A 144,179-nucleotide genomic window follows, 5' to 3' on the forward strand; every position below is an offset into this window, starting at 1 on the left:
GTGTATAATCTGTTTGTGTATTCTGACTGCTTCAAATGTTTCTGGTTAGATTTTAAGAGGAGTGTATTCTTTCTCCCTTCTTATGTTATCACTTGCTATTGAATGATGACATAGATATCAGCTAGTGTGAGGTGAATTTAATACTGGTAGGCAAGTGTGAAACAACTATCAATAGAATTTAATCAACTAAAAAGTACTGTTATTTTGTGGTTCTGATGGTACCATTTAAAAAGAAATTAAAAGAAACTAATATGAAAAATAATAGAGTTCCATGATTTTAAGTCTTTGACTGTGTCTATTTATTTTAGGGATTATTGTTTATAGCCAAAAATTAACAGAATGAAACTAATCTCCTGCAAATTTATATTAATCCGAACGTAATATGGTCAAACAATCTGTATGGTATAAAATCCTTAATCCAAATCCAAGTAACAGACCAGTTTTGTTAAAGAAAAAATGAGTTCTATAACTTCAGTTGATGCTAGAAGTTGCCTGTCTTCGGTATTCACATGCCCACTTGAAAATGAAGCACTGCTTTTGGAGAGGAAGAAATCCAAATGCAATTTCACTGTCTCCAAGAATCAGTTCAGAAATGATAAACTTTATTGCCAAGTATTTGAGAATGAAATTGAAGGAAACCCCACAAGCATGGTCCTGTTTAGTCTCATTAACTTTCCATTTTTTGATATCTAGAAAATGTGGTTTTGTCTAATAATTGGCAGATTGTGTTGTTGGCGCACTACTAGAAAAATGGTCTTTACTGATACTTCACTCGTGACACTTTTTTAAAAAGTATCAGTATTTACATACATGTGGACCATTTTCCGTGTTTAACATTTAAGTATCACAAATTACTGATACGATGGTATCTGTAAGTTAGACATCAGAGATCTCTAACACCAAAGTATCAGTTGAAAAAATATAATAATTCTAATCTTGTTCCACATACAACTCGAACCCAAGACTTCCAACAGTCAAGCTTTTAAATTTAAGAAAAAACTATTGTAACTATTTTTTAAGGTATTAGCCAAAAAAACATTTATATAAACACAAAAAACCAATTAGAAAAAGAACTTGTAAGTAGAAATGAAAGAACCCTAATTTTCTAACTCTCAAAACACGATCTCCTATCTCATTGCCTTGCCCAAACTGCCGTCATCTAGTTTTCATGGTCGTCGCTTGGCCTCCCCTTGCGATCGTCATCTAGTCTTCATGATCGTTGTCTCTCATTCGTCATGGTGGTATCGCCTCTCATTTGTCGCGGTCATTTCGCTTCGACTCTCATCGTTGCTCGTCATCATCGTCCAGGCGACCATCAGCCGCTGTTCTTTTCATTCATAATAAAGATAAAAGATAAGAAGCGAGGTATGTGCGATAGATGGCTATTTTCATATTAGATTTGAAAATTTTTTAGATGTGTTATCTCTTTATTTCGTGAATTTTAGAAAATGAGGGAATCAAGTTGTAATTTAATTTTTTTTATAAAAAAAAAGAGTGATTAATTTCTTGATTTTTATATTTTTAGATCAGATCTATAGAAAATTGATTAAATGATTGATGAAAGAACCAAGTAAATTAGAAAAAAAAAACCCTAAACTTTATTTACAAGTGTGAAATGCATCTTTGATGCTCAATAATTGAAATTAATCACTTTTTTTTTGTAGGTATCGTGAGTATAATAGAGACAAAGAAAGAAGGCGTAGACATAGATCGTGTTCCCATTCAAGTGACAAATTGAGGAATCGACCAAAATTACTCTCTCCTTCCCGTGCTCTTTCCAAAAGGTATAGAACAAATTAATTTAAATGTGGTCATTGAGGTGGTGAAACTGCGAAAGTTCCTTGTTAATTATTATATGGGGAAAGGCTTTACATGTTCAACTTTTGAGATATGTTATCTTCATTCTGTAAACAGATAAAATTAGGATAAGTATGGTGTTTATGTCTTTGTTCATTATTTCTTTTACCTTTTCTATTTTATCTGCAGCAAGTGGAGCAGTGGCTTTGATATGGCACCACTAGCTGCAGTCATACTACCTGATGTTGTTGTTCTAGCTGCAGTCATTTTTTTTCCATTTTACTTCATTCACCTATAACTTTTAGTATTGTTTGGGAAAGTTGTTCATTTTAATTTTTATCTAATGGATTTCTATGGAAACTGAGAACCATTGTTGTGTTGTTTGGCTATTGTGTGTGGTTATTTTTCTTGTGTTTTGTGTTTATCAGTTGGGTAAGAAGTCAACATTGAACTCCATGTCCCATTATGCTACCCATGGGCGTGACTAGCTAACATAAATTTTATCTCTAATGGAGAACCTATGCTTTGATTGGTTGGATCTTGTTAGCTTTCAACTGGCAACAGTTGTCATTGGTAGACTTACACATATTTCCCTAGCATCTACAGGGGATGGAATTCATTTCTTTATTTATTTATTGAGTATTTAGGTATGAATTAGGCCTCTCTCTATAGTATTATCACAATGTAGTTCCATGCTTGGAGATTTGTGACTCTTAAGATTTAGTAGCAATGTGTGTGTAAAGTTATCAGCCATATAACTCATCCTTGTCCTTTACTTACTTCTTTTCTTATTACAATACAGGGCAATTGCATCGTGTACCTTCAACAGTTCAAGAAATGGTACAAAACATGTAACATTTTAGATCAACATAAGTTTACATTTTTCACAAATAGTTATTTAGAAATTATTTCCTTTGAGTTATCAATTGCATATGTGTGCTGCTTGTTAACTATTATTTCTGCATGTTTATATGCTTGAAGATCTGTTTCTGCTATTCAAAATTCTTTGTGGGGTAGCTAAAAGACTAGAAAGATTGAAGAGAGACTATTTGTGGGAATGGTTCGATGATGTTAATGGTTCTTACCTAGCATCACTTTCTTTGTTTTCTTATGAGAACTCTTCTCCAGTACGGTTCACTGCTCCTTAGCTCTCTTGAATGAGTTGGTCGGGCATATTAGATATGATTAACACCTCAGGATTGATACTTTGTCCTTGTGCTTTTGATTGGGGGCAGTGAGACCAATGTTGTTCATTGCACTGGTTCGGTTTGTTACTTGTCCTCTATTTATGCAATTAAGGGCATCTTGACTCATGTTAGATTTATCTCTATCTTCCAATGCAAGTTAATGGATTTTCTTAGTTTTTACTTATGGATTAATAAACTATTTTAGGATCACGCTGTCATAAAAAGGGGTTTTCTGTTAGTTATGCATCCTACTTTGTGCTTGATTTGGCAGCTTTAAACGAGGCATTGGCTGCAGAAGTACAGAGACTGAAGCTCGCTGCTGCAGAGGTCAATGGTGAGGCCCAACTTTCAAGCCGCATGGCTCAATAGCTTTCCATTAATCATCAGAAGCAGAACCAAGATGCAGGAACAGCCTCAGCGTGGCCAACTGCAACCTGAACAGCAAAGTCATGAGGCTGCTATCCATGACTGGAAGTAATAGGCCGGCCATGTCGGCTAATTGTAGTGTAGCAGTATACGTAGGCTCAAAAGTATCGTTCAATAGTTATTTTATATATAAGTGAACCTTGACTATTGTTCTTGTTTTCTTGGTTGGTTTCTTGTGTCTAGACAATGGAGAATCCAACTAACTTTGCTTGTTCATCCATTTGCCCGGAATGATGTTCTAATTTTAGAATTAAATAATTGTATTTGTTCAGAATATTTACAATATTAAATTAACCAACACAATGATTAATTAACTTGAATCTCTCGTAGTTTTTTTTTCAACAAGTAGTTGATAATTGAAAGTTTATACATGGAGATAGGAAGAGTTGCTCTCGTTAATTACGGCAAGGACTATGGGAAGCTTGTGGTCATCGTCGATGTCCTTGATCAAAACAGGGTACCTTTATTCACTTTACGCTTGTGATTTATTTGAGTTGAATCTTATAAAATTGTCACAAGAATTCTGAATATTTTGATTTAGTTGATGATAACTGGGTACCCCTTCTTTTTTTCTGTACAAAAATAGCAAATTAGAAAGTTGATGTGCTTTTGTAAACAGAGTGATTTTAGCTTGGATTTCTTTAAATTTTGAACTGTTTCATTTATTTTTTAGTTGTATACAATTGTTATTATTTTTGTGATGCTTTATAGGCTCTTGTTGATGCCCCTGATATGGTGAGGAGCCAAATGAACTTCAAGAGGCTTTCTCTCACGGATATTAAGATTGACATCAATCGAGTTCCTAGGAAGAAGTCTTTGATTGAAGCCATGGAGAAGGCTGATGTGAAGAACAAATGGGAAAACAGCTCCTGGGGCAAGAAGCTGATTGTCCAGAAAATGAGAGCAGCACTGAATGATTTTGATAAGTTCAAGCTCATGTTGGCAAAGATCAAGAAGGGTGGACTTATTCGACAGGAGCTTGAAAAACTCAAGAAGGAGAATGCAGCATAGAATTTCTCTCTTGTGTTCCCCTTTCGGGTTTTTAATTCTTACAGCTTCAATTTGATTCTATTAATGTATTGATTAATATGAGAAAACATCAGCTTGGCGTTTTTGGGTGGGGTGTGTAGGGTGATCTGCACGACCACGAGAGCTTGGTGAAAGCCATCAAGCAAGTGGATGTGGTGATATCAATGGTTGGCAACATGCAGCTAGCAGATCAGACCAAGCTCATCACTACCATTAAGGAAGCTGGCAATGTTAAGGTTGGTGCGGCCATGTTAATTCGATTTCTTAATTTGTCCATGTTTGCCTATATATGTGTGCACTTAAAACTAATTCCACACACACACATATATACTCTTATTTTGGTAATAAAATTGAATCATGATTTAACTTTTGTTTATATAAGCTTATTATAATTTTATACAATTAATCTATTCATACCACATTAATTTATATAGACTTATTTATATAAGATATTTTGTAGTTCTAGGTAGCATTACATTAATGCGAAAGAAGTTTTTCGTATACTTTCCAAATATTTCATTATATATATATATATAGGTCCTAACTAATAATGAATTGTTGCAACAAAGAGTGATCTAGGCGTGCATGAAAGGCAGCTGGCTGTTAGCCTGTTACCATCAATTCTCGAATCAATTGAGCATGCTTTTGGCGGACGACCACCGTCAACTTTAGATCAATCTTGTATTTTCTCCAGCAAATTATGAGAAATTGAGATAATGGCAATATATTATTATTATTATTATTATTATTATTATTATTATTTTGGAATGATTTATTTATAATAGAGCATTTGTGATAGCTTTTAACTATGCACAAAAATCATTTGGTATATGTAGATAGAGTAACATGCTTGTGCTGAAAGTATATATTACATTGAAAATTTCTTGTCTGCTATAGTTTGCTATATATATAACCTTTACCAAAAGAGAATAATTGAGTTTATTTATAAATAGCTTATGAGTATTTTTTCTTTCGAACAAAATAATTTTATTTCTATTAATTGTTGTTTCTCTAATGGCTGGATATTGGCAGCTAATTTTTTTTTCTTTTCCATTTATTCATATGCAGATTTGATTAATGTGTTTGAAGTGTTTATTCCTCAACTTCACTTATATCATAACTCATACAGTCTATTGAATGGAGAAGCTGCTGGTGTGATAATGCAATTATACTACTCATATTCAAAGAGTGAAAGGCAGTCATCCTTCTCAATTTAGCTTCTAGATTTATTAAACTTAGCCACAAGTAGTAGGCATTTGATTGGATGGTAGAAATTGTTATGTATTGAATTTGGATTATTTAGTTATGAGAGTAGGATATCTCATATTTTTGTTATTGAAGTTTTAGAATTTGTAATATATACTAATAATATTTAAATGTGAAATGAAAGATTTTGTGATATAAATCAATTTCTTTTTGTTATTTTGTGGTGCCTTTTAATTTTATCAATAAATCAATAGGCAATGATCCAATTCAATTTTTTATTTTTTAAAAATAAATTAACTAGTGATACCACGGTAACAGTAATTATAGACACTAATAAAATATCAATAACTACTAGCACTATGGTGTCATAATATCGGTGATACTGTAGTAATAGTAATCACTGACACCACTTACAAGTGTCACTATTTTTCTGACTCCCAGATTACTGACACAATTAAAAAGTGTCAGTGAAAGTAATTTCTGACACTATTCTAAAGTCAGTAAAGACCATTTTCTAGTAGTGGCGTCATATTAGATTTATCGCTTTAACAAACTGATTATGATAATGTGTCGTTAACTAAAGATGATAAACAAAATGCTATTATAATTGTTATGAATCTAGATCTGTAAAGTGTATTTTTGACCATAGGGTGCATCATATGAATTAAACTTTATGATGAAGATGTTGGATCATAAACTTGATCCAAGATGAATAAATTCAAGTTCAACTCATGGAAGATTCTATGAGTAGGTATGGTTGGTGAGGTTTGAATTATTTGTATTAGGTGTGGTAGGTGAAGTAGGTGAGTGGTAGGTTTTAATGAATGGTGAGGATTTATGTAGTAGTTGAATAAATAAATAGTTGTGATTAGGGGTGGGCACGATTTGGTTCGGTTCGGTTTTTTACTAAATTTTTCATAATCGTTCGATTACGATTATTTTAAAATCATAATCGCGATTAATCAAATTACCGAAATAATCAAATACTCGATTAATTAAAATAATTCGATTCGATTCGGTTCGATTATTTCGATTATGGGCATATTGGGCCTATTTTAGGCTTTTTTAAATTTAAAATCTTAAATTAATAAATCTACCTCAAACATAAAAAGTTAACAAACAAAAAATCAAAATATGTCTCAAAGTATGTTCAATAACACATAATATGTTCAAATAACAAGTTCAAATCAAAATATATTTGTAAAAGGTAAAATTTTACTTAAATATGACTAATAATTGGGCTATATAACCTACAATTTTAACTTAAATCATTTCATTGTTCAGACCCAAAAGATTTAAGGAATATAATTATAAAGATTTAAGGAATATAATCATACTCTGTCCACTGATTGAGCTTAGCTTGAGCAGCAGGATCGGGCGATGCTAGTGCTTCCCTTTCTTCTTCACAATAATTTTCCATGTACGATCTGAAACAAGAAGACATTTGCTCGGGGATTGAATGAAATTCTCTTCGATGATGTGGCTGCTACACTCCTGAATTCTTTTCCCTTTTTTTTAAAAAAATTGTTTCTGGATTGTACAGTCGAAACATAAAGAATGGCCAACAAAGAATTACTTTGATCCCGAAAAGGAAGGGCGATAAAATCCCCATTTCTTTTTATTTTCAGAACTTGCTCCCACCAAGTCAAACCCAGTAAGAATTCAAAACCACATTCAGCAAATGATTTCAAAAACAGAACTTGCTCCCCCCAAGTCAAACCCAGTACGAATTCAAAACCACATTCGTTTTCCAACACTTGCTCCCACCAAGTCAAACCCAGTACAAATATTTGTCTGATTTCACGCCAGCAACAGCTCAAGTTCTCTGTAAAAATAGAACAAACCAGAGAAATGAGAGACAAAAATGGCAGCGAGAGAAATCAATTTTTGTTCTGCTGAGAGATTTTGTTGACAAAAACCGAAGAACCCAGAAATGCTAAAGAGAAAGAGAGTCAGCGATGAGAAGTGGTGGCAAATCAGATTCGTGAAGGATGAGCAGCAGCAGCAACGGGGACAAGATTCCAGCGGTGAAGGGCTGCGGCTTCGGTTTTCGACTGAAGAGTGAAGTCTGTGAAGATCAGAAGATGAGAAGAATGTGTTAAATTAGGGATTGTTTATTTGTTTTGGCGTTCGGTTTTTTTCTGTGGTCGGTTCGATTTTTTGGTTTTTTTTTTAAAACCGAAAACCGAACTGACTGATTTTACTACTTATGTTATATTACTATTTCGATTTTTTGGATGTAAAAAAACCGCATAAAAACCGAACCGAATCGAACGGTTCGGTTCGGTTTTTTATTAATCAGCTTTTTGTGCCCACCCCTAGTTGTGATTAGTTTGTATCATGCATAAATATCCCCTCTCCCGTTTGGTTTAAGTATCAAGTGAAGTAAAAAAATCTCTAAGGTGTAGAGAGTGAAAAATAAGAGTTGTAATTGGTGAGAAGTGTTGTTGAAGAAATAAAATAGTGTGTTTTGTGTGTTTTTATTTATAAATTCTCCAACAAAGTGGTATCAGAACTAGTGCTTGATGCTATATATAGTCATATAGCATATCAAATCAAAGATCTCAATGAGAGGAACGTGACACCGTAAAAATCCTCCCGATCCAAGATCGGACGCGCCCACACTTGCTGCCGAAAGTTTTCTGTCTTGAAGCTGAGTCGACTCACCGAGTTGAACCAAGCTGAGCCGAACTGACCAAGCTGAGTTGAGCTGAACCAAATCAAGTCGAATCGAGCCAACTCGAGCTGAACCAATCCAGACCGAACCAAGACTACCAAGCCGGCGTTGACCGTTGACTGACGTTGGCCATTGACCAGTGTTGACCGTTGACCGAAAGTTGACTCGAGTCCTTCCCAAGGTTTTTCGACGTGCCAGATCCATCTGTGCTTTCAGAATGTCTAAATTCTCACTCAATTTGTGAGTTATGACAAACGGTGGTATGATGTCATTTCAAGTTCCACAATTAAAGGGAAGTAAGTTTGATAATTAGAGTATCAAAATGAAGGCTTTATTGGGCACACATGACGTATGGGATGTCATAGAGAAAGACTTTATTGTGCCAGAAAATGAAGCCATTTTAACTGCGGCGCAGAAGGAGAATTTAAAAGACTTGAAGAAGAAAGAGAATAAAACAAAATATCTCATCTTTCAATCATTAGATGAAGATGCTTTTGAAAAGCTTGCTGGTACAACCTCCTCAAAAGAAGCATGGGAGAAACTAGAGACCTCTTAAAAAGAAGCAGAGCAAGTTAAGAAGGTTTGTCTCCAAACATTACGAGGAGAATTTGAGTCCTTACACATGAAGGCGTCGAAGTCAATTTCTAACTACTTTACTCGGGTTGTGACCGTTTCCAATGAATTAAAAAGAAATGGCGAGGAGTTAAAAGAGGTAAGGATCATTGAAAAGATACTTCGATCAGTAAACTCGAAGTTTGACCATATTGTTGTGACAATTGAAGAAACAAGAGATCTGCAGGATATGACGATCGAGCAACTTCAAAAAAGGTTGCAAGCCTATGAAGAAAAATAAAAAAAGAAGCAAGGAATCGAAGAACAACTTCTCAATATGGAAGTCAATCCAAAGAAAAGAGAAGAAAGGTCCGACAACGAGAGAATGCACTATGTCCGAAGTAGAGGTCGAGGACGAGGTAGAGGTCATGGCCATGGACGAGGTTGGAATTTCAACAACAACAACTCTAATTATGCCAAAGGAGAAAGCTCAACCAGAGGACGAGGTAGAGGCAATCCAAGATTGAGATATGACAAATCCCAAGTACAGTGCTATAATTGTCAAAAGTTTGGGCATTATGCTTCAGAATACAGAGCTCCAAGCACCAGAATTGAGGAGAGAGTGAACTATGCTGAAGAGAAAAATGATGAAGATGGCACACTTTTACTAGCACGCAATGACACAAGTGGAGGTTAAGAAAATACATGGTATCTTGACACAGGTGCTAGCAATTATATGAGTGGAAACAAAAGGATGTTCATGTAACTAAGTGAATCTATGAATGACAGTGTTGCTTTTGGAGATGATTCAAAAGTACCAGTGAAGGGTAAAGGTAACATTCTTTTTCATGCAAAAGATGGTAATCACCAAATAATTTTGAATGTTTACTATGTGCCCAATATGAAAAGCAACATCCTTAGTTTGGGTCAACTTTTAGAAAAAAGCTATGATATTCACTGAAAAGATTATAGTCTTTTCCTAAAAGATGACAAAGGAAATCTAATTACAAAGGTGAGAATGTCGAAGAATAGAATATTTCCATTAAATATTCAAAATGATGTTGCAAAATGTCTTAAAGTCTGTTACAAAGATCAATCCTGGACTTGGCGTCTTCAATATGGGCATCTCAACTTTGGAGGACTAGAGCTACTACCTAAGAAGAACATGGTGAAAGGCTTACCATACATCAATCACCCTGATCAACTTTGTGAAGGATGTTTACTTAGCAAGCAGTTCAAAAAGAGTTTTCTAAAGGAGTTAAACTCAAGAGCTCAGAAGCCACTCGAGCTCATTCATACTGATGTGTGCGGTCCATTCAAGCCAAACTCCCTTGGTAAAAGTAACTACTTCTTTCTCTTCATAGATGATTTTTCAAGAAAAACTTGGGTGTATTTTTTGAAGTAAAAATTAGAAGTCTTTAAAGCTTTCAAGAAGTTTAAAGCTGCAGTGGAAAAAGAAAGTGAATACCATATTAAAGCCATGAGATCTGATCGAGGTGAAGAGTTCACTTCTAAAGAGCTTTTAGAGTTTTGTAATGCAAATGGAATTCGACGCCCTTTGACAGTTCCAAGATCCCCCCAACAAAATAGTGTTGCAGAAAGGAAGAATAGAACCATCATCGACATGGCAAGAAGCATGCTTAAGAGTAAGATGCTACCTAAAAATTTTTGGGCTGAAGCTATTGCATATGCAGTTTACTTATCCAAACGGTCTCCAATAAGAAGCGTGTGGGGCAAGACGCTACAAGAAGCTTGAAGTGGAAGAAAACCCGGTATTACCCATCTAAGAGTTTTCGGAACCATTGCCCATGTACATGTACCAGACGAAAGTAGAGCCAAGCTGGATGACAAAAGTGAGAAGTTCATCTTTATCGGCTACGACAACAACTCCAAAGGATACAAGCTTTACAATCCAAACAACGGGAAGATCGTGATCAGTCGAGATGCAGTTTTTAATAAAGAAGAAGAATTGGATTTTGGCTCTGGTATGGATGACTTCAACTTCTTTCCCATTGAAGAAGATGATCATACACATATAAAATAAGTAGAAAACAACAAGAGCCTGCTACTCCACTTATCTTACCAGCATCAACCACATGCAGAGATTCATCGTCGTCTTTCTTAAATGAAAGAATAGAAGAACATACAAGGAGTCTTTAAGATCTCTATGAGGTAACTGAGGCATGATAATCTCACTCTCTTTTGCCTCTTTGTTGATTGTGAGCCAGTCAACTTCTAAGAAGCCGCACTGGATGAGAAGTGGAGAATTACAATGGATAAAGAAATCAAAGCCATTGTGAAGAATGATACTTGGGAGCTTACTACTATTCCCAAAGGGCATAAGGCGATCGGTGTCAAATGGGTGTATAAAACAAAAAGAAATGCGAATGGAGAAATTGAAAGGCACAAAGCGAGGCTAGTTGCAAAAGGCTATAGTCAAAAGGCTGGCATAGACTATAATGAGGTATTTGCTCCTGTAGCTCGACTTGAAATTATTAGACTTATTATTTTTTTGGCTGCTCAGAATAAATGGAAGATTTTTCAAATGGATGTGAAGTCTACTTTCTTGAATGGATTCCTTGAAGAAGAAATTTACATTGAAAAACCATTGGGTTTTGTGGTGAAAAGACATGAAGACAAAGTTTTGAGATTGAAGAAAGCTTTTTACGGGTTAAAGCAAGCACCAAGGGCATGGAATAGCATAATTGACAAGTATTTTCAATGGAAAGGCTTCACCAAATGCCCATATAAACATGGTCTCTACGTCAAAGAAAAAGATGGAGATATTTTGATTGTGTGCCTGTATGTGGATGATCTCATCTTCACTGGAAGTAATCCAAGCTTGTTTGAAGAGTTCAAGAGATTGATGATCAAAGAGTTCGAGATGACTAACATCAGACTGATGGCATATTACCTCGGCATTGAAGTCAAGCAAAAGGAAGAAGGCATATTTATCTCTCAAGAAAGCTATGCAAAGGAGATTCTTAAGAAGTTCAAGATGAATGACTGTAAGCCTATAAGCACGCCAGTGGAATGCGGAGTTAAATTATCCAGACATGATTAAGGCGAAAATATAGATCCAACATTCTTTAAAAGTTTGGTTGGAAGCCTACGTTATTTGACATGCACAAGACCAGATATCCTTTATGCTGTTGGACTTGTGAGTCGATACATGGAGAATCCAAAGACCACCCATTTTAAAGCTGCAAAAAGAATCATTCGCGACATCAAAGGTACAACTAATTTCGGCTTGTTATACTCATTTTCTAATGACTACAAGCTTGTTGGATATAGCGATAACGATTGGGGTGGAGATGTAAATGATCGAAAGAGCACCATAGGATTTGTGTTCTTCATGGGAGATATTGCTTTCACATGGATGTCAAAGAAGCAACCAATTGTCATGCTATCTACCTGTGAAGCTGAGTATGTAGCTGCCACATCAAGTGTTTGTCATGCAATTTGGCTCAGAAATTTACTGAAAGAGTTAGGTTTGGCACAAGAAGAGCCAACCGAGATTTGTGTTGATAACAAATCAGCAATTGCCCTATCCAAAAATTCAGTCTTTCATGATCGAAGCAAACACATAGACACTCGCTATCATTTCATAAGAGAGTGTATTGCAAGAAAAGAAGTGCAAATCAAGTATGTAAAATCACAAGATCAAGCAGTTGATATATTCACTAAGCCACTTAAGCAAGAAGACTTTGTAAAATTCATAAGTTTGCTTGGTGTCATAGGATCAAGTTTAAGGGGGGGTGTTGGATCATAAACTTGATCCAAGATGAATAAATTCAAGCCCAACTCATTGAAGATTCCATGAGTAGGTATGGTTGGTGAGGTTTGAATTATTTGTGTTAGGTGTGGTAGGTGTGGTTGGTGAAGTAGGTGAGTGGTAGGTTTTAATGAATGGTGAGGATTTATGTAGTAGTTGAATAAATGAATGGTTGTGATTAGTTTGTATCATGTATAAATATCCTCTCTCCCCTTTGGTTTAAGTATCAAGTGAAGTAACAAAATCTCTAAGGTGTAGAGAGTGAAAAATAAGAGTTGTAATTGGTCAGGAGTGTTGTTGAAGAAATAAAATAGTGTGTTTTATTTGTAAATTCTCCAACAGAAAAAGCTTGTTAGATGTAAAGGGTGTTTAAGTAATATTTTTAATTACACTTTTCAAAGGATTCCACTTTTCATCCCCCATTTTTTTATAATAATGCTGTATAGGAACTTACATCCTTTTCAGATAGTACTATAAATCTTGGGTACAAACCCACTCACAGAGGTACCACCGTAATTGGTTATCTCGTCTTCATTGATAATGCTAGTGTCTTTGTCTTTTTTTTTTATTTTTTTAAATCATAAGTCATACATGTAGCGGAAGCAAGCATTGCTATTTTGTTCTATTCAATTGAGGAATAATTGAAGAAATAAAAAAAATCTCCTATCTCAGAACAAATGATAAAACCCTTTCAGAATTCTATATTAGCGATACTGGGTTTTGCATATACCTGACAAGTGGATGTATTGGCGCCTCTGGGTTTATGATGTGGAATGATAGAAGACAAAATGTTGCTTTCTATTTAGCATTTTAGCCGCCTTCAGGGCACCTGTTCATGATAGAGTACTTCCATTATAATCTTCTAGAAGGAGAATAAAAGATTTGAGTACTCAATAAATTTCAGAATTTATTCGCAATTCTACTAATCATTCGAATCTGAGTAGTGCCGTTGTTTCTGTTCATTTTCCGTAGTTGATTTGGCAATGTCTTGCATTCTTTTGCAAAAAAGCTCTCAGGCTTTGGCATTGGAGAAATCTTTTGCTTACAAGTCTACAATTTCTTAATGAAGCATGTCCCTATAGAATTTATGCATAGTCCTATAAATTCAATGCTTTGAAATTAGATAAGCTAGAGTTTTTTTTTTATTGTTTAAGTCACTTTCATAACTAATAGCATATTGTTAGGTTTATATCTTGCTTTCTTGTGTACGCCGGTTTCTTATGTTATTTACGATTACAGGTTAAGTTGGATGTCATAATGTTGGTGTTGGAATTGAAGTTTAGTTTTGCAGGAAAACTAGCTGCTGGATAGCTTTGTTTAGATTCAATTGCTGTTGCTTGATGGAATTGGAGTGCAGTTTTGTTAGAAAATTAGCTGTCTGAATGCATGATCTGACGGTATTTCGCTTGCTATTGGGCTGGAATTTGAACATACAATATCTAAACTTTGGAATAATTTTGTATTGTGAATGAATAATTTGTTTAATTGACATATTTTCAAGTTATAGTGATATTGGCGGATGTAATTTTTTATTTAGCTGCACTTGCATTTCTCAACATTGTAAATGAATTTTTATCCCAAATTTTATAAGCCCGTCACTACTCGATTGAGGATCTTTGGAATTAATTTCAAAGTTATATATGTACATCAATATTATATATATGATGTCAATTAGTTTCAAAGTTTCATACGTAATGCAATCAGAAATGCCATCTCCGTCATGAATCCTTCCATGGCCGAAGCCATCCACCCCTAACGAGTAGGAGTTCAAAAGGCAAGTTCAAGCAATATGGAAAGATCATAAAACTAACCGAAATAATTTTCAATAAAGGTTAAAAAATCTTTAAAAAAGAGAAGTTATAGTCTTATAGAGAGCGGGTTTTGCAAGAGTCAAGTGATGTGCCACTTCATTTTACCATTATGCCATACGATCTTAATTTTCTAAACGTATCTTTATAAATTAACGACGGCATTGCACCATTCCAATATGTTTCGGAAAAAAAATTGATCGCATCCCATCACATATGTCAAGCCTATGAACTTGCCCACTCCATGCAAAACTACAGAAGAATAGAGTTCCACCAGAGACGCTTCGACAGAAGCTGAAAGTTATAACTCTCATCTTTATGGAGCACATGTTCACCAAGATCATCATCCTTAGACTCGCAATGAAGAGTAAGATCCATTCCATTTTCTAACCTATTAGTTATTTGCACATTGCCTCTATGATCAATAAAACATGCATTGCACATTGATCATGGACATGCATACAACAAGAAGAGCTAGTAAGAACATTGTTTTGGTAAAACTCATAATGTTTCTTTAATTTGTAGTGTTTTTCTGTGTGTAAGAAGAAAATTGCAACTCTCGCACTTTACATAGTGTAAGGTATACAAAATGTGTCGTATAAAGAAAGGTGAAGCCTGTGCTTAGTTCTCTATATATATAATTTTGACTTGACAAGAAATCAAAGGAGGTAAATTAATTATATTTTGGATCTGTGTTGTCTCTCATTTTGAAGTTTTCCCTCTGCATAACGATTATCCATTTTGATATTTAGGATACGTATGATTTTATTAAAAACAAAAAAAAAAGGCGCCAAACCGGGAGCCAAAAGTAGTATGTTTTATAAATAAACCATACTCACTTACCTTACCACATGACAATTAGTATGCAAAAAGACCGGTCATGTAGTCGGAGAGTCAAACTCCCTTACCAAATAACAAAGACAGTGAAAAAAGACTGTTCTGCATGCGACAGAGTAATAGGAATAATATCCCATAATATCTCATATTCGCTGAGGATGAATATTGGTTAAGTATATAATATTTGGACAACTTTCAAAACTTGATGAGTTAGCTTTTCAATATGAGCTATATCCATGAGTTAAAATTACGTAGCATGATTAATAACAACATGGACTCTAGGATTAACAAAAGGGGCATTGCTCATCCTGGCCATGCATGCAACAAGAAGAGCTAGTAACAACGTAATTTTAGTGGAAGAATGCATTATGCTTGTTTAATTTGTGAAGTTTTTTCAGTGTTTGATTTTGCGAAAATTGCAACTCTTACACTTAAGATAAGGTTAGTATACTGAAAATATCATGAAAAAAAAAAGGTGAAGTTGTGCTTAGGTTTCTAGTCTATATATTTAAATTTTACATAGCAAGAAATTAAGTGGGTGAATTCATTATATTTTGGATCTATGTCGTATCTCATTTTGGATATATTTTCCTTTTTGGCATAATAATAAAATAATAACTAGACAACCCAAGAGGGGGGTAAATTGAGATTTATAAAACTTAAACTAAACAAAGTACACAACAAATCAATCTATCTCCTTAATGAAAACAAAAACAATAAATTTAATCAAGCACAATAATGAAAGAGTAAGGGAAGAGAGATCAAACACTTGATGTTTACATGGTTCGGCTAACCGTACTTAGGTCCATGCCTCCAAGCTCACCGGGCTTAAGGATTTCACTATCCAAGCCTCCCAAGACTTCAAATGCTTACAATTGACTTCCAATGTGTCAGTGAACTTTTAAAACAAGAGATTATCTCCAAGACTTCAAATGCTTACAATTGACTTCCAAGGTGTCAATGAACCGTTACAACAAGAGATTATCCTCAATCTCTTAACCCAAATATATCCCAACACTTACAACCCTTCAATTTGATTTTTCAAAAAGATTATAAAATAAATTTATCTCACATAATGTGTTTAATTACAAATGAAATTCTAAAGTGTGAGTAAATGAGATGAATAGAGAAATTTAAAGCTCAATGAAAGTTGTATGCTCAATAATTTGCTTAATGACGATAAATGGAATCGTTGTTGTTTGAGTTTAAAAGAGTCTTTTTATAGTTTGAGCTAAAAATTGGCCGTTACAGACAATTTGCTCGCAGTCAGATCACCGTTAACTAGAAGTCGGATTGCCGTTTTGACTTGAGCAAGTGATCGTTAGACAGATTTTCAAATTATCGGGTCACCATTATGGAAAGTCAGATCGTTGTTATCGTCCAGTGACCTGCAAAGAAAATGTCAGCTTACCGTTTTCAAGAAGTCGGTTTGCGGTTAGTGTTCAGAGGCTAATCTTCAATTCTGTTCGATGTCGGCTAGCCGTTATCAAGATTTTAAATCGCCAACAATGTCCAAAAACTAATCACCAAGTCTGTTTGATATCGGTTAGCCATTATCAAACTTTCGGATTGTCGACAGTGTCTAGAAACTAATCACCAAGTCTATTTTTTATATCGGTTAGCCGTTGTCAGACTGTCGGATCGTCGACAGTGTCCAAAAGCTATTTTAATAAAGGCATGAATTTGAAAAACAACTTTCATAAAATCATTTTTCATTTAAGTATAAATGTTTACTATTCCAAAATAGTGATTTATTTAAAATTTATGAAAATCGTTTGAGCTTTTAAAGACTTAATCAAATCTTAATCAAGTTTGTTATCATAAAAAATCATTATTAAAGATATATTCATGTTAACAAATAAATATCCATTTTTATTCTAAGGATTCGTATGTTTTTATCCTATAGAAATAAATGGCTAAGTGACAAATGTAGTATATTTTATAGATAAAATCGAAAACGCATAATGTAATTTGAAATTGATCAATAGAGGATCAAAATCAATATGTCAAATAATCTGACATCAATTCAACTCAAATTAGAAAGTGTGAAGCACAGCATATTTTGTTTAAAATCAATAATAAGAACAAATTCGAGGCAAATAATAATAATAATAATAATTTTTTAATGGAACATCAACTAAGTGAGAAAAATATATTTATTAAAAGAAAGTGAAAGTAGTAAAGGGAAAAGAAATAGTATTCTTATTCAATTACAAGGATGATTGTTCATTCCTATTTGTACTGATAAACAAGTATCATTGTTTTCAGCACTCTTAGCCTTACATGGAGCAGAATGGGTTATCCTCCAGTTGCAATAAAAGCATTTATCCCTGCCCTAATCATTTATGTCAAACCTATGAACTTGCCCACTCCATGCAAAACTACAGAAGTTTTACCACAAAGATGAAATTAGGAGGACAGAAACTGAATTTATAACTCCCAACTTTATGGAGCACATGCTGGCCAAGGTCATCATCCGCAGACTTGCAATGAAGCGTAAGATCCTCTGCATTTTCTAACTGATTAGTTATTTGCACTTGGACTTTATCAGCAATAAACATGCATTGCACATCATGGACATGCATACAACAAGAGGAACCACTAACAGCATAGTTTTCATGAGAGAACTCATTATGCTTGTTTAATTTGTATTGCTTTTCTCTGTGTAAGAAGAAAATAGCAACCCTCGCACTTTAAAAAAAAGATTAAAAAGTTGAATGTCTTTTTCTATATGGAATGATGACATGATTTGACTTCTTTGGCGTCGATGATGGGTGATGCTCTCTTTGACGGCTCCTCGAAGAATCATTAGTTCAAGTAACTTTTTCTCATTTGCTAGTGTTTCTTTGCACTGTAAAACTCTCCCGCTTTACAAAATGTGTCATGTAAAGAAAGGTGAAGCTGTGCTTAGGTTTCTATATATATATATATTTTGACTTTGCGAGAAATGAAAGTGGGTAAATTCATCATATTCTGGTTCTGTGTTGTCTCTCATTCTGGATTTTTCCTTCAGCTTTAACTATTATCCATTTTGATATTAAGGATTCGTATGTATTTATTCAATAAAAATGAATTATACCGGGTGCAAAAAGTAGAATATGTTTTATAGATGAAATCTACCCACTACCTCACTACATGAGAAGGATTGTGCAAAAAGATTGGTCTGCATGTGTGCGGGGGGTCACACCGCTTTACCACTTGACATAGACAATGCAAAAAAAAACTGTCCTGCATGTGATGGGGAGGGTTAGGAACAAATTACATAGCATATGATTAACAACCAATTGAGAAAAGAGGATTGCTCATCACGGGCATTCATGCAACAAGAGGAGTTAATAACAACATAATTTTGGTGAAAGAATGCATTATGCTTGCTTAATTTGTAAAGTTTTTTCCGCGTTTAATTTTGGTGAAACTTGCAACTCTGACACTTTAAACAAGATAAGGTACGCTGAATATGTCATGGAAAGAAAGGTTAAGATATGCTTAGTTTTCTAATCTATATATTTAAAATTTTACTTAGCAAGAAATTAAAGAGGGTAAATTCATTGTATTTTAGATTTGTGTTGTTTCTCATTCTGGATATATTTTTCCTTTGGGCTAACAAATATCAATTTTATTTTAAGGATTCGTGTTTTTTTTTTATCCTATAGAAATAAATGGTCGGGTGCCAAATATAATACATTTTATAGATAAAATATAAAATATTGACGTTAATTTTTAATTGAATAGAGCCTGCCAAATAAAACGGACTTATCTTCCATAGATTAAGGAAATTTCTTTTTTTCCCCTTTTCATCTTGACGAGTAGGAGAATCAAAATAAATATTTTAAATAATCGGATATGAATTCCAATCAGCTTAAAAAACTGTCGATCACGACATATTTTGTCTAAGCTCTAGAACAAGTACAAATTCGATGCCCAAAATAATAATTATTGGTTTTAATGGAACCTTAAGTAAGTGACAAAAATATATTAATTAAAAAAAAAGTGAAAGTAGTACAAGGGAAACGAAAGAGCGAAGAGCAAAGTAGTCGTATCTAGACCATAAAAACACCTTGAACTAAACAAAATTAGCAGGAATATCCCAACGATCATTGAATAATAGCTCTACTTGGTTGCCTTCACGAAATATGGACAACATAAACCCATTTTAGCCAATAGGTCTGCTGCTTGGTTGCCTTCACGAAAGATGTGAGTACAATAAAAATAAATTTGGGAGTTTATAGGTTTACCATTTGACCATTCATTCTTAATACACCAAGGAAGCTTTAAAAAAGGCAAAAACTAATTAACTAAACTTTTATAATGCAAATAAATTAAAAAAACATAACTCAAACAAGACTCTATGAAGATAATAAAATAATTATCCTTCATCTTTCCATCCTCATTGTGAAATCATTAGCTGGTTAAAATTCGGTTACGAAATTAATTAGAGATGGGCACAGTCATTAGCTGGTTAAAATTCTATCACGTCCATACCTAGAGATGGGCACAGTTCAGTTCGGGTCAAAACTGAACCGATGGATTTTTTTAGAAATTACAATCCAAATCTGAATCAAATCAAACTAAATTAGTTCGATTTTTGGTTCAATTCTGTTCTTTTGGCTATAATCCGTAACTTTCTTTGGATTTTTCTTTGTTTTTTTTCATTTTTTTCATATAAATCAATTGATTTTTTTTTTAATTTTAAAAATCGAAACGAAACATCGGTTCAATTTATTTTTTCTGGGGCAACATGTAACACCTTGATTTATATATATAAGTTGTTATGATATTAACTTATAAGGAAAATTCTATAATACCGTAATTAAATTTACGGCATTGATGCCATAATGGACGTGAACCGTTAGATTAAATCAACGATTTATAATAATGATAAAATAATAAAAAAATTTAATTAAATTATATCTAACCGGTTTATAACCGGTTGAGTACTTTTTAAAATAAAATTCTACTGATATAAATGTAAAGGAAAAAAGGATTTACTTTTTAAAAGAATAAAAAAAATACAAAGGGAAAACTTGATCCCTAATTAACGAATTGCAAAAGATATAGTCACACCCACTGTCGCGTTAACTTCCGTCCGGGTGCACCGGCGATACGTCTGCATATTGCAACCATTCTTTGAGTTGATTTTCTGTCTTGTTCGAATTGTTGAGTCTCTGCCGTCGCTGCCTCTGTCTTGGTTTTGGCAGTCGTCACCTGTGCAAGGTAAGTTTAATCCTCTGTCTCGTTCGAATTGCTAAGCAATTTCGTTTTCTTTGCATGAATTTGCTAAGTAATTTAGTTCCAGATTTCTCATTCAATTTTATATTAACTGACATAGTATCATCGTCATAATTTGTTCATAGAATTCTTAGATTCAATTCCGCCGGAATTAACAAGTCTCTGCACACCGGATTTGTTCACGGAATTAAGAAGGTCTGTGCAAAGTGTTTGGGTTTGTTGGACCACATAGACATTGCCCACTTGCCTGGCAGTCTGTTACTATGCCGGCTGGACCACATGGACATCTTTCTCAAAGTCTTTGAGTGAATAGTAAGTTCATACTCTCCATTTTCTAGTGTATAAATATCTCAACTGTGGGAAAGAAATCTGTAATCATAATTTAGTACAAGTTCACACTTATGATAATTTGTAATAAGATGTCTATTTTCCAGCAATTGTTAAACTTGCAATCATTGCTCACAATTGCAGCTTGCATCTTTGCCGTATTTGTCCTTTTCAAATGGTTTCTTATCCAACCACTTAGCACCAAAAAAACTTTAAAGGAGGTTGATGATTTTCTTGAGGTAGTCATTCAAGAACATGAGAATAGGATGAGTGACAATTCTCAAGTTGAAGATCATAAGGACTTTATAGATGTCTTGCTTTGGCTTGAGAAAGAAAATAATTAGCTGCTGTTTTTAGGTTAAATTTTCTGTTGTTTCTGGGTAAATGGCTGCTGTTTTTTAGTTATTTTTCTGCTGTTTTTTGATAAATTTACTGCTGTTTTTGGGTTATATTTTCTGCTGTTTCCAGGTAAAATTTTCTGGTGTTTTGGGCTTCATTTGCTGCTGGTTCTGGGTTAAATATTTTGCTGTTTCTGGGTAAATATACTGCTATTTTTCAGTTAAATTTTCTGCTATTTTTAGATAAATTTTCTGCTGTATTTGGGATGATTTGCTGCTGTTTGTGGTTAAAATTTTCTGGTGTTTTGGGCTTCATTTGCTGCTATTTTTAGGTTAAATTTTTTACTGTTTCTGGGTAAATTGGCTGCTATTTTTCAGTTAAATTATTTGCTGTTTTTGGATAAATTTACTATTGTTTTTTGGGTTATATTTTTTACTGTTTTCAGGTAAGTTTTTTTGGTGTTCTGGGCCTCATTTGCTGCTGTTTTTTGGTTAAATATTTTGTTGTTTCTGGGTAAATATACTACTGTCTTTGGATAAATTTACTACTATTTTTGGGTTATATTTTCTGCTGTTTGCCTGGCAGTCTGTCACTATGTCGGCTGGACCACATAGACATCTTTCTGAAAGTCTTTGAGTGAATTGTAAGTTCATACTCTCCATTTTCTAGTGTATATATATCTCAATTGTGGGGAAGAAATTTGTAATAATTCACTGCTACTAATAGATCATAATTTAGTACAAGTTCACGCTTATGATAATTTGTAATAAGATGTCTGTTTTCCAGCAATTGTTAAACTTGCAATCCTTGATCACAATTGCAGCCTGCATCTTTGCCGTATTTGTCCTTTTCAAATGGTTTCTTATCCAACCAATTAGCACCAAAAAATCACCACCTTCTCCCCCAAAGCTCCCAATCATTGGAAACCTTCACCAACTTGGCTTGTTCCCTCATTGCTCACTCGGTGCTTTGGCACAATGCTATGGCCCCCTGATGTTGCTTCACTTAGGCAAAGTGCCAGTGCTTGTTGTCTCTTCTGCTGATGCTGCCTGTGAGATCGTTAGAAATGTAATCTTTGCAAATCAACCAAAATTAACCCCATTTGTAAAACTTTTAAACGGTTTTATAGATATCTCTATGGCACCTTATGGTGAGTACTTAAGAAAAGTTAAAAGCTTATTTGTTGTACAACTTTTAAGTAACAAAAGGATTCATTATTCTTTTCGTGATGTTAGAGTAGAAAAATATAGTGATCAAGGAGAAGTTGGTAGTAAGTTTAGGAAGCAGTTTAAGGACTTTATTGAGTTGATGGCTACTTTTCATGTGGGAGATTATATTCCATGGCAAGGTTGGTTGTGCTATTTCAATAGCTTGAATGCCAAGCTTAAGAAAACTTCAAAGGAGGTTGATGATTTTCTTGAGGTAGTCATTCAAGAACATGAGAATAGGATGAGTAACAATTCTCAAGTTGAAGATCACAAGGACTTTATAGATGTCTTGCTTTGCCTTCAAAAAGAAAATATTTTAGACTTTCCTATTGATAAAGCTTCATTTGCTGCTATTTTTAGGTTTAATTTTCAGCTATTTCTGGGTAAGGTGGCTGCTGTTTTTTAGTTTATTATTCTGTTATTTTTTGATAAATTTACTGCTGTTTTTGGGTTATATTTTCTGCTATTTTCAGGTAAATTTTTTTGGTGTTTTGGGCTTCATTTGCTGTTGGTTTTGGGTTAAATATTTTGCTGTTTCTGGGTAAATATACTGTTGTTTTTCAGTTAAATTTTTTGCTGTTTTTGGATAAATTTTTTGCTGTATTTGGGATGATTTGCGACCGTTTTTGTTAAATAGCTGCAAATAGCTTCATTTGCAGCTATTTTTAGGTTAAATTTTTTGTTGTTTCTGGGTAAATTGGATGCTATTTTCCAGTTAAATTATTTGCTGTTTTTGGATAAATTTACTGTTGTTTTTGGGTTCTATTTTCTGCTGTTTTCAGGTAAGTTTTTTTTGGTGTTCTTCATTTGCTGCTGTTTTTTGGTTAAGTATTTTGTTGTTTCTATTTAAATATACTGCTGTTTTTGGGTTATATTTTCAGCTGTTTTTAGGTAAGTTTTTTTGGTGTTTTGGGCTTCATTTACTACTGTTTTTTGGTTAAATATTTTGCTGTTTCTGGGTAAATATACTACTATTTTTGGATAAATTTACTTCTGTATTTGGGATGATTGGCTGCCGCTTTTGGTTAATTTTTCTAGTGTTTTGGGCCTCATTTACTGCTGTTTTTATGTTAAAGTTTCTGCTGTTTCTGGATAAATTGGCTGCTATTTTTTGGTTAAATATTTTGTTGTTTCTGGGTAAATATACTGCTATTTTTGGGTTAAATTTTTTGCTGTGTTCAGGTAAATTTTTTGGTGTTTGGGCTTCATTTGATGCTGTTTTTAGGTTAAATTTTTTGTTGCTTCTGGGTAAATTACTGTTGTTTTACAGTTTAATTTTTTACTGTTTCTAGATAAATTTATTGTTATTTTTATGTTAAATTTTCTATTGTTTCTGAGTAAATATGTTGCTGTTTTGGTAAATTTATGACTGTTTTTGGGCTAAATTTTTTGCTGTTTACATGTAAATGTTTTTGGTGTTTTGGGCTTCGTTTGCTGCTGTATTTGGGTTAAATTTTTTACTATTTTTGGGTAAAATTTACTACAATTTTTTAGTTAAATTTTTTACTGTTTCTGGTTAAATTTATTACTGCTTTTGGGTTAAATTTTTTGTTGTTTTACAGGATCCAAAACTTGTGATATTTGACATTTCTTTTTGTGCTAAATCTTCATGTACAGGTTCTTGTAAACTTGAAAATGGCTGAAAATGTAGATGAGGGTAACGAGAATGATTTCAAGGAGAATGATAATGTGAGCCAGGAAAATGAAATTTTAAGAAGAAATCGGCCTTTCATTGAGTATGTGTAAGTCTTCTTAAATTAAATATTATGTGTTTGACTGTTGGTAAATTTATGAATATTTAGTAAAGCCAAGCACAATAATGTTAACATGCACTGATTATATATATATATTTCAAATATTTAATTGACTGCAGCAAGCAAGAAGCAAAAATATTACGGGAACAAGGAAAAAAGTGGTGAGTGTAGGTGCGATAATTAATTTCCATTAAATTTGGGACGTGTTACAAGCAATAACTTATTGTCATATTTTTTTAATTTTTTAGGATAGAATTAAATTAGGGAAATTTTTCAAAAATTTGAGTGAAGAAGAGAAGGCTAAATTTAGAATGGTTGGTAGTGATATAGCACGGAATAAAGACAAAGAAGATGATTTTGTGAAGGGAATTCAAAAAGCCATGGAAACTAGATGTGCTCCAGGTTTTGCAAAACTGGTAGAAAAATTGTCAAAAAAAAAAAAAAAACTGTTGTGGAGTTGGGATTTGAAGGTCTTCTGCACATAAAATGTGGTCGACTGAAACGAGATTTATGTTCATGGTTGGTTCAAAATTTTGATCTATTTACTTCATGTATTTTTTTGCATGGTAAGAGTATCAATCTGTCGCCTTGAGATTTTAAGTACATTATGGGAATAAAAGATGGTGGAGTCGACATTGATGTGGATCTTGGTATTGATGACATAGATAAATTGAGGAATGAATATTGTGATGACAAAGGATACATTAAGCTGAAAACTTTAGAGTCAAAATTGGTGAATCAAAGGGAGGTGAATGATAACTTTAAAAGAAGCTTTGTTTTGTTTGCTATAGCTACAATTATTTTTCCTAAATCAGGGTTGAATTTAGCCACGTATTACTTGGTTTTTTTGAAAGACACCAGTGCCATAAATAAAAAAAATTGGGCAACGTGGGCTTTTAAAGGGCTAGTTGAGGGCATACAAAAGTTCAAGGCAGGACAACATAAAGTTGTTAATGGTTGTGTACTATTTTTGGAGGTAATTTTTTTTAAAAATGATTTCATCAGTTTTATTGTGTTATTTTGTTTTTGATTTGTTTTGATCATTTTGTTAATATTGCAGCTTTTTTACATGCATTCTATATCATTTGCACGAAAATTTATTGATAAATCTTTGAGTCCAATAACAACCTGGACAAATCGAGATGTAACTAACTTATTGAGTTTTGTTAAGAAAAATGGTGGTTATGGGAGCTCAAAGGTATGACATCTACTTTTTATTAATTAAATATTAACGTATCATATTGAAATGACATGTATTTAATAGTATGTGGTATTTATTAGGTTAATTTGCGAGAAATCCATCCTCAACAAAACACGGCCCATGAAACATTTGATGGAACAAGTCAGAAGAATGAAGAATGCATACATAATTGTCAACATCAGAAGGAATTATCACTTGTTCGAAAAGATATTGGTCGTATGGCATTAGAGCTTGATGGTTTAAAGCATTCAATGGGTAGCTAGATGCAGCAAATGCAACAAGTAATGGAAACCCTTAAAGAGAACTTAACCCAAAAGCAAGTTGAGCAGCAAAAGGAGAATAATGGCGCTGCTGTTGGAATTACTTCTCCTTCCCGAAAGCAACAAAAGAACGACGAATCAAGCCATGAAATTTTAACTTTTGCCGAACTAATGAAGAGAGCCAATGAAAGACCAGATGAAGATGATATTCTTGAGAAGAAATTACTAGATGAGGAGAATGTTGAAGAGAAACATGATGAGAGAATTTTGACGGGTGAGTCAGACCTAAATGAGGGAAAGCGAAAGCAAATTTTCTACAATGCAACTATATAGGTATTTAGCAATAAACTGTGATCTTCTTTTTGGCACAAGTAAAACATAATAGTGCATAGATGAGTATTAAGTTATAAATCATAATTTTTGTAGGATAATGGCCGGAATGATGATTGTTCTATTGAAGAGGAATCATCAAACCAACTTAGTGTATTTGAGGTTAAAGATATGCGCTCCAGAAAGCGAAAGCCTGGTCCATACCAAAAATCCCCTTATAATCAGTTTCCCAAAAGACAAAGCAAACAAAAGTTTTTTCATGATTCAATCACTCTACTAAATTCATTTTCAGAGGAAGATATGAAGTTGCTGTAATATATATTTCAAGGAGAATTGCCTATGGAGTAATTGGATTTTCGCATGACCCATTTTCCATATGTTATTATTTTTGCATTAACAACGTTATAGTTTTAATTCTATTTTTGGATTCTTAATACAGTGAGCATATTGTTGATGGAATTAGTTTTTTCGTCTCTCGCCAAGAGATGTTTTCTTTGGCTCCTAATACTTGGATCATTGACACAATAAGCATACCTTCCTTATATTTAGTTTAATCATTCAATTTATTTATTTTCTTTCTAAGTATTTAAGTCTTCTTGTTTAATGGCTCTATTCGTAAGTAATAGATTGTTTCGTCAACTACTTGACAAACAAAGAACGTGCAAAAACGAGCCTAGAGATGTGTATTTGGTATTTGCCCACCATATTTTCGGTAAGTTGTAAATGTTATACTATGAATTTTTTTACTGACAGTTGACCCTATATGTTGATAATATACTAATTTTGTATTTATTTTATGAGTTTTGCAGCAAAAAATAGTGGCAAACATGGCCTGCAAAAAGAAACCAAGCATCGAAGACTTTGTCAAAAATCATAATATTCGAGATAAGTACATGTCAGAACTTGCTGTATGTGAGAAGGTAAGAAATTAAATACAAAATTACAATAAATCATGGCATTGTTTAAGACATTTAATGGTAATTATTAAAAATTATGCATTTGTCATGTAGATCTATATTCCTATAAATGATGGCTTTGCACATTGGTATCTGGCGGTATTGATTGTTAAAACGCAAACCGTTGAAATTTGGGACTCTTTACCTAGTAATAGTTCGAATTCACATCGAGAGGAAATTGTTAGAGCAATTGTAAGTGAAGCTTGCATTTCACCTGTATTATTACCAATAAATGCAAATGTATGCTGACTATTATCATCATTATCACAGTTATCGGGACTCGACGAAGTTTTCCTCCATGATTTTTTGGGAAAATTTCATCCATGTTGGGATTTTTTTAGTTTTAAAATTTCATATCCAGATAATGTCCCAGTACAACCAAATGGAACTGACTGCGGTTTGTTTGTGATCAAGTTCATGGAGACGCAATGTGATATATTATCTATAAAACATGTATGTGACATTAATTTTATATCATATTGATTAAAAGTTTTACAATGAATGATGACTTTGTTTCTCACTTTTTTATTTTCTCTCGTACTATATTTAGTATAACTCAACAATAAAAAGATATCGCATTGCTTGCACTACACCTTGTCAACGGAGATACAAATAAAGTGAGAGATAATATCATATGTAAGGCTGAAGAATTTCATGATTCGCACAAGAACAATCTTCCACGGAACAAAGTGACGAACAAAGTTAATGGCCAAAAGAATTTGAAGAAGAAAAAGTAGAGTCCAAAAGCCTGCAACATGTTAAAAGTAAGTTCTCTTTAACTATTTCTTTCTTGCTTTTTTTTGCTCCTATTACATTTCATGATTTGTATTAGTTATTTATTAGTTATTGCAATTATAATTGTTGTTTCACATAAAATTAATTAGAAACAATTTCCAATTTCCAATTGCCTACCGAGTATAAGCAGAATGTGGACTGGAAATAGTCAATGTTTTATTGCAAGTTTTCCTTTATTCTCCAGGTGGCTCACAATTTCCTCTTCAGTAACATCTTGTGGGAAGGTGGATCATCTTTGTTGGGGAACAGTAGTAACGATAGTTCTTTGTTTTACTACCATTCTGTATATTTTATTTGAAATTAGTATTATTCTTGGTTATTTATTTTTATAATGATTCTAATATCTTGTTGACTATCTTTTTTTTAGATTTTCTTTTGAAATTTTTTAGGATCTGCTATTGATTATTGTGTAAATTCGAGATGTGATTAAAGTTTGAGTAAATTTTAATCTCTTTTTTTATTTATTTGGGTGTCGAAGTTGTTGAATGTAAGAAAATTTTTTAAAAACAATTCGCCTAAAGTCCTAGATATCATGAATACTATGAAGCACTTCTTGGAAGAATGATACTTCGTTCACACATTTTAGATAGCTTCGTACACACACAATTGCTTAATCACAAAATATAATATTGTAAGATGTCTCAAAAAAATATTCATGAAAAGTGATCACCAATGTAAAGTCGTCAGGATTTGTACCAATATCATGCACGTGAGAGTTAAAGTCCATGTAATCAACTAATATTCTCCTCAAAATTCAGAACCTATAAACTTGGACAAAATGAGAAACTTTATCAAAAATAAAGAGTACGACATTGTAATTTCTTTTTCAAAAAACTTATAATTAAAAGGGAGTGTAAGGTTTAAATTAATGATGCCAATTATTTGATTTCAAACTAGTAATGAGGTCTATCAAAAAAAAAATAGTAACATATCTCTAGTTGGACCTAGTTTTTTTTAGAAAATTATATTGTTTCTATCATAAAAGTGACTTAATTCTATAAATATGACACAATTTGTCGTGACATTACGATCTTTAGTTGGAGCTATTGAGATTACATAATTTGTCGTGAATGTAAGAAAAAAGTACTGTAATATTTATTAAATTAAACATGCCAATGATTTGATTTTAAACTAGTAAAGAGGTCTATCCCAAAAAAAAAAAATTAGTAATATATCAAGCTTTAGTTGAACCTAGTTTTTCTGAGAAAATTATATTGTTTGTGCCATAAAATTGACTTAATTCTATAAATAATTTTGACTAAGCATTTAAATTATACTTATAATTAGAAAATAATTATTTAGCTGATACATACACAAATATACCATAATAATTTTACCATTGACGGATAAATAAATAATTAAAACATATGGTTTCATTAAAAAAATCAATTGTAATCACCATATCAATTGTAATCATTTTACCATTGACGGATAATAACACAACAAATTTTCAATATCCTACCTCATGGTCAATACTTATCATTGTTGTATAAAATTGAATGTGTCCTAACACTTGAAACTAGTAAATTGATGGGAAAATGAGTAAATTAATGTTGGAGTTGTAAATTGCAAGAAGAACTTGTAAACAAAATAAAAAGTTAAAAAAATGACATAAAACTTGTAAATTGACATTAAGTGTGAAATGAAACAAAAAATGTATAAATCACATGTAAAACTAGTAAATTGATGGGAAAATGGGTAAATTAATGTTGGAGTTGTAATTTGCACGAAGAATTTGTAAACAAAACAAAAACTTAGAAAAATGACATAGAACTAGTAAATTAACATTAATTGTGAAATAAAACAAAAAATGTGTAAATCACATATAAAACTAGTAAATTGATGGGAAAATGAGTAAATTAATGTTGGAGTTGTAAATTACAGGAAGAACTTGTAAACAAAATAAAAACTTAGAAAAATGACATAGAACTTGTAAATTGACATTAAGTGTGAAATGAAACAAAAAATGTATAAATCACACATAAAACTAGTAAATTGCTGGAAAAATGGGTAAATTAATGTTGGAGTTGTAAATTACAAGAAGAACTTGTAAACAAAACAAAAACTTAGAAAAATGACATAGAACTTGTAAATTGACATTAAGTGTGAAATGAAACAATAAATTTGTAAACCACACATAAAACTAATAAATTAATGAAAAAATGGTAAATTAATATTGGAGTTATAATTTGCACGAAGAACTTGTAAACGAAACAAAAACTTATAAAAATGACATAGAACTAGTAAATTGACATTAATTGTGAAATGAAACAAAAAAAATGTATAAATCACACATAAAACTAGTAAACTTATGGAAAAATGAGTAAATTAATGTTGGAGTTGTAATTAGCACGAAGAACTTGTAAACAAAACAAAAACTTAGAAAAATGACATAGAACTAGTAAATTAACATTAATTGTGAAATGAAACAAAAAAATATGTAAATCACACATAAAACTAGTAAATTGATGGTAAAATGAGTAAATTAATGTTGGAGTTGTAAATTGCACGCAAAACTTGTAAACAAAACAAAAACTTAGAAAAATGACATAGAACTAGTAAATTGACATTAATTATGAAATAAAACAAAAAAATGTGTAAATCACACATAAAACTAGTAAAGTTATGGAAAAATGAGTAAATTAATGTTGGAGTTGTAATTTACACGAAGAACTTGTAAACAAAACAAAAACTTAGAAAAATGACATAGAACTAGTAAATTGACATTAATTATGAAATGAAACAAAAAAAATATGAAAATCACACATAAAACTAGTAAATTAATGTTGCAGTTGTAAATTGCAAGAAGAACCTGTAAACAAAACAAAAACTTAGAAAAATGACATAAAACTTGTAAATTGACATTAAGTGTGAAATGAAATAATAAATTTATAAATCACACATAAAACTAATAAATTAATGAAAAAAATGGTAAATTAATGTTGGAGTTGTAATTTGCATGAAGAACTTGTAAACAAAATAAAAACTTAGAAAAATGACATACAACTAGTAAATTGACATTAATTGTGAAATAAAATAAAAAAGTGTAAATCGCACATAATACTAGTAAATTGATGGAAAAATGAGTAAATTAATGATGGAGTTGTAATTGGTCAGAAGAACTTGTAAACAAAACAAAAATTTAGAAAAATGACATAGAACTTGTAAATTGACATTAAGTGTGAAATGAAACAAAAAAGTGTAAATCACATATAAAACTAGTAAATTGATGGAAAAATAAGTAAATTAATGTTGGAGTTGTAAATTGTAAGAAGAATTTGTAAACAAAACAAAAATTTAGAAAAATGACATAGAACTTGTAAATTGACATTAAGTGTAAAATAAAATAAAAAATTTGTAAACTACACATAAAACTAGTAAATTAATGGAAAAATAGGTAAATTAATGTTAGAGTTGTAAATTGTAATAAGACTTGTAAACAAAACAAAAACTTGTAAATGTTGCATAAAACTTGTAAATTAACATTAACTTGTAAAAGTTTCATAAAACTTGTAAATCACACATAAAATTAGTAAATGTAACCTGGAACTTGAACAAAAAAAAGTAATTACCTGCTACTTAGGTAACAGGTTACCTATTTATTTAGAATTAATGGTAGAGATTTTTTATTCAAATCTAACGGTTCACGTCCATTACGGCATCAATGCCGTAAATTTAGTTACGGCATTATAGAATGACCCTATAACTTATAAATGTATAACTAAAGTTTTAGCTGGGCCTAAACTAATATAAATAAAAGCCAAGCCTGATCTACATTGGGTTAATTTTGAATTACTTCTTAATGAATTCACTATTTTTAAATAGCTCTCTTTACTTTTGAAAACCTCAATTTACCCCTCATTTTCATTAAGAAGAAAAAAAAAGGGAAAAAATCATCAACTCACCCCGATTTTTCCTTTATCTTTTAAACAAAAAATGAACAACTTAAGATTTTTGAAAGTAAGAGAACGATTTGAAGATAACCAATGCATTAGAAGGATAATTTGAAATTTACTCCTATATAAGCCTTTTCACTTTCTTTTGAGAGAGAAGTCATAGGCATGAGAGAAAGAAAAAAGGCCTGGGAATTTTGCTAAACGTTGAGTTTGGGTCTTGCTCAACTTGATTTGGAGAGTTATTCTAGAGTGCTTTTATCCCTAAATTCATTTGGGAGCATCCATGAGAGAGGATTTTAAGTGTAGAAAGTGTAGAGGAGGACTTACGTGAGAGAGAAGTAATCCAAGCTTTCAAGTTAGATTTCTTACCAAAGGGAGTAAGATTTCTACCATTCTATCTATATTTATGTTGAATTTTATAGGAATAAAGTTAATTTAATAAAGATTTATGTATTTCATTTAAAGTTACAGTCTCCAACAAATATGTAAAGCTACTACCGAGATAATTTTCATAGTTAATGGATTATTTTAGGAGCACAAGGGTACCAACAAGATATTGTAGAGTTGGAAGCACGTAGCCCTCATCAATTTCCTGACTTGGTATGTAAATAGTTAATAATTGTGTATTTTGTTTATGTAGACTATGGTTAATAATTTGATTATAAATATTGAGGATGACTTTTAGTGTCATGAGATATAGAAATTTAACTATTGAGGTAGAGTATGAAATTTTCAGTATAAGGTGTAATTAATGGCTTTTGTGTGTTTTGATAATTTTTTTGACTTATAGGTATGGATTCAACAAATGTTGTTTGATAGATATTAATTTTCATTTATATCACATAAAATTAGTTGTATTTTTCATGTCTAAAAAGTAATTATGCCATATCCTTAATTTAAGAGGGGCATTGAAATCAACAAATTGTTAATTTTATCATGGCCATAATGGGCATTGTGGTCGACAGTTAGAATTAGTTGGCAATCAATTGTACACTTACTAATTTCTTTAATGCTTAGCAACCGCACTGGTGCATGCTTTTAATTATTTATTCAAATTACAACTTCAACAAATCTACACCTTAACTTGAATAGTACTGAACTCCCTATGTATTAAATCACCCTCCAATCTCTTCACTGTTTTAAACTTGTAGGATATTAATCAAGTTTAGACAATGCTCAAACTTCACCGCCTTGGTCAATATATCCAAAGGACTCTTTACAATCTTAATTTTCTAAAGAAGAATCTTCCCCTCATATACCATTTCATACACAAAGTGAAAATGTACATCGGCATGCTTTATATGTGCATGATAAACTTAGTTCTTTACTATGTGAATAACACTTTGACTATCACAATACACGTTAATATATTTTTGGACCAATCCCAAGTTTTCAAGCTTATAACCAAATAGCCTTTGTTATTGCCATGAATTTAGCATCTATAGTCAACAATGCAACCGTAGACTGTATTGTAGACTTCTAACTGATAGCCCTCTGGTAAAAGTAAATACATATTCTGCGTTTACTAACTACTTCTCTATAAGTGGAAAGAACATTATTATTTACAATTGAAAATGCATGATCAGCCACCTTATCAATATAGTGAGTAGGTTACGAATTTTTCTTCTTGGCCTTTTGTATACAATTGAATCAAGATCATGTGGAATCTCTTCTTCATCTTCCGTTGATAATAAATCATCAATACTAGCTGGATCAACTTTGAACTCTTCAAACTCCACTTGCTGTGAAGTACTACTGGTCTTATCTTCCTCTTGAGAATTCTTTTGTTTAGCATAGCAGATCCATCAAAAGTTACATCCCTGTTGAAAATAATATTTTTCATAGCTGGACACCATAGATGGTATTATTTTATCCCCACATTTACACCCATGAACAATCATTTCTTTACTCTTTAGTTTAACTTATATTCTTTTTCATAATAACAAGCAATAAAACCAAAAACATGTAGTAAAGAGCCATAATCAATAATAGGTTTATTATCCACATCTCCATAGGTGTTTTGCCGTCAATTGCAGTCAATGGTAAATGGTTAATCAGATGACACATGTGTACAATTGCCTCAGCCCAAAACTCCTGGCTCAATCCAACATTGGACAATAAACACCGAATTTTCTCTAGTATGGTCCGATTCATGCGTTCTGCCACCCTATTCTATTGTGATACATCTCTAACAGTGAAGTGTCACATTCATCTAGGCATACTTGTAAAAACAGATCATTCTTGTATTCACCACCATTATCTAAGCGAAGTCTTTTGACCCTTCGACTAGTCTGAATCTCAGCCATCTTTTTCCATTTTAAAAATGTGCATAAAACTTCATTCTTGTTCTTCATCAAATACACCCACAATTTTCTTAAGTAATCATAAACAAAAGTAGCAAAATAGTGTATATCTCTGAAAGAAACTACTATGGTAAGTCCCCATGCATTACTATGAATCTAGTCCATAATCCATTTTTGTATTATGAATTGTTAAACTAAACTTTATCCTTGTCTATTTGCCCAAAACAGAATGTTCATAAAATTCTAATTTGCAAGAAGCTGCACCTTTTAGTAAAGTTTGTAAATCTTTTTCAAACATATGCCACAACTTGGTTGCCTCTCAATTTCTATCCTTTTTAGAAATTTGTTAATGTTGATCCAATAATTATCCTTTTTTTATAAATACAAGTTATTTCTTCTTATGCCTTTTATTATTGTTAGTACACCACGTGCCACCTTCAAGAATCCATCTCTCAAAGTGATTATAAGCCCTTAGGATTTTAGGACTCCTAATAAGATGAGATTTTTCTTTAAACTTGATATGTAGCGAATGTTTGTCAAGACTTAGATTGAGTCGTCATGATTATTCAATTGTATTGAACCTATTCCACCAGTTTTATAACCAACCCTTGTTAGGACATATATGATAAAGTATAACCTGAATGCACAATCCATTCATTTGAGTCTAGCTCCTCAGCATCATGCTTAGCAACACATGCATAAAAAATAGCCTTGCCTTTATAATTCTTTTGTAATTTAAGACAACAAAAAGTACATTCATTTTTAGTAGATCTTCCTTTAGACTTTCCTTTTTTTACTGGTTTATGGCTTCGTGAATGACCTCTTGCTACCAATGCTTCTGTTACAGTATCACTATGATCTTTCTATCGTTCTTTCTGGTCTCACAGTTATACAAAGCACTGCATACAACATTAAATATGACTTTATCCTTCCTATAAAGCAAAGTGATAGTAAGATGATTGTATTCATTAAAAAGAGAATCTAACAACGACAATGCCTTGTCTTTGTCCCCAAAAGTCTTATTCAAATTCAACAAATCAGCTAATATCTTATTAAATGAGTTCACATGATCATTTATCAACATGTCAGGTGCATATATGAATATGTAGATTTTCTTCTTAAAATAAAGCTTATTTCCAATTCTTTTCATCATGTACATATCCTTCACCGTCTTCCATAATTTTATTGTTGATGTCTCTTTCATCATGGAGTACTTTTGATCTTTAGCCAAATACAAGCAAATGATGTTTCATGTCTATTTATTGATATTTTTCCACTTATTATCATCCATCTTGTCAGGTTTTTCTTTAAAAGCGAGCTCAAACTCTTATTAACATAAGCCATCTAACACCTAATATTGCCACATATCAATGTTATTGGTACTATTCAATTTCTCCACTTTAAACTTCGTGTTAGTCATAGTAGTCCTAGCTGATAAAGACAACGATGATGTCCTGCAATCTTTTTAATCATTTAACTCAAACAACCAACACCTTTGCGTTTATTTATATAGATAATACACTAGGAAAAATTTTAGGAAAGACTGGAGGGATCGCAATAGTCCCACTTAAAACTCAAACTCCTTAGACTCTTATCGTCTTGTTGACAAAACTTTCTTAGACATGCAATTATCCGCAAAACCATACTACAGTCTCTTGATACACCTAAGTACAAGCTGTTAGCTCTAACATATTCGTAAGCAGTATCATATAGATGAATAGTACCATATACCCTAGTATGAACAATCAACTTTAATACTAATTGCAATAGAAATGTAGGTTGAGCAATTATCTATATTACAATGATAGCATTTTGTACAAAGAAAAGATGACACTATAATTTATGTGGTTCGGCTTATTGCCTATATCCATAAGCAAAAACCAAAGGATAATTTTACTAGCAAATAAAAGCTACAAAAAGAAAAAGAAATGGGAAAAACTCTCAAAACCCAATGACCCAATACACCTAAATAAATCCCTTTAGCAGCTAAGTAAATGCTCTCTCAACACTCTTGAAGAGCTTACTTAAAATGCTTTCATTGCTCTTGAAGTGAAGCTCGCTATTTTGGGATGATACAACTCTCATAAAATGAAGGCTGTATATGGTGTCTAGGCTTCAATAAATTGTTAATTTTATAATGGCCATAAGGGGCATTGTGGCCGACCATTAGAATGGGTTGGCAACTGGTATGCAAATTTTATTGTACTCGCAAGTGCACAAATTTATTATAGAATAGATTTTGAGGTGGCAAATGTCGATCCCAAAGGGAGGTAGATTTAATTATGTGTATGGTTAATTTTCTAGGTGTATATGTGAGTTAGTTGGAAGTGAATTTTTTTATTTTAAGATTTAAAATAAAATGGCAAGAATTAATTAAAGATGAAAGCAATGGAAATGAAAAGCTTGAGTCTCTAAATTCATACTCAACATTCACAATGGGTGTATATGTAATTTTCTAGGTATATATGTGAGTTAGTTGGAAGTAAATTTTTTTCTCTTAAGATTTAAAATAAAATGGGATGAATAAATTAAAGATGAAAGCAATGGAAATGAATTGCTTGAGTCTCTAGATTCACACTCAACATTCACCATGAGCTTAAAATTTTCTTTTTTAGTTCTAATTAATTAATAAGGGGAGTATTTTTACTCCTTATAATTCTCAATCTAATAAATATAGTATCAAGCGCTCAGTGTGCTAGAGAAAATAATCTTCTACTAAGTGTGGTGTAAAAAACACATTGTACTAGACAGTAATAATCCTTTTGCTGACAATGTGACAAGACCATCCACAAAATAACTTAGATACACTCTCTGTCGACATTGAGTAAGACAACCCATAAAATAGTAGAATGAAATTTTCTCTATAATCAATATAGTGCTAAGTGCTCATTGTGTCAGACAATAACAATATTTCACTTGGGAGTCAGTATACCGTGCAAAATATAGACAAGATACACTGTCTGTTAACAATAAGTCAAAACAACTACATAAATTAGAGAGGAAAAGAAAATAAACTTACCTAATTAAGCCTATGGATCATGTTGAGGTTTCACCTTCAAACCAAGCCCGAACTAGGGGTAAAATAATAATTTTGTTAAAATACAAAGAAAATAAAAGATGGAGAGAGAACTATAGAAAATGGAGCTCAAAAATGAATTAAAGAGTGTCAAATTAGAGGAAGAGCCCTCATTTATAGATACAATGGGTAAATAATGGCCATCGTGTTAACATGAATATGTTTATAATAATGATTTTGATGATAACAAACATGATTAAAAATGATTTTGTTTTAAAAAGCTCAAATTATTTTTCATACATTTTAAATAAATCGTTATTTTGATATAGTAAAGGTTTATACTTAAATGGAAAATGATTTTATGAAAGTTGTTTTTCAAATTCATGCCCTTATTAAAATAGCTTCTGGACATTGTCGGCGATTTGACAGCTTAATAACGGCTAACCGATATCAAACAGAGTTGGTGATTAGCTTCTAGGCACTGTCGGCGATCCGACATCTTGATAACGGCTAACCAATATCAAACAGAGTTGGTGATTAGCTTCTGGACATTGTTGATGATCCGACATCTTGATAACGGCTAACCGATGTTGAGTGTTAGAAAATGTATATTTATAAAAGAGAAAATCGTCATTTTACATTTCAAGTCTTACTAACAACCCTTACTTTTATGTATTTAAGGTTCTTGTAATTTAATTATGTGTATTTTATTTTAATTAAGTATTTTGTGTATTTTAGGGGCATCATAGTCATTTCACAATAAACGAGAGATCAAACAGCAAAACGGACATCACTTTTGAACTCAGGACGGTCGAAAACCTTAGGAGGAGCATAAAAGGAAAAATGGCACTGTTCACATGTACGGTACTGTCTACGTTACTGTTCACGACACTGTTCACATAGACGGATCGATGACGTGGCATTGACCGATGATGTGTCATTGACTGATGAGGTGTCATGATCCTGTTGGTCTAAAATTCTTATGAACTGTTGATGGTGACGTGGCAGCATATTAGTGGACCAAAACTTGCGCGTACGGTACATACATTACACAGGATTATTTTCAACCAAACCGCGTTACTGTTCAAAGCTGGGTCAAACCGTGTTACTGTTCACCCGCGTGGTCAAACCGCGTACTATTGACTGATGACGTGGCGTAATCCTAAGCATCCAAACTATTTTTAATCCGATGGCCATGATTTACTTCATGTATCTATAAAAAGGGGGCCTCTCCCCTCTAATTTGATATCTCTAAATCCATTTTTGGGATCCATTTTCTATAATTCCTTCTCCATCTTGTATTTTCTACGTATTTTAATAAATTCCCATTTTGCCCCTAGTTCAATTATGAGTAGCTAATTTTCTTTCAAGCTTGAGTTGAAGGTGAAGTCTCAACAGGTGTCATGGGCTTAATTCGGTAAATTTATTTTCTCTTCCCCTCTAGTTTTTGTGGATGTTTTGACTTCTCGTCGATAAATAATAATAATCTTGTCTAGATACCGCCTTGGTTACACCGGCTCTCTAATATAAGGTTATTATTATTTGGCACGATAAGCCCTTAGCACCATATTGATTAGAGTGTGGTTCATGAGGTGTGGATTCCCCCCTCATGATTTAATTAGTATTAATAAGGAATATTTAGCCCATGGTGCATGTTGATATGGATCCAGATACCCAAGTACGTCATCTCAATAAATTTCTCTTCAATTTATTCTCGCCATTTCAATTCCAATTTTAGGATAATCCAAATCATTTTCACCACAAATCCAACCACCCATTTACAAAATTAATTCTACACACAATTAAAATCCACCTCCTCGTGGGATCGACACTCGTCACCATTAATTTATTCTACAATAGATTCGTGCACTTGCGAGTTCAATAAAATTTGCACAACAAGGTTTTGGCGCCGTTGCCGGGGAGGTAAGTAATTTTAATTCATAGAATTAATTTTTGTGAATAATTCCATTTAATTGTTTTCTTGTATTTTAAAAAAAAAGAAAAAAAAAGAAAAAAGAAAAAAGTAAAAAAAAAAAGTGAATCTACATTTAAAGATTAGTATTTCTTTTCTTTTTCTTTTCTTTAAAATTCTGTAATTTATTTTTCAATTTATTTTTCTTTGTAAATTTTTTTTTGGTTTATCTTATTAATTTATTTCACGTATTTGTTTTTGTGTATTTTTATAGTAAGGTTGTAATAGCGCAATAAGGTTAGTATTGTAATTTATCCATCATCTTTATTTTTATTTGTTTTGTTCCCATCATTATTTTTATTTTATTTGTTTTGTATGCATGGTCGTAGGTCATTATTTCCTAATCTTGAACCTATAGACCTTGAATTAGAAAAAACACTTCACACATACAAACACGTTAAAAATAAAATGGATTTACAAGCACCACAGGAGAGGTCATTTAAGGATTATTTCAGTCCTTTAGCAAATTTGAGCACATCATGCATAAGATACCCAAATATAGCTGCTAGGAGTTTTGAACTAAAACCTAGTGTGCTAAATTGTCTCTCCACATTTTATGGCATAGAAAATGAGGACCCATATAATCATCTGAATGATTTTCATGCTATTTGTCAAACTTTTAAATATGAGATTTTTTCAGATGATGATGTAAAACTTAGACTATTCCCATTTTCTTTAAAGGATAGAGCTCGTTCATGGCTTAATACATTGCCTGCTAATAGCATCACATCATGGGAACAAATAGTTACAAAATTTTTGAATAAATATTTCCCAGTGCATAAAACCAATGCTATTCGCAGGGAAATCTCAGAGTTTACCCAGAGAGAGGACGAGCAGTTTTTCGAAACATGGGAGCGATTCAATGGGTTACTCTTGAAGTGTCCACATCATGGGTATGAGAAATGGCATCAATGCCAATACTTTTTGGAAGGATTATTGCCGAATGTGCAAGAATGGCTAATGGCAACAAGTGGAGGAGAGCTAATGTCAAAAAGTGCATCAGAAATTTAGGAATTCTTCTAGCGACAAGCGGATAATTCCCAACAACGGAGTCGGTCACTCAGGAATACTAGAAGAATTAAGGGAGTAAATGAGGTTCACATTGGCAAATCCAGTTCAGAAATTAAAGAAGTCAAGGAGATGGTTGAAGGTCTTGCTCGACAAATAGCATCGTTATCGACTGCTAAATCAACAGAACCACATGACCATGACTCATACTCAGATCAAGCCAATGCCATAGGTGTAATGAGAAATCCATCAAATTACAACCCATACTCCAATACATATAACCCTAGATGGAGAGACCACCCCAATTTTTCATGGTCTCAAGGATTCCAACAGAATGGACCAGCAGCTCCAGTTCCACTAATGCAACCAATTCCTCAAGCTCCTCAAGCCTCTCAGCCCCCATTTAGACTATACAATCAAAACCAGAACTACTCTCAACCCAGACCATGGGAGTATGCATTCCAGAATTTCAAAAATGTTACTCATTCCACGATTGAGCAATAAAACCGCACCATTGATGGACTACGAAATGAGTTGAGAGCAGGCTTCAACTTACAAGCTCAATCAGTTTCAAGCCTCGAGAAGATGGTGGGACAACTTGCTACTTCAGTTCAGACCTTGGCAATGACTGTTGAGAAAGGCAAGTTTCTAAGTCAACCAATGCCTAATCCTAAAGGAGTACATAAAGCAAGTACCAGTTCACCACAACAGCATGGAGAGGTCAAAGCAGTCATGACCTTGCGAAAAGGAAAAGAAGTCGACAACAAAGTGGAGATGCCGATGACAAAAGAAAATCAAATTGTACCTGTGAATGTTGAGGACTCACCAACGGAGGAAAAAGAAGAAACCAACCCACGAGAATATGTTCCTAAAGCTCCATTTTCTTAGAGGTTAGAGAAAGGAAAGAAGGGAAAATCCACAAGCGAGATTCTCGAAATCTTCAAACTGGTAAGTGTTAACATCCCTTTGCTTGATGCCATTAAACAAGTTCCATCTTATGCCAAGTTTCTTAAAGACCTTTGTACTAAAAAGAGAAATATGCATGTTCAAAAAAAGGCATTTTTAACAGAAAATTAAACGTTAGTTCTATACTCCAACATAAAATTCCTTTAAAATGCAAAGACCCAGGCTCCCCCACTATCTCATGTAGTATAGGGAACCACACAATTGAAAATGCTTTGTTAGATTTAGGAGCTAGTGCAAATTTGTTGCCTTATTCAGTATTTGTGAAACTTGGATTGGGAGAATTACACCCAACTCCAGTGGTGTTACAGCGTGCAGATCAGTCCACAAAATTACCTCGTGGTATTGTGGAGGACGTGCTTATCCAGGTAGACAAGTTTTATTTTCCTGTTGATTTCATTGTAATTGACACTCAACCAATACAGAATTCAAGGAAGCACATCCCCATTATCCTAGGCCGACCTTTCTTGGCAACTGTGGATGCTCACATTTAATGCAGGACTAGAAACATGCAGTTGTCCTTCGGCAACATGACTATGGAGCTAAACATTTTCAACATTGCCAAACAACCTCACAGTGCAGATGATGGAATTGTTGATGTGGATTTAATAGAAACAATAGTTGATGACACTTTTCTTTCAAACCTTAGTGATGATCCTTTACAAACATGTTTAACTCACTTTGGTTTGGATTTTGATATTGACAGATCAGTCGACGAGGTCAACGCCCTACTTGACTCAGCATTATCCATGGACACTAATAAATGGAAGTCAAGAGTTGAACAACTAGCACCATTAGAGAAGAAACTTATCCCATCATCAGAATCACCACCAAAACTCGAGCTCAAACCATTGCCCAACACATTGGAATATGCATTTTTGGGAGAAGAAAGTACTCTGCCGGTAATCATCTCATCATCCCTAAATGACGAACAAAAAGGTAAGTTGTTGGATGTTTTAAAAGAGCACAAAAGAGCATTAGGATGGACTATAGCAGACATAAAAGGTATAAACCCAGTAGACTGCATGCATTACATTCACCTTGATGAAAATGCTAAACCTACTAGGGAGATGCAACGTCAGTTAAATCCTAACATAAAAGAAGTTGTTAGAACTGAAGTCCTTAAGCTATTAGATGCAGGTATCATTTACCCAATTTCTGATAGTTCATGGGTCAGTCCTGTACATGTTGTCCCCAAAAAGTCAGGAGTCACAGTAGTTACGAATATTGATAATGAATTGATACCCACTAGAGTGACTACAGGATAGCGTGTATGCATTGATTATAGAAAGTTGACTTTTGTTACACGTAAAGACCATTTTTTTTTACCATTTATTGATCAAATGCTTGATAAATTGGCAGGCCATGAATTTTATTGCTTTCTAGATGGCTACTCAGGATATAATCAGATTCCCATTGCACCAAAAGATCAAGAGAAGACCACTTTCACTTGCCCTTTTGGCACTTTTGCATATAGGAGGATGCCATTTGGATTATGTAATGCACCTGCTACATTTCAACGATGCATGTTGAACATTTTTTCTGATATGGTTGAACAATTTCTTAAAGTCTTTATGGATGATTTTTCTGTCTTTGGTGACTCGTTTGATCAATGTTTACATCATCTAGCACTAGTTCTGCAGAGATGTATCGAGAAGAACTTGGTGTTAAATTGGGAGAAATGCCATTTTATGGTAAAATAAGGTATTGTTCTCGGTTACATCATTTCGAGCAAAGGTATTGAGGTTGACAAAGCCAAGGTGGATCTCATTTCTAATCTTCCTCCACCCAAAACAGTCAGAGAAGTAAGATCTTTCCTTGGGCATGCTGGTTTCTATGGACGTTTCATTAAAGATTTTAGCAAAGTTTCTAGACCCTTATGCAATTTACTTGCTAAGGATGTACCTTTTATCTTTGATGATTTATGTCTTGTGGCATTTGAAAAACTAAAGCAGTTGTTGACATCATCACCCATCATTCAGCCCCCAAACTGGAGCTTACCATTTGAGCTCATGTGTGATGCATCTGATTATGCAGTAGGAGCAGTATTAGGACAAAGAGTTAATCGAATTCCCCATGTTATTTACTATGCTAGTATGATATTGAATGATGCACAGTTGAACTATTCAACTACTGAAAAATAAATGCTAGCAGTAGTGTTTGCATTAGAGAAATTTCGATCTTATCTCATTGGTTGTAAAATAATCGTGTTCAGAGATCATGCTGCTCTTAAATATATTCTCACAAAGAAAGATGCAAAAGCTAGACTAATTCGTTAGGTGTTACTTTTGCAGGAGTTCGACTTAGAATTCAAAAATAAGAAAGGCACAGAAAATGTTATGGCGGACCACCTCTCTCGTCTCCATTTTGACACAATTACAGAGCCATTAATATTGAATGAGTCATTTCCAGATGAATAATTAATGAGTGGAAGTATTACCTTGGTATGTTGATATAGTTAATTATCTTGTTACAGGTAAACTTCCAGAGTATTAGACCAAGTAAGATAAGGCTAAATTCTTTGCAGAGATAAAGAATTTCTTTTGGGATGATCCTTATTTGTTCAAGTATTGTGCAGATCAAATTATTAGACAATGTGTCCTAGAAAATAAAATTTAGAATATCCTTTTATTCTGCCATGAACAAGATTGTGGAGGCCATTTTAGTGCTAAGAAAACAGCGACTAAAGTTTTACAATGTGGTTTTTATTGGCCAACTATATTTCGAGACGCTTACACTTTCTGTTCTTCATGTGATAGGTGTCAACAAATGGGGAGTATTACGCGAAGGAACATGATGCCACTAAATCCAATTTTAGTGGTTGAGATTTTTGATGTATGGGGTATCGACTTCATGGGACCATTTCCCCCTTCTTTTGGCCATCAATACATATTGGCTGTTGTTGACTATGTATCGAAATAGGAAAAAGCAATTTCATGCAGAACCAATAATCACAAGGTGGTGATATGATTTTTGAAAAGCAATATTGTCTCACGCTTTGGATTCCCTCAAGCAATAATCAGTGATGGTGGTGCCCACTTTTGTAACAAAGCATTCAAAGCTCTTTGGACAAAGTATTCAATCACTCACAAAGTGGCAACCCCATATCATCTGCAAACCAGTGGCCAAGTTGAGATCTCCAATCGAGAAATAAAGCACATATTAGAAAAAACGGTGAGGCCAGACAGAAAAGATTGGTCATTAAGACTTGATGATGCATTATGGGCATATAGAGCGGCTTTCAAGACCCCGATTGGGATGTCACCCTACAGGCTAGTGTATGGAAAAGCTTGCCACCTACCTGTGGAACTCGAGCATCGTGCATATTGGGCCATCAAGAAATTCAATTTTGACATGCAGCAAGCCAGCTCAGAAAGAAGATTACAGCTGGCAAAACTTGAAGAAATTCGCAATGAAAATGCCGAGATTTACAAGCAACGGAAGAAAGTCTTCCATGACAAGCAAATTATGAGAAAATCTTTCACTCCAGGTCAGAAAGTGCTTTTATTCAATTCTCGCTTGCACCTATTCCCAGGTAAGTTAGGCTCTCGTTGGTCTGGCCCATTTATTGTACATACTGTTTTTCCACACGGGGCAATTGAAATTAAGGACCCAAAGAACGGTGTCACGTTTAAAGTTAATGGTCAAAGATTAAAGCCATATCTAGAGTACCAACCATATGGAGAAAACACCGAAATTAATTTGAGTGACCCACCAGATTTGAATTGATTTTTTTTTTGTTGATTTGATTTTTCTTTCTTTCTTTTTATTATTCTTTTGCTAATTGAAATTATTTTTGCATAAGTGCATTTGTTTAACTATTAAGTTTTCTCTTATCATTTTTAATCATGAGTACCTTACTTAGATCGTTCCTCCTGAACATTCTTAAACCACTTCAACGTGTCAAAACTCATCTCAAAAGGCAGATTCAATTTTGTAAAACGCATCGCATTTGGGCTCTACAGCCACCAGAGTTAGTAGCCTATGTTGAGGGTTTAGAACGCCAACTCAGAGACATTGAGAGAAGTGTTTACGACATCCAGTTGGAGCTTGAGGTAAATTCAATAAGAGGACGATTTTAATTTTCTTTGTGTGTTTTAATTTGTTTTTCTGTTTGTACGCTTTAGTTTGTTACCCCGGTAAAGTGGCGGATAACGGTACTCCGTGACAATCAAGTCGGTTACTTCAGTTTCCCATAATAACTGATATTCTGAGGCGAAAGTATGGACAGAAATGAGATTCTAGCAAAGCTTCACAAGCGATTCCCTTCACTTCCTCAGAATGCCCTCCTTACGATCTATAAAGCTCGGTCCGAACGCATGCGATTGCTCATGAGGAATAACATACCTGCTGATATCCGTTGGTTAATTGAGGCGAAAGTACGATCGACAGGTGAGTTACCTCCAAAATTTATTGCATTCATGCCTGGTTGTGGTAAAGGAAATTATGCAAGAAAACGACGAGCTCGAAGAATTTCCGTTGCTTGTCATAAGTGTGCCAGAATGAGTTGCAATAAAAACCCATGTTCTTTAGGAATGGTGTCTGACAACAGGGAAGATAAGATTCAATTCATTAGGGATGGCTTGAATAAGGAGTCATTGGATGATATCCTTTTGTCTCTTGAAACGCATCCCAGTGGATATGTGCAAGGAGCGATTCTCCAGTTATGGCCATTATTCCAGAAAGAGCATGCACGATATAGTCTCGGGAATCTGACTATAAACGACCCTGTTTGCCAGTTTATAAGAAAACTGGATAGGAAGCCTATCCTCGACCCATAGAGGGCGTTCAAGCCGTTTCTGGACGTAAAACCAGAGGAAGATGTGAGCCACAGTCGCAACTACCTGTAAATATCCTTTTACTTTATTGTTATTTTATTTCACTATTGTCTTATTGTTTGCATTATTGTCTTTAATAATTTTATTACTGTTTGCTTTTTCCTTTTTACTGTTTTCTTTTTGACTTGCGAGCCACGTGCTTTACGCGTTATTTGACACTGACATATTACCTCATACACAACCATGACCCACTATCACCAAGACTCTTAAATGTGATTTCTTTTTTGTCAAGCACTCACAAATTGTTTTCGAGAAGTATCACAATGGCAGCTACTCCCAATAGACAATTCAAGAACATTTGTGTGCTTTCTGGATTTACCTATGGCAAACATAAAGAGTTCGTTGAGGCAGCCATAGATCTTGGTCGAAGCATAGCAGCGAGAAAATTACACTTGGTGTATGGAGGAGGTAATCGAGGGTTATCAAAAATGGTCTCAGAAGCAGCTTTTATCAAAGGAAGTCAAGTGTTAGGCATCATCCCAAGAGTCCTAAAACCATTGGGCAGTTCGTCTGACTCATCAACTGGAGAAGAGTTAGTCGTCTCAGGTATGCAAGAAAGAATAACTGAAATGCTTAATTATGCTGATGCTTTTATTTTCCTTCCAGGAGATCTTGCAACACTAGAGGCACTTATGACACTAGCATCTTGGGCCCATCTACACATTCACCAGAAACCCATCGGTTTGTTAAATGTCAATAACTTTTATGATGGCTTTATCGCATTTCTTAACCATGCAATAAAAAACTATTTCATTCCTTCTAATGTGAAAAAACTCTTTATTTGTGCTCACTCTGCTACTGAGCTACTTGATATGTTACAAGCTTATAAACCGGAGCCAGACCCCTGGACCTTTGTGTTGGAGCGACCAAATAATGATGGTAACAGTAGCCGCAGTAAGAAGTACAAATTAGATTTAACTCTCCGCCTGTAAATATTTTCTTCTGTGTTGCACCACCCAGGTGATGTCTTCTAAACTCTACTTCTTTCATTTCAAACATTGAGGACAATGTTTCGTTCTGGTTGGGGGGAGGGAATAGTCGACAATTGTGGAATTTTGGTTAAGTTTTTACTAATTTTTTGTTGTAGAAACTAACTGTTGCTAACTTTTTGTGTTGAAGATGACTGAATATGGAGTGTAGTTACTCTAGAAACGCATCTTCATTGTTTGAAAAAAAAAATTCAAAAAAAAAAATTCAAAAAAAAAATTAGACATTTTCTTTTTCTTTATTAAGTTTTGATGTTTATTTTTCTTCTTTTTAATTTCTCCTCTATGAATATACATTTTCCAACTTTTGAGTCGAAGATGGCTGAATATGGAGTGTAGTGCCTCTAGAAACGCATCTTCTTAGTACAAAAAAAAAAAAACCCATTTTTCGTTTTCTATCATTTTAAGTGTAACTTTTCTAATTAGTTTTTATGCATCATTTTCATATCTCTGCATACATATTTTCCTTTCATGTTTAGAATAGGTTGGGGGGGAGAATGTTGTTTAAAAAAAAAAAATTATGTGATTTGTTTTAACATTAGATGACATGATTAATTTCAAATTTTAGTATTTGTATTATCTTTGGTCTTAAGTGATGTTACATTATGTTTGCTACTCTGCATGTTGATGTCGGAGACAAATATGCGTTGCTTAAAGGAATGAACATGTCATAATAAGTACCAAGTGAGTTTTTGAGTCTATCATTTTTCTTGGAGAGTAACCCTTTTGCCCATTCTTTATACAGCTTAACAGTTTATTATTGTATACACGATCTCTAGATTTCTTTTGAGTTAACCCTTAATAAAAAAAAAAAAAGTGTGTTGCTACATTTGGAGGCCCATCTAACTAGTAGATATGGAAGGTTATTTAGAACCCTAAAAGACGATGGAAAGGCCATCTTTGATCCGTTTGAGCCTTTCTAGCCATCCCTTTTATTAAATATCCATAGTTAACCCTTTTGAGCCTTTAAAAAAAAAAAACATTTTCTTTGTCAACTTATTATCTTGACCCACTCCGATTTGGAGTATTATCCGATATCTTATAAGTTCCATCACCTATTTATGTTTGAGAAAATGTAAATAATTATATTGTTCAGTGAAGTTATACAAAAAAAAAACAACAAAACAAAAGTTGTTGTTTCAAAAGAATAAAAATAACAATAATAGGTGAAATCCACCTTGCAACTTCCAAAAAATAAAAAAATAAAAAATTCTTGCATTTTTCTCAAACATACACTTTGTTTTCCTTATTTCCTTTCTTTGTTAACCATGTCCCTAGCCTACGTTACATCCTAATAAAAGTCCTTCCTGATTTTAGGGAACTATAATCTGAAGTAGAAACTAGTTATATGGGCTAAAAAGATGTAGTGGTGCATATAAAAAAAATAAATAAATAAATTGGGTTGACTAACAGTTTTTATTTGACTTGAGATCGTATTATTTTTAAGCTGAGGGCATATTTATTTCATCTTGGTGAGAGCATGTGATATCACTTCTTCATTATTTTCTCTCAATTACCATTCATTGGAATGACTATTTTTATTGGGTTTAATTTATTTGTAAGAGTGTCACTACTTCCAGTGAGATTTTGGGGTTTGACATGTCATTCTTGAAAGTAGCTATAACAAAGTCTACTGGGTTGATTCATGTGGATGGTTGATGTGGGTGTGATGTTGCTTTAGACTGGAGATAATGCTTATACTTTTATTTGATTGCTATCATTAATCTGATTGAATAAACACAAGTGTTTCTAAAAAAAAAAAAAAAAATCATTTTGAATTTGAATTTTGTTTTCACTTTATTTGCTAGGGACTAGCAATAAGCTGGTTGGGGGGTGTGTTGAGTGTTAGAAAATGCATATTTATAAAGGAGAAAACCGTCATTTTACATTTCAAGTCTTACTAACAACCCTTACTTTTATGTATTTAACATTCTTGTGATTTAATTACGTGTGTTTTATTTTAATTAAGTAATTTATGTATTTTAGGGGCATTATAGTCATTTCACAATAAAGGAGAGATCAGACGGCAAAACGGACATCACTTTTGAACTCAGGACGGTCGAAAACCTTAGGAGGAGCATAAAAGGAAAAATGACACTATTCACATGTATGGTACTATTCACGTATACGGGACTGTATACATTACTGTTCACGGCACTGTTCACATAGACGAATCGATGACGTGGCATTGACCGATAATGTGGCATTGACTGATGAGGTGTCACGATCCTGTTGGACTAAAATTCTTATGTACTGTTGATGGTGACGTGGCAGCATATCAGTGGATGAAAAATCTCGCGTACGGTGCATGCATCACACAGGATTATTTTCAACCAAACCGTGTTACTGTTCATCCGGGTCAAACCGCGTTACTATTCAAAGTCGGGTCAAACCGTGTTACTGTTCATCCGCGTGGTCAAACCGTGGACTGTTGACTGATGACGTGGCGCAATCCTGAGCGTCCAAACTGTTTTTAATCCGATGGCTATGATTTACTCCATGTATCTATAAAAAGGGGGCCTCTCCCCCCTAATTTGATATCTCTGAATTCATTTTTGGGATCCATTTTCTGTAATTCCCTCTCCATTTTGTATTTTCTTCGTATTTTAATAAATTTCCATTTTGCCCTTAGTTCAATTATGAGTGGCTAATTTTCTTTCAAGCTTGGGTTGAAGGTGAAGTCTCAACATGTGTCATGGGCTTAATTTGGTAAATTTATTTTCTCTTCCCCTCTAGTTTTTGTGGATGTTTTGACTTCTCGTCGACAAATAATACTAATCTTGTCTAGTACCGCCTTGGTTACACCGGCTCTCTAGTATAAGGTTATTATTATTTGGCACGATAAGCCCTTAGCACTATATTGATTAGAGCGTGGTTCATGAGGTGTGGATTCCCCCCTCATGATTTAATTGGCATTAATAAGGAATATTTAGCCCATGATGCATGTTGATACGGATCCAGATACCCAAGTACGTCATTTCAATAGAATTCTCTTCAATTTATTCTCACCATTTCAATACCAATTTTAGAATTTATTCTCTCCATTTTAATTTAAGTTTTAGCATATTCCAATCATTTCCACCACAAATCCAATCACCCATTCACAAAATTAATTCTACACAATTAAAATCCACCTCCTTGTGGGATCGACACTCGTCACCATTAATCTATACTACAACAGATTCGTGCGCTTGCGAGTACATTAAAATTTGCACAACAGCATCCATCACTTCCTCATCTGTAAAGGGCTTCTCCAGCATCTCATTCATATCTTCTAATACTCTCAGGGTCATGCCTTCCATGGCTGCTGAAATTTGCTCTTGACTTGGCTGAGTTGTTGAGAAAAGATTGGTGAAATAGCTGCAAAATTCATGCTCTACCTCTTTTAGCTTCTCAGTCCATCTTCCTGAAGTGTCCTTTATCCCTCATATTCTGTTTTTCTTCCTCCTCGACGATGCCTTGTTGTGAAAAAACTTTGTATTCTTGTCACCTTCCTTGAGCCAATCAGCTCTTGAATGCTGCTTCCAATAGATTTCTTCGTCGATGAGAATGTTTTGGATTTGCTTCTCCACCTTTTTTATTTCAACTTCATTTTCATATTGCACCTTTTTAAGCTTTAGCCCTGCAGCTGCACCTTTAGCTTATCTAATTTCTCCTCCCGCCTTCTAAATTCCCCTTTGCTCCAACACAACAGTCGAGCCATTGATTTTTTCACTGAGTTCTGAAACACTTGCATTGGATTTTCACCCCTCCAATTGCCGAACAGCCTCCAGTATTCCTTAATTATTTCCTTACATTCATCATATGAGCTCCACATGTCCTCGTAATGGATTCGTGAAGACTGTCTTCCACAATGAATCATACCCTACTCCTTTCTTGAACTACCATCAACACAGGGCAGTGGTCTGAAGACCATGTGTCAAGGTTGCTAGCTTCACAGTCCACAAAAATTTCACTCCACTCTTTATTACAAACAAACCTATCTAACTTTTCTTCCACAAAGCCTTGCCCATATCTCCCATTACTCCAAGTAAACAGATACCCCTTAAACCCTACATCCTTTAAATTACAATCCCTCATGGCTTCACTAAAATCATTGATTAAATTCACGTTCCTAACATTGCCATCACTTTTTTCATCCGGATGCAAAACCTCATTAAAATCACCAAAACACAACCAAGGGCTAGAGGACAAACCTGCCAACCTTCTTAGGAGCGTCTAAGTATGCTTTTTCTGCCCCATTTATGGATGACCATACACCCCTGTAATCCTCATTTGTCTACCAGATGTCGTTAGAATTTCAGCATCGATATGGTGCTTGCTGAATGACTTAATCGGCACCCAAGTTCCTGAATTCCAAAGCAATGCTAAGCTCTCTCCTCTGCAATTATAGTTTATCGCGAAGTAATTATCAAAATTCAGCTTATTCGCAATCCCATTCATTTGCAAAACTGAAGCCTTTGTCTCACACGAAAAAACAATTTGAGCACTATGCAAAAAGAGGATTTTTTTCAAAGCTTGAAATGCTTGGGGATTCCCCAAATCCCGAATGTTCCAACTGAAAATTTTCATGGTTTCTAGCGGGGCTGACTGCCAGCCTCCGCCGATATTTTTGCTAAGTTTGATTCCATGACTTCTATGTCTTCCAGTATCAAAGGCTCCTTGTTCAGCTTGAGCCTTGTTGTTGGCAGGAAATGAACAAGTTTATTAAGCTCCAGTTTACTGGAGCTAGTTAACTTTGCTTTTTCTTTGGGTTTTGCCCGAAAGTTTCCCCACTTGGCCTTTTCTAAGTCCCTAGCTCAACTTTGGATTCCCCCTCACCTTGCACTCGGGCTTGCCTCTTCCATTTCCTTTTATTGGGCCTTAATTGTGAAATTACCAACCCATCGTCTATTTCAATTTCCTCCATTCTCTTTTGGTTTACTTGCACCCTTTCCCTCTTTTTTATGTTTCCATTTCCCGCCTGTAATCCCACTTTTCCAGGGACTACATCATTACCAGAGTCCCCAGTTTGCTTGTAGCCGCTTATCTGCTTTCTTCCCATCGATTATATCACTTCCTTCATTAAATGTTGTTCACCTACTCCATCCACCTCACTCATCTTGGAATGCTCCTTGGTTTGCCTCGTTTCTTCCCCAATGGGTTCCAACCCGTTTACCCTTGATGGGCTAGCTTGATTATGTCATTGCTGTTAAGAGGAGCTGTGGTTCTCTGAGCTTTTAGATTTCTCTTCCGATTTACCCCCCCATAGGTCCACTTCTCCCTATTTTGATTTCTTCTTGCTTAGCTCCCTATCGTTATTGCTTTCATCCAATTCCCATAAGGTAATTCTTCTCTTTGTTGACTCTTGTACTTTCCACACTCCTTGTATTGATATCCAATAATCCCGCAACAAAAACAAAAATATGTCAACCATTCATAAACCACCGGCATTGGGATGTCTGGCTCACCTTTCTATTTAAAGAATAATGTTCTCTCCAGCGGATGTGTTATGTTGACTGAAATTCTTATTCTTGCAAATTCTCCAAAGCAATCTCCATTATCATTTGTTTCGACCTCATCTACTATCCTAATCTTTCCGCCTAATTCTTGAAGAAAATCTTTTTCCATACAAGCAATTAGGACGTTTCGGGTCTGCACCCAAAATGATGTTCGGATAAAGGATTGTTTTGTGACTTCCCCGATCCCATTTGGCTCAGTTAGGACTATTAATGCCCTATCAAAGTGCCACAGACCCCCTGTTAATACCCTTTTTTTGTCTGCTTCTTTTGCAAATCTAAACATGAAAATATTATTATCCAAACTCTAGATTTTGACTTCTTTGAAAGTCCTCCACACCTGCTGTAACGCAGCCTTGAGCCCTTCTTTATTAACTCCTCTCGAGAGAAGGACTTTACCCATTAAACATCCTGCTAGCATTCTCTCTTTCTTAGTTTTCAAGTCCACCTCCAACGTCACCCTAGCTTTATCTTCCTCTCGGATAGTTATTGCTTTGTATTTGCGAATTAATTCATCTGTATCCATAGCAACTAATGAATGAGGATGGGCAAACAATAACGACTACCTAACCTTTCCTCCCAAGATATTCTCTGCTACCCTAGAGAACTTAGCCAACCGCACTAAAACTAATAACCAGAGTTGAGGATCTATCTTACACTCCCATAGAGTGAACACCTAGGTCCTTACGACCCTCAATACTTCCATTCTAACCTCTCTATTAGAGAGAGAGAGCTTTACAAAGGAAGACATGTCCTTTTTCTTAGTTGTATGTGTTTACGGGCCCCGCCTATATTTTATATATTATTTCAAATAGATCGGGACTAATTAAAAATTTTATTAGAAAAAATAATATTTTTTTGTTGAATTTAAAAAAAATATTTTGAAAAAATTAAGACTCGTAAGACAAGTGGACAATTGTCCCCACTTATCTCCATGTGACTCTATCATTGTTTTATTGATGTAGGTCAAATGTCAAAAAATGTAAAATCCTATCTATTATTTACATTTATGTGTATGTATGATTCATCTTCCTTCCTCAAAGTTCATATCGAAGAAAAATATTTATTTATTGGTTATGACTACCTTGGAGCTGCTTTAAGGTAAAGCACGAATCACAACCATACGCGCAAAGTAATAAATAATAAAAAAATTTATTATAACTTTAATCGTATAGTTATAAAAAGATATTCTACTTTAGAATGGTTCTAATATAACTCGACCCTTATTTATTTTGAAATTGTGTCGCCGCAGGAAATTGGAAAATGACATCCAAATTCATGATTGCTGTACGTGACTCTGGCTTCTGGGCTGGACCGTGAAACCAAGGCCCAGAGCCCAACATTATACTTTTACATCTGTATCCAAACTTGTTCCAAATGCATGCTTCCGATGACTTAGTTCGAAGGGTATAATCGTAATGTAAGGAGGTTCCAAGCGGGAAATCGAGGCAAAATAAATTTTCGGATTTATATGAAAAGCCGCCAAATAGTAATACAGAGACGGAAATTAAACACAGAAGCGCGGAAATGGAGAGAAAATGCTCAAGCAACGAGCTGCAGAGTCTAATAGAGTCAATCAAATCTTCAGAAGTAAGCTTCTTTAAACCCTAACTGTTAATTATTTCAATTAGTTAACAATTAATTCCAAGAATTTCGTAAAATCAACAGGTCGTTGAGAATCGCGTTCAGCTGCTTAAAGAATTGAGGAATTTAGATTTATCAGATAAATCTGACGTGGCTTATCTCATTGACTGCCTTGCCGTATCCTTAATTTATCACATTATTTTTTAATTTTGTAAGAATTATTTTGATGATTTAATGTGTACCTTAGTGATTTTAAATGACCTTAACTTTGACTTCCAAGACATTTTGGGAAGATTTTACTTGTTTGGATTTATCACAGTGTATGTTAAATAAGAATATTCTGGGTGTGGCTGCTAAGTATGTCGATTCCGATCTATCTGACTGTTTAGTACAATATCTCAATTTAGGAATAAAGGTATGCTTATGCTTTCTTTTAAAAAAATTTATGTGTAATTTTTTTTTAAATAATTTGTGTGTAATTGGTTCGCGTTTGTACTCTTTGTCTTATTGAGCTGTGCCTGTGTAATTAGGCAAGTGTATGGTGTGGGAAGCATTTGAAGATGACTCGAATGTCACAAGCGGAGTCTCAGGAGGAAGAGCATTGTAGCTTCTTCTTTCAGGTAGATGAAACTTGATTCTTCGCTTTGTTGGTACACTGCACTTCCAATCTCAGAATGATATGCATAAGTTTTGAAATTAAATTGTAAGTAATTGCTAGGTAGGATTGAATTTTATGTTATATTGTTTTATTTAGGTTGTAGCTATAACAATGAAATGGAGCTCCAATTATTGTCTGAAGTCTAAGATCGTCATGTATGTCACTTCTCTTATGGTGTATTTAAAATATCAACTTTTCTGTTGCTTTCCTTGTTATACGAGTATGCAACAGTATTGATGTTGGTGGAGTCATATTATATCTTGCAACTACTAGTCATCTAATGAAGTGGTAATGTGGACCAGGAATTGGCCCTAATCAGGCTCAGACTATTGAGAAGCAGTTATAATATGTCTTCAATGTGTCATTAATACTCCTTTGCATTCTGTATGCATATTCATCTATGGTTAAATCTTGCTGATGTAAAATTAATGGAGTAGTCAATTCTGAATCTCTTTTCTTTGCAATGAGAAACTTTTTCATTTCTTTGTAAGAATTTTTTTTTGTGAAGATATGAAGTTTCTGCTTACACGGAACATGTAAAATTCGTATTTTGTTCAATTTCTCCAATTTTAATGAGGCTTGTTGTGAGCATGATATCTGTTCTTTTGACATGTGCCAAATAAGTTACGTTATGGAACTTGACATATTAAATTATATTTTTGCAGCTGCTTTCGGACTTTTTGATCTTCTCTGCTGCTAGTTTTACAGCTCTTATGAGATATCCTATTTCAGAAAATGAGACATCAATGACTATTGTTGAGAAATTTACTCTGGAACAGTTAAGTTTAACAAAAGATGCAATATCAGAGAGTAAGGTAATTTTATTCACCTTCAGTAAAATTAATGCTTGAATTGTTGGCCTTTGCTCTGGCGTTTTTTTTTGTCTCTTAAGAATTTTATTGCGCTTGTTCTAGTTTATTGTAGATTTGGTAACAACTTGAGAATTAAAGCAGAGCACTTTTCTTGTTCATTCTCTCACACGAGTAATGCTTGAAAAGAGTTAGAGGCCTATGTTAAAATGTACTGCTTGGCTCTTTTGCGATTTTGTTATATGTACTTCATAGTAAGAAAAATTTTCTGTAGTTGTACCTATTGCAGAACTTATTTCAAAGTTCACTGGGTAGATATTTTCTAACTGTCATTGCAAAGCCTCCATTGCTTCCTTTCAATTATCCTAAAATGTATCAGATGTCTACTCTTTTGAAATTTGGGGAATAACAAAAATGCTTTTTTTTTCTGTTTCAGAAAGAATATTTTAGCTGCCTGAATTTTACAAGTTCATAGTTTTTAAATATTTTAAAGCTGGACAATGTAATTACTCCTTTTCCATAATACAATGCTGTGTGAAAAGTTATTGATTGTAAATTTTTATCCTGTTTGTGTCTTTTTGTATAGTCTGAAGAATTTACTTGTTGCGTTTTGCTGATAACAAACCTTTGCCGATTGCAAGTAGATAATCAATTCAGTTGGCTTGGACATTCTAAAAGTTGCACAGGCCGTTATTGATGCGGTGATAAGACTTTGCAAAGAGTATTCCCAATCTGTGAATTGGGAGTCATGTGATGCAATATCTGAGACAGAGAAAGTTGGTATACGCTGTGAAGAGCCCAAAATTCTAAACCATGTTGCAAGCATAGCAAAATTCTCAATACAAAAGTTGTGTGAATTAGGCATCCTGGCTGCAAATGGCGGTGGAAGTCTGGTAACAATTCTAAATGTGTCTTGGAAGGGTGTGGTCACTTTACTTTTGCTTGGAAAAGGAACATTAGCAGTGAAGGTGAATGTAGCAGATATTATTGCAACTCTAATTTCACTGGTCAATGAATCTCTCAGATGTGCAGCTGATGCTTGGTCTTCTCTGAAGGAACCAATCTCTGTAAATGATGCTAGAAGGATATTCATTCCTATGAAGTTTTACCTGATTAATGCAGTGAAAATAGCTTCCCTCTTTCCAAGCCAAGCATATCTGGTATACAAAGAGATATCCCTCTGTGTATTTATGATCTCAACCTTAAGAGTATCTCTGAGCCTTGAAAAAGTTTTGAAAGTTGCCAGTGAAGTGTTGGTCGAACTTTTGGAGAAGTTGTGCTTGGATTTACTTAATTCCTTACTGAATTCAGATCTACTCGGCCAGGAGCTCAAGTTGGAAATTCTGGATTGGTTATTCACAGAGGAATATTACTTAAATCCTGTCCATGATGATCCGAGTCATCGATATAGGACAGCTTCAATTGATGAAATATTCTCTTTAAGTTGCGAAGCTTTGCCTGGGGCAAGAGCATTATTGCCTGGTCGAGTTGTGTTGTTTCTTAGTTTCCTAATGTATTCTTCTGATCTTGAAGAAGATGTGAAACTAGCAATCACCAGAAAGCTTGGTTGGTTTTTGGATGTATTAACTGTGGAAGAGGTATATGCTTTCAGTCTTGCATCCCAAATTCCAGTCTTATATGGTTCTGGAAAGTCCATGGAACTAGTATGGGAGCCTTTGTTGTCAGCTCTTTTGCATGCTTTGAAAACCTTCATGATTGTGGTGTCTTCATGTCCTGCTTGGGAGGAATTGATGTCTTTTCTGCTAGAAAATTTCTTCCATCCTCACTTTGCTTGCTGGGAGATTATAATGGAACTTTGGTGCTTTTTGGTGAGTCATGCTGAAGTGGACTTGATGAATGACATTATTGTTAAACTTTGTGCCCTGATGAAGTCCTTAATATCTTCAGAATCTGTTCTTGTTCCTGGTTCTACTCTAAGAAAAATGGCAAGATCAATTTCCATACTTCTTACTTATAGCAGGCAATCTGTGGTAGATAAAGTTTACAACCACATTGTTGGTGACGACAGATCTCAATCATCATCAATTATGTATGTAGCTCTGCTCTTGGAAGGCTTTCCAGTGAATATGCTGTCAGAGAACCTAAGAAGCCTGGCCAAACAAAAACTCATTACCGATTACTTTAGCTTCATTGAGAGGTTTGATGACACTTCATTAAGTGCCCCTACTTCTGGTGCATATGGGGTCCCAGTTTTTGCTCTTTCTGCCTCTTTGCAGTCCCTGTAAGTATATCATATTCTTTTACTTTATAACTAAAGGAGTTTTTTCAGTCAAAAGTGATAATCAAGTCTTATGCACCATAGACTTTGTTGGTCGAGGTCCCAATTTCTTGGGTGGAAAAATCAATATTTGTCGTCGATTTTAGAAAATACTGATAGCAAGTTTTACAAAAATTTCAAAATTGTTTGAATTACTTCAGAAATATAAATTCTTTACCCCGACTACTCCTTGGGCCGGAATTACTTTTCTTTCACTTGATTTAATATCACTAACTTCTTTTCTCAACTGTAAGAAATCCTTATCCAATTTAGTTCTGCTTTGTGCTTGTGAACTTCTTGAGGTACAATTAGACCTGCTTTTCTGAAAATTTTTCCTTAATTTTTGATTTATAATGATATTAACTGACGATATCACGTGCTGTAGACAGGTCAGTATATCTGATACCGACATGAAGACCCTGAAGTTTTTAGTTGCTATTATTCATAGATATAGAAATCCTGCGGAGAAATTGATGAAGGACCATTACAGTATGCTTTTGAGTGAAATTCTAGGGATCATTTTGAATATGAAGTACCTATATGCATCTGATGAGATGGATAAAGTCATCTTTGAGCTTCAAGGCCTGTTTAACTCAGGTCAATCAGCCTCTGATGTTCAATTGCTTCAATGCAAATCACAACTGGTTTTTTTCATGGCGGGATGCGCTCACATGAAGTTGTCAGAAAGCGATGATTGTGCAAAGAGCTGTGCTGTACGGGAGTTGTACCACATGCTCTTCAGAGAACGGCACTGGAACCTGATTCATCTGGCTCTTGTAGCATTTGGATATTTCGCTCAACGTACTGCTTGTGATCAGCTCTGGAAATTTATGATCCAAGATGCAGCTCTTTCGTATGATTTAGTGTCAGGAACTGAGCCAAATATGGATAGATTTATGTTGGAGATCAAGGCCTTTCTTGACAAGGATCTGGCTCTTCATACTGTCATGCACAGCGCTGAGCAGATAGAGTTACTTATGAGGGAAGGCCAAATGCTCAGAAAAAGAATCCAAACTATTTCAAATATCGAATTAGAACCTATGGCTTGTGAAAGCATGGAAATTGATGAGGAGAACCAGTCTAACAAGAGAAGAAAACTTCCTGATGGGATATGCAAAGGAATGGAATTGCTGCAGAATGGTCTGAAGGTCATTGGTGACGGCATATCCCAGTGGCAGCAAAACAAGTTCGACTCCACTGAGCTTCAGGAAAAATTCTTGACTCAGCTGTCTCGCCTTGAAGATGCAATTTCTCAGTTGGTTGGCCTGACTGATAGTGGTTGTGCTTCTCATCTCTCTACTGGCAAATTCTCCACAAGCATTGAACATCCAAGATGATGAATATGAGTTGCACAGCAATCTGGGGAATTAATACTGAGAATGGTGCTAACCAGAGAAGGATATTAACTTCTTGTTAAATGTATCAGACTCATTGCAGGTTAGTATAGTATCTCTCGTATTTCATATTTGTACACCATTATTGTTGCTTTAATTTCCAAATCATTCCTCGAGGTACATATCAGATTTGAGCAGTTCGTATTAATTTGAACTCAGTCGTAGCGTTTCGTGTATAAGTATCTGCTGTCATTACCTTATTTTCTGGATCTCTATACTAGTTTCATTAGCTTGTCATCACCTTAGATTATTGCCACCAAATTTTTTTCCCCGCAATTTATTTTTTGTTCTTTAAAGGCCAATATCAAGACATCTTTTGCCATCTTCAATTTTGAAAGAAAAATAGAAATGAGTCCTTTGAAAAATTTTGCTCTCCTGTTTGTTTTGGCTATGGCAATTTCAAAATACCATTGTTTCCGATTTTGTATTATCAACTACTTGGATGTTGATACAAAGCCAATGGTTCACTGCAAATCCAGCGACGAAGATTGGGCAGCCACATAATCCAATAGGAAGGTGATTTCAACTGGGAATTCAGTATTGACATTGGTTCATCTCTCATCTATGATTGTGATTTGAGTTTTGCTAACGTGAGAGGACACTATAAGATGTTTGATGAACGAAGAGCTGCGGTAAGATGCGGTAATCAAAAGTGCATAAAGATGGAATTTATCTCTATATCAAGGAACTTGACGCTGATAAAAAGCAAATTTCTTGGCTACAGTAGTGAATTTGAATGAAGATTTTGCAAGCTAAAACTTCATGAATAATAAAAAGACTTTTTAAGCTTCAGTCTAGCTTTTTCCCCCTTCTATGGACATATTTTAGTTTACTCCACATAAAATGACAACTCAATCCATCTCCAACGTTATGAAAGCCTCAATGTGTCCCAGTGCTCCTAAAGTTTCACTAAATCTAATTGCTGACTAATGTTGACTTGAAAAAATGTTATAATTGTTAATTGAGTTGGTTTGAGGGCAATTCAAGTTTAAACAATCAAAAAGATGATTAGAAATTTTACACATTTAAAACTCTTGGATATTTGGAATATAAAATTTATTTCTTTAAGTAAACCTTAATTTCTTCTCAGTTTTTCTTAGGGGTGGGTACTAATTTATTTGGTTCGGTTCTGTTCCATATCTAAAATCGATCGATTCAAAAATATCTGAACCAAATTAAATTATTTTGGTTTGGTTTATTTTTGCAAATTGGTCCAGTTGGGTTTTTATATTAAGTTGTACACTTTCTGTACACAGCTATTTACCTCTTCTTTCCCTGTTTTCTGAATTCTCTCCACAATAGTTTGCAATTTTTTCTTATTTCACAATTTATATTTTGTTTTTTCAGGGTCATGAGTACCTTAAAAAATTGTGCATTCCTGCTTTGTTTTGGCAGTGTCACTTTCTATATCCCATGGTTTTCAAGTTTCAATTACCAACGACTCGGGTGTTAATACTAACCTAACCGTTCATTGCAGATCGGGTTCGCGTGATTTGGGAAGACATGCAATTGAATATGAGGATGAATTCATATGGGAAATTAATATTAACATTGGATCACAAACCACCTATGATAGTGAGTCGAATGATGGTAGCACTGGAGGACAATGCTGTGAATTAATAAAGATTAAAAAGTTTAATAAACAGAGAGATGCACTAAGATGTGGTGATCAAATTTGCTTTGGAGAGTGCTAGCAAATGGGATGTGTCTCTATAGTCTATATCAAGGAAGACAAATTTTATGAGAAGCAATTCCATTGGTGATTTGGGTGTAGTTGTGAATTAATGAAGATTAAGATACTATTTGAAATTGAGGAGTTTGTGGAAAAAAATCTATGATTATAAAACAAAAGTTAACACTATGTAGTAAACATATATTTTAAACAATAATTTTGACAAAATAATTAAACATATAATAGATTTTTTATTATACAAGTGAAAAATCATATCAACATAACTTTTAAGTTATATAAATTAGTATTTACCAAATAATTTAGTGTTATACGTTGAAAGCTCCAACCTACAACCGTTCAACTTCAATCTCAAATGCATTCTAAGAAGTTCGTAAACTTTAGTTTATTAATATAAAGATTTCACATAGAGCATGCATTTATAAACTAATTATGTTCATTCTTCTACTCTCGCAATATATTATATATGCATGGATACACATTAAACTTATTTAAGACCATCCAAGACACACTATTAGATAACATGATGAGACTAACAAACAAATTAGTTTCGAATTGAAATTTAGGTTCCTAAAAAATAAGATTATACTGAGTCCAAAATAACATGTTTAAGAGGTTAAGGTTTAACTTTTAGTCGTAAAGAATAATCTTTTTAAAACTCAGATCTTAATTTCGAGCCTCGTTAGTTTGCATGCTTATTGATGGCTAGGATTCGGCTACGGTGTAGCTGTGGTACCATGCCACAGCTGCACCTAACTATTGAATCCACTTAGATGGAATGATGCAATTGTGGATCCAAATAGATCCAACGACTGGATGATGGCTAGGTTTTAAATGTTTGCTTCATTAATGAGATGATACATCATCTAAAAAAAAATTAATGAGATGATATGTTGGAGTTTTGGGAGCCCCTATGTTACAATTAATGTAACATACACACTCAACAACAACCACACAAATTGTGTGGGTCCATCATTTGTGTGGTTGTTGTTGAGTGTGTATGTTACATTAATTGTAACATAGCATTTGCCTGGAGTTTTTTATTGTTAGTCGTGGGCCCGTGCAATTGTTTTGGGCCTCTAAGGCTCTGATGACTGTGATTGGGAAATATATTTGCAAAACACTGATCCAGTTCATAATGGGTCTATTTCCTCGGCTCTTGCAATCCGTCGGCCTAATAAAGATCCACTTCCTAGGTTTGGTTTGATCCGATTACAAGCATAAAACTGGACTAAACCATATTCGTATTTTGTCGACTTTGACAAATGAAGGCCGCCATTGAAATCTCAAATCAGGCTCACAACTTAAATTTATTTATTTTTTATTATACAATATTTAGATTGTAATTTAATAACAAAAAATTAGTAAATACATACACTTTACTTTGACAGAGAGTTGAGATTCGAGAGAGTAATTTATGTTTTGAAATTAGAATCTAGAGCAGTGGATTAGTTTCTTTTATTAAAAAAAATAAAAAGAGATCAAAAATTAGATTAGTTGTTTAGGTATTAGGGTTTTGTTATTGAGGGTTATATATTTTTATAATTATTATTTTATACGGGGTTTGAGTTGGGTTTAAATGAGTACATCATAATTAATCCAAGCCAATCTAATTACTTATTGGATTAAAAAAATTGATCTAATTAACCCACAATAATCCTCTCAACCTGTGAAAATTAGATTGGGTTGAATTAAGTTCATTAGTGGATTGACAAGTGGATTGACAAGGGTTTGTGGGAAGCCATGGAAGAGTGCCAGAGGCTTGGCCTCACCAAGTTCATTGGTGTCAGCAACTTCTCTTCCAAGAAGATTGAGGCTCAACTCGCCTTCTCTACCATCCCTCCTTCAGTCAATCAAGTGGAGATGAACCCTGCCTGGCAACAGAGACAGCTCAGAGAATTTTGCAAGTCCAAAAGTATTATTGTAAATGTATTCTCTCCCTTGGGAGCCGTCGGGTCCTGTTGGGGCACGAATCAAGTTATGAACAATGAAGCACTGAAGCAGATTGCTGACGCTCACGGCGAGACTGTTGCTCAGGTTTGTCTTCGATGGATAATTGAGCAAGGGGCGATTGTTATTGCTAAGAGCTTCAACAAGGAGAGACTGAAGGAGAACCTGGATATCTTTGACTGGGCACTAACTGATCACGATTATGACAGGATTAATCAAATCCCGCAGCACAGAATGATGCCCAGAGATGAGTATATTACCCCTCATGGGCCGTTCAAGACACTTGAAGAGCTGTGGGATGAGTAAATCCCCCTTTTAATATCTAATGTATATTCTATTTCTTCTGCAATGGAAATTAGCCTTAAGTATGTTTCATATCTACCTAATTATTAGGTGTAGCTCACGGGATTTGAGCAGTTAATTGGCTTGTAACTATGAAGAATTTTAAGTAAGTACTCGAACCGAGGATTCTGTGATTGTGTTCTTTTCGGGCACACATATGAGATTGCATCAAATTGAGGATACTGTACATGGCACTTATATATAAATCTGCAGAGTGAGGTACCGATTTGTGGCTCATTTAAAAAAAAAAAAAAAAGGTTCATTAGTTTGGATTGGATTTTCCACCCTAAAGATAAACAAATTAATTTAATGAAACTCATACCTCCATGAACATGTTTTTTGTGCTTCGAGGGACCAAAAACCTCCTAATACAAATAATCAGTTGCCAAATAATAATTCAAACTTTCATAATTGAGGTTAATACTGGTTTAAATACTAGTTTACAGATAAAACTTAAAAATAAAGAATAGGAGTAGAACTAAGACACACTAGCCTAAACTAATTCAAATAATTAGCTAATTAACTACCTACTAATTTACAGAATTCCAGTACACGTTAATCACAACAAATAGTATAAATACAATTTAAAATAAATAGAAATATAAGATTAGAAATCTTAACATTATCTTTCCGAATCAATGTTTTTATGGTCTAAGGGCGGACGCTCCCACGTTTATGGAAAGTTTATCTAGGATTTCAGACACATAAAGAAACTTTATCCAATGTATAAGTTGGCATGCGTAATTTCAACATTGGTATTTTATTTTCCCATTCTATATATGCTATTTTTCTAAGTTGTACACTTTTGTGCTTATGTGTCATCCTCATCCAACAAATTTTCTTTATTCGGCAAGTTATTTTTTGTTATTTATAGGCAAATACCGAAGACATTTGTAACCATCTAACACTTTGAAGGAGAGAAATCAAAAGAAATGAGTCCTCTAAAAATTTTCACACTCCTAATTTTTTTGGCAAATACGGCAGTTTCGGTATCCCATGGTTTCGAAGTTTCAATTTCCAACAACTTGGGCGTCAACACAAAACTGACGGTTCATTGTAAAAACAATGCAGAAGACTTGGGCAGCCATGTACTTGAAAATGATGGTGAATTTAAATGGGATTTTAGTATTGGAACTGGTACACCAGTCAACTATTACTGTGATTTGGCATCTGGCAGCATCGGTGGACAGTTTAATTTGTTTGATGAAAATAGAGATGTTGCAAGGTGTGGTGGTCAAACGTGCTTTTGGAGAGTGCTAGGAGATGGGATCTATCTCTTTATCAAGGCAAATAATGATTATGAGAAGCAATTTCATTGGTAGTTGCGAATGAATTAATGCATGGTTGATGTTTCAAGCCAGGCATAACATTATAAAAACTTAATAATAAAGAGTTTGTAAACGTCAGTTAACGATAAAAAAAAAAAATCATATTGATTGATATTTAGCCAATTGTTTTGCAATTTGCGACTGTCCCTTTTATTTGATATATTTCTTACTCAAGCCTCTTCGGTAATATTTTTTTTTTCGGGCATTGAACCAAAATTATGGTTCCACCATTGACCTTGAGCTTTGGGAGAAATGCAATTCAATCAGGTGACTTGGATGAGTTTTAAAACATGAGTATATGAGTTCTTTTAGTCGATTCATATTCTTAAAACAATTAAGTTTTATAGACACAAAGGGCAACATATTAAAATGGTGAATAAAATTAACAATTAACTAATGTACGATGGTTTGGATAAGTTTTACAACGTGGCTGACGGCTCTGATTTTTTTTTCAAAGAGGGGAGTGAAGGTAGGGGTAAGGGGTTGTTTAGCCGCGTTTTCCTTGACATTTTTTTTTTTAAATTACTCAAAAGGACTCTATTGTGCACATTCGATTACTCAATCCTTGATGTCGAAATTTCTAGTTGTTTACTCACAAACCACTGTTATGCATTTCAAATGGTTCCAATGCCAAATTTGAAGGATGTTTTTACAATTAAAGTATTAAACTAACTTTTTTTCACTAAATTTGGAAAGGCTAGGAGAGGCCAGGAGAGCGAATAACTGCAAGAAAGGCCCAATCCATTATTCAAAGCACTTATGTTGTGTTTACTTGCTGGAGTGGGAGTGAGGAGTGTGGATTCCTCTCACTCTAGCGTTTACTTCCTCTAAATGAGAAGGGAGTGGGAGTCCCACTCCGTGGGCCCCACCCATTTTTGGAGTGGGGAGTGGGAGTGGGACTCCCATTGGGGGAGGTGGGAGTGGGAATCCACTCCCACCTCTCCCTTTTTTATCCTTTTATTTTTTTTAATTTAATTTAATTTAATATTTTATAATTAATAAAATAAAATAAATATTATTATATTTATTTGAATAATAATATTATATTTAACTAAATAATAATTTGCATTCATTCTAAGTTAAAATTATTTTAAAATAATATTATTATATTAATAGAGAATTAATAAATATAATATTATTATATTTATTTTAAAAATAATAGTACTATATTTATTTAATATTAATAATAATAAATAGTTTATTATAAGAAAATATTAATTTTGTACTAAATAATATTATATTATTATTTTATATAATAATAAATTTAATATAATTATATTAAATAAAATAAAATAAGGTTTCATTTTGTATTAAAATTAATAATTTATTGTTCATAATTAAGAATATTAATAATTATAATAAATTTACAAATATAATAAAATAAATATTATTCATTAAATATATTTTTTATTAGTTTTGTAATTAAAAAGTATAATTCTTTAAATAAGGATAAAATTGTAATTTGAAACTATTTACTCCCAATCCAAGACAAAGTAAACACATAAATTGGATTCTGATCTCTAATCCATGCTTCCATTCCAGTGTAAGTAAACAACCTACTCCCACTCCCACTCCACACTCCCAATCCTAGGATTCACACTCCTCAGGATTCCCAATCCAATCCAAAAAGTAAACGCTACCTTATTTCATTGATTTAAAATATGTACTTTTTACGCTTTACACCCACTAAAATATCAAATCTGTTCCCAGTTAACATCTGTATTCATTTCTACTTTATCTTTTTCCTTTGTAAACGAATTGCACTCTGATAAAAAATTTTACTCCTTTCATGATTTAAATATTTCTCTATGCCAAAATCTCTTCACCATAGAATAATTCTTTTCTCTAGGATTAATTTTACGCTGGCTTAGCTTGACTTATTTTTTCTTAAGCAACATTTTTTTCCAAATTGCATCTTAACTTTTTTTTGGGGGGGGGGGGTGGTGAGCAAAATTATCATCAATAAAAGACAAAGAACCCCAAAATAATAAAAAGAGAAAAGGATTGTTAGCTCCCAACGTTTAAGAAAGAGATATAAAATCCTCTAATGTTTTAAAAAAGATAAATAATTCACTTTTCATTAATTAATTTCATTTATTTTAACTGAAAAAAGAGTAATATTGTATATTTACTAAAAAATATACTTGTATTTAAAAGAAATGACATGTAAAATTTTTAAAACCATCTTCCTCTCTAAAATCGCGACTGCTGTGCTCTAAAAATTAGCAAGATTTAGAGATTATATGTTTTTTTTTTCTAAAATATCAGTGGAATTTATATCTTTTCCCCCAAATGTTAGGCTTTTTTCATAATAAAAATGCATGGAATGGTACCAAAAAAAAAAAAAAAAAAAAAAAGGAGCAGAGGGATCATCTCAAATATGTCTGTAGTTAGGATGGCACCAAAGGTCATGCTGAAGAAGAGCAAAGATATTTTGTGGCCAAGAATTCCACCAAATGAAGTCAGAAAAATCAAGCCCAAAGTTTGTCAAGAGTAAGAAGAAAAAGCTGATTTCTCGAAGCCACTTGATTCCCTTCACGAAAGATATGAGAAAATTGAACGCCCATCTACGACAATATCTTCGAAGAATCATACCATCTATTGTGCTAAGTGTAAGGAGGAGTAAAAGCTGATCTTTTTAAAGCATTGAAGCACTGAAATTGATCACATTCAATCCTAATATTAAGCCAATGTCGAGCTTAGGCAACTTCAATAATCGAAAGCACTGCATAGAGCTCAGTAAAATAGGTTCTGCACTTGTGGTGGTACCCAAAGGAGAAAAAAACCAACCACGGAAGAATCATAACCATCACGAAACACTGCCCACAAGAAGCTTCGCCTGGATTACCCTTAGAGAAGGCATCAGAGTTGGTTTTCACCCAACCGAAAGCGGAGTACGCCAAATGATGGTGTGAATATAAGAAGCACGTCTAAGGTTAAATGGAACTTGAAGGCGCTTGAAAATCTCGTGATCAGAACCATAATCTATGAAGCTAACATGAGCTTTGTAATCGCTGCAGACACGATCAACTGGGACTGTAAGTCCCTCATGCTCGACGAGTTGGTGAACTTTCCAAATCGAGGTAAAAATAAACATAGCAGATATTATCCAATGATTGCCAAGCTGAGATTTGAAATTTTTTGAAAAAATGGCTAAAAGAATCCTCCAGAGAGCTGGTCAAAGGCAACTAATTGTCAAATAAATTGGCAAACCAACACCAAACTGTCGTAGCAAAGGAGCAATCAAGAAAACGTGTGACATTGTCTCAATATTTTACTTACAGAGCAAGTAAAGTGAAGCCAAAGAGACCCCACGCTATTCAATAATCTCATCAATAGAAATGGTTTTGTGATAAAGCCGCCAAAGAAAAATGGAGTATTTTAGTGGAATAAAATTAGCCTAAATGTTCTTGCACTAATCTAGCAGCTGATTATGCTTGCGAACCGAATCATAGCAATTTGAAAAGGTCAAATCACCTGAGGCACTGTTAGCCCATATAAACTTATCCGGCAGGGGGTGATCGGAAGCGTAACCGATGAAATTTCTGCTATAGAAGAATTAAGATAATAAATAAGATGCCGAAAAAGAAAAAAAAAAGTCAAGGAGTGATGAGCACTGTCCTTAAGATTATTTCTGCTCCTCAATAATATTTTGGTGCCAATAGGTTGTTGACAGATAGTCCCCAGGATACAATGACTGTAATTGTTGTAAGAGTGCACACTCAAATACAACAATGTGGAACAACAGTAAATAAATATATAATAGGATGATTTATGTGGTAGTGTTTGGAATATGTAAGAAGTAGAGTTGAAGAAGAAGTTAAGAAAAAGTTAAATCTCTTGTAGTAATCTATCAATTACTATTTATAGATTAATGGTGTCTATTCAAAACACTTTTTTGAATAGCCACCATTTAATTTAAGTCTCTTTCAACCACTCTCAACTGCCTTATTAACATTTAAATTTGAACTCTTGTAATTTGATTCAAATTTAACTGTGCAGATCCGATATTTTGAAATAGCCTCACATTTATATAACAATCCCCCACATATTTCAAAATACGCACAAATTTAATTAATCATTATATTTTAATTAGAATTTAATGCATATGTCTTGGTGCTTTTCGGGCTATGAACCGGCATTGACCAATTAATCGTATTTCACAGGAACTTGGTGAAATATAAAATTTCTATGAACCAATGTTCCTTTAACGTGAATCAGAGGACTAATTGGTCACATTAAACTCTCAATTACTTTGTTGTTTCGCAGTTTGGCACTTTAATGGCCCTGTGCCTACTTGGAATTCATGAGTGCTCTAGAGATGTTTACCTCGCTCTCATAGGAATCGACCCAATTCCAAACTCATATGAGTGAGCCTCCATCAAGAGTGCTTTGTAGTTTAAGCACACGACCACACAATATTCAGGCTATGTAGTTCATTAAGAGTTAAAAGAAAAACTCAACCTTTTTTCACTACAATGAGTACTATCTTGCCATAGGGAGGGCTCAATTTTATTAATTCGATAGTGTTGCAAGACAACAAGTAACTTTTTATTACCCCTATGAACCTACTTCATGGGATCTCCAATCACATAGGTGGGGTTACTATTACCCTTGCCTTATGTTCTAGACAATAGTCCCATCCCCCTCGACGTTTGTTCCTCTAACCTCTTATTTAGTGGTTTAGTCAAAGGATCGGCCAAATTCAACTCTGACCTGACAAAATCTAGGCTCACTACCCTAGATTCTAACAGCTGCTTAATTATATTGTGTCTTAAACGGATATGTCTACTTTTCCCATTATACATTTTATTCTTTGCTCTAGCTATTGCAGCTTGACAATCACAATGAATTGAGATTGAAATAGGAGGGTAAGAATTAATGGGAAGATCTGCTAAGAAATTTCTTAGCCATTCAGCCTCAGTACATGCTTTTTCGAAGGCAATATGCTCAGATTCCATCGTAGAATGAGCAATACATGTTTGCTTGCAAGATTTCCATGAAACTGCACCTCAACCAAGGGTAAATATATATCTACTAGTAGATTTAGTTTCATTGGATTTAGATATCCAATTTGCATAACTATAACCCTCTAACACTGGTGGAGATGTACCATACATGAGCCCAAAATTCATTGTGCCTTTCAAATCTCTTGCAAGTCTATCTAAGGCAATCCAATTATCCTTGTTAGGATTTTGAGTATATCTATTCAATCTACCAACGACATAAGCAATGTCTGGCCTTGTACTAATCATTAAGTACATGAGGCTACCAATAATTTGGGCATATCTTGTTTGGCTAACACTATGTTCATTATTTTTCTTAAGTTGGGTATTTGCATCATATGGTGTAGATACAGATTTGCTCTCGTAATACCCAAACTTCTTTAAAAATTTCTCAACATAGTGCTCTTGTGATAATCTAAAACCATAATTTGTTTTATTTATTTTATTCCAAGTATAACATTTGCTTCTCCCATATATTTCATATCAAAATTAGAAGCAAGTAGCATTTTGGTTTCATTAATCACATTTATACTTAGACTGAAGATAAGCATATCATCAACATACAAGCAAATGATCACATATAGATTAGTATCAAAGATTTATAATATACACATTTATCTAAATCATTGATTCGATATCCATTTGATACTAATGCATGATCATATTTCTCATACCACTGTTTTGGCGTTTGTTTTAAGCCATATAATGACTTAATTAGCTTGCAGACCTTATGCTCTGTACCTGGAGATATACAACCTTCAGGTTGTATCATATATAATTCTTCATTTAAATCTCCATCTAAAAATACAGTCTTTATATCCATTCGATGAATATACAAATTGTGTATTGCAGCTAATGCAATCAAAACTCTTATAGATGCAATTTGTGTTACAAGAGCATAAGTATCAAAATAATCTATGTCTTTCTTTTGAGTAAATCCTTTGGCAACTAATCTTGCCTTATGTTTGTCAATTGATCCATCGACCTTTAACTTCTTTTTAAATATCCATTTACACCCAATTGGCTTGACACCAGGAGGTAAGTCAACAATTTCCCATACATGATTACTCATAATTGAATCTATCTTATTATTGATAGCCCCTTCCAAAATGGAGCATCATGTGAAGTCATAGCTTCCTCAAATGTTTGAGGGTCATTTTCAGTTAAAAAGACATAGAAATCACCACTAAAATCAGTAGCTTTTCTTATTCTTTTACTTCTCTGTAATTCAATATCTAAACTTTCAGGAGAGTTACTCTGTAAATCAACTTGAGGTAATGTTGTATCTATATGCACTTAGGAAAAATAGATTCAAAGAACTCGGCATTTTTAGACTCAATAATAGTATTTAGATCAAATACTTTTTTTTTTTTTTTTTTATCTTCAAGTACCAAGAATCTATATGCAGTGCTATTTTGAGCATATCTTATGAACATACAATCAACAGTTTTAGGTCTTATCCTGTTTCTTCTAGGATCAAGTATTAAGACCTTTGCAAGGCACCCTCACACTTTGAGATATGATAAATTAGGCTGAAAACATCTCCATAACTCGTACGTAGGGTTGGCAAAAGTGCAGGTCGGGTTTGGGTTTGGGGCTGTCCAGGACAGGCCCGTATCATACACATAGCTGCCCAGACCCGGACTGTGCCCAGATTTTTCATATGCGGGCCAGGCTTAGCCCGGTACTATCCGGGCACGGGTTTTTTATCCGGGTTTCTTCCGCCTGCATAAATTGAATTAAAAGGGGAAAATCCTGTAATAAATTATTACAACATCTTAATTATTTCAATCTACTTTGTAAATTTTAAGTAAATAAAATTCATTCATTTCATTCAATCTCTTCCTAAATTCATTCATTTCATTCTCCATCAAAAACTTAAATTAGGTAGCATAATAATTACAATTGACAAATAAAATACCAACTATCAATATAATATATGAAAATTTAAAAATATCAAACAACTAAGAACAAACTGACAACACAATTGATGCACAAACATGGCTGTGATGTGGATGTGCTGTGCACGGTGGGTCACAGGCCAGATCTAAGAAGTGGGAAAAGAGAGAAAAAAAAGAAGAATAAGAATAAGAAAATATTTCTATTAATTTATTCTTGGATTGAGATTTAAGGTTTCTTTGTGTCTTTGAAGAGAAGGGGTGAGGGTTGTTGCTGCTGGGCGTCGGCTACTTGGCTTGGAGAGTTGAAGATGAGGGAGTTGACTTGGAGTGTTGAAGGTGAGGGAGTGGCGGCTTTGTGAGTGCAAGTTTATGAGAGCTTTAGGGTTTGTAAATGTAATGTGATATATATATATATATTTAAATTAAAAAATTTTAATCGGGCATTGATCTGGGTTCCGCGTTTTTAGGGCTATGCCCGGATCCATGCCCGGAATTATCCGGGCATTGATTTTTAAAATTCGGGACCGGTTTCTTTATTCATGCGGGCCGGGTAAAACCCGGACCGTATGAGCCGGGTCCTGTTCGGACCCGGGCCGGATATGTTTTTTTGCCGCCTCTACTCGTACGGGGTCTTGCCAGTTTTCTTGTATGAAATTTTATTTTGTAGGTGACAAGCTGTAAGAATAACTTCCCCCCACAAATTCATAGGAGCCTCAGAACTTACAAGCATTGCATTCATCATTTCTTTTAAAGTTCTATTTTTCCTTTTACCAACCCCATTTGATTCAGGTGAATAAGGAGTGGTAATTTCATGAATAATGCCATGATTCTCACAAAAGGCATTGAACATGTTAGATTCATACTCCCCTCCTCTATCAGTTCTTAATTTTTTTTTATTTTCTTCCCAAGTTGATTTTCAACTTCATTTTTATAAATTGAAAACTGTTCACCCACCTCATCTTTATTTCTCAATAAATACACCTTAGTATATTTTGAGAAATCATCAATAAAGGTGACATAGAATCTTTTACCTCCTCTGATCATGGTTTGTTTTAAATCTCCAAGGTCACCGTGAATTAAATTGAATAATTTAGTTTCTCTCTTAAGAATTGGGTTACATGTCTTTTTTGTGGACTTAGACTCCACACATATATCACATTTTTCAATGTTTGATACACTAATATTAGATAGTAAGCCAATATCTTTCAGTTTCTTTAAATAAGAAAAATTCACATGGCCTAATCTACCATGGCATAAATCAACAGAGTCAACAATATAAGAGGAAGGAAGACTTTATTATTAATAATTGTGTCAAGTACATTAATCTTGAACAAATCAACACAAGATTATCCTTTCCCAACAAAAACCCCATTTTTAGTCATTACAATTTTATCCCCTTCAAAGGAGACTTTTACACCCGCTTTCCCAAGTACAAATATAAAAATTAAATTATATCTAATATTGGGAACATGTAGTACATTGTTCAAAGAAAGGATTTTTCCATAAGTCAATTTGAGAAGAATTTTCCCTTTTCCCATAACTGGAATAGAGTGGGAATCACCAAGATACACTTGTTCTTCTCCATCACTCAATTTGAACATACTTAAAGAAAGAATTTATGTCACTACAAATGTGTTTGGTAGCGCCAGAATCTATCATCCATTTTTCTTTCCCTTAGCAGCAACCATGTTTCCTTGAGTGACCACCACAGCGGCAATAATATCTTCCCCATCGACCAAATTGGTCTTAGGAGGCTTGTGATCTCCCTTTCTGTATCTGCATTTATTAGCAAAATGTCCAGGTTTGCCACAAACATAACAATTGCCTTTTTTTCTTGAATGTGGTCTTTTTATTTTTGAAAAACTTTTTGTTGGGCTTTTGATTCTTGCTTGGATGAGCCTCATTCTTGACTATATTAGCCTTAGAAGTAATTTCCTTGGCTTTCTCCAATTGATCTATTTGTCTATGTTTTTCTTCAATTCAGATATGAACAATAGCATCCTCCAAATTCTTATGCTTCCTTTCATGCTTATTATTTTTCTTATAATCTTTCCATTAGTCAAGTAATTTTTCAATTAGGCAACCAACCATAAAAGACTCTGGAAGAATGATATTTTCATTTTTCAGATCATTAATAAGCATATGGAAGCCATGAATTTGAGAAGTCACTTCCTTATCTTCTGCCATCTTGAAATCTAAAAAATTAGTAATGACATACTTTGGGCTCCAGCATCTTCTATGATATATTTTTTCTTCAATTGAGCCCAAATTTCATATGCAAGCTTGTGCTGTGAATAAACAGCATATAATTCATTTGAAAGAGTGCTGAGAATGGTGCTTCGGCATACCTTATTTGCTTTAATCCAATTTTGAAGTAATACCTCATAATTTTTAGAGTCAGAATCTGGTGGAGGCTCTGTGAGAAATTCAGCAAGGTTCATTACATCCAATGTATCATAGATTCGATCATGCCACCGCTTGAAATATTTCCCACCAAACGGTTCAATTTTTGATGTGTCAGGTTGGCAGCCATCAATGAAGCATCAGTTACGGCATCCATGAAAGAATTAGTCTTAAGAATGTTGTAGAAGAATTAAGATAATAAATAAGATTCCAAAAAATAAAATAAAAAGGTTAAGGCGTGCTGAGCACTGTCCTTAAGACTATTTTTGCTAGATTTTGATGCAAATAGGTTGTTGACAGATAGTTCCCAGAATACAATAACTGTAATTGTTGTAAGAGTGCACACTCAAATACAACAACATGGAACAACAATAAATAAATATATAATAGGATGATTTATATGGTAGTGTTTGGAATATGTAAGAAGTAGAGTTGAAGAAGAAGTTAAGAAAAAGTTAATCTCTTATAGTAATCTATCAATTATATTTATAGATTAATGGTGTCTATTCAAAACACCTTTTCAATAGCCACCATTTAATTTAAGTCTCTTTCACCTACTCTCAATTTCCTTCAACGTTATTTTCATAACTACCATAACTTCCTCGTTAACATTTAAATTTGAACTCTTGTAATTTGATTCAAATTTAACTGTTCAGGATCCGGTATTTTGAAATAGGCTCACATTTATACAATAATTTCTACAAGAAAAACTATTTTTTGTGATTGTTGAATATAATCGGAACAAGTGAAATGCCATTGCAAATGTGTTTTTTCGATAGCTAAATGCAGTTGCTGGCTGTTGATAATAGTTAGGGTAGAAATACTTTTTTTCCAACCAGCCGCCGCAAATATATTTTTTTTTAGCAACATAAGCCATGGAAAAATGATGAATGCATATTAGAAATAATATGGATACACAATCAATGAATAATTTTTATGATCCCTTTGAGCCATCAAAAATATTATTTTCAATTGGTTCTAGCAGTAGCTTTTGTAATAGTAATTTTAATTAAATATAACCATTGAAAATACATTAATTTTGGGGGGGCAAAAACAGCTGAAAAAACTAAACTATAGTTGGAAAACATATTGTTCCAATTGATTTTGCAATTGAAAATACTACATATTAGTCTAAATAAGTAATATTTGCAGTTGAATTGTTCTGCTATAAATAAGAGTAGTAAAATCAAAGAAAACACTCTACTAAAATCTTTTCTAATAGCCTTTTATTAATAATTTCAACATTTACATGAATTGGTTACAACAATATACATATCCACTAAGCTGTACAATTCATACCACTACTATGAAACATTCGCAAGAATATTATACAACTTCTTGGTATTGTTAAAAGATAAAACCAACATCAGTATTTGATAGAGTGCCGTTTGAATCTTGTATAATGGAAATTTATTGAGAGCTCTTGATTCCCTGCATATGAATACATATAGACTTTAGATAGCATGAAATTCTATATATAAAACTAAGTTACAAGGCAGAGCATCAATTAAACAAAACAGGAAAAATAAACTAACCTTAGAATTTATTCATTTCATGCCAGGTATTGAATTCATCTCTGCATTTTGTTTTTCCATTAATGATATGCTATAGTAATCCAAGCCAAATGGTTTTTATATCCAAATTTACAAATTAGCATACCGATCTAGGGAATTTTAATACCCTAAAACATATGCTAGCTTTGAAGAGAGAAGATGGAAATATGAGGAGAATTTAGAAGATGACAAGATGAATTCTACTATGATTACGGACTTAGTGGCGTGAGGAATGGGTTATAGAGAGAAAGGAGAATCTGGAGTATCTGGAGTATAACTGAAACTGTAATTCTATTTAATTATTAAATAATATAATCTAGCCTAATTAAGCTAATTTTACGATGATAAGTACTGAAATTTAGCTAATAAAGATAAACAAGATGGATGACAATATATCTTTTTAAACTATTAGATGAGATCAATATTCGAAAAAAATATTAGATTAGATTGGATAACAATAAACAACTATTAGACAAATAAAATATTTGTATTCTTGAACAGTAAAGAAAATATTTTAGTAAGTTAACAAAAAAAATGATCTATTATGTTATAACATAATTAAGTGATAAAAACAATATAATAAAATAGTAATATTAATGTACATCAAATATGTCTTAGGGGGTACTTAATTATACTATGATCATGACAATCATATTAGTAATTAAGTTTATTACCTCAACAAATACAAGGTCAACTTATAAGAAAAAGAACAAAGATCTATTTAATGAAATTGGCTGCTTGAAGTCATGCTATCATTATTTTTAAACAAATATTAAAGAGGTGGGAGACGCACAGATCACATACAGTACATATAAAAATATATATTTTAAATTTTTGTTATTATTACATCTTCTAATGATAGTCTAATTGGTTAATGTTTGGTAATGAAAGCAACTGGTCAAGAGTTCAAATTCAATAAAATATGTTTGAACATTATTTTAATATTTAATACTAATTAATAATAGTATTGGCACAATCTTCCCCCAATTATTCTTATTAATTTCATAATTTTTTCTAATATTTAATACTAATAAATTCAGCAGCTAGGCAAGGAAAACTAGAGATCAAGAGTTGCGGTGTACGCCATTTTTTTAGAAGGATAATAGCAGAAACCTTTAAGTGAAGAGGGACATGCTCATCATCAGGCCGAATAAACTTTTGTAACAAAGAAACATCTAGCCAAGTATCCTGCCAAAAATTAATGCTCTAGCCACAACCAAAGCGCATAAGAGCAGCAACATTCAGATCATAAAAATTACGGAAACACAAACCACCCTCGAGTTCCAGGGCAACACATTTTATGCCAGCAACTGTGATCAATCTACTCTCATTAGAGTCTCCAGACCAAATAAAATTACCAGCTTACCTTCTCAAGAGAGAAAGCAGAGAATTTGACCATTTAATAGTTTCCCCCATCCAACATTGAAGCTTGCCTTTGGCTTCATCAGTAATGGCCTGAAGAAATTTCTTTTTGGATTGCCTTTGAATATAAGAACCCCAAGAAAAATAAAAGGAAGGCACCCTTCTGAAAAGCCTAGACCACTGCCAGTAGCTTCTTTAGCTTCTTTACGATGATAAGAAAAAGAACCTGCATAAAAAAGGCTCTTTGATTGATTAATTCGCTGACCACATTCGTTCCCATAATTTTCAAAACAATATTTAATAGCCAAAAGAGTGCAAAAGTCACCCTGAAAAAAAACAAAGATGTCATCTGCATAAAAAGTATGAGAAATAGGAACACATCCATGAGGAACTTCTTGTGAAAGTAAACCTATGTTATTATGTTATGTGTGTGAATTGTTAGTGGAATGTGTTAGGTGTTGTAGGTGAAGTGGAATGATTTTGGTTGAGGATTAGTGTGGTGGTTGACAATAAATGAGGGATTGCGATCAAATTTGTTTAGTTTATGTGTGTGGTTTGTATTAAGTATTAGGTACTATAAATACCCTTGTTGCTTGTGCTGTTAGCATCTAAAAAATAAGAGATCAAGTCTAAGAAGAATATTGCAAGAAGAAGAAAATCTAAGTTGTATAAAGAGTGAGTGTTGAGCTTTAGGAGTTATATGAGTGTTGAGTTTTAATGAAATAAAGTGTTTGATTTTTCAAAATTCTCCAATATAATGGTATCAGATCTAGTAATCGGTATTCCATATAGCAGTATTGTAGAGCATATCAAATTGAAGAGCTTGACGAGAGAAACACAATACCACAAAAATAATCTCGATTAGAGGTCAGACGGGCCCGCACTTGCTGCCAGACGTTTGTTATCCAGAAATTGAGTTGACTCATAGAGTTGACTAAGTCGAACTGACTTAAGCCGAGTGACCGAGTTGATCTAGGTCGATCTCAGCCAAGCTCCATTTAGTTGATTGCACTACTGAGCCATTGACCACACTAAGTCATTGACTAGTCAACAGTTGATTGTTGACTTTGACCAAAAATTTAATTTTTTTGGTCTGAATCTCTCCTAAGGTTTTTCGACATGTCGAATTCCTCCACACATTTAGAATCTCCAAATCCTCACTCAATTTATAGGATCATTCTAAGTTCCACAATTAAAAAGAAATAAGTTCAACAACTGTAGTATCAAAACAAAGGCTCTATTGGATGTACATGATGTATGGGAAGTTGTGGAGAAAAATTTTGTTGTACCAGAAAATAAAGCTACTTTAACTGCAGTGTAAAAGGAGAATTTGAAAGACTTGAAAAAGAAATAGAGCAATGCAAAAGATCCTATCTTTCAATCATTAGATGAAGATGCTTTGGAAAAGATTGCCAGTGCAACCTTCTCAAAAGAAACTTGGTATAAGTTATAGACCTCTTACAAAGGAGCTGAACAAGTCAAGAAAGTTCGTCTCCAAACATTAAGAGAAAAATTTGAATCCTTACATATAAAGGTATTTGAATTTATTTTAAATTATTTAACTTGAGTTGTGACTGTTGTTACTGAATTAAAAAGAAATGGTGAAGAGCAAACGAAATAAGGATTATTGAAAAGATTTGGAGGCTATGATGATCGAGCAGTGGATTCAAAGTTTGACCATATTATCATAAGAATTGAGAAAATAAAAAATTTGAAGGCTATGACGATCAAGCAACTTCAAGAAAGGTTGCAAGCCTACGAAAAAAAAGAAGAAGCATAAGATCAAAGAACAACTCCTCAAGATGGAAATTAATCTAAAGAAAAGAGAAAAAAGCTTTAAACAATGAGAAAAGACAATATCTCTAAGGTAAATGCTAAGGATGAGGTAGAGATTGTGATTGAGGACGCGATTAAAATTTCTAACACCAACAACTCCAGTTATGAAAGAGGAGAAAGCTCAACCAAAGTACGAGGAAGAAACAACCCAAGATTGAGGTATGACAAATCCCAAGTACAGTGCTACAATTGTTGAAAGTTTGGCTACAATGCTTTTGAATGCAAGACTCTAAATAATAAAGTTGAGGGGAAGACTAATTATATGGAAGAGAAGATCAAGGAGAATGAAACAATGCTACAAGGATACTAGGACAATTATGAAGGTCAAGAAAAAACCTGGTATCTTGATACCAGTGCGAGCACATGTGTGGAAGAAAAAACATACGAATCATTGAACGATAATGTATCATTCGGGGATGATTCTAAAGTACCATTGAAAGGAAGAGGTAAAATTCTTATTATTTAAAATATGGAAGGCATCAATTTATTTCAAATGTATATATGTTCCCAATATGAAAAGTAACATCTTGAGTTTAGGTCAATTCTTAGAAAATGACTATGATATTCACATGAAAGATTATAGTCTTTGTAAAAGAGATGACAAAGAAACCTTAATCACGAAGGTGAAAATATCAAAAAATAGAACGTTATCTTTGAGTATTTAAAATGATATTGCAAGTGTTTAAAGACTTATTATAAGGATGCGTCATGCCTTTGGCATCTTCGATTTGGTCATCTTAACTTTAGAGGACTGGAGTTACTATCCAAGAAGAATATAGTGAAAGGCTTACCATGCATCAATGACCTAATCAACTTTAAGAAGGATACTTATTAAGCAAGCAATTCAGAAAAAGCTTTCTAAAAGAGTCAAACTCAAGAGCAAAAATGCCATTCGAGCTCATTCACGTAGACGTTTCTAGTCCAATCAAGCCAAACTCCCTTGGTAAAAGTAACTACTTCCTTACCTTCATAAATTATTTTTTAAGAAAAAAAACTTAAGTGTACATTTTAAAGTAGAAGTCATAAGTTTTTGATGTTTTCAAGAAGTTCAAAGCAGCAATGAAGAAAGAAAATGGACACTAGATAAGTCATGAGAGCTGATGGAGGAGAAGAATTTACTTTTAAAGTATTTCAAGAATTTTGTGAAGCAAATGGAATTCGACACCTTATGGTTGTTCCAAAATTCCCCCAATAAAATGAAATAACAAATAAAGGTAGCCAGAACTAAACTGAAACCGAAAAAATCTGGTTCTATTCGGTTTTTTTGGTTTTAGTTCGGTATTTTTTGAACCAAATGGTTTGGTTCGGTTTTTGGATCAAAAGTTACAAAACCCAAAATAAACAGATATCATGGCATATTTGTACTTTCATGATAATATATATATATAGACACATGTTTGCACCAATCACCACTCTCGGTCTCTAATCTCTTACTTTCACCCCGTTGCCTGCATAAACCCAAACCCTAAGTCCCACCTTTGCAACTAAATCCAAGTCTGCTGGTGGCTGATACTTCCAAATCTTCATTGTCGAATTGCTACTATAGTTGTTGCTTTCTGCCATCTCTTTTGTCGCCAACCAGACAGCCGGGTAACTTGCTCTTTTTTTTTGAAATGGCTCTTTTTGAATTTTGATGTTTTTCGTATTTTATTATTACTGTACTAAATTATCAATAGTATTTAATTTTATTAATTGTATGTGGGTTTGCATATGTTACTGTACTTTTTAGATAAGTGCGATACTGTGCTAGGTGATAAAAGTTAAAGATGAAGTGGAGGGATATAAAATTTTAGTATGGCCAATGTTTAGGAAATATTTGCATATAAAAATTATATTATGCCCTAATATTTTTTGTAATTTTTTTAAAAAGGTCTATGACTAAAAGTCAACAAGGTAAAATATCATTTGGTCCATAAAGTTATGGTAAATTATATTTTGGCACAAAAACTTATTTTATTTTATTTACATTTAAACCAATAGTTTCAATATTAAAAACAATGACTATGATTCTGAAAATTCTTCATTTCAATCCAAAATTCTTACAAATTTTTTTATGAATAAAAATTTGTATATTATTTTATTTTTTTATTATACATTGATTACAATAGACCTTGTGTGCAGGATGGAAGAAAATAATAATGACATAGAGAAGATTATAAAAGATGATTTTGAAGAGAGTGTTAAAAAAAAAAAAAATAGGCAGGTGCTTGAGATCAGACATTTGGGAATTGTGTTTGAAGCTATCTAGAGGAAAAAAAGCGAAGTGTAACTACTGTAAGAAAGAGTATGTATGTGAAAGTATTAAAAGAACTTCAGGCTTGAAAACTCATTTGGAAAGAAGTTGTCCTGTGTATAAAAAAGTGAAGCCTATACTGGATGAAAATCAATGTGCTTTAGCTCGTGAAAAGGCTTTTGGTAATGCTAAGCTTGTTTTTGTAGGTTTAAGTAAAGAGGCTTGTGAGAAGTCACTTGTAAAAGATAACTATTAAAGATGAGTTGCCCTTTAAGTTTGTGGAGGTTGAGGGGTTTTTGGAGTTTATGGCTACTTATTGTCCAAGGTTTGATGTGTCGTCATGGAGGACAATTAAAATAGATATTCTTTAATTATATGAGAATGAGAAGAATATTTTGAAAATTATGTTCAGTGCAAATCATCAAAGGGCATGTATCACTACATATATTGGACTTCAATTTAGATGTGTAATTACATGGTGATAAGAGCCCATTTTAATTGACAAAAAAATGTGATTTGTATAAGAGAATACTTATTTTTGCACCTATATCTAATCATAAAGGAGAGGCCATTGGGAAGCTTATTGGAAAGTGTATGATTGATTGGAGTATTAAAAGTTTGTTCATGGTCACTGTGGACAATGCAAGTGTTAATGAAAAAGCAGTCAATTATTTGAAGAAGAAGTTAGGAAATTGGAGTCGGGATTCATTGGTTTTAAATGGTTTTATTTGCATGTTAGATGTTCAGTACACATAATAAATTTGATTGTAAAGAATAGGTTGGATGAGGTGAAGACATCAATAGATAGTATGCAATGTAGTGAAATACATTAGATCTTTCTCCTCGAGGTTACAAAAATTCAAAGCTTCTGTTGATGCAGAAAAAATCTCATATAATGAGTTTATGGTGTTAGATGTGCCGATTAGATGGAATTTAACATTCTTGATGTTGAGATCTGTGTTGAAATTTAAAAAAGCATTTGATAGATTGAAAGATAAAGTGGACATTATGTTAATTGGTTCGAAGTTGACAGATGGGATGAGAATGAGAAGGAAAAAAATTAAAGTGGGGCCACTGATGGAAGATGATTGGGATAATACAAGAAGGTTTGTCAAATTTCTATCAATCTTTTATGATGTGAATTTGAAATTTAGTAGTTTTTAAGTTTGTGATTGTGAATAATTATTTGAATGAGGAGTGGAAATTTCAAGTTCATTTGAAGCCTCTTGATGATAGTGATGATGTTTTGTTAAGTTACATGGTCAAACCCATGATAACAAAGTTTTTTGAATATTGGGGTGATAATTTAAAGAAGGTCGACATGTTATTGATAGTAGCAGTAGTACTTGATACTCAATGTAGAATGGACTTTACTACATGGTGCTTCAGTAGTTTGTATGACACCAAGACATTTGAAGAGTTGTGTGATAGCCCTAAATAGTTGTTGATGAAGCTTTTATCAAAGCTACAATTTTGGTGATCCAAATAGTGCTGCTAAGACTAGTTACATGGTTCAAACTAATGGGATAAGTAAGCATGCATGCTTTAGTTCTCTTGATCCTTTTGCACAATATAAAGAGATAAAAGCAAGTACATAAGAAGAATATGGTGGGCAAAATGAGGTTGAAAAATACTTGTGGATAAAACGGAGATGATGAAGACAACTTTGATATTTTGAATTGGTAGAGTTTGAATTGTATAGATCTCCAATTTTGTCTCATTTGCCAAAGATATTTTGGCAATTACGGTTTCTACCACTGCTTTGAAGTCAACATTTAGCACTAGGGTCGCATTCTTGACCCATTTGAGAGTTCTTTAACTCATAAAATTATTGAATCCTTGATTGGACTCAAAATTGGCTTTGAGCAATTATTATCGGAGATCACATAATGGAGCCAACCGAGGAAAAACTGAATTTTATGATGTTATTAAAGCATGTAATAACATGATTTTGTTAACTTCGATAATTTATTTGTAGTGTTTAATATTACAAATACTGATTTCATAAATCTATTTTATTTCTTTGTAGAATTTGTGAGGAATGCTAGCACAACAAGCATAAGCAGCAAAGGACCAATTGGCGATTGAGTGATGTTTAGTTTACTCATTTCAATAGCACGTATCATCTATAAGAATTTGATATATTATTTTTATAGTTATATTTATGTTTACTTTACTCATTCTAATTTTATTTGTGTAGATTTAAGTTGGGAAGTGTGGATGTCAGAAGTTATTGAAAGTTGGAAGATATTAGTGGGAAAAAGGAAGCAAAGTAATTGCATTTCTTACAGTTGATTATTAATCTCTATGTTGTAATAGTTTCTTATGGTTATGGATGTTGCTTGGATGTTATTGGGTATTTGATAGTCTATTATTTCGTTTTGTGTCATTGTTGGAATTTTTATTTTATTTTTTTGCTCTCATAGACTTATATTATGGATTATATTAAGTTAATTTGGTGTTGTTGGTGAATGATTTGGTAGTGGTAGTAAAAGATAATGGTATATTTAAGTGAATATACTAGTGATTGATGAGATTGTAAATTAATTGATGAAATCGTAGATTATACATGCTCTGAAAATATATGTACGGTACTAAAAATGAGAAAATTATTGTACAGGGTTTGAAATAGAAAATGATCCCAAAAACCAAATCAGAATTAAAATCGAAATCAGATTGTTAAGATGAACTGAAAAACCAATTACTTAAATAGAACCGTTTATAGAACTGAAACAGAACTGAAATTGAGAATTGAAACTAAACCGAAATCGAACCAAACCAACTTATTAGTTTCGATTTGGTTTTTGTTTCGTTAAATGTTTAACAATTTTTTTTAATTCTCAACTTGAATTGTACTGAAAATTTCAGGTTATTTCGAAACCGAATCGAACCAAACTGAACCAATGCCCACCCCTAACAACAAAAAGGAAGAATAGAGCTATTGTTGACATGGCAAGAAGTATGCTAAAAAACAAGAGATTACCTAAAGAATTCTGGGTTAAAGTTGCTGCATGTGCAGTCTATCTATTCAACAGATCTCCAAGGAGTTTTTGGAAGCATAACTAATGTACATGTATCAAAGAAGCAAAAAACTAAGTTGGAAAACAAAAAAGCTAGAAGTTCATCTTCATCAGCTATAACAACAATTCCAAAAGATACAAACTGTATTATCCAAACAATAGAAAGATTGTAATCAATTGAGAGGTAATTTTTAATGAAGAAGAAGAATGAGATTTTGGCCCTCCTGTGGATGACTTTAACTTCTTTCCTCTTGAAGAAAATGAGCAGTTAATGAAGTAGCAAGTAGGAGAAGAATAGCAAGAGCCCGTTATTCCCCCTACCTTTCTAGCATTAACCACTCATGAAGATTCACCACCATCATTTTTGAAGGAGAGAGATGTGGCACGCTTGAGAAGTTGACAAGATTTTAATGAGATTATTGAGAGACTTGACAATTTCACTCTCTTCTCCTTTTTTGATAATTGTGAGCCAGTGAACTTCCAAGAAATTGTACAAGACGAGAAGTGAAGAAAAGAAATGGATGAAGAAAGCAAAGCCACTATAAAGAGTGACACTTGGGAACTTGCCACTTTTCCCAAAGGTTACAAAGCCATCAATGTCAAGTGGGTGTACAAGATAAAGAAAAATGCCAAAGGTGAGAACGAAAAGCACAATGCAAGGTTAGTTGCAAAATGCTATAGTAAAAAATATGGCGTTGAATATGATGAGGTATTTGCTGTTGTTGCCATACTAAAAATTATAAAACTAATCATTTCAGTAGTAGCCTAAAGAAAGTGGAAGATTTTTTAAATAGATGTAAAGTCTGATTTCCTGAATAGATTCCTTGAAGATGAAGTCTACATCGAACAATCATTAAGCTATGTAGTAAAAGGACATGAAGACAAAGTTCTAATATTAAAGAAAACGCTTTATGGGTTAAAACAAATACCAAATGGCATGAAATAGAAAAATCGATATGAAATAGCAAAATTGACAAGTATTTTCAAGAAAAGAACTTCACCAAATACCCATATGAACATGCTGCTATCTACATCAAGAGCAAAGTTGGAGACACTTTGATTATTTGCCTATATGTGGAAGATCTCATCTTCATTGAAAGTAATCCAAGCTTATTTAAAAAGTTCAAGAGCTTGATGACCAAAGAGTTTGAGATGACTAATATAAAACTTGCGGCGTGTTATCTCGGTGTTAAAGTTAAGCAAAAAGAGGAAGGCATATTGATAGCCTACAAAAGCTATACAAAGAAAATACTCAAGAAGTTCAAGATGTATGATTACAAGCACATACACATGTCAATGGAAGACAGAGTCAAGTTATTTAAATATGATGAAGGTAAAGGTGTAGATCCAACATTCTTTAAGAGTTTGGTCAAAAGTTTACGTTATTTGACATGCACGAGACCATGCATCCTTTATGCTGTTGGACTTGTGAGTCGATATATGAAAAATCTAAAGACCACCCAGTTTAAAGCTACAAAAAGAATCTTTCACTACGTCAAAGTTACAATTGATTTCGGCTAGTTTTCCTCATTCTTTATGACTATAAGCTTGTTGGATATACCCATAGTGGCTGGAGTGGAAACATAGATGTCGAAAGAGTACCACTGGTTTCATGTTATTCATGGCAGATACTGCTTTCACACGGATGTTGAAGAAACAACTGATTGTTACACTTTCTACCTGTGAAGCTGATTACCTAGCTGCTACATCAAGTATTTTTCATATAATCAAAGGAATTTATTGAAGGAGTTGGGTTTATCACAAGAAGAACCTATGGAGATTTTTATCAACAACAAGTCAACAATTTCCTTTGCTTAGAATCAAGTTTTCCATGATCGAAATAATCATATTGATGCTCACTACCATTTCATAACGTGAATGTATTGAGAGAAATGATGTATAAGCAAAGTATGTCAAGTCTCAAAATCAAGTTGCCGACATCTTTACTAAATCCCTCAAACAGAAAGACTTTCTTAGATTGAGAAATTTACTTGGCATTGTAAGACAAGTTTCAAAAGGGATGTTATGAAAGTAAACATGTTTTACTATGTGTGTGAATTGTTAGTGGAATGTGTTAGATGTTGTAGGTGAAGTGGCATGAGTTAGGTTGAGGATTAGTGTGGTGGCTAAGAATAAAGGAGTGGTTACGATTAAATTTGTCAGTTTATGTGTGTATTTGTATTAATTCTTGGTACCATAGACATCATTGTTGCTTGTATTATTAGCATCTCAAAAATAAGAGATCAAGTCTAAGAAGAAGATTGTAATAAGAAGAAAACCTAAGTTGTATAAAAAGTGATGTTGAGCTTTGGGAGTTATATTAGTGTTGAGTTTTAATGAAATAAATTGCTTGAGTTTTCAAAATTCTCTAATAGGACAGAAATAGGCTTTATTGTTCTTGAATTTCGTGTGTATATCAGCATACAACAACAATAAGAAAAAGAAGTAAAAGGGTATCGTTTGGTCCTCGAACATAGAATGTGGTTACATCATTGTCTATTCAATTAAAGACAGAGGATAATAATCCTAATGCCATTATTTGCTTATGATTAACGGGATAATCATGAAAAGAAAATTTCCTGAAATCACCTCAAACCCTCATGCCAATATTTGTTTATGGTCAGAGGATAATCACTAAAAAGAAAATCTCTTCAAATCATCTCGCAAGAGTCCATTGCCTCATTTCTCATTTTAAGCATCCAAACCCGTGCTAGATTTTTTTGTCATGTGTATCTTTTGTAATTTTTAAATATAACAACTGTATTTATATAAAAGCTCATGAGAGTGATAGAAGTCAATCAAAGGACTTTACAACACTTAAAATCCAATTAGACTTAAATGGCTTCTAAATTGTTATTGATGTTGGGCCAGTCCATCCCATTAGCAGCGCCAATTCCAGCGATAGTACGCAAACCTTGAAGCCTAGAGAGGCTTCTACTAAGGACATCCTCATATGTTGTACAAACAAGCTACAAAAATATGCTGCTTATCTATGGTGATATTTTAAGGATTTAATTTATATTTTAAAAAAGCCATAATTTTAAACCATGCTACATAGGTCCCTGTATGTAAAAAGGGTAATATTATCAGTAAAGGTTTAGACTGTAGAAACTCTTGTTGTTGTATCAATAGGTAATTTTATATGATTTGAAAAAACTTTTGATAGATTAGACTTTTGATTAGGAAAATTAATATTAAGTTTCTCAATATATGTGTCAAAAGTGACTCGCCCTAATTTAGACAACAGAACACATTGCAATAAAGGAAAATAATCAAACACAATAATTTGTTGGGATCTATTTTTCATATTTACATATATTTATAATTCTCACCATATGTGTAAGACATATGGTATTGATTCTTTCTATTTATACATCACACAATGATGTTAATCTTTACCGTATGTGCATCACATAGTGAGTTGATCTATGTTATAAGTGCATGCAATAATAGGCTTGTCTGAGAAGGAATGAAGGATCTTCGTATGATTCCTATCATCTACAAAATAAAACTATTGTGATACTAATTAGATAATTAAAAGATAACATTTAGAACATATAATAATTAGGGTTTAATTTGGCATGCAATATTTAAACATTGGTATATTCCATTTTTTTAAGCTCTCCATTATAGCTACTCTTCGTATTAATTTATACTAAGTTGTACACTCTTATACATAGGTCTTATAGTGCAATTTATGCACTAGTTTTGCATTGTTTACTTCCCTTACTATCGATGTTTTGCACTTAATAATAATGATTTACTTGTGTTTTATTTTTGTAGGTGCAATTCTATTGATTGGTGCTAAAATTGAGCTACAAGATGATGTTTGAGGATGATTGTTTTCCTGGAGAAATTATGAGCTTTAGAAGAACTTTGTTGATAAGGCGTGGGCGAGTGCTGTCAACTAAGGGCCTACAGTTTTTATTTTAACGTGTTTTGTCTTTTTTATTATTTTTGTAATTTTGAATTTAATATTTAGATAATATTTTAGATATTAGTATATTATTTTTTGAAAAACTCTATAAGAGAGGGGAGACGTGAAAAACAAAGGGGATGAGATTTTTGAAGAAAAAAAAAATCCTAGATCTAAATTTTTCTCTTCTCTCTATGAAGAACTAAACCTATTATTTTGGTTGAAGGTTAATAAAGTTTTTATTCATCATTACTGTGAGATCTTTCTTATGCTTTAATTGTTTTATTGCTTTTTGGGTATTTGTTTATTCTCTAAATTATTGTCATGATTATGTTTGTTAATTAGATACTTGGCCACTATTTAATTATCAACTTAATCTATTGTCAATTAAAAGATTCATTGTATGAAGATTTTAATGTTTGTGACAAATAGCATAGTAGTGCGTTGTGTTATGAGAATAAACAATTTAATTTAAATGAACCATCATATGCGTTTGTTTATTAGGATTTGGATCTCTCTGGTTTTTCAGGCTATCAATTGATTAAATCCTATGATCGTATCTAGGGTTGTCTATTGATTAGGTAAATAACCAATGGTCGTACCTGGGTTATCGACTAGTTAAGGAGAAATTAGCTATTAGAGGGTCTCAGTAGCTATAACCGGTCTATTCATAAGTAGTAATGATTTATATTTGAATCAATGATCAGTAGTCAAATCAAGCTGAGTTAATTCCTTCAATCAGAGCTTTTCCCAATTTGAATTATAATTTGAATTTGCATTCTTGTTATTTTAGTTTGATTTTTATTATTGTCAACAATCCCCCTATTTTGCATCTTACATTTTAAAAGGATTTAAATAATTACCGATCTCTGTGGACATGACCCTACTTAATCACTATACACAATTTATTTAGAGTAGGTGTTTATTTTTGCTGGCTTCGACAACTATCAAATTTTGGTGCCGTTGCCGTGGATTGGTGTCGTTTATTTAATCATTTTTACGTTTTACCTGGTGTATGGTTCGTTCTTCTCGTGCAGGTACACTTTTGTTTGATCCTGAAATGGAGAAGACAGCTCGCCAGCTGAGACAGCAGACGAAGCGAGCTAAGCAACAATCCTCATTGCCTTTGCTTTCTGAAATAGATACGGTGCCTGATTTGGTTGAATCATTTAGCGATTTAGAAAAAAACAAGTGATGGATAGAGCTGTACCTGTAGAAAGAACTCTTAGAGAGTTAGTTGAACCAGACTTGAATCAGCAACCACTCTGCATTCAATATGTAGACTTGGAGGTAAATTTTGAATTAAAGTCTGGTCTTATTCATTTGTTACCCAAGTTTCATGGTTTTGCAGGTGAAGATCCTCATGAACATCTCAAGGAGTTTCATGTTGTGTGTTCAAGTATGAGGCCAGAAGGCATGACTGAAGAGCAGATTAAGCTGCATGCTTTTCCTTTCTCTTTAGATATGGTTGTACTACTTGCCTCCTGGATCGATTACAACGTGGAATGGTTTGAAGAAGCAGTTCCTTAAGAAGTACTTTCCTGCTTCAAGAGTTGCCAATATCAGAAAAGACATTTGTGGGATCAGACAACTTCTTGGGGAGACTTTGTATGAGTATTGGGAGCGATTCAAATAATTGTGTGCCAGCTATCCTCAACATCAGATTTCTGATCAACTTCTTATTTAATACTTTTACGAAAGACTGTCATTGATTGATAGGAGTACGATAGATGCTGTTAGTGGAGGTGTGTTGGTGAACAAGACCCCTACTCAAGCAAAGGAATTGATCTCAAATATGGCTGCTAATGCACAATAATTTACAGCAGGCAAGATCCCATTTTAAGGAAGGTGAATGAGGTAAATATTTCTTCTATTGAACAACATTTAGATAACCTTACTTCTCTTGTGGAAAAGTTTGTTGTAAGTAATGTGCAACAGGTGAAGACTTATGGCATTTGTTCCAATATGGGTTATTCAACTGATATATGTCCGACACTTCAAGAAGAACCCGTTGAACAAGCCAATGCAGTTGGAGGATTTCCAAGCATGCCTCAGAGGAGGTATGATCCTTATGCACAAACATACAATCCGGGATGGAAGGATCATCCCAACTTCAGCTATGGAGTTAGGCCGTCAGGATTCCCACAATAATACCCACCAAGACAATCAGCCCCTCCACAGTCAAACTCTAAGTCAGGTATATCTCTCGAAGAAATTGTTAAATCACTTGCGACTAACACTCAATAATTTCAGCAGGCAACTACGACAAGCATTCATAATTTGGAGAACCAAATGAGTCAATTGGCGACTACAGTGAGCCGCTTGGAGTCTCAAGTATCAGAGAAATTGCCTTCACAATCTGAGGTGAATCCAAAGCAAAATGTTAGTGCTGTCATCCTTAAAAGTGAGAAGGAATTGCAAGAGCCTAGTAAGAAAGTGACAAAGCATGTAGAAGATGAGCTTGAGAAGAATGAATTGATGCCTAAATCTCAAGACGCACAACCCACTAGAGCGAAACGCCTACCTGTAGTGATATCTCATCATTTTCCAAGTCGATTTGCAAAATCTAAGAAGGAGGAACAAGAAAAAGACATCCTTGAGACATTTTGCAAGGTTGAGGTAAATATTCCCTTATTAGATGCTATAAAACAAATACCTCGATATGCTAAATTCCTTAAGGAACTATGCACCTCTAAGAGAAAATTAAGAGGAGATGAAAGAGTTCACATGGGGGAGAATGTTTCAGCAGTTCTCCTAAGTGCAAGGATCTAGGTATGTTTACTATCCCTAGCAAAATTGGTAGTGTTAGAGTTGAGAAGGCTATGTTAGATCTAGGAGCTTCTATTAATGTCATGCCTCGTTCTATTTGTTCGTCTTTGAATGTTGGTGCATTAAAAGAAACTGGCGTGATAATTCAATTAGCTGATAGGTCTAATGCATATCCTGATGGGGTATTAGAAGACGTCTTAGTACAAGTTAATGAGTTGGTTTTTCCTGCTGATTTTTATATACTTGATACGGAAGAGGATAACTCCTCTAAGTTTGTCCCAATTTTGCTAGGAAGACCTTTTCTTAAAACTGATAGAACTAAAATGGATGTACATAAAGGGACTCTCACTATGGAGTTTGATGGAGAGGTTATAGAGTTCAATATGAATGATGCCATGAAATATCCTAGTAAGGAACATTCGGTATTTTTTGTGGATGTTATTAACCTTATAGTGCAGGAAGTTTTTTATTTGGATGTTGAAGATTCATTGGTAGCTGCTTTAAAAAAAAGTTTGGGCCTCAAATGATTGCAAAAAGATGAAAATGAGTTTGTTTTAAATTTTGTATTGCAAGAGACAATTTATGAATTAAATTCTTTGAGAACTTTAACTCATCATATGTCTTCTATTGAATTACCTTCATCTCATGCAAAACTTCTTCCATCTATTTTGCAGGCACCGAAAATAGAGCTTAAACCGTTGCCGAGTCATCTAAAATACATGTTTCTAAGAGATGGTGAGACACTTCCGGTGATCATCTCTTCAAAACTTAGTACTTTAGAGGAAGAAAAGCTTATTAGAGTGCTGAATGATTACAAAAAGGCTATTGGGTGGACAATTGCTGATATTAAAGGGATAAGTCCATCCCCGTGCATGCATAGAATACTGCTATAGGAGATTGGAAACGAATCCTATGAGAGTTCGCGATTTTACAAGGAAAATACGAAGATATTTCATGACAGAATGATTTTGAGAAAGGAGTTCTCTGTTGGTCAAAAAGTTCTTCTTTTTCATTCTAAACTTAAATTTTTTCCTGGTAAATTACGTTCTCGTTGGGTAGGACATTTTATTGTTACTAATGTTTTTCCTCATGGTGCAGTTGAGATTCGGAGTCCGACCTCTGACAAAGTTTTTAAGGTTAATTTTCATCGCTTAAAACCTTTTTATGAAGGTTTTTCGGTGAATATTGTGGAAAAAGTGGGTCTCGAGAGTCCTATTTATGGAGATTGATGCATGAATGTGTCTAGCCAAAGACATAAAACAAAGGCGTTTTTTGGGAGGCAACCCAAAGGATTTATTTATTTTGGTTTTTGTTATATCTTTTGTTTTTAATTTTGATTCAGATTGTTTAAATAATGTTTTTTCTTATTTTGGCCAGAAGAAAATTTTTGGTTAGGCGTGCCCACGTTTTAACTAATAAGTACTTCTATGATTTTAAAGTAAAATAGTTTTAAGGCTTTCCCATATGCTTATTAAAAAAGTACTTCTGCAATTTTTTTGGTATCTCAAGTGTCTTTTTTAGTTTTTAGTTTCAATTAAAAAAAATCGAAAAATAAAAAGGTTTTTTTTTATTTGAAAAAAATAAAAAGGGGTTTTTTAATTTTATTTGAAAAAAAGGGATTTTTTATTTTATTTAAAAAAAGGATTTTTTTAGGGTTTTAATCCCTAGCGCAACCAGCAGCCGCGTCCCCAACCGCACGCTGCATCCAGAATCTCCATCCCGCGTGCAAACAGCCCACGTATCCAGCATCCCATGCGTCAGCACCAGCTGTCCGGCATCCTGTGCCAGCAGCCACGCAGCATCCCGCGTGCAACTAGCCACGCAGCATCCCGCGTGCAACTAGCCACGCCCAGCTCCATCCCGCAACACCAGCCGCGCAGCATCCCGCGTGCAACTAGCCACGCCCAGCTCCATCCCGCAACACCAGCCGTGCAGCATCCCACATTCGCAGCTGCACCAGCCTTGCAAGCAGCCCACACCTAGCATTTCAGTTGCGCAAACAACCTCACTCTCCTCGGTTCAAAGGGCTGCTGCTTTTCGCATTCAAACAAAACCCGTGAGTGAAATTATTGTGACAATGCTGAAGAGGAAAGCATCAACTTCCAAGTCATCAACGTCTAAAAAGAAACATGTCGTAAAGAAATCCAAGATTGCCCCTCCCACTACGGTCCCATGGAACACAATTTCATATTCACGCCAAGCCGTGAGAAAAAGATCGAAACATGGAAAAGGCATGAGTGTTTTGCCACTTGCTGAATCCAATCTCGGAGGTTGCCTCACATTCACGACTCAACAAGAAAAAGAAAGGTGCAAAGATATTTCCAAGTGAAAAATACTTCCAGCTAAGTATATTCATTACCCGACTCTTGAAAAATTGAATGTTAAGGATAATTTTAATTCTTTGATAGATAAGATTGGTTTGCGTAAGTTTGTTGATATTGATTGTTTGGGTTATGTTAAGTTGATTAGGGAGTTCTATGCTACTTTTCAATTTAATATACCGAATGATTTTACTTTGCATACTCCAGATGTTATAAAGTTAGGTTAATGGGACAAAATTTTTCACAATCTATCACAGATTTTAACCTAGTTTTAGGATTCATTGATGATGATTATTCTTCTTGGGATGCGTATTTAGGGACAACCTTTGACTTTAGCAAAAATTTTGAGCCTTATGGTCTTTGGTGTAATTTATCTTTTGATCACAATGCATATGACTCGAGTAAATCAAAGAGCTATTTTTTACGTGATCCTGTTTTGAAATGTGTTCATCGGTTCTTAGCATATAATTTTTTAGAAAAGAAAGATCACTCGGGAGTTTTCTCTAAAACTGAGTTTTATTTTTTCTGGTGCATGTTAAATGATGTGAGGCCTAATTTAGGTTTTTGGTTAGCAGATCAATTTCAGAGTGTGCTTAAACGGTATAGGACTTTATTTCTTGGTCCATACATTACTCTGTTAGCTATAAACTTATGTGTGCTTGATCCTGACAATAATAATTTACACCCTGCTTACAAAAAGGAATTTTTGGATATGTCTTTGTTCGAAAGAACAGGTGTGGTCGAATTCAAGGAGGGGTGATTTCAGTTTACTGAACCAGGACCCACTCAACTTCCAAAGAAGCTTTATACTAAGAGTGATGCTACCTCTGATGACGAGTTTGACGACGAAACTGCTGCCCCACCAACTATTCGTTCTACATCTGCACCACCTTTGAGCATTCAGTTAGAGAAAATGGAGCACAAGCTGAACAAGATGGAGCAGAATTTGGCCGCATACTTCCAGAGTGTGAGATTTATCCCACCATTTTCGCCAAGCCCAAAGCTCACAATTCAGGGAAGTTTTTCCTTTAATCTTTTATCCTTATGCTTTATTTATTTTTTATGTGAGCTTTGATTATCTTATATTGGGGATAATGTAAGTTCTTGGTATGGGGGAGGGATTTTTGCAATATTGATGTTTGGAAGTATTATTTTCACTCTACTCATCCTTAAATGATTTTGGAGTTAGTTTGCTTCATATATTATTATTTTTTCTTTTCTTTTCTTTCTAACTACTCTTTTCCTATCTATCTCAAATTATTTACGTTTATTTTTATTTTATCATACTCTTTCATCACTCACATTTTATCTTTCACTTTTTATATTATTACATACAGCTTTCTCGCTTCTTATCCTTTTTACCTTTCCTTTTATATATCACTCATACTTTCTTCTCATTCTACACCACTATTGATGGTTGATTCATTTGAAGAGTGTATATGATTTGATGGCAAATTATCAACTTTGTAAGGATTTGAGCCTATGAGCAACCACGTTGCTCTAATTATTTTAGTTATGTGAATATCAATCTTAGTTTGTTTATTCTATAACTTGCTTTGTTATGCATGTTGAAGCCGCATTACGGGATTTTATGCATTAAAATGATAAGGACAAACCACTTTCCATTTTTTTTTTTCGCATTTTTCTTCTTTTTCTCCACCCGAAGACCTTTATTTGTTATCTTTGTTTGAGCCTTAACCATTACCCATCTAATTCTCTCCATCTACTTACCCATTTTCCTTCTTTTTGAGCCTCAATTTAAGGAGATTTTTGGACTCATTGTTTGGATATATTTTGTATATATTTTGTTGCTCTTGCTACCTTGAATTAAAGTTTCTCAATTAGATCAGCAAGCATTATGCTTGAATTAAATTGTCCAAGGTTCATTTCTTTTGTTTGATTCAAAAAAACAAAAAAATAAAAAACAAAAAAAAGAAAAAAAGAAAAGAGGAAAAAATGTTTACATTCTTGGCGACTTGAGTAGAAAGAAGCGTTTTGATATCCTAAGGTTCATTCCATGAGTTCATGAAATACTAACTAGGCAACCCAAGAGAGAGGGTGAATTGGGTTTTTAAAAATTAAGCTAAGCAAACCACAGAGCAATCCAATCTAATGCCTTAATAAATTCGAAAATAATAAATTCAATGAAAGCACAATAATAAATTAGCAAGGGAAGAGAAAGCAAACTTAAGGATTTTTATGTGGTTCGGCAATCCCTGCCTACGTCCACGCCTCCAAGCACACTGGGCTTGAGGATTTCACTATCCGAGCCTTTCCAAGGCTTCAAATGTTTACAATTGACTTCAAGGTGTCAATGAACCTTTACAACAAGAGATTATCTCTCCAATCTCTTCACCTCAAGTGTTTTTCACACTTGTACACTCACAATTTGATGAGAAATAAAAAATACATCAATGAAACTCTCTTTAAGAGTGGATATACAAATTGAAGAACAAAGATGATTTAATAAATGATGAGTTACGAAATTGAAGCTCAATATATGTTGTGTGCACTTGTTTATGCTTGCTTGGATTACCAAAAATGAATTGGTTTTGAGTTTTTATAGTTTGAGATCAAAAACTAGCCGTTATACACATTTTGGTCGTAACCGGATTGCCGGTTATGGACATCCGGTTAGCCGCTTAATGTTACCGTTACAGCCACAATTTTAAATTTCTGAACATCCGGTATGCCACTTTGTCAAATCCGGATTGCCGCTTATGCTTAAAAGCTTACTGCCTAACAACCGGATTTCCATTTGTCAGGATCCGGTTAGCCGCTTGCTACAGTAACTGCTACAATGAAATATTTTTTAATTTTATAATTTGACCCCAAAACTTTATAAAACCGTATTATGGCCTAAAACGTTATGAAACTTTGCAAATAGGTCCAATTTTAGAATTTCTAAGTAATGCTTTGTTAATCCCAAAACTTTCTGAAACTATGATATAGCCCAAAATGCTATGACACTTTTCAAATAAGTCCTTCACCAAAATTTCAAGCAATACTTGTTTATTTCAAAGTTTTTAAAATTATTTCAATTAAACCATAAACTTTGAAAAATAACTAATTTCATAAAATCATTTTTCCATTAAATATGAAACATTTATAATGTGAAAATAATGATTTATTTAAAAAGAATAAAAACAATCAATTTCATAAAATCATTTTTCCATTAAATATAAAACCTTTATAATGTAAAAATAATGATTTATTAAAAATGTATAAAAAATAATTTGAGGTTAAAAGATTTATCATTCTTAATCTTGTTTGTTATCATCAAAATCAACATTATAAAAATATATATGTTAACAATCTCCCCCTTTTTGATGATGACAAACATTTCATGTATTTAAAGAATGGTTCACAAAAATAATTTGAGCTTAAAAGATTTATCATTCTTAATCTTGTTTGTTATCATCAAAATCAACATTATGGAAACATATATGTTAACAATTCATTCTTCTCATTTTGATATCTTTTTCTTTCATAGACCTTTCTTTTTCATTTAACCCATTTAACTCCGTTACAACCTTTTTAAGACCCTTAGATTTTTGCATTTAATTCATGTTTTGTGGATTGAGATGTGATATATAAGCAAGCTTATGGTAATAGCATTCTTTGATTTGATTTGAGTGCATAAATGATACCCTAAACACTTTGAGTGCATGGAGTGAAGTCAATGAGAGGGCTATTAAATCTTGTTGCACTTGAATTTTGAATGGATCTTCTTGGTGGTTGAATGTTTTTCTTTTATATTAGCTTATGAGATCCTATGCTTTAAAATCCTTGTCTCTTGAATGTTGATCGACTTAAATTCTTGAGGTATGCTTGCTTAAGATTGTTTTTCTATGAGTTGAGATGAGAATTGAGTGGAGATTTGTGATTAGTCTTGAGTTATATGCTTGAGGACAAGCATTATCTTGGTGTGGGGGAATTTGTTAGAGTGCAATTTATGCACTAGTTTTGCATTATTTACTTCCCTTACTATCGATGTTTTGCACTTAATAATAGTGATTTACTTGTGTTTTATTTTTGTAGGCGCAATTCTATTGATTGGAGCTAAAATTGAGCTACAAGATGATGTTTGAGGATGATTGTTTTCCTAGAGAAATTATGAGCTTCAGAAGAACTTTGTTGATAAGGCGTGAGTGCGTGCTCTCAACTAAGGGCCTGCAATTTTTATTTTAACGTGTTTTGTCTTTTTTATTATTTTTGTAATTTTGAATTTAATATTTAGATATTAGTATTTTATTTTTGGAAAAAACTCTATAAGAGAGAGGAGACATGAAAAACAAAGGGGATGAGATTTTGAAGAAAAAGAAAATCCTAGATCTAAATTTTTCTCTTCTCTCTATGAATAACTAAACCTATTATTCTGGCTGAAGGTTAATAAAGCTTTGATTCATCATTACTGTGAGATCTTTCTTATGCTTTAATCGTTTTATTACTTTTTGGGTATTTGTTTATTGTCTAAATTATTATCATGATTATGTTAGTTAATTAGATAATTGGCCACTATTTAATTATCAACTTAATCTATTGTCAATTAAAAGATTCATCATATGAAGATTTTAATGTTTGTGACAAATAGTATAGCAGTGCGTTGTGTTATGAGAATAAACAATCTAATTTAAATGAATCATCGTATGCGTTTGTTGATTAGTATTTGGGTCTCTCTGGTTTTTCAGGCTGTCAATTGATTAAATCCTATGATCGTATCTAGGGTTGTCTATTGATTAGGAAAATAATCAATGGTCGTACCTTGGTTATCGACTGGTTAAGGAGAGATTGGCTATTAGAGGGTCTCAGTAGCTATAACCGGTCTATTCATAATTAGTAATAATTTATATTTGAATCAATGATCAGTAGTCGAATCAGGCTGAGTTAATTCTTTCAACCAGAGTTTTTCCCAATTTGAATTTGCATTCTTGTTATTTTAGTTTGATTTTTATTATTGTCAACAATCCCCTCATTTTGCATTTTACATTTTACAAGGATTTAAATAATTATCGATCTATGTGGATACGACCCTGCTCAATTACTATACACAATTTATTTAAAGTAGGTATTTATTTTTGTTGGCTTCGACAACCATCAATAGGTAAGTGTCTGGCTATCCTTACCTTATATATTGCATTCTCCATAATACATGTAGTGCATATTTTATAATTATTTTTGTTATTTAAAGGCCAAAAAACAGGCCAATATCAATTGTATCTAACTATCTTCAACTTTGAAAGAGCCCTAGGTTAAAAAAACGAAAAAAATGGGAAAAAAATGAGTCCTTTCAAAACTTTTTTTATTCCTATTTGCTTTTGCAATGGCAATTTCGATATCGCATGGTTTCGAAGTTGATATTTCCAACGTCTTGAGTGTTGGTACAAATCTAACGGCTCATTGCATATCCAGCACCCATGATTTGGGCAGCCATGTAATCGAATATCAAGGTTTTTTCAAATGGGAATTCAATAATGACATTGGCACAACAGCTTTATGATTGTGATTTGAGTTATGGCAGCATTGGAGGACACTTTAACATGTTTAACGAACGAAGAGATGCAGTAAGGTGTGGTGATCAAAGGTGCATGTGAAGGGTGTTACCAGATGGGATATATCTCTATATCAAGGCAAATAATGATTATGAGAAGCAATTTCATTGGTAGTTGTGAATGGACTAATATGTTTCAATAGCCAAAACATCATGAAAATCAAATAAAGGCTTTGTAAACTTCAGCTAGGCGTATATGTGCTGCTGTTGGTTCTTCTGATAATTTTCGATTTTATGTTCTCTCATTATTTTGCTTGCTGGTTAGACCGAAAACTTAATTGAGACTAAATTACATATGAATTGATGACATGGTGTGACTAACCATTTAATTTCTTATAAATATTGTCAGTTAACGACCAGCTTTTAAATTTTTTATCATTGATAAAGAAGAGAATCGTATTGAATCCAAAAGTAACATGTTTTAGAAATTATAAATTGCAAAGTTATAATCATTTAAGTTGATCGTTAATTGTTGTGATTAAAAGGTTTTCAATAATGCTAGCCCAAGGGGTTTAATTCAAAATGATAATCTTGAAAATACTCCTCAAACTATTATAAACTTCATTTATCCTTATTTTTGTTTAGAAGATAAAAAAAAAAAATTGTATCGATCCATTTCTATTTTTCCTTTTCTTTTAAACAAAAAAAAGATAAATTTTACAATAAATTAGAGGTATTCTGAAGATTACCATTTCAGAAGGGATGATAAGAAATTTACCCATAGAGTTATAACTACTAGCTGAGGTAGGGTCTCGAATTACGTTACAGATTCTTACATAGAGATGGCCAATGGGCCGTGCCAGCACCAAAGTAAGGCCTATGCATACTCGTGTCCGTGCCGTGCCGTGCCCATTCGTGTTGTACCTACACGTGCTGTGCCGTGTCGTGCCTAAGAAAAAAAAGCACAATAAGTTTTTTTCTTTTTTTTTTTTAATTTTTTAAGAGCGCATGTTAAGTTGTTAGCATACTTTTTCAAGTCTATATACTTTTCTTACATCTATGCCTTTATTCAAATTTAATAGAATTGAAAATTCAAAACTCGAGTCCATATTTAATAGTAATACACTAATAATAGAAAGAAAATATAATATTAATAACTAAGTTTGACCTTATAGTATTAGAATTTTTTTAATACTTAACAACAATAATAATAAAAAAATTTTCTTATGGGTTAACTTAATTGTTAACTTGGACTTACATAGAGTCATAAATCAAAATTCACAATAATAGTAATGCATATTTATAAAATCATGATATTTATAATTTTATTCATTAAAATCATGATATCAATTATTTATTTAATTATAAATATAAATCAATTGTAGATTTTTTTTACTAAGAATTAAATGAATTTAAAAAATTCAATTTCAAATTATTTATAAAATCATAAAATTTTAAATTTACTTTTATTAAAAAATAAAACGTATTTATTGCGGGTTTTTTTATCCTGTCATGCTTAGTTAATCTCTAATCGTATCATGTTTTTAAGGTATGCGTACCTAAAATTCTAAGCCCGGCCCGGCTCACGTGCGTGCCGTGCCGCGCCACGTGCTCCACCGAAATGTACTCTTGTCGTGCCGTGTTGTATGAACACGTACCATATCCGTACCGTGCCACGTGCCATTCGACCCACTGGCCATCTCTATTCTTACCGGCTTTGAGATAAATTGCCACATTAGCTTAGAGTGAAATATTATAGAAGTCTACAACTTGGGAACAGCCAATTAGAAAAAAGCTTTTAGGTTGTATAATTTATTTTGGGCTTTGAGTCTTCAATAATATCTAATCTGAGGCCCATCATGATTTAGCATAACACTCTCCAATGATTCGAATTGCCCAAATAAAGACCCACTTCCTTGTTCAAAGATAAATTATGGATATGTAGCCAGAAGCTCGCAAGAAAATTGGCCCATGCAAGTTTGGATTTGATTCGATCAAAAGTGTTGACGCAAGAATTTAGGTTAACTGTCAAATGTCAGGTTGATCCGACATGGCTAGGTTGTAAGATGATGTGGAGGCCACGTAGGTCGGGATGTGAAAAATGTTTTTGGCTTAATAATGGATTAAATTGTTTGTATCGATCACACTGTCTATGTGAAAAAGAACAAAGAGTAAAGGGTGTTGGTAGTGTTATTTGCGAGAATCCTTCTATACTCAAGTCAGATATATAAGTTTTAAAAAAATAAGTTTCTGAAAATTCTTAACAAAGTTTCTTATGCTTTGGATAACTTACAACTGGGTACTAGAGACTGGAGTCTCCTATAGGACTAATGACTGAAATTTTAAGCTTATGGAAGACTCGCTATTGGGTCATTAGGCTCCTGAAAAAATAAATTTTATGTATATGAAACTTTACAATTAACAAGCTTGATACAGACAGAGGTATTTGTTTCAACTTGAGAATCCCTTACTTGGAACCCTCCATTTTATACTGGTCTAGAGAATATTGTGACCGCCGTTATTTAAGAGACCATCATTACTTGTCACATCGATCTCTGCACTTACTTCACTTGGAGTGCGCATGTTCCTTCCTCTCATTGGATGTTGTCGAGGTGAACAGCTAGCTTAAGGATCCACTTGGACTAGCTAGCTCGTTCAGACCAATGAGAGGCAATTTCTCCATCTAGTAGTTCAAATGTTTCATCATATATTGCATGTTGGCCTATGTGTAGAGTGAGTGGCATTAATATTCAAATGATATTCCTTCCACGCCTATTCTATTATTTCACTGGGTATTAGGAAAAATGATGAGTTACAATATTGTGCTTGGTATTATTTTTGGTAGAGCAAGAAGCATACAACTGTACTAAATTTAGATGTCTACTTTGTAAACTTGTCAAATTATGTTACTAGAAGATGCAGTGTTTCGATAATTTTAATAATTTTTGTAGCTATACAAGAACATATTCCGTATATCAGATTTGACAATTGGATTTAATTGGGTAAAGATAAATTATGATTAGGTTGGATTATATCAATATTGTCTAGTGTTTTATGTATTATGATTGGAATTGACTAATTAAATTAACTTAAAAGAAAAGTAAACATACTAATATTAATTTATTAATTATTAGATATTTAAAATCATTTATTTATTTTAGTAAGTTAAAAAATAATCACCCAAGCCTATGATTGCCGTTGGAGGTTTATTGGTTGGAGAGTGACTCAATGGGTGCTATCTCTTGCCTTCTCAACCAGTCTTTTTAGCTTTGGCTCAATTTTCATGTAATGATTTTTCGTACGTCCTTCTATAGTACTAACTTTTTTCGGGAGGTAAGGAAGTCGCAGATTTGTTAGCCAATAGTTATCCTCGAATTTCCTAGTTTGATTTGCCTCCTTAAATTCAAGAAGATTTTTTTTTTACTGACATTATTTTTCTTTTTATTTTATTGAATTTTATAAAAAATAGAATTTAAAAATAAAAATTTTATTTAAATTTAATAAATGACATGTTCTTTGTAAACTAATTATATGGATGATATATTGTAAATATTTACGGAACATATACAACATGTAAAATAATTATTTCGGAGTCCATATTGTTTGGTCTGTCGTTTATGAATTGTATAGATGACATGTCATACAATTTAGAAGGATTACATGAATGACATGTCGTGTATGTTTTAAAAAAAAAGATGACATGTTGTAAATGTTTCACTCCGGAATAAATATTGTTTAAATGTATCACGTTGACGACATGTGGAACAGTTATATGGAGGTTTGAGCATAGACTATTAGAGGTTATGAAGAGACAGGTAGTCATAATTTGTGAGTAAAAGTGATTTATTTTCTCTTATTATTGTTTCACATATTATCAATATCACAAATTTGAATTAAATTAAAAAAAAATTTAAATGGGAAGATGTGCATACGTATATATTCATTATTGGTACCTTAGTAAGGAATATTACTCAATGCTTGATGTGCACACATTGGATTCCTAGTTGTCTACAAAGTTGGCATGTAATTTGGGCATTAATTTCTAAATTTTTTTTGCCATTTCATTTTTGTCTAGGCTCTCCATAAAAGCTCCTCATCCCAATATTATGTTGACGCTAACAACTCAATTATAGTTATATATCACAATTCACAACCTAGCTAGCTGTAAAAAGATCAGTACCAAGCCTCCTTTATTAATCATGTATTCCATCAGTACATCATTATTATTAGACCATGAATCATCAGAACACTTGTGCCTTAATTATTTTGTTTGTAGCACTTGTAGCAACTTCAAGCTACCCTTTTGTAACTTGTACTACCGTGTCCTTGGACAATGAAATGGTGATCCAGGACCTAAATGTTCATTGCAAATCGACAGAAAAGTTTTGTGCAGAAATACTGTGGCTCCCACAAAGGCTTAAGTGTTCGAAAATGGCATCGGGAAATGTCCACCGAAGCCATCAGTGTTTTGTGAGATGAGCTCTGGGGGTCATTTTGAGATTTATAATGAATTAAGGGATGTTCTCCGGCGTCAAGATTGGACATTTATCTCTATATTGCTGACCATTCTGCTTATGAAGAAGAATATGCTTGGTAGTTGCTGAATTTTATTAACTATATATTTTGCTTGTTACGCAGGCTTGCATGCATATATATGAAGGGGGTTTAGATACATGTAAGCATGCATCCATTAGCACATTAAATTAGTAAAAAAAGTTTCTGATATTTGATCTTTAGAAATTCTCTATGATTTAGATCCGGTTCATGGCCCATGGTTGTCTTTTGGATTATGATTTAGTGCTAAGCGGAATTTTTGCTGAGAATTGAATAAATGATCAAAATTTATTTCAATTTTTATTTTTTTTATGTTGTCTAAAAATCATTGATTCAGTACTAAGCACAATCTCACCCAATATTAAATTCTTATCCTTTTGTTTTTATCTATAAATTGAAAATTGATTTAACGAAAGAAATAAATTCCCCAAGAATATTAAGCAAATAAATTTAAAATGCTTGATCTGTCCAACTTCTGTAAGGATAATGAGGTACAAACTCGTCTGGTAAATCTTGATTTGATTATTGATAAATCACAAGATAGTTAAATAATGAGATAATTAATGATATAAATTTGAATTAAAGATAACCATCAATTCTTGAGTTAAATTTTGTATATCAGTTATGTTTATAGATAGGCTTCTTTAAGATAGTTAAATATCGTAAATCCTTTAGAGTAATTAATGAATTAATTAATAATCTAAGTTTGAATTAAAGATAACCTTCTACTTTGTTAAATTTTGAGTGTCAGTTAGGTTTATAGCTATGCTTCTTTAATAAAATGACAAGTATAGGGTAATGATATACACAATTTAGCGAGAGAGAGTAGCTTAAAATTGAAACCAGAAGTTTAAAAATAAAGTCACGCACTGAATATTATTCGATACTTTCATACATGATTAATAGATTGGAATCAAGAAAAAATTGAAAAATTAAGATCAATTTATATTTAAAGATCTGTATAGTACATGGAAGAGATGAAAGTTTTATTGATTTCCATTCACTTCAACCAACAAATACAACTCATAATGAAATAAAATAATTAATACGTTCTTAAGTTAGATACAAAAGATAGGAGAAATTTTAGAATATATTAAGGTACCATGTCAGTCATACAACAAGTAAACAAACTATAACAAGTTTGTATTTATTTTAAAAAACCATCATGCAAGTGGTGGTTATATTAAAGTCAATTACATATGTTATACATGATCAATTGATTGTAATACATTAAAGGCATTTTAAAATTTCTCAAAAATATAAAAGCGTTTCAACTTAACGGAAAGCTCCGAAAAACCCGGACGTGGAAAAAACCCTAACGCTGGAGGAATATTCCCTCCGCCGTTTAGGGAAACTAGAACAACTAAGAAGGCAAGGTTTCGGGATGAGGAGGTTGCAGATGATACCCCGGTTCAGGTCTCGTATAAGGAAACCCTCGTGAACTCATCGCGAGCAACGGAGACGGGTTATGAAGGCGGCACAGTGGACTGGGAGTTTGAGGAAGGGGACGTGACTGAAAATAAAGATGGACCTATGCCTTCCATATCCTTCTCGGATAGGATTCATGAGAAGTTATGTGAACCATGGAAGAATTCAGTGATAGTGAAGTTGCTGGGTCGCACAATTGGATATAGAACTCTCTGTATGAGATTGAACGTCATGTGGAAATCAACAATGCCTTACTCGGTGATAGATTTAGAAAACAACTATTTTTTGGTTCGTTTTCGTTCGGCTAGTGATGCTGTTGATGCCCTAACGAAAGGTCCGTGGATTATCATGGGACATTATCTCACTGTGCAGCCATGGACGCCTTATTTTGACTTCAATACAACGGATATAGATCGAGTTAATGTATGGATTCGTCTTCCTGGACTCGTTGTCCACCTCTATGACCAGAAAGTTCTCCAGAAGCTTGGACAGTTGGTGGGTACAGTGATTAAAATTGATTCAAACACAGCATCTTCTGCGTGTGGACGATTTGCCTGAATTGTGGTTACCCTCTCCCTGGCGAAGCCTTTAGTTTCTCAGTTTGTGTTGGATGGGAAGATTCAAAAGGTAGAGTATGAGGGGCTGCCAGTGATTTGCTTCACATGTGGAAGATATGGCCATAGTAGTAACAGCTGCAAGGATTCGAGTTCAGTGAATAATCCTGGAGAGGATGCTCAACCTAACCCTAACATGCAGCCGCAGGAGACTCCTTGCCAACGTGATGATCACTGTAACGATGCCAATAATGCCAAGCCTTTTGGCCCATGGATGATAGCCACGAGAAGAGGCCAGAAATTCAATAATCACAAGGACAATAACAATGGAGTGAATAGGAACTATGAGAATATAGGGGCTGGTTTCTCCAGGTTCCAAATATTAGATCAGGTCATAGATGACAGTGTAAATCCCACCCATGCAGCTATGAAATATAATCCCTCTACCTCTCATCAACCAACAATCATGGCTAACCTCAACCCGATTTTCAATGCCAACCGTGAAGATAGAACAATAACTCCGGCTCGACGCAAGCAACATACCACAGCTGTTACAACAAAACTCCAGAGGAAGACGCCAACTGCTCCTATAAACCAAACCCGAAACCCTTTCCCGCAGAGTGCTCTCACTATAAGAGAGGAAAACACAAACTATCCACTTCATGCAAACCCTCAGATCACTGCCGGTCTTAACCCCTAGCCGAACCCTAGTCATCAACAAATGTCTCCTTATGCTACAACCTTGGACCCAAAAAAGCATATGGTGGTTTTTTGTGCTACCCAAGACCCTCCCTCTGGGAATGTAGGGGAAGCTGCCAATGAACATAGAGATTAGCTGGGGCTGGAATTTAAACATTTGTCCGACCTTCCAGACGTGCATAACACTCCTAAGGTGAATGACGGGAATGGTCAGGCACATCAGGCTGTTTTTATGGGTGAGAACGATGGGGAAGAGATGTCCGAGGAGGAAGATTCTATGGTCGAGGAAACGCCCTTGGCTTTGATGACAGACGTTAATGAACAACACTAATAAGGTGTCTGCTTCCCCTTTTATTGCTTCTATTTATTTTATGACGATTAGCATTATGTATTGGAATGTCCAAGGGGCAGCTTCGGCTAATTTTCAGCGCTCTTTCAGGACAATTATCAAAAATTATAATCCTTCTATGGTAGTTTTGATGGAACCTCGCATTAGTGGGGTCAAAGCAGATGAGTTCATAAAGAAGAGCGGGTTTGATCAATCTCATCGTGTGGAAGCAGTGGGTTTTTCTGGTGGAATTTGGCTTCTCTGGCAGAGTTCTATAGAGGTGGAGGTGCTGCTGAATCACAGGCAGTTTATTCATTTTAAAATATGTATGAATAAGGCAGTTGTATCGTGGGGAACAACGGTTTATGCCAGCCCAAATCCGATGTTGCGGAGAAAACTGTGGAAGCATATGGATAGTATTGCTACGTCAATTCAGGGGCCTTGGATAATTGGTGGGGATTTCAATTCGATTTTATATGCTTATGAAAAGCAAGAGGGTGTTACTCGGAATTCCGGAGTGTGCGGAAATTTTCGGCAATGGTTTGATGGCCATAGAATTTTTGATTTAAAATTTAAAGGTCCCCGATTTACCTGGTCTCGTGGACTCCTTTTTAAATGACTTGACAGAGCTCTATGTAATTCTGATTGGTTAACAAAATTTCCAGATAATTCTGTTCTACACCTTCCGAAGGTTGCTTCAGATCATAGGCCAGTGCTGGTTCGGTTTGAGAAAGTGGCCTCCAAGAATCAGGGGACTAGGCCATTCCGTTTTTTGGCTCCTTGGCTGACTCATGAACATTTTCATTCTTTTGTTAAGAAAGTGTGGGATCCTCAAGCCCACTATAGCGTTGCGACTTCCCATTTTGTCCTGGAGGTCCAAAAGTGGAATAGGGAGGTGTTTGGAAATATTTTTCAGCGAAAACGAAGACTAATGGCTCGTATAAATGGGATTCAAGCAGCCCTCGAGAATTACAGTTCCCGAGGGCTAATGCGGTTGGAGGCTAGGTTACGGAACGAGTTGGAGAGGGTGATGGGTCAAGAGGAAATTCTTTGGTGGCAAAAATCTCGGAAGGATGAGCTTCTATACGGGGACAGGAATACAAATTTTTTTCATCAAAAAACCATTGTGAGAAGACGAAGAAATAAAATTGAAGCGATCCAAGACAATTCGGGAAACTGGATTTATAGTGAGGAAGAGATTCGTAACCATGCAATTGGGTATTTTTTGGATTTATACAAAAGTGAAGCTGCAACTCCCCAACGGTATCCGGTTCAAAATTTATTCCCAGTCTTGAATGCTTCTGAGTTGGAAAATACTGCTGATCCAGTTTCAGACGACGAAATTAAAAGGGTGGTCTTTTGCATGAAACCCCTCAAAGCTCCAGGTACTGATGGTTTACACGCCATCTTTTACCAAACCCAATGGCCGGTAGTTGGGCCTTCATTCTGCAAGCTTTTGGCTGATATTTTTAATTCGGGCAAGATCCCCCAGGAAATCAATACTACCCTTTTGGTATTGATTCCCAAAGTGGAGCACCCTACTAGCCTAAGTATGTTTCGGCCTATCAGTTTGTGCACAGTTGCCTACAAAACAGTGACTAAAATAATCGCCAACCGTTTGCAAGCTCTGTTGCCTGATCTTATAGGGCCCCATCAGACTAGCTTTGCTCCCGGCCGCCATATTATCGACAATATTGTTGTAGCTCAGGAAGTGGTGCATTCTATGCGAAAGAAAATGGGGAGGAAAGGATTTATGGCTATCAAGGTGGATCTTGAAAAAGCGTATGATCGTCTAAACTGGTCATTTATTTTTGATACTCTTCACCAAACTGGTATCCCAAATCAGTTAGCTAGACTTGTCATGGAATGTGTAACCTCGGCTCGAATGAGTATTTTGTGGAACGGGGAGGCAACAGCAGATTTTGCCCTGGGGCGAGGAATTCGGTAGGGAGATCCGTTATCTCCCTATATTTTCGTCTTGTGCATTGAACGACTAAGCCATGGAATAACTCAAGCCGTGAGGGATGGAAATTGGAAGCCTATTCGGTTGGCCAAACATGGAACCCCCTTAACGCACTTATTTTTTGCAGATGATTTGCTCCTTTTTGCAGAGGCGTCACGTGATCAAGCTAATACTATAGATGCTGTGCTAGAAAGCTACTGTCGGAGCTCTGAAGTGAGGGTCAATAAGTTAAAGACTAAAATTTTTTTCTCTAAGAATGTTGGTCCAAGAGAAGCTCAACGCCTCAGTGATGTGTTGGGGTATTCGGCTACAAATGATTTGGGATGCTATCTTGGAATGCCGCTTCTACATTCGAGAGTGAACAAAGCTACTTATCAAACGATTCTGGACAAGGTGGATAAACGGCTCACTGGCTGGAATGCAGCTCATTTATCCCTTGCTGGCCGAATCACTTTGGCCCATTCAGTGCTTCAAGCAATGCCTATTTACGCAATGCAAACGACTTTACTCCCGGCTTCGGTGCGTGGGAAGATTGAGAAGTCTTGCCGCCGGTTTATTTGGGATGGGAAGTCAAAGAGCCACAAGATGAGCATGGTGGGTTGGAATAAGATTTGCATGCCGAAGATTAAGGGTGGTCTGGGGTTTAAAAAGCTGGATGTGATGAATCAAGCCCTGCTAATGAAGCTGAGCTGGGAAGTTGTCTCGAATTCAGATAAGCTGTGGGTGAAGGTTATTTGTTCAAAGTATGGAGTGGATCCTAGACATCTACCGTTGTCCCTCCCTGAGAAGCAAGGTTCTAGAGTTTGGAAGGCCATAAGGAGCACCTGGTCAGCCACCATGCGGGGAGCTCGCTGGGCTGTTTGTGATGGAGCTCGAACTCGCTTTTGGCTAGATTGCTGGGCAACAAAACAAGGACCTTTGATCAATCTCGTTGAGCATCCAGTACCCCAAGAGCTGGTTAACGCCACGGTGAGAGATTTTACCAACGTGCATGGGAGCTGGAACTGGCCAGTTTTTGAACACTTGCTTCCTAGCTGTATTCTGCTGCAGATTGCTTCGGTAATGCCCCCTGACCCTCGACTTGGTGTTGATAAAATTTTCTGGCGTTTTGACCCAAGAGGTAGCTTTACGGTTCGATCGGCTTATGAGTCCCTTGGTCAACTAGATTTAACTGACACTGACACCGCATGGAATCTAGCTTGGTCTTGGAAGGGGCCGCAAGCTGTTCGTATTTTCCTTTGGCAGGTTCTGCATGCGAAATTAAAGACCAAGGATGAGCTATCTCGGCGGCATATTCTTGTTTCTTTGGGTTGTGAATGATGTGGGGCTCCACTTGAAGATATTATCCATGTTTTGAGAGATTGCCACTGTATCAAGCGGCTCTGGCTTCGGCTTGTTCCAAATAGGAATCAACTTTCTTTCTTTCAGTCTAGCTTACGAGAATGGACCATAGCTAATCTACAAAACAAGTGGAAGATTGCGTGCCCTTTAACATGAGAATGCATTTTCGGTGTAACGGTTTGGAGATTATGGTATTGGAGGAATCATTTTAACGTGGATGGGAAGTTGGTGGATAGCTCAACAATTTATTTAGATATTATGGCCATAGCTAATGAAATCCATAGGCTAAACCATTCCCAAATAAGTCAGCAGCCGCGGCGAAAGGAAATCCTTATAGGCTGGCTTCCACCTCCTTGGCCTTGGTGCAAACTGAACACAGATGGCTCTTGTAGGAAATTTCAGGGCGCAGGAGCTGGTGGGCTGCTTCGAGACTCTGTCGGATACTGGATTTCCGGATATTGTATGAATATTGGAGAAAGTTCGGTGCTCATGGCTGAGCTTTGGGGTTTAGATCAAGGTTTACGCATAGCTTGGGAGGCTGGCATAAAACGTCTTTTGGTAGAAGTGGATAGCCTTTGTGTTAATCAAATGATTTCGAAGCAGGTGATTGTGCCTAACGAATTCTATGCATTAGTTGCTGCTGTCCGGGAATTAGCGAGCAGAAACTGGCAAATTTCCATCACCCATATTTATCATGAAGCAAATTCGGCGGCGGATTTTATGGCTAATATGGCTCATTCACTCCCTCATGGGGTACACTTATTTACTAGGCCGCCTGTGGGTATTTATTCAATTATTGCTCAAGACTTGTTTGGGGTTACTCAACCCCGTCTCATTCCTGTTTAGCTCGCTTGATTGAGCCCCATCTAATAAAAAAAAAATTTCTCAAAAGATAATTAAGAGTTTTAAAACTCTAATTGCTATTTAACACACACACACACACATGTGCCAGAGGGAAATTATCTCATGTAAGCTGAGATTAATTATTGGACTAAAAATATAGGTTTTATACAAAATTTATCTATTGAACTAGCTTTTAGGTATTTTTTTGACAAACTTGAAAGAAATTTATACCGTTGTTCATGAATTTTTTTTTTTCCTTTTAGAAGATAGATGTCGACAAATTTAAAATTGATTTTGTAGTCGCTTATTCCTAAGGATTCAAATACAAGTTGTAAGTCAAAGAAATATATTTGAAAATCATTCGGGCAAGCCCTTGAGGAGGCCATCTTTACCCATGATATATATCAATCAAAATTATTTTAAAATATTTTTAAAAAAATCAACTTTCACAATGCATGTAGAATAATTCAAAATTTCAATCTCAAGAATAAGATGAGTAAGTACCTAGTACTTGACCAATGAATAGTTAATGTGTGTATGGGAGTTAGGAACCAGAAAAAATGGCATGTAAATTATAGCCTTATAACCATATATATTGTGATTATTCTGATTCATAGTTTTATTTGAATGTATATATTAGATTATATCTGCTAGTATATATGTTAGGATTATTTGATCAACAATGTAAGCAGAAGATCAATAACACAAACTGAGGGAATGACTTAGTTTTATTAACAATAATTTTGGCTTAAATAGCCATTCAATACACAATTTTAACAAAAACGAGAAAGCAGCCCACTTTAGCGAGAATAAAGCCAAGTGGTAACAGGAACTTGGAACAATTCAAATGCAATCCCTAAAGTTTAGGACTTTATGATAAACCAGAATATTATTCTAAATCAACTATTATAAAAATAAACTCCTTCATTCCCTCCCTTAAAGTAATTAGTTTATGTCAGAACTCTCACATACTCCCAACAACTTTCGAAGCTTCTGAAAGGCTTCAAGTTTCAATGGTTTGGTCATTACATCTGCCACCTGATCCTGACTCCCACAATGAACCAATTCAATTGAACCCTCTTTAGTAAGATTCCTTAAAAAATGAAACCTCACATTAATATGCTTGCTGCGACCATGCATAACTGGATTTTTAGACAGCTTGATGGCTGAACTGTTGTCGCACATCACAATAATATAGCCTTCATCAGAATGTCCTAGCTCCTTTAAAATTCTCTTCATTCAGACTCCTTAATACGCATAAACTGCAGCTGCCACAAACTCAGCCTGCTGTGGTTGATAGAGTCACAATTGGCTGCTTTTTTAAACACCATGAAACAACACTTAAATTTATTAAAAACACATATCCAAATGTACTATTCATGTCTTCCATATCTTCGGTATAGTTGCTATTTGTAAACGCCAACAACTCACCTTCTTCTCCTTTCTTATAATGAATTTCATAGTTCATAGTTCCTTTTAAGTATCGAAGTGCTCTCTTAGCTGCATGTAGATGAATCTCCATTGGTTTTGCCATATATCTACTTATGAGACAAGTAACAAACATCATGTTAGGTTTTGTGGCAGTAAGATACATTAAACTCCCCACCAGCTGCTTGTAGTAAATCTCATCAACAAAATCTCCAACTCCATCTCTGCTCATTTTGAAACCTGGAACTATTAGACTACCCACCGAATTACTTTCCATCATACTAAACCTTCTCAAAACCTCTAGTGCATATTTCCTTTGGCATATATAAATGATTAACACTAAAAAGTGTACGTGTAATAAGAATTAAATTATTAGTTTTTCACTTAAAGTATTGATTAATGCGCGCATAACTTATAAATTATATGAATGCTCCCCAAATAAATTTTTATGTTAAATTAATTCGCAATATGTTAATTTTTACCTTATAAATTTTTTTCATGAATAAATTGGAATTGAAAACGGGAACAAAGAAAGACTGTTGGAGCGATTTGGAAGCATTATTGAGGAGATGTAAATAAATAAAAAATAATAATAAAAAAAATGAATAAAAAAAAAGAACAAAAGAACAAAAACCAAATTGTTTGGCTTCTCGTGATGGTCAAGTGGCCATCATGGCCACTTGACCATTACACATTTCAATGTACATATAATAATAATAATAATAATAAAATAAATAAATAAAGATAATGAATTCCTTGCCTATAAAAGGCAAGGAAATGTAGTGAGAAGAGAGAGCCGAGAGCCAGAAGCTATTTTTGAGGAGCTTAAGCCGAGAGAGAATAGAGTGCAGCTGAAGAATTTCTTTTTTTCTTTCTTTATTTCTTTTCTTTTCTTGTTTTCGTTTGTAATAAACTTTCTTGTAAAGTATTTCAAAAGTTTATCAAATAAATAGAGTGTTGTGTTTTCTTTCAATATGAGTGGCTAATTTTATTAAGCTGAGGTGAAGGGTGAAGCTCAATGTTTCAAACTATTAAATTCATTATTTTCTCAAATGAGTTTAAAGTTTATTTTATTCTTTTCTAGTTATTTTTATATCATATTAATTTATAAATTTCTTTGGATATGTATAGTATTTTGACATAATGTCGACACATTAATATAGTGTGGCACATTAGGTACTTTATTTCATATTTATCCACACACATAGTTAGTTGAGAATTAAATGATATAATAATTAACTGGAAAAAGTAAGGCTAAAAATGAGAGAGCATTAAAATTATAGTTTGAATACTGAGAGTGGATCTCGTAACCTTAGCTTATTTTAAAATCAATTTCAAATAATTTCTTTGCCCCTCAATTAATTTTCTTAGTTTTACTATATTTAAAACTCCTTGTGGTTAAACCCCGGTCTCACCGGGTTATATTATAACTAGACACTCTTATATTTGAGAGTAATACACTTTTGAGTCGTGTCAAGTTTTTGGCGCCGTTACTAGGGAGTTTTCTAAATTTGGTATTAGTTTGTCTTTACTTTATTTTTATTTTGTCGTTACCATCTTTCTGTGATTCTATTTTATTCTCTTTTTGTAAAACTTCAATTAGCACCCCTCTTCTTTTCAAACCTTAACATTATTCATAAAATTTATGAGAAACTTCATCTTAGCCAAGAAACCTTTGCAAATCAGTCCCCAATCAAATTTATTTCTTTTAATTTCTGCAATTTACTTTCCGTATTTATTTTAAATGGTCGGTTCTACTGCCTGACTGTCATTTAAATTTTGTTAATTTATGTATTTTTTTTATATGGTCAGTTCTACCGCCTAACATTTTAATTTCAGTTTATTTATTTTTGTGCATTAATTTATTTAATTTTATGTTTTATTATATGGCTGGTTTTAAAATACTTCCTAAACTGTTTCTTTTAATTCCTTTGTTTATGGCTGGTTTCACCGCCTAATTTATTTATTTTATTTATCTTCAGTTTGTTTATTTTTATTTCGCATTTTTTACTTATTTAAATTCCAATTTATTTTCATTTTTGCAATTTTTCATTTAGTGTTTTATGCATCATTGGTTTAGCACACATCATTAGCATTGCATGCGTTGTTGATCTCTTATAAATAGTGGCAGATTAATTAGAAGATCACCTTCACCACAATTAAATATGGCTGATATATGAGCTGAAAATTTTTCAGAGCACGAAAATGACCAAGCCTTGCAAAATCTTCATGAACAGCCTAGGACCCTTAGAGACTTCATGCATCCTACTAGAACAGGGTCACCATCATTCATAGTTTTTCCTCCTGATTCATCACATTTTAATTTCAAGCCTGATATCATTCAACTTTTGCCTACTTTTCTTGGTTTTGATTTTGAAAATCCATATTTGCATTTAAGGGAATTTTAGGAAGTCTGTAACACATGTACCGATCAAAATTGTATTATGAATATAATCAGGCTTAAGTTTTTTCCTTTCTCACTAAAGGATAAAGCTAAAACTTGGCTACAAAATCTTAGGTCAGAATCCATCCGAACTTGGGATGAAATGCAAGCACAATTTTTGAAAAAATTCTTTCCACCCCACAAAACAAATTCTTTTAAAAGACAAATCACCACATTCACTAAAAAACCAGGAGAAACCCTCTATCAATGTTGGGATAGATTTAAAGAATTACTTAACATTTGCCCACACCACGGTTTTGAAACATGGAGATTAATGTCTTATTTCTACGAGGGATTAACATCCCAAGGTAGACAGGTAGTAGAAATGATGTGTAATGGTGAGTTAGGGATAAAAGTCCTGAAGATGCATTAGAGTATCTTGACTACATAGCAGAGAATGCACAACACTGTGATACAGTTGGGTTTTATGAGTTATCAAGTAAACCCCAGCCATTTCCATCTGGTGGAGGCATTCATAACCTTAGGGAAGACCATGATTTTCAAGCCAAATTTACATCATTAGCTAGAAAATTCGAAGCATTAGAGTTGAAAAAGAATGATCATGTAAAGTCTGTTCAAAATATTTCATGTTATGTTTGTGATTCTACTGACCATTCTACGCAGGACTGTCCAACTTTGCCAGCTCTGAGAGAAAGTTTGCATGAACAAGTAAATGTCGTTGACAATTTCAAAAGGCCAAATCCAAATCCATACTCCCAAACTTGCAACTCTGGTTGGAGAAACCACTCAAATTTCAGTTGGAGAAATGACAATCATGCACAACTCTCACAACCAGTTCCTTTACGTCAAAATTTTCAAAATTCCCAGAGTTACCAACCATATGTCCCACCACCAAGAAAAACTCAGGAAGACACATTCCATTCGTTTATTGAAAAACAAAAGTCAATCAATAACCAAACGATGCAAACCTTAACCAATTTGACAGAAACTGTCTTCAAACTTACATCTACTCTAACCATGCATGAAAAAAGGAAAGTTTCCTGCTCAACTTGAACCAAACCCCAAGAGTCAACAACATCCTCAAATGAAAAATTCAAGAAACCAAAACATGAGTAAAGTCAAATCAGTTACAACCCTTCGTGGTGGTAAAGTGGTCGAAAAACACATTGTGGACTCTCGTGAAACTAGTAAAGATTCAATTTCAGAAAATAAGGAAGAGTCTATCGAACCTTTAACCCATGAAGAAATAACCAACTCTCCTCCTATACCCCCATTTCCTCAAGCACTAATCAAGCCAAAGAAATCAAATCACAGTCCAGAAATTTATGAAGTTTTTAAACAAGTAAAGGTCAACATCCCTCTACTGGATGTCATTAAACAGATACCTTCTTATGCTAAATTTCTGAAAGATCTGTGCACGGTGAAAAGGAAACATAAGATGCAAAAGAGAGATTTTCTAGTAGAACAGGTAAGTTCCATTCTCTCAACCAATAGTGCTTTGAAATACAAGGATCCTGATTGTCCAACTATTTCTTGCACTATTGGGGATCATAAAATTGGACATGATCTACTTGATCTTGGTGCTAGTGTTAATTTGCTTCCTTACTAAGTATACCAACAACTCAATCTCGGTGAGTTAAAACTAACTTCTACCACTCTTTTACTTGTTGATAGATCGATTAAGGTTCCAAAAGGAATAATTGAAGATGTATTAGTCCAGGTTGATAAATTCATATATCCTGTGGATTTTATTATTTTGGAAACAGAACCAATTGCTAATGAATGCAAACAAATTCATGTTCTATTGGGTCGATCATTTTTAGCTACAGCTAATGCTTTGATAAATTACAGGAATATATTAATGAATTTATCTTTCGGCAACATAACACTGGAACTCAATATGTTCAACATGTGTAAACAACCTCACCACCAAGAAGATGATGATAATGAGAATGAGGAGATTGATCTCATCGAGCCAATCATTGAGGAACACATTCAGGATGAGAATTTTACAAACTCTGTGGAAATTTATTTTTACTGGTTCTTTTGAATCAAGTAAGGAATTAGATTGTGATACTGCTAACATATGCCCTACACTTAATTCAATGCAGGTACCTATAGGTGACGATGACCAATCCAACTTTGAAGATACGATACAACCTGAAGAACCAAACGAAGAGGAAGCACCAGAGCTCGAATTAAAGCCTTTACTAGAAGAATTGAAGTATGTCTATCTTAGAGAACAACAGACATATTCAGTGGTAATTTCTTCCCAGCTCATGCATGATCAAAAAGGTAAGTTGTTATCTGTACTAAAAAGGCATAAAACTGCATTTGGTTGGACCTTAAAAGACATAAAAGGCATTAATCCTTTAATTTGCACACACCGAATACACTTAGAAGTAAATGTCAAAACAACCCGTCAACCACAAAGAAGATTAAACCTTCATATGAAAGAAGTGGTAAAGAATGAGGTCTTTAAACTACTAGATGTAGGAATTATCTATCATATCTCTAATAGTAAATGGGTAAATCCAACACAAGTAGTACCAAAGAAATCTGGAATAACTGTTGTAAAAAATGAAAAAGGTGAACCAATCCCAACATGAATTTCATCTAATTGGCGCATGCGCATTGATTACAGAAAATTAAATGATGCCACTAGAAAAGATCATTTTTCCCTTCTATTTCTAGACCAAATTCTCGAAAGAGTAGCGGGACATCCCTACTACTGCTTTCTTGATGGCTACTCTGGCTATTATCAAATCCCTATAGCCTTAAAAGACCAGGAAAAGACCACATTCACATGCCCATTTGGAACATTTGCATTTAGGAGAATGCTCTTTGGACTTTGTAATTCTCCTGCAACATTTCAAATATGCATGCTAAGCATTTTTAGTGACATGGTTAAAAATTATCTAGAGGTTTTTATGGATGATTTAACTGTATTTGGTAATTCTTTTGATACATTTTTTGATAATCTAGAAAAGGTTTTGGAAATGTGCAAAGAAAAAGGACTAGTTTTAAATTGGGAAAAATGTCATTTCATGACCACTTCTGGAATTGTCTTGGGTCATGTCGTGTCGTCAAAAGGAATCAAAGTTAATAAAGCCAAAGTTGAAGTCATTTCAAAATTACCCTCACCAAAGACAATTAGGTCTGTTCTTTTTTAGGACATGTAGGATTTTATCGGAGGTTTATAAAAGACTTTAGTGCCTTATCTAGACCAATTTATAACCTCCTAATAAAAGACACACAATTTGAATGGACTAAAGATTGTCAACAAGCTTTTGAAAAGATAACTAGCCTTTTGACATCAATCCCAATAATGTAACCCCCTGATTGGTCTTTACCTTTTGAGCTAATGTGTGATGCTAGTGATTATGTTGTTGGCGCTGTTCTGGGTCAAAGAAAGGAAGGTAAGCCTTTTCTCATCTATTATGTAAGTAGAACTTTGAATAGTGCTTAAATGAATTACACCACAATTGAGAAAGAACTACTTGCTGTAATATTTGTATTGGATAAATTTCGTTCGTATTTAATTGGTTCATCTACTGTTGTTTATTCTGATCATGCTGCTGTGAAATATTTAACGTCAAAATAAGATGCCAAACCAAGGTTGATACGATGGATTTTGCTACTTCAAGAATTTAATTTAACAATCAAGGACAAAAAAGGGCGCTAAAAATGTTGTTGCAGATCATCTTTCAAGACTTACAAATGAGTCTTTAATTGAAACAACACCCATCAATGATTCTTTCCCTGATGAATTTTTATTTTCTATAAACAAAATACCTTGGTATGCTAATATTGTTAATTATCTTGCAATAGGTGAAATGCCATGTGACTGGAGTTCCCAGGACAAGAAGAAATTCTTAACAGAAGTGAGAAGTTTTTACTGGGATGATCCATACCTGTTCAAGTACTGCTCTGATCAAATTTTTCGAAGATGCATACCAGACGACGAGGTAAGTACGGTCATTCAATTTTGTCATTCTAAAGCATGCGGTGGCCATTTTTCTTTAAAAAAGACAGCTGTAAAAATATTGCTATGTGGATTTTATTGGCCTGCATTATTTAAAGATTCACATGTATTCTGTAAAGTGTGTAAGAATTGTCAAATGGTAGGGTCTATTTCAAAGTGAAACATGATGCCTTTAACCCCCATCTTTGTCATTGAAATATTTGATTATTGGGGAATTGATTTTATGGGCCCTTTTCCATCATCGTTTGGATTTGTATACATTTTGGTTGCTGTTGATTATGTTTCAAAATGGATCGAGGCGATTTATTGTCGGCAATGATCACAAGATTATGATCCGTTTTTTAAAAGAAAATCGTTTAAGCAGATTTGGAATACCTCGTGCCATTATCAGTGATGGAGGTAAGCATTTTTGTAATAAGCCATTTGAGTCCTTAATGAAGAAATATGGAATTACACATAAGGTTGCTGTCCCTTATCACCCTCAAACAAGTGGTCAAGTTGAATTAGCAAATAGGAAGATAAAACAAATTTTAGAAAAGACAGTTAATCCAAACTATAAAGATTGGTCTCTTTGACTAATTGATGCACTTTGGGCATATCGTACTGCTTTTAAAACATCTTTAGGAATGTCACCCTATCAGCTTGTTTATGGAAAATCTTGCCACTTACCAATTAAACTTGAACGTAAATCATTTTGGGCCATTAAAGCTTTTAATTCAAATCTTGATGATAATAGTAATGTGCGTAAATTGCAAATAAATGAACTTGAGGAATTAAGGAATGATGCATATGAGAATTCTAGAATTATTAAAGCAAGAACCAAATTTTTTCATGACAAAAGAATTTTTCGGAAAACATTTGAAATTGGTCAAAAAATGTTGCTTTATAATTCTCATTTTCATTTATTTCCAGGGAAGTTAAAGTCAAAGTGAAATGGTCCATTTGTTGCAAAAAATGAGTATCAATATGGAGCCATAGAAATTGAGAATCCAAAGGATGGTGTCACATTTAAAGTTAATGGCCAAAGATTGAAACCATATCTGGAATACCAACCACATAAAGCAGATACTGAAATCAATTTGAGTGACCCACCAAATTTTAATTAATCCTTTTCATTTTAACTTTTTGTGAATTTGATTTACTGTTACTTTATCTTTTGAATTGTTTGATTTTTTTTCTTTTTCCTTTTCCCTATGTCTTGAATGGAGTGCATTGCATTGTTTTAATTGTGTTGTTTGACAATTGTGATTTAGCTCACCAAATTTTTATACTTGTCATCAGTACCTCCATGAGAAATTTCCTTTTCGATCATCTTAAAATACTTTTACATGTAAAATTTCACTTGAGGAAATTACTCTGATTTTGTAAATCACATCCCATTTGGGATCTACAGCCACCAGAGTTAGTATCACACGTGAAAGATCTAGAAAGACAACTCAAGGAAATAGAGGATGGTATTTATAATCTGCAATTGGAACTGGAGGTAAATTGAATAAAATGATGAAGGTGAGTTATATTCCTTGTGTGTTTTTGTTTTATTTTGTTGTTCTTTTTCACTTTTGATTTGATTTTGTAGATTTGATTCGTTTTGTTTTGATTCACTCTCCCGTATAAATGGCGGATAACGGTACTCCGTGACTTTTTAAGTCGGTATTCACAGTTTCCCACAATAACTAAAACCTCAATGTCAAGCATGGAAGAAATACAATGAAATTTGCATTAATGTTTTCCTTCTCTTCTTCAAAATGCTCTTAAGAAGATTTACAAAACTCGTTGTGAACGACTGCGTTTGTTAATGATCAATGGGATTCCTACTTACATTCGCTGGTTAATTGAAGTAAAATGTCTGATTGGCAGGAGAGTTTTCTGATCGATTCATTTCCTACATGCCTGGTTTTGGTAAAAGTACATTTGTTAAGAAAAGAAGAGCTAAGCGACTTGGCTCTGAATGTTCTCACTGTGTAAGACTTGCTTGCAAAACGCCACGTTGTAAAACTTTAGAAATGGTTTCTGTAAATCGTAAAGAGAAAATCAAATTCGTTAAGGATGGCATGAGTAAAGAATCGTTGGATGATATCTTACGATCTCTTGAGATGCATCTGAGTGGATATGTTCAACGTGAAATTCAAAATTTGTGGAAGCTGTTGCAAAAGGAAAGTGCACAGTTTAGTCTTGGGAATTTAACTCTAAAAGACTTTGTTTGCCAGTTTATAAGAAAACTGGATGGGAAGTCTATCCTCGATCCATAGAGGGCGTTCAAGCCGTTACTGGACGTAAAACCAGAGGAAGATGTGAGCTACAATCACAACTACCAATAAATATCCTTTTATTTTATTGTTCTTTTATCTTTTGCATTATTATTATTATTGTGTGTTTTTTCTTTTTTATTTTATCTAATCACTGTTTGCTTTTTCTTTTCACTGTTTGCCTTTGAATTATTAAGCTAAAAGCTTCACGCGTCATTTGACAATCACACCGCCCCATTTACAGATGTATATCATTATGTCCGTCACCAAGATCCTTAAATAGGAGCTCATTTTCAAGCATTCACAAATTGTTTCTTTTTAGAAATTTTCTAATGGCAGCAACTTCAATCAGTCAACTTAAAAATATTTGTGTGCTTTCTGGATTTCGCTATGGAAAGTATAAGGAGTTCGTTCAGGCAGCTGTAGATCTTAGTCGTGCTATAGCAGAGAGGAAACTACATCTTGTATATGGATGAAGTGACCGAGGGTTATCAAAGCTTGTCTCTGATGCTGCTTTCGTTCGAGGAAGCTAAGTGTTAGGCATCATTCCAAAAGCCTTAAAACCTTTAGGATGTCTATCAGACCCACCAACTTTGCTTCTTGGGCCCATTTGAATATCCATAAAAAAACTGATCGGTTTGTTAAATATTAATAACTTTTATGATGGCTTAATAACATTTCTTAATCATGCAATTAAAAATAATTTCATTCCATCCTCAGCGAAAAAACTCTTCATTTGTGCTTCTACTGTTAATGAGTTACTTGATCTTTTGCAACCTTACAAACCAGAGCCAGATCCCGTGACTTTGGCGTTGGATTGGGCAACTGAGGACGATGGCAGTCACTCTCGTAAAAAAGTGTAAATTAGAATTAACTCTCCGTTTGTTAATATTTCCAGCAGTGGCCAGGTGATATCTTCTAAACTCTACTCATTTCTTTAGACATTGAGGATAATGTCTCTTTCAGGTTGAGGGGAGGGAATAGTTGATAATTGTGGAATGTCTTCGTCCTAGTGATGTTTTTACTAATTTTTGTTGTAAAGACTAACTTTGGATAAAACTTTAAGTCGAAGATGGCAGAATATAGAATGTAGTGTCTCTAGAACACATCTTCTAAAGTTTAGTGTTTTGTTTTAAAAAAAATGTCTTCTAACATTTTATTTTCTGTTTTTTTCTCTTTTTCTCTTAATCATCTCCCTTAAGTTTCTGCAATCAATCTCAATTTCTTTTAGTGTTTCTTTAAAAAAAAAAATTCTTTTTCGGTGTGATCTTTTAACATTGGATAACATGACGATTTTCAAATTTTAGTATTTATATTATCTTTGACCTTGAGTTATGTTACACTATGTTTTCCGTTTTGCATTTTGAAACGTAAATTGAGAAATTAGATGAGTGAAATTGATTAAGCCATTTAGAGGAATGTACATGTTATGAAAAGACCAAGCGAGTTTTTGAGCCTATTATCCTTGGAGAGTAACATTGTTTGCCTATACAGCTCCATAATTTATTGTACAAGATATCAATATTTTCTTTAAAAAAAAAGTTTGTGCAGCCGCATCTAAAAGTCCATTGACTAGTGGATATGAAAGCTTGTATAGAGCCCTAAAAGATGACAAAAGGCTATTTTTGATCCGTTTGAGCCTTTCTAGTCAATCCTATTATAAATAATCCATAGTTAACCCCTTTGAGCCTTTTTTTTAAAAAAACTTTTTCTTTGGTAACCTATCATATTTTCCTACTCCAATGAAAAGTATCACCTTATGTTTTATGTTTTCCATCACCTAATTATGTTTGAAAATAAGGATGATTATGTATTCCTAATAATAGTGCTATTAAAAAAAAAGATGATGTGTATATATGAATAAATAAAATAAAAAAAGCACCTTGTAATCTCTAAAAAGTCTCATATTTTTCAAACATATATTTTTTGTTTTCCCTATTACCTTTTTTGTTAGCCATGACCTTAGCCTACGTTACGTCCTAATAAAAATCCTTTTTGATTTTAGGGAACTATAGTCTGAAATAAAGCTGGTGATATGAACTAAAAGATGTGGTGATGCATAAAAATAAAAATAACTTTTGCTAGTAAATTCCTTGGATTTGAGATCATTTAATTTCTAAGTCATGGGCATTATTTTTTTTCATCTTGGTGAGAGTGTGTGATATTGTTTTATTATCCTCTCAAATTTACCATTATTTTTAGAGTGACAATTTAAATTGGGGTATATCTTCTTTCGAGAGAGTCACTCTTAATCGTGAGATTTTGGAGTTTGATGTATCATTCTTAAAAGTGGCTTGATTAATATAGCTCTGATGATTGATCATTTTACAAGATTTTATTGAACTGTTTTGAGCAGGTGTGATTTTCGTTAGGCTAAAGATAATACTTATACTTTTATTTGATTGTTGTCATTAATCTAATGAAAGAAGTAAACACAATCTTTTTTTTAAAAAAAAAAAGATTTTCAATTTGGTTTTGAAATTTCTCTAAATTTTTATCGCTTAAATTGCTAAGGCCTAGCAATAAGCTGGTTGGGGGTGTGATTAACACTAAAAAGTGTACATGTAATAAGGATAAAATTATTAATTTTTCACTTAAAGTGTTGATTAATGCACGCATAACTTATAAATTATATGAATTCTCCCCAAATAAATTTTTATGTTAAATTAATTTGCAATATGTTAATTTTTACCTTATAAATATTTTTCAGGAATAAATTGGAATTGAAAGCGGGAACAAAGAAAGACTGCTGGAGCGATTTAGAAGCATTATTGAGGAGATGTAAAATAATAATAATAAAAAAAAAAGAACAAAAGAATAAAAACCAAATTGTTTGGCTTCTGGTGATGGCCACTTGACCATTACACATTTCAATGTACATATATATATATATAATAATAATAAAATAAATAAAGATAATGAATTCCTTGCCTATAAAAGGCAAGGAAATACAGTGAGAAGAGAGAGCCAAGAGCCAAAAGCTATTTTTTGAGGAGCTTAAGTCGAGAGAGAATAGAATGCAGCTGAAGAATTTCTTTCTTTCTTTCTTTCTTTTGTTTTCTCTTTTCCGTTTGTAATCAATTTTCTTGTAACGTACTTCAAAAGTTTATTAAATAAATAAGTATTCTATTTTCTTTCAATATGAGTGGCTAATTTTATTAAGCTAAGGTGAAGGGTGAAGCTCAATGTTTCAAACTATTAAATTTATTATTTTCTCAAATGAGTTTAAAGTTTATTTTATTCTTTTCTAGTTATTTTTATATCATATTAATTTATAAATTTCTTTGGATCTGTATAGTATTTTGACATAATGTCGACACATTAATATAGTGTGGCACATTAGGTACTTTATTTCATATTTATCCACACACATAGTTAGTTGAGAATTAAATGATATAATAATTAACTGGAAAAAGTGAGGCTAAAAATGAGAGAGTATTAAAATTATAGTTTGAATACTGAGAGTGGATCATGTAGCCTTAGCTTATTTTTAAATCATTTTCAAATAATTTCTTTGTCCCGTAATTAATTTTCTTAGTTTTACTAGATTTAAAACTCCTTGTGGTTCGACCCCGGTCTCACCGAGTTATATTATAACTAGACACTCTTATACTTGAGAGTAATACATTTTTGAGTCGTGTCAATAAATACCATTAGACCTTTGTAGCACTTCAATCCCAAGAAAAAACCTCATCTTCCCCAGGTCGGATATATCAAACCTCTTAACATGGAACTTTTAAATTCAGACATCATAACTTCATCATCACCAGTAAAAGCTAAATCATCAACATAAACACTTACAATGATAATTTTTCCTTCCTTACTTCTCTTTGTGAATAATGTTTGCTCGCTATCGCACCGCCGAAACCCTTCACTGATGAAATGTGCTTCAATTCAACTAAACCAAGCTCGGGGAGCTTGTTTTAATCCATATAGAGCTTTGTGTAACTTGTAAATGAGATGCTCACCGCCTTTTTTTTTCATATCCTCTTAGCTGCTCCACATAAACATCTTCACTCAGCTTACCATGGAGAAAAGTCGATTTTACATCCAGCTGGAAAATCTTCAAATCCTTCTGTGCAACTAGAGAGATAATCATCCTCACTGTATCCATCCTCGCTGCTAGTGCAAAAACTTCTATATAGTCCGCTCTATGCTTCTGAGAGTACCATTTAGCAACCAAACGAGCCTTGTATTTATCAACCTTTCCTTGCTCATTGTATTTGGTTTTGTAAACCCACTTCACCACATTTTTTTTAACTCCAGTTGATAGTTCAGTAAGTGTCCATGTTTTGTTCTTCTCGATGGATTTGATTTCACTATCCATGGCCAATCTCCAATTTGTACTCTTAACCGCATCCTCAAAATACAATGGATCTGTTGATACCACTAGTGCTATATGAATTTCATCATTAGACAAACCTTTTCCACTAACATAATCACCCATCTATATAGGAGGCTGCCTCTCACGAGATTGCCTTAATTCTCTCACTCTTTCTTCACCCTCACGAGAGCCATTTTCCTCTTCTCTAACCCCCTCATCACAAGTCTCTCCTACCTCTGCATCAATATCATCACCATTCAAATTTTCACTCACCCCCTCGTCATACTCACCATCACCATCACCATCACCCCACTCTAAATCTATTACTATTTGTTTTTCATTACTCACATCCCAATCACATTGCTTTTCTTCTTCAAAAACTACATCTCTAATCACAACAACTTTCTTAACTACAGGATCAAATAACCCATAACCTTTTGATTCCTCACTAACTCCCAATAGCACACAAGTAATGCTTCCACTATCAAGTTTAGTCCTCTTTGCTTCTGGAACATGGATACGTGCTATGCAACCAAAGATCCAAAAATGATATACTGAGGGTTTGACCCCACTTCAAGCCTCCTCCGGTGTAAGCGGTGGTCAACTGTCTCTTGATCCCACTTTGTTTGCAAAAATCATTGAACTCACTTGAATTGAATTCTCCTCCTTTATTAGTGCATAAACACTTAACAAACAACCCTGTCTTTTTCTCAACCATAGTCTTAAAGCATTTAAAAAAAATTAAAGCCTCTAACTTTTCTACCAACAAATACACCCATGCTTTTCTACTACTATAATCAATGAATAACAAAATGTACCTCTTGTTGCTATTAGATGCAGGAGTGATAGGACCACAAATATCCACATGGATGAGGTGTAGCTTTTTGGTAGCCCTCCATGCACTCTTCTTGCGAATGGGATCTCGATGCTGCTTGCCAATTAAATGATCAGTGCAAACCACTGTGCTTGCAGGGAGATTTGGCAGACCACGTACCGTGTTCTTAGTTTGCAAGATTTTTAGACCTTTGTGGCTCAAACATCCATATCTACAGCGCCATAAGTGAGAGAGGTCTTGTGAGCTTGTGTGGAAACAAGCAACTTTCTTTTCTTGCATATTGGCTATTAGGATTAACATTCTATTAGCTGTCATATTAGTTTGAATGATCAAACCCTTGTCTAGATGGTAGATCTTGCACATTCCCATTTGGATTAGGATTGCAAGTCCTTTTTCATGTAGTTGTTCCACACTGAGGAGGTTGTTCTTCAATTTTGGAACATAGAAAACCTCTGAAATGACATGGTTAATACCATTCAAGTGTAGTCTGACATTTCCTCTACCAAGCACTGTCATTTTGGTGTTGTTTCCAAGCTTCACTTGCTGTGTAAAACTCTCATTCAACTCACTAAACATACTCATATCTCCACACATGTGATTTTAGCACCCCGAGTCCAAGAACCAGGCATCCTTTTGTTTGGCTTCATGCATCTCCATGTAAGACATTAATAGCATCTCTTCTTGCTCATCTGATTTTGTATAGTTTGCCTCCTTGTCCCAGGTTGGACATTCATACTTAAAATGGCCAAGCTTGTGGCACTTATAACACTCAATTATGGCTTTATCGAAGGCTCGACCCCTTCTTCCTCTAAAATTGCCTCTTCCACGACCTCTTCCTCCAATTCTTTCATCAACAGTCACCTTTAGAGCTTGTTCCTCTCCATTGCTCCTGTAGAGTTTTTGTTCATGTATAATGAGTGAACTTTGCAGTTCATCAATGGTTAGTACATCAACATCCTTAGATTCCTCGATCGCGCAAACTATATAGTTAAATTTGTCAGTCAAAGATCTAAGAATCTTTTCCACAATCGCAACATTTTTCATTTGCTCTCCATATGCCCTCATTTTGCTAGCAACTGACATAACTCGAGCAAAATAATCAGTAATGCTTTCACCTATCTTCATCTCTAGAGTTTCAAAATCCTTCCTTAGTTCCTGAAGAATCGAGCGCTTCACCCTAGAATTGCTTTCATATTTCTTGTTCATCAAGTCCCGTATCTTCTTTGAGGCGTCTTTTTCTAATATAGTCTCCAGAATGGTTCTGTCGAATGCTTGGAAAAGGTAATTTTTCACCTTTAGGTCTTTGAACTTCAGCTCCTCAAGCCTTTTCTGCTGTGCCTCTTGTTAGCCTAAATGGCTATACATAATGTAATTTTGATAATAACAAACATATGTATTAAGTGATTTAATAGATATTGTATATAACATTTTCACTAGTTTTTTAAGGGTAATATTTATACAAGTGAATCAAGCTCAAGACACTCAACAGACAACCGCGAAATCAAGAATAAAGTTTAGAGCTCAACGAACAAATTAGTGCGATAAATTCTTGTAAAGCCGGTATGATTTAATTGATGCATGATTTAACATTTGAGAAGCTCAAGAGATTAATTTAATAATTATTTTTTATAAACTAAAAGGTTTTATATTTATAAGATAAGGTGTTTTGTGGATTTGACTAATTTGGATTAAAATGAAAAAGTTTTGTAATCTTTGAGTTTAATAAATATTATTTTGAAATTCAGATTTGGACTTATTTGCAAAGGTTTGAAACATTTTGGGGCATACTATAATTTATGAAAGTTTGAGGACCTAAATGTAATCTAAACACTTGAAATTCAAAATTGGACAAAGAAGAAGCGGCTAACCGCCTGAGGAAAATCTCATATTTTCAATATTTTGGACTAAAGTGAAAGATTTTGAGAACTTTAAAAAATATGGGTATTATGCTAAATTTGAAAAGGATCTCTTTGAACAATAATAATATCTTTGGAACCATATCATAATTTCAGAAAGTTTTGGAAAGATAATTATTTTTAGGAAATTCTGAAATTGGATCTATTTACAAAATTTTATGACATTTTGGGCCTTAGTATAATTATAGAAAGTTTTGAGCTAAAGTATAATTTTAGTGAAAATTTTATAGTTAATCCATTTAATCTTTTGGAGATACAAAATTATTAATGAAAATTTTATAGTTAATCCATTTTATATTAATTTTTCTAGCTTTTGGAGATACAAAATTATTAATGAAAATTTTATATTCTTATTCTACTAATATATTTTTCTCAATAGACAATATAGTTAATCCATTTAATCTTTCTTATGAAATGGTTGATCTTAAATAAGTTTTATCAATTTTAATTTTGAAAAACTTCTTCTACAAAAGCAATTGTTATTATTATTGTTAATAATATTCTATAAGCAATATGTGCATTTGGAAAAGCATCAAATTTTTTTAATCAAATAATTAAGTACACATAAGAAAAACTTCTATTAAAATTCTTAACTTTGAAAACAAATCTAATCAATCTATATCAGAAAACATATTATGTTTTAAAGCATTTTCAAGATTAATGCAATAAATTTTTAAAACATCATCACTTAACAATTGTAATATTCTGAAATTAAAAAAAAAATCGATCATATTCTCATACAATTGAAATTGTTCAAATCTACTCATTATCGAAGAAATAACTTAATCTACTATGTGTATAAAATAATTAATTCTAAAAGACTCATTAGGAGACAAAATTCTTTCTTCACCAATATTTTCATCAAATTTATTTTTTCTACAAATTACACGTTTTAGGCTGAAATCATACCAAGTGTGAATCCATTTTCTCTATTGCTTTCAAAAAAAAAAAGAAAAAAGAAGTAAGACCTTTAAACTAATCTATGGCAATATTAATATGCATACCTTATTTTTGCAAGCTTTTACTTATAAAGTTAACAACAAGTAATATATCACAAATAATCATACCTAATATGAATTCAAAATTTCGCAATTCATATGTTGCTAATCACTTAGCTTCACTCTTTATTTTAAATTCTTCACTAATTTCTTCTAACTCAAGTAAAACATCTCTTATTTGTGAAGCTTGAAATATTATTACTTTCACACTTTCAATATGATTTTCCTAACGTGTTTGTCACAATGATCTGACAATTAAATTGGGTTTATTATTTTGTAGAATTTTACATCACTTCATTGAAGAAGAAAATAATGAAAAATATATTGTATAACTCCAAAAAATGAAATAGGACAAGATTTGGCCATGTCACAAAGCATTAAATTAAGACTATGACAACAACATGATGTATAAAATGCTCTAGGATTGATTTCTAATTGTCTGTTTTGTATAGCTTGGTATTTTTCTTTCATATTAGAAGCATTATCATATCTTGATCCTTTTATATCATTAACTTCAAGTTCAAAAACTTTTATTGTATCTATTAGTTCATTAGAGATGCCTTTCCCAATAGAGTCATCAACTTTTAAGAATCCCAACAATATTCTTCTTTTTTTTACTTGATTTTTCGAAATATCTACATATCTTAATACAATAGACATTTGTTCTTAATGGCTTGTATCTGGAACACAATCAAGTATAATTAAGAAGTAGTTTGCTTCTTTAATCTTGTTAATATTGCATTTTTTATTTCAAATGCTAACATTTGCATCAAGTCATTTTGTATGTTATGCTCAAAGTAATGATTATGAATTTCACTATTTTCAATATGTCTAACATGTTCTTGCATTGTTGGATCAAATTTTGCAATCATTTCAATTGAACTTAAAACATTTCCATTGTTCTCTTCGTATATCTTCTCATTCTTTCACGAAATGCTAAATTATTTTTAGCAAGACTCTTTACAAAGGTAATGATTCTTATTAGTAATTTTTCCTAATGATTTATTTCTTTATTTATTTTTTCTTTAATATCTTTTTAGTTGTTCTTTTCTTCAATAATATTACTTCTATTTCATATTAGTAATATGTTCATTGCTTGTTTCATGACTCTTAAGTTTAACACTAATGTTTTTTCAATCGTTAGTTCTGTCATTACTCAGTTGACTTTTATTAGAGTTTGTATTGAATAGTTTGTTGCAAAATTAATACAATTTATCAAATTCTTTTGAATAAACTAGGCATCTTCTATTATATTTTTCTCCATTAGGTAGTTTTTTAATGTAACATGTAGTGGAGAAATGTATAGAAAATTCATCCTTTGGAGAAAATTAAATCATTATCTCTAATTGGACTTTTCGCTACTAGGAAATCTTTTAATTTATTATCTATATATATTTTCCTATCTACTGGGATCATAAATATTATTTGGAAAAGAAAACTCTTCAAAATCTTTAGTTTCATTTCTAGTTTCACATTCATTCATATTTTTATTACAGTCTCTTGTAAGGTATTATCGCAATTATGATCATTATTATCTTCAATATCATTGTTTTCATTAATTGGTTCATCATCATTTTATTTGGTTTGAGTTTGTTCATCAATTACTGATTCTTTACTCAAATTTACATCATTTTTACTACTTTTAATACAATTATCAAGAGCTCTCTTTTGAGATTAAAATAACTTTTCTGTTCTTCTCTTTTTTCTGAAGGATTTCATATCATGATGGACATTTCCTAGTGGACATTTTTTTTAGTGAATAGACAAACGATTATGTTAGATAATTAAAAGAAACAACCTATGAACACAATAATTTTTTTTGGAAAACAAACAACAAAAATTAAATAACACAACTAATTAAGAAGAGAATAGAAAGAAAAAACTTGAACTGTTGACAACTTTTACTTTGATGGGTTGAAGCTTTAAGTAACAACAATCAATGGAAGTACTTGATTTTTTTTTCTTAAGCAAAAATTAAAGATTTTTTTTAATCTTAAGCACCAAAGCATCGAATGTGTGGTGACTTTTTTTATCGATAAAAAATATTAATGGATAAAAAGTTAACAAATATGTGGCTTTTATAGAGTTTAAAATGAAATAACATTAATAGAGATTTTGTAGGAATAAGTAGAATTAAAATTGTTAATTCTAACGTTAAAAATATATTTTATAGGGATTTGATAATTTATTTACATAAATATTATTATAAATTAAGAATAAATATATAAATCAATAACTTCATATGTAGTGCGCCCTAGGCAACTGCCTAAGTTTTCTAAAAGAAAAATTAAGAACATATTAGCTCATATCTCGAAGATGAAACAAATAATAATAAATAAATAATCTTCAAATGACTCTTATAAAATGGTGGTAGAATATTTTATTAGCATAACTTTTACTTTAGTTAGTAGTTTTTTTTATGGAAACCACGATCGAGCAACAAAAACTTCGTTCAAGTACCACATTTGGTTAATAAAAAAAATAATAAAATGCCTTTGTTGTTATAGCTTTGCAATTGCAAATTAAAGTAATGGTCATCATAATGTAATGTTATGTCTACTGAATAGATGAACTAGAGTGTAATAATTCTTTTTAAGTTTCATTTTCGCTGTTAGTGGTGAGTGGGCTAAATAATGACAAAATCTAACGCATGTTAATCAACAACTTGATCTCTCTTGTGAAAGTAACCAAGTTGTATATTATTTAAAAATTGCAAATTGAGGGCGCCCATTTATTTGCTATTGTAGGGATTATTGGGCTTTATGGCTTTGTCGTTTCTCAATTTTAGGAACCACTTGGCTAAATTTAATTGACACTTTTAGAGACGTCACAATCATTTCTTCTCCCCGGTTGTTTTTCTTTGATTAATAAGAGCAAGATAGGATTAAATAGTTCTCCTAAATTTGTAGTCCCGACCATTACAGATAAACTGTAATCAAAAGTAAATTATTTAGTAATCATATGTATCGTATCAAACCCATTTGTGGATTTGTTTTTTAAGAAGTTTTAAAACTGTGATAAAAGTGGATCGTACTCCTGGTTTTCGAGCAAAAATCTCGTGGGAAACGAAAATTTTTTGTTATGCACAGTGTATTGCACCCTCTTTATAAGATTCTTTTCAGGTTTTGGTTTTTGCTGAATAAAACTGCAAGGAATAATTGATGAAGATTAGATTAGATCATAAGAGAAATTAAATCGTAGCTACTTACTGCTATCAATATTAGTGTGGAGGGCTCAAAATAGTAAAAAGATTTGTATCTTAAAAGTGCATATCTTATGTAACAATTGGTCATAAACATTTTATCATAATTTTTCCATTGGAAAATGAATTTTTGAGTCTCTTTTATAAGTTGCAACTTGCAAGAAAGACCACTCTAGTTGTTTATAAGTCTAGAGTTGTTTATCCATTTTGGAACGACTTGACATCTTTGATATCATATACATATGTAAGGAAGTGTATATATATATAGAGAAATGATCCAGTCAGGAATTTTAAAGTGCGGGAAACTTTTAAAACTGCCCGGTTTTAAAGGTTTAAAACAATAAGTTTTTAAAGCCATGTGATTTTAAAGCTTTCCCAAACTTTTCCGCACTTTAAAATCCCTGATCAGAAAACTATTCATATAATATATATATATATATATTATAATATGTATGTATATGTACACAGACACACACATACATACATATTGCTTTTGAAATGATTATTAGATAAACATAATCTGGGATCGTTGTTCTGCATTAAAGCAGACGTCTTTGTTAACTAATGGCTAATGAGGCAATCACAGCTCAGCATATATTCAAAAGGCACTTGGGATCCTTCCTACTGATAAGTTATGGTACATTCCATCAAATGGTATGAACTAAGTTATAATTTTCTATTAATGTCTTCATTTCATATAATTAATTAGATAGTCACTCATTTTTTTCCCGAATTAAATAAGGTCGAAACAATTTTTTTTAAAAAAAAATTATTCCATATATGTGCCTTTGTACAAATTCATATTTTCTTTTGTTGCCTGCACAAGAAACTTGTATACATAAAAATTTTTAAATGCAGAAGTTTGCACGCGACATTTAAATTGGACAGTGTCTTTAGTGCTATAAAGTCCATGGAGGTAATAATTATCTTGTTGATCTCAGTACTTTAAAAAGTAATTCAAAAAGTCTGTATTCTATAAATTTTTCAATAAAATCTTGTTAATTATAATTTATTTTTCACATGTTTTACGTTAGATTTGTTTGAATTTTTAAATTATATCAAAAAAAAAAACTATCTTACTCCTAAATAGTTATATCCAATTACTAATTACTACTACGGAAGTAACAAATAAAGGTGTTTTGGATAATTTCCCAATTTGAATTTCACATGTTGGCCATGTCCACACCTGAGCAAAGACTCGCTTGTGCGTGTATGTAACCTTGCATACACACACACACACACACACACACACACACAAACACTCATATACACAGATTATAGTACATGTATCCTCCTGCAGTAATTTCCAAATCTATCCATATCTGTCAAACAATCAGCGTATCCATCAGTATTAAATTTCGATATCCAAACAATTTTTTGCATAAGGTAAGTATATGGGTGGGCATTAACTATGAATAAGCTTATATATATAGAGATAGAGAGAGAGAGGTCACATATATTTGCTACGTAACAAGCAGTCTAATTAACTTCATTAAAAGGCACACTAGAGAAAGGAGAAACAACACTATCATTTTGCGCTCTCTTCTTTATAACATGAAGACTCTGAATAGCATTCTGCTAATATTCTGTCTTGCCATAGGCATCATATTCATGTCCGTATTACAACCACAGCATTTCTACGGCGTAGAATACGATGTTCGTGTAATCAATGGCTTCACAAACAACTCTTCATTGGCTTTGGTGATTTGGTGCTCGTCCGAGGAAGGTGATATGGGCGGCCGTGCTCTCCAGGCAGGCGATGATTACGGGTGGAGGCTTCGGACCAAGATTTGGGGCACTACTGATTTCATGTGCACCATGAAATGGGACCAAAAACGGAGGCGTTTTCATGCTTTTAAGGTTCCTAGAGACAGTCTCCGGTGTAATCTTTTCAGGAAGTGCTCTTGGTTAGTGAAAGAAGATGGATTTTATTTCAGCAATGATGAAGTTAATTGGAAGAAAGACTTTTCATGGTATTGAATTAGTCACAGCCTCATTTCCCGTTGCTACCGTACGTCGTCGTTTGTTTTATTTTGATTTCGTCTTTTATAAATAATGATCAAATTTTGCAGTTTGTTAGCATATGTATTCCGAAGTTGATGAGTTCAATAATGATCAAATTTTTCCATCTGTTAACATATGTATTTCCGAGGTGATGAGTACAATAAAAGCCGAAAATTATTTTTGTTATTATCATTATTTTTTTAATTTTCTTTCACTAATCAGACGATCAGAATTCTCTAATGATCTAAATTTTTATTAAAAGTAAATTAAAATATGAAAAATGATTTAGATGAGTGATCTTTTAGAGAGTCGTTATGTTACAACTCTCTTTTGATGACCAAAAAAAACCCAGATGTTATAGTACAAATTAGGATCGATTTCAGAATTATATTCTATTCGACGAACCTTAGTTATAGTAGATTACGAATACCGTGGACTTATTAGACTGTCTATCTGACTTTGTATTTGGAATAATTATAAAAGTAAATACATGTATGGGACATAAATACATATATCTATTTCCTTGATTTATTTATTAAAATGAAAAAAGAGGATCCGGTTCATGATTTGTTCATAGTGCTATCAACCGTACAAGGGATGCGAACCGTCTCATAATCAATTATAAGAATAAAAAAGAGCACTCTATAATGCATAACAACGGGGTCAACAAATGGAAAAAGGAACCTCTTCTATCAAAATAGGTTTCTATTTGGAGCAGATAGGGCTGGGTCTGAGATTAGAATAAGAAGCAACATGAATGATATGAAACATCTCTATAGTGGTGTGGTGGACATAATATTAAAAGCATGGTCTCTTTTGTTCATATGTTACTTTCATTCCGTCAACTTTTTATCTAGTGACTATTGCACAAAAATGAGTTGATCATCTTGCTCCGTAGTTGTACAAATAATTATTTTTTCTTTCTTCTTTTTTTTTTCCTCCTGAGGCCACCTTAAATTTAAACACTTTGGGATTCGTAGAATATATATCTATATGAACTGCATATTACCTTTTCTTTTATATATATATATATATAAACCCTGGAAGAACTGGAATTTTGTAAAAGTAAAAATGAATCAATCTCACCTAGACATGAGAACGTAATAACTTTTTTCACCCAAAATCTACACAAAATGAAGACTGTGAATAAAAAGACAGACAACGCAATACAAACCCCCTGAGCCTAGTTTACCGGCTGTGAATATATTTTGCATTAGTCATCGCGGAATTCGAGTAATAATAAAAGATAAATGTTGATTTTTAATGGGTGAAACTTTTTATTCCCATCCAAACCTTTGAAAAACAATATGAAGAATGATTGGTTATTGGAGCAGCCAATACTAGCGTGACGACAGTGCAAAAGAATTTACACTCTTCAAAGCTTGAGATTGGTTAACATTGCCTAAATATTAGCCTGACCACAATGGAAAACAACTTACACTCTTCAAAACTTATTATTGAAGATGTCAAATAATAAAAATAAATTATGTCGGTCATTTGATACTATCAATCAATTATTTTTATGTGATTTTTATTTATAAAAAAATAATTTAATTTACACAAAAATTTGTGATTGTCTCTTCTCTTTTATTACGAAATTAAATACAAGGAGACAATAAAGAGATCATGAATGCGGAGATGTTTAGTATATAGGGATATTGACTTTTCCTTCTTTAGTTTTTGTGTTATTATATTCCTCGGCCTGATGTTAAATCTTTCCCAAAAAACTAACTCGATCTAAAAACAACTATTCCTTTTTGTTAAGAAATAATAATAATAATAAATCAAAGGAATAGCAGATATCATAAAAATTGTAAGAATAATTGGTAAAACGACGAAACAGTAGGGAAAGTCCTATTCTCTTCTTTAATATATAAATAACTGATTTTATTAATTGAATAAAATTGTCCCATGGGCAGACCCCAGTTGAGCAGTGGCATGCGCATGCGATTGACGATGATTGATCGAATAGCTAGGGTCACCAATTCCTGATACATATGCTGCCAATATGTTATTGCATCCACTGTTTAATAGTATGATACTCTTCAGATAACATCACATCAAAAAGACTGCACTAAGGAATCAAATTGATTAAAACAATGATATCCGGATGGAGACAAACCATAGGAAGCAACATTAGCAGCATTGTCTTTCTGTTGCTAAAAAAGAATAAAAAGGAAAAGGAAATCCCTCCTTTCTCTAATTACAGGTGTTCCAATAAAAACAAGCAAATCTGCAATGTATGTCTAATTGATGGACTGTAAGAATTACGTAATTAATTACTTCAACAAATTAGCAATATAAATTTTTTTATGGTGATGTTTGTATCGATGTGAGATATTTTTCTTAATATATTTATCTTATTGGTTGTAGTTAACGTATACTTAGACTCAATAAACTAGTATTTAGTTAATTAATTAATTATTTGCTTTAGTTTAGGCTAGCGGTGTCTAGCTTTACTCCTATTATTTAGTTTTAACTTTTATGTAAGCTTGTATTTAAGTTAGCATCAACCTCAATAATGGAAGTTTAAGTATTATTTGTTAATTGATTAGTCGTATTTAAAAGTATTTGGTCCCTCGAAGTACTAAAAATATGTTTATGGAGATTTCAATTTTCTCAAATTAACTTATTTATCACTTGTTTTTTTTTTGTTTTGTTTGATTTTCTGTTTTAGATAATTCATGTCTGTAACATTTGTTATCAAAGCTGGGCAATAACTAAGGATCAAATCCTACTGATGAAGTAATCCCTGGTGCACATACCAAAAAAAATTTAATGATCATTTTGGAATTAAAAATCCTCATACATATTTGATTTCGGAACAAATCCAAAGGTTTGGTTAATGCACAGGCCTTGAAGCAGCCATTATGGTTGGAAAGAGACAAGACTCGTATAAACACAATCGGGAAGGATATTAGCATGGTCAACATTAGAGGAGTATGTTGAAGAGAGAAGACTTTTTAATAAAGTCCATCCAGTATTTTTAAGGGGAAGAAATGCTACGATCACTAATTTTATATTTTATTTATTTTAAATCGTTTTTACCTCGTTGCTTGTGGTTAACGTGTACTTGACTTAGTAAACTAGTATTTAATTAATTAGCTAATTATTTACGTTAGTTTAGACTCGTGGTGTCTCAATTATTTGCCTTAGTTTAGGCTAGTGGTGTCTAGCTTTACTCCTATTCTTTTGTATTAATTTTATACGTAAGTTAGTATTTAAACTAGCATCAACCTTAATAACAAAAGTCTGAAATATTATTTGACAACTTGTTAGTTGTATTGAGAGGTATTTAGTCCTTTAAAAAACTAAAAACGTGTTTATGAAAATTTGGAATTTCTTCAAATTAATTAACCTGTTTATCACTTCTTTTTTTTTGCATGATTTCATGTTGCATATACATTTCGTGCCTGTAACACGGCATCAAATTTAGCATGAACAAACATTAAAGTATGACGCCCAGCGGTGACGATGACAATGGATGGCAAATGTTTGCGGTGGTAATGAGGTTGATGCTAGTTTAAAAAATAATCATAATTAATTAAAATTAATAAGTAATAGTTAAAACCAGTATTTAATTAAATTTAATAATAACAGAAACGAATAAAGGAAAAAATACGGGCATAATGCTGACGCTGTCATATTGTGATATGCAATTCGATGGTGGTGTAAATTTATAATGTAACGATGGATTTAGTTTCTTAGGTTCTTGATAGTGTGTCATAAGCCGTGCATTCTAATTTAAAGTTGGTAGCTTTTTAAGAGTTAATTAGGTTGTGCTGTACTGATTCAATAGTAAGTACTTGTTCAGTGTCGTACAAAATATGTCCACCAAAGCAAACAAATATTAAATGTGATGTGATTTCTTAGAAGCAGTGTTATCCAGCTTGGTATGGACTAATAATAATGGCTATAAATATATCAGGGCACTCAAAGCGGGACCTGAGAATTTCCCATATCGTGTGCATGATTTTGTGTAGGGAATGATTTCGATAAAGTTCTTTTCAAGCATTATTGAAAATTTTTTCCATATAATTTTTGTAAACGCTTAAGTGAACTTTTATTAGTTTCAAATGAGGATTGAAGACAGAGGATGGCGTAACGTGACCAACTTGAAGTTTTTGATGCTTTCTTTTCCCAAATTTATAGTGGGTTTGTGTGAATAAATGTTACTTTTTATTCCTCAATTTAATTTTTGAATCCCTTTCGTTGCATGTATTGTATTTGGTGAAAAATCTGATTTTCGAAATTTGTATTTTACTAATTGATAAATTAAGATTGGCGGACTTGTAAAGGTAAAATAAAACTCAAGCCAGCAAAGTGAGATGTGCAGAGGTATAAGTGTCATTTTTTTTATTTGTAAAGGACTGAAATGTTAAAAACCCCTAAATGAATTTTAATGAGAAATTTTCTGGACAAAGGTTTTGTACAATTTTCATTGATTTTAAGGTTTAATAAAAAATAGTCTCTTAAAAATTTAAAATTCATAAATATTTTTATATTTATAGTTATTCCGTTGATGAAAATTATAAAAAAGAACAGAAATTGCTATAGAATTTTAATTAAATTATAGTATAATCTTAAAGAAAGTAATGAAATTATAAGCATATTCTCGATAACAAAATTCTTATCAGTAAGTAAGTTATTTATTCATTGTTACAAAATTATTTTGAGTTTATCAAGAAATTAATTATATCCTCGATTACAATTTAAATTAAAGATAGAAGGACTCACGATTTGTAGGTGTAAATTTTGTTTTTGAAAGAAGGTATAAAGATATTTTAGTCTTTCAATAAATTCATATTTGTTATTTTATGTAATTTCATTTTATAATAGAACTATGATTACACAAAAATGGGGGTGTTATGAGGATATTAGGGGTGTAAAGATTTTTACTCTGACATTAATAATTTAAATTGGGCCTATGTTTTTCAAAGTCCTGAACACTTATTTGGGTCTAATTTAAAAGCCCATATTTGTCCTTTCATGTAAGATTTGAGCTTTTGACACCTCTCCAATTTCTGTATAAATTCCATCTCCTAAGGATGCCCCATCAAATGTTAAGAATAATAATTTATAAGAAATCTAATTGACACAACAATTCCAAAACTGCCGTCCACATATATTAGTATATTACTTCACTCTTTTTTTTTAATAAACTTTATAACCTGGCTTTCTCTCTCTAACCATGTTATAGAACCTTCCTCAAATCTCTTTGTTTTCTTCGCTGGCGTATTTTGGCCGGAAATTTTCTCAGTTTTGAGGCTTTTTGTTTTCAGGTCTAGAAATTTCTAACATGTAGATGGCCAATTAATGCATCCAAAGGAGATATGAGGTGTTAAAGTTCTTAATAAGGGAGCTGCTACCTTACATGCACGTAAGGTACAGCCCTCTCACAAAACTCAGATGTGGGTCCCACTTGGACCCACCAACCTTGTGAGAGGCTGTACCTTACGTGCATGTAAGGTAGCAAAAGCCTCTTAATAATATAATTATCAGTAAGGTTAAAATTGTAAACTTCATAAAGGTGTTTTAAGTACTTTTTAGGGATGTGAGAAGTAAGCTTGGCAATAAAACGCGCTTCGCCTGGATCCAGACAATTCGGCCCGTGTTTATAAATAAAGTAGTTAAATATACAACTAATTTCGAGCACGGGTCCGGGCATGGAACCAAAAACCCATGACTCGGATCCGTGCCCTATTTTTTAATAAGTAAATTAAAAAAAAAAAGAAATATAAATAATGAAGCACTTTGCTAAATGAAACCCTAAATCCCTAATGCTCTCGACCTCTCGTTAAACAAGTGACACCTCCAACTCTCCAAGGCCCATGCCAACAACCACCACCTACCACTACGGGGCACCTCCACAAATGTCCAGGTGTCGGTGTCATCTCTTCTCACTTCTCAATTATTGGCCTTGGTGCGTGACTTTGCCCCATTCTAGCAGCCGAATGTTCTGCCATCACAGCCACAGTCTCCATCATCACCTCCTTAGCCGCCATCACACCATCATAGGCAAGTGGTATTGATTTTTGACTTCTTATTTTTCCCTTTCATGTAATTTTCTTAGCTTATTTAAAAAAATGATGAAATTATTATGATTATCAAGTGTTATAATTATATATATGCTTTATTTGATTCTATTATCCTTTTTGTTTTTCTTTAATTTTACGCTCATGTGATTATTTTTTATAAGGAAATTATCATTGCACTACATTTATTTTGCCTTATGTTCATTTAACCACTACAAAATTTTAACATGTACTTTGCACCATATTTCTTTTCACATTTGTATCAACTAACCACTTTTGCATTAACACTATTAAATAATTTTAATGAAATGAAAATTTTACCCCCAAATAAATTAAAAGACTATTTTATCTTATAAAAACTTTTAAAATTAAAAATTATAATCATAAAAATATCCCTAAATTTAATAAAAAAATAAATCTCAAATAGAGGTGCTCAATTGATTTTTACTAAATTTAGATTTTACAAAATTTTAATAATTATTTTTATTAAAAATTATAATTTGACAAAATTTTAATAAAAATAAATAAATTTATTTATTAAAAATTATAATTTTGTAAATTTTTATTAAAATAACTGAATTTATTTCTTAAAAGAATAAATCCTAAAATTTTAATAATTTAGGGGATTTTTATTAAATCCCAAAATTTTGTAATTATTTTTATAATTATAATTTTATATTAAAATAATTTTTATTAAAAATAAAAATTCTAATTTTTGGGATTTATTTTTATTAAATTTAGGGATATTTTTATCATTATATTTTTTTATTTTTAAAGTTTTTATAAAATAAAATGGTCTTTTAATTTATTTGGGGGTAAAATTGTCATTTTATTAAAATTATTTAATAGTGTTAATGCAAAAGTGGCTAGTTGATACAAATGTGAAAGAAAGGTGGTGCAAAGTACATGTTAGAATTTTGTAGTTGATAGAAAAAAATAAGACAAAATAAAGGTGGTGCAATGATAATTTTCCTTTTTTTATAATAATAAACATATGTAAATTGTATAGGACCTGAATTTAGGTTGCAGCGATGTTATCAAGTTAATTGTGAATCGTCAGTTGTTAGAAATTTTGGGATTTTCATAAGTTATATCAATAATTGATATTGTAATTGATTGGTTGTTACAGTTATTTAGATTTATTTTGTGATCATTATGCTACTGAATTTAAATTTTTGATAGAGATTGAATAAGTTTAGAATAGAGATTGAATGAATCTAGATAGTAGATTGAAACGGCTTTTATTTGTTATTTATGTAAAAAAATTTCTACACTATTAAACATTTTTTTTTTATAAATTAGTTCTTATCCAAGTAGAGAAAGGTTGGACCAAATATCGATGCTCGGGAAGTGCCAGGCTTGGCCTGGCCCATATGTGGAAAACCGAGCATGAACTTCAGTCTCGGCAGTTGGATCAAAACCTAACATGGACATAGTGTTTTGCCAACCCTAGTGAAAAGCCTCACTCTTTATTTAATTCATTTTTCAAAAAAAAAATGATTTAAAAAAAAAAGGTTTATAAGGATGTTAAAAGGGGTGTAAAAAGCATTACTCTCAATTTAATAGGCCTCTTGACACCTCCCTGGATTAATAGTGTTCTGCTTACAACATTTAGTATAAAAATGATCTTCTTGCAATATTCTCTGAATTATTGGTGAAAATTTAAAGTTTTAGATTCAAAGATTTTACTCATAATCTTTGTTATATTGATATTGAACAGTTGAATGATTTCTCCTTCAATCTCTTATACATCTATTTTTAGAATATTTTAAAGTTTTATCTGTAATTTTATAAAGCTCGAAATGATTATCATATTCATAGGTATCTGTGAATTCTAAATTTGCACCTCCATTTTAATTATTTGTCTCTCTTGAGACAAACTAAATTTTTTCTATCAACATATGTTCATAACTAGTCTGGCTTTAACAATAGATATTTTCTTGCACATTGCAAAATAAGCTAACATGATCAATCTGAACGATTTTCCTGCAATTGTCTCTGGGAGAGTGCTTAGTAGTATGAAATCTACTTCGTTTAGCACAAGTGTTGGCATGTAAGATTTTTAATTTATTTCTAACAATATAACATATGTTAAAGATGATAATTTCACTCAAAAAGAGTTTTATTTATTTCATGAGAGGAATCAAGATGATTGTTGACAATGAGGATTTATAAGCGGTAGCCCACTATCCTTACATGATTCTATTTATAGAATTAAAGAGATAAGATTATCCCTTCTTACATGACACTTATTACATTTTCTTGGTGGATGATAGATTCTTTCGAGATAAGGTGACACTCCTCCCTTTATTCTTTAGGATAATTTCACTTTCCTTTTCCTCATGGCCGATAACCTGATTGCTTTTAGAGATAAGGCTTATCTTTTCTCTTGGATTCTTTCTCTTTGAATCAATGATGCTTTTAGTTGGTATCTTTTATATTTTTCAGTGGGCCCTTGTCACATGCCAATTGTCAGTTCGTCATCTAGTGACATGTCTTTTTCACGGGATCATTTTTTAGATTTTTTGTAGCAAAAGCCACATTTTGATTCATGCTTAAGCACCTTATATATCTTATGGTGTGTTGGCACACTAGATTCCACAAGAGTTTCACACATTGGCTTGTTTAGCTAAAATATTTTCTTTTCTGCTTATAAAAAAGACTATGTATTCTGACGTGACTTGGTGAAGGCATACCTTTTCTTTACTTATCCTCTCAAGTTGCTCATAGAGGACTTTCATCTCAATTGCTTAGTTGCTGGTAAGAACTTTAGGCTCAAACAATCCAAAATCATAATCATTATAGACTTGATCTAAATCAATGGTTGGATTAATCACGCTGCTGCTAATTCCAACTTGTATCTTGTGCTGTGCTAGGTACCATTTATTATTATTATAGTACTCAGGGCAAGTAGCGAGGAATTTGACAAAAATTCCTTGTTTTGCCTTTGTTATCCTTTTGAGTGGTAGCTTCTTTGATTTCTTTGGGAAGCATCTCTAATTCTCTGTAATTATCACTAACATAAATAAGGTTAATGAAACCATGTTCAAACATGTCTTTTATTATTTCTGGATCAGCTCCTGGAATAAAATTAATTCTCAGGTACAACCTCGAATGATCTGGTATTATATCCTCACTGGGATGAATCTCATAAGCTATCTTACAAATTCTTTAATATTCATAAGCGCAGTCACTTTTTAATGGGAATTTAACCATTAAACTGGATTATCTGCTTTTACTATATTTAAGTCTTAAGCTCATTGAAGAGCTTTGAGAACCTTCTCTCTTTATGATTGATCTATGATATTATTAATTATGAGAAATTTCTTTGAATGTGTGATCTTTGAGTTTTGTGAAGAACTCTGGGTAACTGCCCTTCAATTTGACCCTTGAAATGAGCTTTTTTAAGCATACGGCTAATGAATTGTTGTGAAATATAGAACTTCTAGATGATTTTTCAAATTTTTGTCCAGACAAAGTTTGCTCGATTCTTCTTGGGCATCATCAATCATTGAAAGCCCATCGTATATCATTGAATTACCTTTGATAAGCAATGCTTGTTCTTTATAGCACATTGTTATGTTCTTTATTATTTTTGAAAGGCTCTTATCCGTTGTATTCTTTAGTTAGGAAATCTGCAATACAATTGTTAGATTCTTTAATATATTTGATCTCAAATCATATTTTCCAAATAATTGCTGCCATCTAATTAATTTTTCATACTGAGGTAAATTAGGTAACTTATTGAATATAAATCTTTTTATTATAACTTACTTGAAAATAAGTATATTTTCTCTTAAATATGAGGTTGCATCTTAATTTCAGTTTTATCTATTATTAATCTTAGAAACTCTATTCTAGGTTTTGTTATTTCAGCTTTCTTTTGAGAAAGTAATATTCTATGTTTCTTGCATTTTTTGGTAAAAGAAACAAGATGATTAATTTGATTAAATTCATTATTTGAAAATATTAATATATAATCTAAACAATGTAGAATTCATGAAATTATTTAACATTTTATCCATTTTTCTTTGAAATATCTATGATGAAATTTTTGATCCAAAAGGCATCAATCCATCATACTGTCCTTGAGGTGTACTAAAGGTAGTAAGTGGTATACTTTCTTCTTCAAACTTGTTTGTCAACAGCCAGATTTGCAATCAGACTTGTTATATATATTTTTTGCTAATTACAAAAGTAATTAATGTATCCTTATGAGGTTAAAAGAACCCATCAAATTTGATATACTTATTTAGTTCTTTATAATTAATAATCATATGAGTTTTTCTTCGTTTAATCTCTATATGATTCTTAACCATAAAGGTTGGGCTACTATGTGGATTTTTAGATTCTCAAATAATCTTAAGGTCGAATAACTCTTTGATCTATTTATGGAATTCTAATCTATCATTTTGCCCATCTCTCATAGGCTTGACTCTTATAATAACATTTGCATTTATTAATTCAATCTTTGCATATGCTTTATCAACTTCCCATAGTCGATTTGGTCTTCAGTAAAGTTTTTATCAAGTTTATCTAAGATTTTTTACATAATCAAATATGATTTGATTGATTTTTATATTGAAATCCCCATGCTAGTTGCTTCAAAAATGGAATTTTCGAGTTGTTCATAGTGCAAGTATATAAATCCTAGGTGTAGTGATGGAGTGATTACATGGTGTTTTAAGACTAATTGTTTCATTAGTCATTATATAAATGAACTGAAGAAGGAAATTAACTCTTAAAAGTATATCTACATCCATATGATTATAAGACCATAATATTGGAATGCTTAAAACATAATCTTCTATTTCTATTAAGGCTTTAATTCTACATGTTCTTAAGGCATTTCTCTCTCCATTTAGCTAAATTAACTCCTGAAGTTAGCTAAATTAACTCCTGAACCCATATCAATCAAAGCATGCAACCATTCAGGCTTATGGTTATAACATGGTATAATCTTTTTTACATATACTATAAAGGGATTACACATATCTTAATATGATTTATTTGATTCCATCAATTGTTATACTAATTTCTTTGTCTCTTATATAGTAAGGAGATAAATTTTCAAG

At 33.2% G+C, this 144,179-nt stretch overlaps 7 protein-coding genes, 1 long non-coding RNA gene and 1 other non-coding gene across 11 annotated transcripts; 8 read left to right on the forward strand and 1 right to left on the reverse strand.

The window, feature by feature from the left end:
- Positions 1-3,713: 3,713 nt before the first annotated feature.
- On the forward strand, positions 3,714-4,523 carry LOC127899774 (60S ribosomal protein L14-1-like). The gene is made up of 2 exons (XM_052433873.1): positions 3,714-3,867; positions 4,122-4,523. The coding sequence occupies exons 1-2, from the start codon at positions 3,781-3,783 to the stop codon at positions 4,419-4,421; spliced, it is 387 nt and encodes a 128-aa protein (XP_052289833.1). The 5' UTR covers positions 3,714-3,780; the 3' UTR covers positions 4,422-4,523.
- Positions 4,524-21,960: 17,437 nt separating this feature from the next.
- LOC127899925 (cytochrome P450 736A117-like) lies at positions 21,961-22,803 on the forward strand. Its single transcript, XM_052434072.1, has one exon. The coding sequence runs from the start codon at positions 21,961-21,963 to the stop codon at positions 22,801-22,803; it is 843 nt and encodes a 280-aa protein (XP_052290032.1).
- A 3,195-nt stretch (positions 22,804-25,998) lies between these two features.
- On the forward strand, positions 25,999-27,162 carry LOC127899995 (uncharacterized). The gene is made up of 3 exons (XR_008051901.1): positions 25,999-26,286; positions 26,382-26,654; positions 26,752-27,162. It is a non-coding gene; the product is annotated as an uncharacterized LOC127899995 (long non-coding RNA).
- A 12,510-nt stretch (positions 27,163-39,672) lies between these two features.
- On the reverse strand, positions 39,673-39,776 carry LOC127900122 (small nucleolar RNA R71). Its single transcript, XR_008052144.1, has one exon. It is a non-coding gene; the product is annotated as a small nucleolar RNA R71 (small nucleolar RNA).
- A 13,822-nt stretch (positions 39,777-53,598) lies between these two features.
- Positions 53,599-60,618, forward strand: LOC102606907 (uncharacterized). Of its 3 annotated transcripts, none has more exons than XR_003066998.2 (8): positions 53,599-53,763; positions 53,842-53,934; positions 54,038-54,172; positions 54,288-54,377; positions 55,081-55,230; positions 55,869-57,466; positions 57,888-58,939; positions 60,374-60,618. XR_003066998.2 is itself a non-coding variant. In XM_006487527.3 (7 exons), the coding sequence occupies exons 1-7, from the start codon at positions 53,701-53,703 to the stop codon at positions 58,837-58,839; spliced, it is 3,081 nt and encodes a 1,026-aa protein (XP_006487590.2). In that variant the 5' UTR covers positions 53,599-53,700; the 3' UTR covers positions 58,840-59,136. The 3 variants fall into 3 exon arrangements, 1 of the variants encoding a protein (XP_006487590.2); XR_371646.4 differs by lacking the exon at positions 60,374-60,618 and adding an exon at positions 59,376-59,681; XM_006487527.3 differs by lacking the exon at positions 60,374-60,618 and having other exon boundaries at positions 57,888-59,136.
- On the forward strand, positions 59,505-63,077 carry LOC127899926 (deoxymugineic acid synthase 1-like). Its single transcript, XM_052434073.1, has 2 exons — positions 59,505-59,528; positions 62,291-63,077. Exons 1-2 carry the CDS (start codon positions 59,505-59,507, stop codon positions 62,840-62,842), a joined length of 576 nt encoding a protein of 191 aa, XP_052290033.1. The 3' UTR covers positions 62,843-63,077.
- A 26,651-nt stretch (positions 63,078-89,728) lies between these two features.
- LOC127899927 (uncharacterized) lies at positions 89,729-105,583 on the forward strand. The gene is made up of 5 exons (XM_052434074.1): positions 89,729-89,864; positions 93,306-93,493; positions 103,838-104,494; positions 104,585-105,239; positions 105,426-105,583. Exons 1-5 carry the CDS (start codon positions 89,729-89,731, stop codon positions 105,581-105,583), a joined length of 1,794 nt encoding a protein of 597 aa, XP_052290034.1.
- Positions 105,584-114,667: 9,084 nt separating this feature from the next.
- LOC127899928 (uncharacterized) lies at positions 114,668-119,793 on the forward strand. Its single transcript, XM_052434075.1, has 5 exons — positions 114,668-115,027; positions 115,671-115,854; positions 117,391-117,527; positions 118,938-118,998; positions 119,402-119,793. The coding sequence occupies exons 1-5, from the start codon at positions 114,668-114,670 to the stop codon at positions 119,791-119,793; spliced, it is 1,134 nt and encodes a 377-aa protein (XP_052290035.1).
- A 12,693-nt stretch (positions 119,794-132,486) lies between these two features.
- On the forward strand, positions 132,487-133,261 carry LOC102606604 (hypothetical protein). The gene has a single exon (XM_006487526.4). The coding sequence runs from the start codon at positions 132,620-132,622 to the stop codon at positions 133,043-133,045; it is 426 nt and encodes a 141-aa protein (XP_006487589.1). The 5' UTR covers positions 132,487-132,619; the 3' UTR covers positions 133,046-133,261.
- The last annotated feature ends 10,918 nt before the right edge of the window (positions 133,262-144,179 follow it).

The sequence above is a fragment of the Citrus sinensis genome, chromosome 9 (assembly GCF_022201045.2).
Source record: "Citrus sinensis cultivar Valencia sweet orange chromosome 9, DVS_A1.0, whole genome shotgun sequence".
Taxonomy (NCBI): Eukaryota; Viridiplantae; Streptophyta; class Magnoliopsida; order Sapindales; family Rutaceae; genus Citrus; species Citrus sinensis.

Coding starts and splice junctions, on each gene's coding strand:
- LOC102606604 (XM_006487526.4), top strand. CDS start 132,620: ATGAAGACTCTGAATAGCATTCTGCTAATATTCTGTCTTGCCATAGGC.
- LOC102606907 (XM_006487527.3), top strand. CDS start 53,701: ATGGAGAGAAAATGCTCAAGCAACGAGCTGCAGAGTCTAATAGAGTCA. Junction 53,764..53,841: donor AGTCAATCAAATCTTCAGAA/GTAAGCTTCTTT, acceptor TAAAATCAACAG/GTCGTTGAGAATCGCGTTCA. Junction 53,935..54,037: donor ATCTCATTGACTGCCTTGCC/GTATCCTTAATT, acceptor TTGACTTCCAAG/ACATTTTGGGAAGATTTTAC.
- LOC127899925 (XM_052434072.1), top strand. CDS start 21,961: ATGTCTGTTTTCCAGCAATTGTTAAACTTGCAATCCTTGATCACAATT.
- LOC127899928 (XM_052434075.1), top strand. CDS start 114,668: ATGAGTAAAGTCAAATCAGTTACAACCCTTCGTGGTGGTAAAGTGGTC. Junction 115,028..115,670: donor GAGATTTTCTAGTAGAACAG/GTAAGTTCCATT, acceptor AATTCAATGCAG/GTACCTATAGGTGACGATGA. Junction 117,528..118,937: donor GATGCATACCAGACGACGAG/GTAAGTACGGTC, acceptor TGGGATCTACAG/CCACCAGAGTTAGTATCACA.
- LOC127899774 (XM_052433873.1), top strand. CDS start 3,781: ATGGAGATAGGAAGAGTTGCTCTCGTTAATTACGGCAAGGACTATGGG. Junction 3,868..4,121: donor ATGTCCTTGATCAAAACAGG/GTACCTTTATTC, acceptor GATGCTTTATAG/GCTCTTGTTGATGCCCCTGA.
- LOC127899927 (XM_052434074.1), top strand. CDS start 89,729: ATGAGTCAATTGGCGACTACAGTGAGCCGCTTGGAGTCTCAAGTATCA. Junction 89,865..93,305: donor GAAGGAATTGCAAGAGCCTA/GTAAGAAAGTGA, acceptor TTACTGAACCAG/GACCCACTCAACTTCCAAAG. Junction 105,240..105,425: donor AAACCCTCAGATCACTGCCG/GTCTTAACCCCT, acceptor CCGACCTTCCAG/ACGTGCATAACACTCCTAAG.
- LOC127899926 (XM_052434073.1), top strand. CDS start 59,505: ATGTTTGATGAACGAAGAGCTGCG. Junction 59,529..62,290: donor TTGATGAACGAAGAGCTGCG/GTAAGATGCGGT, acceptor TAAGTTCATTAG/TGGATTGACAAGTGGATTGA.